The 137,291-nt window shown below is 35.2% G+C and overlaps 2 protein-coding genes and 1 pseudogene across 32 annotated transcripts; 1 reads left to right on the top strand and 2 right to left on the bottom strand.

The window, feature by feature from the left end:
• Positions 1–26,168: 26,168 nt before the first annotated feature.
• Positions 26,169–34,867, top strand: LOC146899061 (endoribonuclease Dicer homolog 2-like). 2 transcript variants are annotated; one of them, XM_085735660.1, is made up of 20 exons: positions 26,169–26,264; positions 26,401–26,514; positions 26,957–27,091; positions 27,231–27,315; positions 27,433–27,497; positions 27,988–28,128; positions 28,289–28,417; positions 28,494–28,614; positions 28,699–28,994; positions 29,080–29,240; positions 29,335–29,553; positions 29,709–29,923; positions 30,056–30,306; positions 30,396–30,790; positions 30,924–31,027; positions 31,189–31,382; positions 31,735–31,944; positions 32,566–32,973; positions 33,504–33,779; positions 34,356–34,867. In XM_085735660.1, exons 1-20 carry the CDS (start codon positions 26,175–26,177, stop codon positions 34,692–34,694), a joined length of 3,948 nt encoding a protein of 1,315 aa, XP_085591786.1. In that variant the 5' UTR covers positions 26,169–26,174; the 3' UTR covers positions 34,695–34,867. The 2 variants fall into 2 exon arrangements, with proteins under 2 accessions (XP_085591786.1, XP_085591787.1); XM_085735661.1 differs by lacking the exon at positions 26,169–26,264 and having other exon boundaries at positions 26,916–27,091.
• A 309-nt stretch (positions 34,868–35,176) lies between these two features.
• LOC146899062 (uncharacterized) lies at positions 35,177–97,094 on the bottom strand (annotated as a pseudogene). Its single transcript, XR_015022825.1, has 5 exons — positions 96,956–97,094; positions 37,443–38,287; positions 37,264–37,365; positions 36,420–36,476; positions 35,177–35,754 (listed from the first exon to the last, which is right to left on the bottom strand). The product of XR_015022825.1 is annotated as an uncharacterized LOC146899062 (transcript).
• Positions 62,816–68,742, bottom strand: LOC146899063 (mediator of RNA polymerase II transcription subunit 15a-like). Of its 29 annotated transcripts, none has more exons than XM_085735684.1 (14): positions 68,425–68,742; positions 67,905–67,935; positions 67,710–67,829; positions 67,079–67,291; positions 66,895–66,964; positions 66,415–66,534; positions 66,126–66,201; positions 65,598–65,749; positions 65,154–65,381; positions 64,593–64,820; positions 64,285–64,495; positions 63,611–63,808; positions 63,442–63,530; positions 62,816–63,255 (listed from the first exon to the last, which is right to left on the bottom strand). In XM_085735684.1, the coding sequence occupies exons 11-14, from the start codon at positions 64,357–64,359 to the stop codon at positions 63,033–63,035; spliced, it is 585 nt and encodes a 194-aa protein (XP_085591810.1). In that variant the 5' UTR covers positions 64,360–64,495; positions 64,593–64,820; positions 65,154–65,381; positions 65,598–65,749; positions 66,126–66,201; positions 66,415–66,534; positions 66,895–66,964; positions 67,079–67,291; positions 67,710–67,829; positions 67,905–67,935; positions 68,425–68,742; the 3' UTR covers positions 62,816–63,032. The 29 variants fall into 29 exon arrangements, with proteins under 29 accessions (XP_085591810.1, XP_085591811.1, XP_085591803.1 ...); XM_085735685.1 differs by having other exon boundaries at positions 64,285–64,390; positions 65,137–65,381; XM_085735677.1 differs by having other exon boundaries at positions 62,816–63,258; positions 64,285–64,390; positions 65,137–65,381.
• Positions 97,095–137,291: the final 40,197 nt, after the last annotated feature.

Raw genomic sequence — 137,291 nt, forward strand, 5'->3', positions numbered from 1 at the left:
AAATTTATCCTATAGAATCATACTCTTAATAATATTGAGAATTAGTCTCACCCTTACCTTGTAATTGCAGAATCGATAGCCTCTCCCTCTGGTTCTCCTCTTCTGACTCTTTCTCTCTTTTCTCCAAAAGCGTTTCACGTAAAAACGTTTCCCACTTATGTCTGTATTATTTATTTACTCTTATTACTCATCTCACCTATAAACTTACTCTTTCCACCTCACAGCCCAACTTCTAATATTTTTATTTTATTTCTAATATCTTATTTTATTTAATAATAAAATAAGTCACACCAACATAACAACTTCACAACATCAAATACTCCACATAATTCATTCATAAATCATATAACTTACTCAAATCATAAATCACATAAATTACACAAATTATAAATCATATAAGCATATATTTATAAATATATTCTAAACTTCATTGAATTAATTAAATAGTTAAGACGGGCGTTACAACTCTCCCCAACTTATAGAATTTTCGTCCTCGAAAATTTACCTCAAGAAAACAACTCTGGATAAGACTCCATCATCTTACTCTCTAGCTCCCATGTCAGGCTTTCACCAGTCGTTCCACTCCAAACAACTCTCACTAGAGGAATCTCCTTGCCTCTCAACGTCTTCATCTTGCGATCATCAATCCTCAAGGGTAAGGTCTCTACCGTAAGGTTGTCTCTAACTTGCACATCATCACTCTGAATCACATGGGACGGGTCTGGAACATACTTCCTCAATTGCGACACATGGAATACATCATGCAAATTTGATAAATGCGGTGGTAAGCCAACTCTGTAAGCCACCGTGCCAATTCTCTCTGATATCTGATAAGGACCAATAAACTTTGGAGTCAACTTCTTTGACTTCAATGCACGGCCAACCCCGGTCGTTGGAGTAACCCTCAAGAACACATGGTCTCCCTCTTGAAACTCAAGGTCTTTCTTACGCTTATCATGGTAACTCTTCTGTCGACTCTGCGACGCTTTCATCTTCTCTTGAATCATTTTCACCTTCTCGGTAGTCTGTTGAACAATTTCTGGTCCTAGAACCACACTTTCACCTGTCTCAAACCAACACAACGGAGTCCTACACCTCCGACCATACAAAGCCTCGAAAGGTGCCATCCCAATACTGGAATGATAGCTATTGTTATAAGTGAACTCTATCAACGGAAGATGACTATCCCAAGTTCCACCTTGCTCAAGCACACATACTCTCAACAAATCCTCAAGTGACTGAATCGTTCTTTCCGACTGACCATCTGTCTGAGGATGATAAGCCGAACTCAATCTCAACTTAGAACCTAAAGCCTCTTGCAAACTCTTCCAAAATCTAGAAGTAAATCGTGGATCTCTATCTGACACGATGCTTGAAGGAACACCATGCAATTTCACTATGTCTCGAATATAAATCTCTGCCAACTGAGCCACAGGAAAACTAATATTAATCGGAAGGAAATGTGCCGACTTCGTCAATCTGTCAACAATCACCCAAATAGCGTCATTTCCCTTAGGAGTATTCGGCAAACTTGTCACAAAATCCATGGATATACTATCCTATTTCCATTCTGGTACATCTAACGGTGTCATCAACCCAGCAGGTTTCTGATGCTCTACCTTCGACTTCTGACAAATCAAACAAGAGTACACAAATTGTGCCACATCACGTTTCAATCCTGACCACCAAAACAGCTTCTTTAAATCATGATACATCTTTGTAGCTCCCGGATGAATGCTCAAGCTACTCCTATGACTCTCTTCCAGAATCATCCTTTTTATCTCATCATTGTCTGGAATACAAATCCTACCTCGGAACCTCAACACACCTTGATCATCGATTTTAAAGTCACCATCTTCAGTTTGATTACTAGCAACCAACAAGTCCACAAACTTAACATCAACCTTCTGTGCATCTCTAATACTTTTTAAGAAATCGTTATCAATTTTCAGCATTCCTAACTTAACGCTCCGAGACGACATTTCACAAACTAAGCTCATATCTCTAAATTGTTCAAGTAATTCAAATTCCTTCACCATCATAGCAGACATATGTAAACTCTTCCTACTTAAGGCATCCGCAACAACGTTAGCTTTACCCGGATGGTAATTCAAGCTAAAGTCATAATCTTTCAACAATTCGAGCCACCGCCGCTGTCGCATATTCAATTCTTTCTGATCAAACAAATACTTCAAGCTCTTGTGATCACTAAACACCTCAAATCTCGAACCATACAAGTAATGTCTCCAAATCTTAAGGACAAATACGACTGCAGCTAACTCAAGGTCATGAGTAGGATAGTTTCGTTCATGAGTTCTCAACTGTCTTGATGCATAAGCAACAACTTTACCATCTTGCATAAGTACACCGCCTAAGCCCAATTTGGACGCATCACAATACACTGCAAAAGGTTCATCAGGTTTTGGCAAAATCAAAACTGGAGCCGTCGTCAAACGCTTCTTCAATTCATTAAAACTGTTCTCACAATGAACATCCCACACAAAGGCTTTACCTTTACACGTCAACTGTGTTAACGGAAGTGCCAACTTAGAAAATCCTTCTATAAATCTCCGATAGTATCCTGCCAAACCCAAAAAGCTTCTAATCTCTGTAACTGACCTAGGAGTCTCCCATCGTGACACTGCTTCAACTTTAGATGGATCAACCGCAATACCACTACTAGAAATAACATGGCCCAGAAAACTTACCTCGTTCAACCAGAATTCACACTTAGACAATTTAGCATACAACTTCTTCTCCTTCAGCACTTGCAAAACGATTTTCAAATGTTCTGCATGTTCTTCTTCTGTCTTAGAGTAAATCAAAATATCATCGATGAACACAACCACAAAGCGATCCAAAAATGCATGGAAAATGCGATTCATATACTCCATAAACACGCCAGGCGCATTACTCACACCAAAAGGCATCACCTTATATTCATAATGACCATATCGCGTCCTAAAGGCCGTCTTCTGCATATCTTCATCCTTTACTTTAATCTGATGATAACCCGACCTTAAATCAATCTTGCTGAACACACGTGCACCCACCAGCTGGTCCATCAAATCATCAATTCTAGGAAGTGGATATCTATTCTTTATAGTTACTTTATTCAGTTGTCGATAATCAATGCACAACCTCATACTTCCATCTTTCTTCTTAACCAACAATACCGGCGCTCCCCAAGGTGAAATACTCGGTCTAATGAACTTCTTATCTAGCAAATCCTCCAACTGTTTCTTCAACTCAGCCAACTCAGAAGCTGACATACGGTAAGGTGTCATAGACACAGGCTTCATTCCCGGAACAAGGTCAATAGAAAATTCAACTTCTCTTTCCGGTGGTACATCAGGGATTTCATCAGGGAAAACTTCAGGAAAATCACACACCACTTGCAACTTATCAATCACTGCTTGATTCTCCAATGATAAGGATGCCACCAAGGAAAACATCAAGATCCCATCACGTTCTAATTGCTTCAGCTGCTTAGTAGACAAAAATTCTGCTCCACTTTCCTCTTCGGCAGAAGAGAAACGCACCGTTTTACTAAAACAGTTAATGAGAACATGGTTGTACTCTAACCAGTTCATACCAAGAATTACATCCATTCCACTCAGAGGCAGACAAACTAAATCAATCTCAAAATCACGATCAAACATAGACAAAGGACATCGTAAGCAAACAAGAGAAGTAGTCACCGAACCCTTAGCTGGAGTTTCGACGACCATTTCCCCACTCATATCAGACACAGCAAGACCCAACTTAGAAGCACAATCAAAAGCAACAAAACAATGTGTAGCACCAGTATCAATAATAGCAACTAAAGGAGTATTGTTAATATAACAAGTACCTCTGATCAAACGATCCTCATTTTCAGTCTGAGTACCAGTCAAAGCAAACACTTTCCCTCTAGTCTGAGTCTTCTTCGGATTCGTACACTGAGACCCAATATGACCCTCTTCTTTGCAGTTAAAACACACAATGTCCGCATGCTTACACTCTGCAAGTGTATGTCCTTTACGGCCACAACGAAAGCACCGTTTAATATCCTTAGTACAAGCAGTACTCTTATGGCCTTTCTCGCCACAAGTGTAACAAACAACCTCAGCACCAGCATCCTTCTTATTAGACCTCCTCTCATCATTAGCTCTTCCTTTTCCTTTGTCAGCAGGAGCACTGTAAGGCTTTGGGCGACTTTGTTGGCCCTTACCCCTCTTCTCACTCATAATCTTATAATGAGCTTTGCTGTCATCTTCATAGATTCTGCATCTGCTCACCAAAGCAGAAAAGTCACGGATCTGTTGGTAACCAATGGCTCGCTTAATATCAGCACGCAAACCATTCTCAAACTTGATACACTTGGAGAACTCAGCATTGTCCCCCGTGTAGTGTGGATAGAACTGAGCCAGCTCCACAAACTTTGCTGCATACTCTGTCACCGACATGTTTCCTTGCTTTAGCTCAAGGAACTCGATCTCTTTTCTCCCGCGAACATCCTCAGGAAAATATCTGTTTAGGAATTCTCTCTTGAACACAACCCAAGTAATAACTGCATCATCCTGCTCTAGGGTAGGTTGGAGGCTCACCCACCAGTCATCAGCTTCCTCAGCCAGCATATGCGTTCCAAAACGCACCTTCTGATCATCAGTACATTGCATAACTCTGAAAATTCTCTCAACCTCCTTGAGCCACGTCTGTGCTCCATCAGGGTCGTACCTTCCTTTGAAGGTAGGAGGATGATTTCTCAGAAAGGTCTCCAACATTCTCACATCAGCATTCGCACCAGCACCAGCATTTGGATGTTGTCCCACAGCTTGGGCTACAGCTTCCAAAGCAGCAGCAATCGCAGCATCATTTCTTCCAGCCATTCTAGTCCTCTTATAGCAAATAAGATTCGCAGCCTCCAGGTCTCTTTTCTGCGCAACACACAACGCTTAGAATATCATAATAGTGGTATTCCAACTGCTAAGGACACAACTCGACTCACTACTTGGCCGGACGGACCGACCTGCTCTGATACCAATTGTAACACCCCGTTTTCCCAACATAAAAATTTCATTTAAAATCAGAGTATTTTGATCACAACGGAATGTCACATACTTCATTTAAATCATAAAACGGATAATAATAATTATCCTTCAAATTCAACATCATGAAAATCTTAAAATTGTTGCAGCGGAAAATAGTTCAACATCTAAAAGTCTTGGCACGCAGGCCTTATTGGAAAATCTCATAAATTAGTTCATAAAAGAGACACGTAAGGAATAGAAGTAAAAGCAAGCCCCCATCCCGTTACGTATCAGAGCACCTAGACACCAACAAAGAGTCCACTCATGAACGCCTCTAATCTTTATTACCTGCACATTACCCACGGTCGAGGCAACATATACGCAGAAGGGGTGAGATTTCATAATCAATACATTAAGCATATAATCCAATAAAATGCATTTAACAACTTAAACATTAATAACATATCAACAATTAACAATTAGCACATTTTTCATTACATAACAAATACAATCATCAAATACCATTACTAGTTTTCATCACAAATCATCCTTGACCATGCAACTCTATCCACTCAACAACAACTTAACAACACGACTCATCTTTGACCATGCAACTCTATCAACTCGACAACAACCTGACAACTTAAACATCATGAACTTCTTGATATGCAAATGCATGTGGTACCAATCAGCAACAAAATGAGCATAATAGGCTCTTCAACGTGTGAGCACAAAGGCTGCCGGGCCTAAAGCCCCCAACTTTAATGAGCACAAAGGCTGCCGGGCCTAAAGCCCCCAACTTTAATGAGCACAAAGGCTGCCGGGCCTAAAGCCCCCAACTTTAATGAGCACAAAGGCTGCCGGGCCTAAAGCCCCCAACTTTAATGAGCACAAAGGCTGCCGGGCCTAAAGCCCCCAACTTTAATGAGCACAAAGGCTGCCGGGCCTAAAGCCCCCAACTTTAATGAGCACAAAGGCTGCCGGGCCTAAAGCCCCCAACTTTAATGAGCACAAAACATCATTATAGCATTCATGTAGTAACACTTCTAATTTCAGTCACCATAACAGACTTCTGGAGCTTATGAAAGCATCCTAAACAGCTCTCTAACTTACTTCTAGGGTCATCTCAAGACTACACGTGCGAAAGGATCGCATCGGGACAATTTTGGGCAACTAACAGCCTAACTCGCAGTGGCGAGTAACTTCACTCGCAATGGCGAGCAAAGTGTGCATTCTGGGTTCCTACGTATTTACTCGCAGTGGCGAGTTATTCTGCTCGCAGTTGCGAGCTCACAGGTCACTCGCAGTTGCGAGTTGTGCTGCTCGCAGTTGCGAGTTCTGGGTTCTAGCTCGCAGATGCGAGTGTTCTTGCTCGCAGGTGCGAGCGATGAATGTCAGTACGGCCAGAAACCTAAAAATTCCAACTTTTCACTTAATCTCCTAATTTTATCCTCAATTCAACATCTAATTATCATCTTATGGTGTATCTAAGTTCTGTACACTAATTTAACATCAACCTAACATCTTTTCATGAATCAATCATCAAATTCGGTCTTAAACCTAATTCCCAATTCTCACCAAAACTTAATCTAATCATGCTAAATTTATCCTATAGAATCATACTCTTAATAATATTGAGAATTAGTCTCACCCTTACCTTGTAATTGCAGAATCGATAGCCTCTCCCTCTGGTTCTCCTCTTCTGACTCTTTCTCTCTTTTCTCCAAAAGCGTTTCACGTAAAAACGTTTCCCACTTATGTCTGTATTATTTATTTACTCTTATTACTCATCTCACCTATAAACTTACTCTTTCCACCTCACAGCCCAACTTCTAATATTTTTATTTTATTTCTAATATCTTATTTTATTTAATAATAAAATAAGTCACACCAACATAACAACTTCACAACATCAAATACTCCACATAATTCATTCATAAATCATATAACTTACTCAAATCATAAATCACATAAATTACACAAATTATAAATCATATAAGCATATATTTATAAATATATTCTAAACTTCATTGAATTAATTAAATAGTTAAGACGGGCGTTACAGCTTCTAACCAGTGTTTTCAGCTTATGAGAAAACGAAGAAAAAGCTAACACAATTCAACCCCCCTTCTTGTGTTTTTCTCACCTTCATTCATTTCAAATTCATCCTGCATTAACTTAGAAAACTCCTTGCAAAGAGATGCACTAGTAGAACCAAATATTATATCATCAACATATATATGCACAACAAGAATGTCTTTCTCAAGAGTCCTTTTGAAGAGTGTTGTGTCAACTTGGCCTCTTTTAAATCATTTTTTATCAAGAAATTTCTTAGTCTATCATACCAAGCTCTTGGAGCTTGTTTCAAGCCATATAGTGATTTCTTAAGTTTGTAAACATGGTCAGGATGCTTAAGATCCTCAAAACCAGGAGGTTGCTTGACAAACACTTCTTCTTCAATGACTCCATTAAGAAATGCACTCTTGACATCCATTTGATATAATATTATGCCATGATTCACTGCATAGGATAGAAGTAACTTGATTGCTTCCAATCTTGCAACTGGAGCAAATGTTTCAGTACAACCAATGCCTTCTTGTTGACTATAACCTTGTGCAACAAGTCTTGCTTTGTTTCTGACTACTTCACCTTGTACATTCAGCATGTTTCTGAATACCCGTTTTGTTCCAATAATGTTCTTATGATGAGGTTTGGGTACCAGATCCCACACATCATTTCTTTGAAATTGATTAAGCTCTTCCTGCATAGCTAGTATCCATCCATCATCTGAAAGTGCTTCATCAACTGTAGCAGGTTTAATCACTGATAACAGTCCTATCATAGACTCCTCTTGTCTGAAGTATGATCTTGTTCTTCTAGGACTCTCTTTGTTTCCAATGATTTGATCCTCATGATGTGAATACTTTTACTTGAATGAGTTCTTGGGTTGAGTAGCTTGCTGAGAGCCATCTTGAGCATCATCAGAAACAACTTCATCTTGTGCTTCTGAAGTTGGTCCAACTTCTGAACATAACCTAAAAAGATTCCTCTTTGGGCCTTGGCATCAATTTTTTTTACGTAGAGCTTGTTATTTAGAATGTAACATGTACGTCCAAATTGATGAAAGTAAGAGATATTGGGTCTTCTTCCCTTAAAGAGTTCATATGCTGTTTTCTCCAAGATAGGTCTGATATAGATTCTATTTTGGACATAACATGTTGTATTCACTGCTTCTGCCCATAAATGTTTAGCCAAATTATTTTCATGAATCATGGTTCTAGTCATTTCTTGTAAAGTTCTATTCTTCCTCTCTACAACCCCATTTTGTTGTGGAGTTCTAGGAGAAGAGAATTCATTGACAATTCCAAGTTTTTCACCAAAATTTTCAAATGACTCATTTTCAAATTCTCCACCATGATCACTTCTTACTTTTAAAATTTTCATTTCTTTTTCAGACTGTATTTGAGTGCTGAAGTTACTGAATACATCATAAGCATTATCCTTGCTTTTCAGGAATTTTACCCAAGTTCATCTGCTGTAATCATCAACAATAACTAATCCATATTTAATTCCATATAAGGATGCAGTTCTAACTGGTCCAAATAAATCAATATGAAGTAATTCTAAGGGTCTGGAGGTTGAGACAATGTCTTTTGTTTTAAAAGATGATTTCACAATCTTCCCATTCTGGCATGCACCATGATAGACGTTTGGCAAGTGCACCAAATACTATCGAAGTAGTAAAAATATCGATCCCACGAGGACTGTTTTTAACTTCAATAATGCAATTGCGTTATAAAAATAGGATGTATAAAATTTATTTTGTTTTGCCACTAGGCAGTAGATTTGGTTTGATTTTAATTAAATCAAGAAACAGAAAATAAAGATTTGTTAAGAAAATAATGAGAGAGATGAGATCAGATCCGTCAAATCCTCTAAGTTCCCCTAATTGGTCTACTGCACCTATTTGTTATGAATCCTCTTCTAATTTATGATGATTAACAAAATAGCCCTAATCAATCCCTTGAGTTATGACCCTCTTCTTAAACTACAGCCCCTAATTCCTTAGGTGGTCTAATAATTCTTTAAGGTTTTACCGAACGTTAACCTATTATCACTAACAAACTATTATCTATTCCTAGACTAACCCTGTTTATTAGAACAATTCAATTAGGTCTAAGTTGAAAGCCATGGTCAGTGGTCATTCATTCTCACGAAATCAAGTTATATGTGATCAAGATATAAAAAGCATTAAGAACAATTGAATTGAATAAACTAGAATTGAATTCATAAACAAAATAGAGTTTCACAACAACATGTGTCAATTAGGGTTACAAAGATTCATCTCGGATCTAATCTCTAAGAGATTTAGCTACTCATAATCGAGTTTACAAATAGCATAATCAATGAAATAATTAAAACATACATGAATTGGTAAAAGGTTGAAGAAATCGCCCTTCTAGCCGTCTCCGATGTCTCAAAATTGCACTTTGCTCTCCAAAATCGTCACCCCGTTCTTCAGATTGAGTGCAGTATTTATAGAAGTCATGGGCCTGACCCGTCAAAATCACGCCGCGCCTTGTATATAGGCGTGCCGCGATTTCCTTTAAACAGGGAAGATGAAATTTTGCTTCCAAAATCGCAGCACTGCTTGAAATTGGCGTGGCGCGATTTCCTTCAAACAAACTTCAATATTTCAGCTTTTTGCACTCCAGAAAAGTATAAATTGCATGAGAACTCTATCAAAATGTCACAAATAGTCCTAAAAATTACGTAATGACAGCATGTCATCACAACCCCAAACTTAAACCATTCCTTGTCCTCAAGGAATTTGCTTGCATCAGTGACAAATGACAGTAAAATAACAGTTACCTGACAAAACGGTAGTACCCAAAAGTTCATTCTCCTTCTAGCTAAAGATGAGCTAGTTTGACTTGTTCGCATCCACCAATCCACAACTCCTCGCATCAATTGAAATAGGGTTCTACCAGTCGACATGCAGGTCTACATATTACCATACGCTTGAAAAGTTTCTAAACATCAATCAAAGTCAATATCATTACACACTTTTGAGGTCTTTAGGGTTATAACGGGGCTTAGGTGAAAGGTGGGATATATTTGGATAAGTAGGCTACACAAAATTTGAGTTAGGCATTCCTACGGAAGTTAAAGCACAAAATTCAATCCTTCACTCATTCACCTTGTGGAAATACAATCAATGCAAAGGTACTAGAGAATATTTTTAACATTTAGGGACAATCGAGTTTGAAGTTACTCAGATTTTCAATGTTTTGTCCCTTTTTCAGCATTCAATTTCATTTTTTTTGATACACCATTTTTGTGTATATTTTGCATGACAATTTCATATTTCTTTCATTTTTGTTCTCTTATTCTCTAGTACCCCCACCCCAAACTTAATTGGTTGCAAATTCCAATAGCAACCCCAAACTTAATCTTTAGCAACATTCTACAATGCCTTAACTCAGAAAATACATTAAGGGACAAGTCCTAAAAGTCTCTAGGCTTGTAATGTAGTTTGTCACCGAACAAAAAGTTCTAATCCTACTGGCTCACAATTGGTTAAGAAAGGATAAATTCAACAAATTAAAACAGGGTAGGCTTCAAAAAGGCTCACATGACCAAGCACTTTTGCCTCAGTGTGTAATTGACAAAGACCAATCAATAATAGAGAAACAATGCAAGTTCTAGAAATGTAGTTGCATGGAAAACTAATCTAAATATAAGTAAATTGAAAAACAAAATTTGGCAATGAACCTTATGGCTGAGATTTCTGGGAGTATGTGCCTACCTAGCAACGCCGTACACTTCGCCTTTGAATCAAGTCACCCCTCCTTTAGAATACCGTTTCATCAAACAACTATTACTAAACTGGAATAGGTCACATGAAACAAAACAAATTCATTAATAATAAACAAGTGCAGGAGCAATTACAATAGGGAAATGAGTTCAATGGACTTCGACATAAAAAGAAAATAAAGAAAATACATCAAAAGAAAAATAACTGAAAATAAAATACAAAGCAGAAAATGCTAATCCATCAGTAGATCAGCCCATTTTCACATCATCATCCGAGTGTCCAGCCCCTGGTGTCCTCAATCCTTCAAAGATGCCATCCTCTTGATCTTGCTCGGTGGCATTGAAACCATCAGTGATTTCCCTCCTCAATTTCTCAACCCAACACTCCTCCGGTGGTTGAACATTCAGCCATGCATTAAGAGCTTCAGGGCTGAAATCAATGTTCTTGCCTCGTACAAAAGATTGAAAGGGTGTATCGGAAACCCGTGCATTTGCAAAGAATTCGACGATCACAGTTTTGTTGTTCGCTTCAACGATCATCTCATTCAACCTCGTCCACCCTCTCCTTCGTAATTCAGCCTCAAAGAATGGATACTTAACAAGCCTTGTGAAGTCAAACTTTCTCTCCCCCACAACTTTGAAACTTTTCATGGATTGGTGGAACTCTTGGGCTTGGTCCTTGATGAAATGAATGGCGTTTTCGGGTGGTTCGAATGCGGTACAAGGGCGTTTGGATTTGCTTGTGCATGGATTGGGGTTGGTGGCTTTATTTGAGCGGGTGTTTCTTTGGTTGGAGGCCATTTGTGGTTTAGGAAGATGGTGAAAGGGAAGTTTTGTGAAGTTTGGGAAAGTTGGGAATGATTGTGGTTTGATGGTGGTTTGGATTGATGAATTTGTGATAGGAATGTGGTTTGATGATGGTTAGGAAGTGAATAAGGAGATGAAGATGAGGAGAATTTGTGAATGGAAGTTTAGGGAAGTTTTGGTAGTGAAAGGTATGAAGAATGGAATGAAAATGATGATGAACAGTGAAGGATTTATAGTGCTGTTTGGGCAAAACCGCGGCACTCCATATATAAGGCGCAACACGATTTTAATCAAACAAGGAGCTTCCTCAGGCCAAAAATTTGGTTTTCTTGAAAAGTGCCTGAGGTCAATGAATTTTTGAAAAACTTTTGAGGAGAGAATCATGCAAGACATCAGTACCTTGCATGATTTTATTGGCATGAGGTACACTTGAACAAATTTTTAAACTTTCTTGCCTCGTATAGAAAAGAAAAGAAAAATATTTTTGTGTTTTTATTTTTGAAAGAAATAAAATCATACCTGAAAAATAAATAGTGGGTTGCCTCCCACCAAGCGCTTTCTTTAACGTCATTGAGCTTGACGCTTCAACCACTGTTAGGGTGGCAAATATGTCAGAAAGAACACATCATCCTTCTTCTTCCTCTTGTTTGGTAGGAATTCCATGAATTTGTAACAAAGAAGTAGATGTTCCCATGCACTCACAGTTAAACCTTTGGAATTTAAGCTCTCCCACCTTAGAGAAGGATAAGCAACCATCTGCACATGAGTGATTTCCTTAACCCCTGTTTGTTCAGACTTCGGGAAAATGTCATCACTCCTCACTTTTGGATTTTCTTCCACCACAACCTTGTGACACTCAATCTCCATCTGAACCAGCTTCCTCTGAGACTCATGTGCTTTCTCAACAAGATCACCACACTAAACATCAAACTTCTCAAATAAAACTTGATTTGACACCAAGAAATCATCTAAAATATTCTGAAGTTGAGTATTGTAATCGATGTTGATCACCTCTTTCTTCCCTTCACCATCACTACCTGGTTGATTCGCCTCATAATGACCACAACTCAAGATTTTGTTGTCCAAAATTTTGATCTTAAAAGATAGCATATATTTTTCATACTGCAACTTAGCAATCTCTTCTGTGTCACAGAGGAGTACCCTGTCTATCATAGCTGCAAAACTTGGATAAACTTTTCAGTAGCACAGTACAATGAGAAGAAAACAAAGAGCATAATATATATTTTTTTTAATATATATACAAAAATATAAAAGACAGAAATCCTAAATTATAACGTAATTGCCTTGTTGAAATGACTCAACAGTCCCCGGCAACGGCGCCAAAAACTTGATAGACGTTTGGCAAGTGCACCAAATACTATCGAAGTAGTAAAAATATCGAACCCACGAGGACTGTTTTTAACTTCAATAATTCAATTGCGTTATAAAAATAGGATGTATAAAATTTATTTTGTTTTGCCACTAGGCAGTAGATTTGGTTTGATTTTAATTAAATCAAGAAACAGAAAATAAAGATTTGTTAAGAAAATAATGAGAGAGATGAGATCAGATCCGTCGAATCCTCTAAGTTCCCCTAATTGGTCTACTGCACCTATTTGTTATGAATCCTCTTCTAATTTACGATGATTAACAAAATAGCCCTAATCAATCCCTTGAGTTAGGACCCTCTTCTTAAACTACAGCCCCTAATTCCTTAGGTGGTCTAATAATTCTTTAAGGTTTTACCGAACGTTAACCTATTATCACTAACAAACGATTATCTATTCCTAGACTAACCCTGTTTATTAGAACAATTCAATTAGGTCTAAGTTGAAAGCCATGGTCAGTGGCCATTCATTCTCATGAAATCAAGTTATATGTGATCAAGATATAAAAAGCATTAAGAACAATTGAATTGAATAAACTAGAATTGAATTCATAAACAAAATAGAGTTTCACAGCAACATGTGTCAATTAGGGTTACAAAGATTCATCTCGGATCTAATCTCTAAGAGATTTAGCTACTCATAATCGAGTTTACAAATAGCATAATCAATGAAACAATTAAAACATACATGAATTGGTAAAAGGTTGAAGAAATCGCCCTTCTAGCCGTCTCCGATGTCTCAAAATCGCACTTTGCTTTCCAAAATCGTCACCCCGTTCTTCAGATTGAGTGCAGTTTTTATAGAAGTCATGGGCCTGACCCGTCAAAATCGCGCCGCGCCTTGTATATAGGCGTGCCGCGATTTCCTTTAAACAGGGAAGATGAAATTTTGCTTCCAAAATCGCAGCACGGCTTGAAATTGGCGTGGCGCGATTTCCTTCAAACAGACTTCAATATTTCAGCTTTTTGCACTCTAGAACAATATAAATTGCATGAGAACTCTATCAAAATGTCACAAATAGTCCTAAAAATTACGTAATGACAGCATGTCATCACACCACAAAGTGCATATGAATGATAATCAATGTCTGGTAGGCCTTTGACAAGTTGTAACTTACTAAGCTTAAAGATTAATCTCCAGTTAGCATGTCCCAACCTTCTATGCCACATCCATTTCTTATCATTCACTGACATAAGACAAATTACCTTCTGGTCAACCAGTTCAGAGAAGTTAATTTTATAGACATTCTCCTTCATCTTTCCCTTGAATACTATGGACTTGTTATCTTTGTTGATTACTGTGCAGTTGGTCTTTTCAAACATCACATCATAACCATTGTCACAAAATTGACTGATACTCAATAGGTTATGTTCAAGACCATCTACCAACCACACATTATTAATTGAGATAGAGGAGTTACCAATAGTTCATGTACCAATGATCTTGCCAGACTGGTTGCCTCCAAACTTCACACTTCCTCCTTCTTTCATTGTGAGGGTGAGTAACATAGACTTCTCTCCTATCATATGCCTTGAGCAACCGCTGTCTAGGTACCATGATTTTTACTTTTCATGTGCTCTTAGACATATCTGCAGGATTGACATTTTCAGATTTAGGTACCCATTGTTTTATGGGTCCTTTCAGGTTAGTACTAGAAGTTTTACTCTTCACTTCTTGTACCTTGTGCTGTAAGTTTGGAAGCTTCTGGTTAATCACTACCTTAGGTTTAACAACCTTTGGTTTTGATCCCCTAGTAGCAACAGCTATTTTGTTCTTCTGAAACTTAAACTTCAGGACCTCATATTCAGGTTTGAACAGACTTTGAGGAACGGGGTTCTGATCTTTTCAGAATCCTTATCTTTGAAGTTTTAGAATTAGAGTTAATCATCGCATTTGGCTTAGAGTTCTTTGGCTTAAAGTAATCTTAGCCTTAGAGCTGGAAGCTTCAGGTTCTAATTGAACCACAATATCAAATTTAGCACCTTCAAGTACAAAGAAGGTTTTCAATCCTTCCTTGATGCATTCACAACAAGCTTTGAGATAGATTTCATTAGGTTTCCCTCCTGAAAATCCAATCCCTTTACCATTGTTTCTGTAAATGCTGTAAATCATTGAAGCAACTTTGCTTCTGTCAATACCAGATATAATAAAATCCTCAAGAGCAATTTCATGTTTGCTTAAAGACTTTCCATTACACTTTTCCTGTAGCTTCTATAAAAGATACTTGAGCTTCTCTTCATAAGTTTTACAAATGAAGTCAAAGCCTCTAAGTCCTTCTTCAGAAGCTTCTAGATCCAATAGAGTTGATTCTTGTTGTTTCATTAAATCAACATATTTTTCTTTTAAATCTTTCAACTCTTTGGTTCTCAATTCAAAATGTGTAAGGAGTTCTTTAAGAGACTCAATAAGTTCTTCTCTGGGAATTTTAGAATATACCTCATTTTCATCTTCAGAGTCTGAGTCAGGATCTGCTTCTGAAGTCTTAGTAGCCATTAACCTTATAGCTACATTAGCATCTTCTTCAGCTTCTTCCTTTTCAGACCCAAATTCACTATCCAAATCTTCCTAGGTTGCCATTAAACTCTTCTTAATCTGCTTCTTGAATTTCCTTGTGTTGAAACTTGATTTCTTTGACTTATCCTTTGATTTCTTCTTCTGAAGATCAGGGAAATCAGCAATGAAGTGTCCAGGCTTCTTACAGTTGAAGCATCCCTTTTGATCTTCTTTCTTGGAGCTCTTGTAGCCACCTCTCTTACTCAAAAACTTCTTGTTCTTCCTTGCCAGAAACTCAAGCTTGTTGGAAAGCATAACCATTTTCTCAGTAGGATCTTCATCAGAGTCTCCATCAGGTGACTCATCTTCAGATTCAATAACTTTAAGAGCTTTTGATGACTTCCCTTTAGATGGTAGAGCAATAGATTTACTCTTCCTAGCAGGTTCATGTTCATTAAGACTTATCTCATGAACCTTGAGAGAACTGACAAGATCTTCAACATTTAGTGTTTAAATCTTTAGCTTCCTCAATAGCAGTAACCTTAGGTCTCCATCTAAGCTTCTAGTATCTTGCTAACATGATCTGAAGCAACATAACTCTCTTTTAGTATTTGTAGTCCAGAGACTAGGGTTTAAAACCTTGAATACATTTCCTCAATAGTTTCATCATCCTTCATCTTGAACAACTCATACTGATGAACAAGCATAAGAGCTTTTGCTTCTTTGACCTTCTTGCTGCCTTCATAGTTAGAACAAAGAAAAGCAAACATTGCTTTAGCAGTGGATTTGTCCCTTATCTTCATATACTCTTCTTTAGGTATAACAGTGACAAGTGCTCCTCTGATAATATGATGCTTCTTGTAAAGTTTCTTCAGATCATGAGTATGTTTCTTTCTGTCAACAACAGCTCCTTCTTCATCAAGGACCAAGTTACCAACACCATCTTCAAGTATGTCCCATAGTTCTTTATCTAAACCCATGACATAGTTGTAGAAATTGGTTTTCCACCAAGAAAATTCTTCAGGATCTCCATTGAACTGAGGAATTTTTCCAAAGTTAGATTTCTTGCTGTCACCATAGTCATATGGAAAAACATTGTTGTTCCTAGTTTCAGAAGTGGAGGTATCACCAGACATGTTTTTCTCAGATCTTTTTCTGTTACACTGTTAAGTGTTAAGACAACAGACCAAAGCTCTAGGTACCAATTGAAGGTGAGAAAAACACAAGAAGGGGGGTTGAATTGTGTTAGCTTTTTCTTCGTTTTCTCCTAAACTGAAACTTACTGGCCAGAAGCAAATAGAGACTGCTTCTGAAGTGATGTTCAGAATTAATATGCAGCGGATAAAACAGAGAGAGAAAGAAGAAAGACACAAATCAATTATACAGGTTCTTTCCACAAATCGGAAGTAGTCATGTCCCCCCTTGCACTTCCAAGGAGAGTTCACTATAATGTAATATCTGATTACAACTGCTCACTGCTAAAACTAGCAAGAGACTTCAAACTGCTCAAGCACAACTGCAAGAGACTTCCTATGCTTCTGAACACAATCAAGTGACTTCTATTGCTCAAGCACAACTGCAAAAGACTTCTAATCAAACAGAATTACAAAGAAAATTGTTTGAGGTTGAACACTTGATATACAATCAGTGGTGTTCACAATACAAATCAGATGCAGACTCTTAAGACTCTAGAATATCTAAGATATGAACTTATGAAACAGAAATTCTAAGTGAACTTTGAATGCAGAACAATTTCAGCAGAGTTTTGGCACTTGTAAATTGTTGTTGAGTCTTTGTCAATATCTAAGTCTTCACTCCTTTATATAGAGGTGTGAAAGAGACGTGAATTGCCAGCACATCAAAAAAGAGTCGTTTGAATCTTTGATCAATCACGAATGATCTTTTACCTGATATGGTTGTTGTCCTATGAAGGATCAATTTCAAATCCATTCCCATTGTGAAGGAACATCGTTGCATGAAGAGCTGTTTTTCTTGTCCTGTAGCAGAGACAAAACAGAGTAGTGGAGGTAGTGGTTGTACACTTCGTACAATTGTACTATGTCAACGCTCTTTGAAGATAAAGCATCTAATGCCTTCAAATCCACTCAAATGACTGTTGCTTCACACTTCTAGTCTTGTGCAATGCTTAGACGAGTTTAAATCCATTGAGCAACCCTCGAAGCTTTAAGTCTTGCATCTCCTGATGAACTTCAACTTCTGGTGATCTTCATCTTCTGATGAGATGCTTCTGTTGAACTTGCTTCTGATGACTTCATCACTTCAGGAGCACTTTGACTTCAGGAGCACTTCTGTTCAGATGTTTTAAGCTTCCTTTTTGTTGATTCCTTAGCTCTCTTTTGTTCATCCAAAACCTATTTAAGATGTCAAATTTTGTCTATGGTCTTGTACACTTGAACAAATATTAGCTTATCCAATTGACAATTTTTAATACCTTGTTATCATCAAAACTCTCAAAGGTTCATTGTTAAACACATTTTGTTCCAACAATAGGCCTCTCTTGAATTTTCGTCCATGTACCTACTAACCCTTTTAAAATTGAGTCTTGGTCCCAATCCATTTATTTGACTAGGAAAGGACATGGATGACTCCTTTTATTTGACTTCCATTTATGCATAAATTTTCAATTTATTTTGAATTAGCTTTCAAAGTTTGAAAATAATAACTCCGAATACCTTTTTACAAGAAAAAAACAAATTAGGCTAAAATCGACTTCGTTATCTTACTCTCAACCCTCTTATTTATTTGTCATTTTATATCATTCATTTACTCAATTCATTAGTTGCATAACACATAAACCCTACCTCTGCGCCGCTCGTCCATCATGACTCCATCGTGTGCTTCTAAACCATCATCGTCCTCATGTATCAACTTTGTTTGTCGCTTAATTTTTTTTTACAAGCTTCCCCTTTCCATGCGCCTCTTTTCCATTTGTTTTAATTTTATTTTTAGGGTTGTTGTTATTATTGTTTAAATTTTGAGATCTAGAAACTTTATATTGCTTCTCGGATGGAATATATATTTCTTAACTCACTTTGAATGATAGATTGTTACAAAATTTGGTACCAACAAAGGATTTGCACGGTTTAATGTAGCCACACGATTGGTGGTGTGACTGTCGCGTCTTCACCACTCACAACCCCTTTTGAGCTTAAAATGAAACCGCTGACATCACCGTTGCGAGTTGATTCGGCTTCGGCGCAGGTTAGCTATATCTGAGCCGTTCCCGGATCCATACTCTGAGTTGAGTTCATTTGGTTTTGTAAGCAAGTGATCATAGCTCAGATCTAAATGTCCTTCTCCTTCGTCGTCGCGTTACTTCGTCATTTGACCCCCTTTGGATTTGTTTCGTCTGATTTGAGTTTGGATCTGGGTCTCTCTCTCTCTCTCTCTCTCTCTCTCTCTCTCTCTCTCTCTCTCTCTCGCGTTTGAATGATTTTCAAACAATTGTTATTGACTATTCTGTCATTGGTGGCTCCACTACGCAGATTAATTATGCACCACTATTTTATCTGAGTCACTCTTTACGATTAACGCTAAAGACTGTTGGCTAGAAATGGTTGTAAAGGGTTGTTGTTTCGATGATGTGAGTTCTATGTGCTTGGATATGTATCTGTGTTGGCGGTTAGATCCATTCTCCCCTTTACCGATCTGGATTCAGGGTTTGAAACGTTCACACATCAATACACTTAGGCTAGCCTTGTGGTGTTGGCTTGAGACATTGGAGTATGCTCCTCTCAAGGTCTCGTGTTTGATTCTCTCTAGTGTCAATATTAGTGGACTAGTTTGGCTTCTTAAAAAAAATGTTCACCCATCTCTTTTTTGCAATTTGGTTTCAAGCTCGTGTGTATCCATTTACTCCATATTAGGATTTGTGGCTACCATGTTGTTATATATTACCTCGTCCAAAATGAAATATAAGCAACTAAAGTAGTTGAAAAGTTGATGTATATGGACTAAATTTTTAACCACATACATTGACTTTTCAATTATCACTTTTGCTTATATGGACTACATTTTTACCTTTTTTGGGCCATTTGTTTTTTATTTCCACTAAGTCAAACTTTATGTTTCCTCAATTTCCTTTTACTATTTTCTTTTATATTAATCTACTAAAGGTGTCACAGATCCATTTGCATCTCATTTGCCTAAAAAAAAATCTTCGCTAAAAAATTAGTAAAGAATATTCCTTGAATACTAGTGATACTCTCCTCCCTTCTCAACTTTAGTTGTCACATAAAGTGAAGGAAAAAACTAAAAAGAAATTGGTGAAAAAAAATCCACATCAATATTCACTAAGCATATGACACCACAAAACCACAAACAAATAAAAGTTTCACAAAACCAAATATAGATATACGCCATTTGAATGTTTTTTTTACAATATCCATTTAAATTTGTTGTTAGTTTAAAATCTGTCCATCTTAAATTTGTATTAACAACATGAAAAGTATTAACAACAACTCTTTTATCACACAATTTGGTTCTCTTAAGCAAATAATCATGAGTATCTATATTTTAATATTAGACATATCTTAAATATAATTAAAGAAACATTTCTAAATCATCATACAAAATTTTCATTATTGTTTAATGGCCATTGCTAATCTCCATCAGAAAATCTCTTAAATACATATGTAAATTCTCCTAGTCCAACATAATTTTTCCAAAACCCATATATTCATCCAATCTCTATAATTTTATTTTAAGGATTTCAAATCCTTAACCATTTGATTTGAACGTTGGTGAAAATTTATTATCAATCCATCAATGTATGTAATTTGAACACAGCTATACTCTGACAAAATTATTAAAACCTTTTTCCAATTCAACATATGTGAAAAATAAAGTAGTTGTTAAAGATTTAGATATTTTGAAGAAACTAGTTTTCTAAACTAAGCAAATTAAGAGAGAAAGAAGTGGGATGATATGTTTTGATTTCTCAAAATGGTGTGTTTTTACATGAACCAAAATGTGGTATTTATACTACTAAATTTACCACTATTACATATGTCAAATTATTTATTTTACTATTCTAATTTGACATTTACTTAGGTAGTGGATAATTATTGATAGATATTTCAACCTAAATAGTAAAAGCAATAATAATTGTGTTTATATATAATTTATTATAACACTCCCACTTTGAAATATTTTTCACGGTGCTCCATTGAAGTCTTGTTGAGGATAATTTGATTGGAACATATGTTGCCTCGTTAAAAACCTTATTAGGAAAAACCCATTGGGATAAAAACCTTAATATGGGAAAAAGAGTACAACATTATGCTCCCCCTCAACCAAACACATATTATTCTTCTTTAAAGATCTCGAAGCTGACGCATTCCAATACTTCGTATATGCTTCTTGAAAACTATTGTAGGGAGTGCCTTTGTGAAGAGGTCTGCCACATTATCACTCGAATGAATATATTGGATATCCACTTCTTTGTTTCTTTCAATTTCTTGTGTGACTGAGAAGAGCTTAGGAGGGATATGTTTGGTTCTATCACTTTTAATGTAACCTTCTTTCATTTGAGTAACACATGCAGCATTGTCTTCATACAAGATTGTTGGATTCTTATCAATTGTTAAACCAGACGCTCCTTGGATATGTCGCAAAACGGATCGTAACCATCTACACTGTTTGCTTGCTTCATGAAGTGCTATTACTTCAGCATGATTTGAAGAAGTTGCTACAAGCGTTTGGTTTTGAGATCTCCATGATATTGCAGTGCCACCATATGTAAATACATATCCAGTTTGTGATTTAGCATTATGTGGATCTGACAAATATCCTGCATCTGCATAGCCAAGCAAAACTGCTTTTGTATTGTTAGAATAAAACAAACTAAGATCAGATGTACCTCGTATATATCGAAATATATGTTTTATCCCTTTGCAATGTCTATTTGTAGGACATAAACTGAATCTCGCCAGTAAATTTACTGCAAAAGCTATATCAGGTCTTGTACAGTTAGAAAGGTACATGAGTGCCCCAATGGCACTTAGATATGACACTTGAGAGCCAAGATCCTTTTCATTATCTTCCTAAATGGATCCTTTTCAATGTTAAGTGTTCTTCCCATCATTGGAGTACTCAAAGGATTTGCCTTGTCCATGTTAAACCTTTGTAACACTCTCTCTGTATAATTTGATTAATGTACTAATATACCATTTTTAGTATGCTCAATTTGTAAACCAAGGCAGAACCTAGTCTTCCCTAGATCTTTCATTTCAAATTCTTTCTTTAAGTACTCTCTTGCTTCTTTAATTTCTTTAGTAGTTCCAATGATATTTAAATCATCAACATAAACAGAAATTATTACAAAATCGGGTATTGTTTTTCTTATAAAAACACAAGGGCAAATTGGATTATTCTTGTAGCCTTCTTTACGCAAATATTGACTTAGCCTATTGTACCACATGCGCCCGGATTGTTTTAATCCATATAATGATCTTTGCAACTTAATTGCATACATTTCTCTTGGTTTTGATGAATCATGCATCTTAATTCCCTCCGGTATTTTCATGTATATATCATTATCAAGTGATCCATATAAATAAGCAGTAACAACATCCATAAGATACATATCAAGATTATTAAATACTGATAAACCAATTAAATAACGAAAAGTAATGGTATCCATAACAGGAGAGTATGTTACCTCATAATCAATTCCTGGTCGTTGAGAAAAACCTTGTGCAACAAGACGGGCCTTGTATCTTACGATTTCATTTTTCTCATTTCGTTTTCTTACAAAAACCCACTTATACCCAACAGGTTTCATACCTTCAGGTATAGCCACAATAGACCCAAATACTTTTCGATTTTTAAGAGAATTTAATTCAGTATCTATTGCATCTTTCCAGTTTTTCCAATCATGTCTATTTTGACATTCATTAACAGTTCTGGGTTCGGGATCATCATTTTCATTTGTAATTTCAAATGCAATGGAGAATGAAAATATATCATCAATATTTATGTTTTTTCGGCTCCACAAATTTCCTGTATTAACATAATTAATTGAAATTTTGAGATCATTCTTGTTTTCAGTTTCATTGTCAATGATCTCATTATCATCATCTTGTGCTTTTTCGAGAGCACACTTTTCATTTTCAGATTTATCATTATCTAGTGTCTTTTCAAGATCACTTTCGATTATATTCACCTTTTCTGTTCCTTTTCTTTTTCGGGGATTTTTGTCTTTGGAACCTATAGGTCGGCCACGCTTTAAGCGTGCCTTAGATGTACTTGCTACATCATTTAGTTTTGAAATCTCAATCCGAGTTGGGACATTTACAACTGGTACATGTGACTTTGTCACCCTTTTTAAATCAGTAAATGAATCTGGCAGTTGATTTGCTAAATCTTGTAAGTGTACTAATTTCTTAACATTTTCTTCCCATGATTTATTATATGAGTCCAAATGTAATAAATGTGTTACATGCCATGTTATTTCATTTTCCAATGGTTTATTTTCTCCTCCTAGTGTTGGAAATTTTGTTTCGTCAAAATGACAATCATCAAATCTTGCCTGAAAAACATCACCTGTTAAAGGTTCAAGATATCTAATAATCGATGGTGATTCATACCCCACATATATTCCTAACCTTTTTTGAGGACCCATTTTTGTCCTTTGTGGTGGAGCTATTGGTACATATACTGCACAACCAAAAATCCTTAAATGAGAGATATTTGGTTCTTTACCAATAGCAAGTTGATAAGAGGTATGTTTATGATCAGCACTTGGCCTTAGACGTATGAGTGCTGCAACATGTAAAATTGCATGACCCCAAACTGTAACTGGTAGCTTAGTTCTCGTTATTAAAGGTCTAGCAATATATTGAAGACGTTTGATTAATGACTTAGCTAAACCATTTTGTGTATGTACATGAGGAACATGATGCTCAACAGTAATTCCAATTGGCATGCAATAATTATTAAATGATTCAGATGAAAATTCACCAGCATTGTCAAGTCTAATTTTCTTTATAGTATAATCAGGAAATTGTGCCCTTAATTTAATTATTTGTGCAAGAAATTTTGCAAATGCCATATCACGACTTGACAGTAAACAGACATGTGACCATCTACTAGATGCATCAATTAATACCATAAAGTATCTGAATGGTCCTGACGGTGGATGGATGGGTCCACATATATCTCCTTGGATTCTTTCAAGAAATGCAGGTGATTCTGTTTGAATCTTTCCTGGCGAATATTTTGTTATTAATTTTCCAAGAGAACAAGCTTCACATGGTCTATCTTCTCTTGTAAGCTTTAAACCTTTCAATGAATGACCATGAGTACTTTCAACTATTTTACGCATTATTGTTGAACTAGGGTGACCTAAGCAGTCATGCCATAAAGTCATAGTTTTGGGATCTTCTTTTACCATTAAATTACATTCAATTTTATGTTATATGTATAATGTAATCCAGAAGACAATTTTGGTAGTTTTTCTAAAATTTTCTTCTTTCCCAAAATATTAGTAGTAATATTAATGTATTTCATATTACCTTCAGTTGTAGTTTCAGTATCATATCCTTGACTATATATGTCATTAAAACTCAACAAATTTCTCTTTGATTTCGGAGAGTATAGAACATTATTAATGACAAACTTTGTCCCATTTGGTAACATGAACATAGCATTACCTGTTCCTTCAATTAAATCTGCAGGACCTGAGATTGTGTTTATTACACCTTTAGTAGGAAATATTTTGGTGAAATATTTCTTACTTTTGAGGATCGTATTGGTAGTTCCACTGTCTGGAATGCAAATGTCTTTGCCATGATCCATTTCTAACCTAGCAGTAGTGTAAACTTCCGGTAGAAACGATCATGCTGATAACGTGTTAAAGATTTAGATATTTTGAAGAAACTAATTTTCTAAACTAAGCAAATTAAGAGAGAAAGAAGTAGGATGATATGTTTTGATTTCTCAAAATGGTGTGTTTTTACATGAACCAAAGTGTGGTATTTATACTACAAAATTTACCACTATTACATGTATGTCAAATTATTTATTTTACTATTCTAATTTAGCATTTACTTAGGTAGTGGATAATTATTGATAGATATTTCAACTTAAATAATAAAGGGTTAATTATGTTTCTAGTCCCTATAAAATAGCGACCTTATAAGTTTAGTCCTTACTTAATTTTAATAGCATTTTTAGTCACTAATTTTGTTTTTCTGCACTGAGTATTAGTCCCTACTCAATTCAAATTTGTTTAATTTATGCTTAAACTCTTAAATTTTTGAACAATTTTTTGCAGACATGTTTAGAACATTACTAAAAGTTCCTCTGCAAAAAATTATCGCAAAATTTGATTTCTACATCCAGATTTATTACTTTTTATCTTTAACTTTTGTCGTTTTAAAAAATTCATAATTAATTCATTTCATGTCAGAAAATTCTAAATTTTAGTAAACGAACCTTTCATAGTGTTCTAATCTTGTCTCAAAAAAATCGTTCAAAAATTTAAGAGTTTAAGGATAATTAATCAAACTTTGTTTTAGCAGGGACTAAAATTATAAGTAATTTTTTTTATAGGGACTAAAAATGCTATTAAAATTAAGTAAGGACTAAACTTACAAGGTCGCTATTTTATAGGGACTAGAAACATAATTAACCCAATAATAAAAACTATAATAATTGTGTTTATATATAATATATTATAATAGTAGTGACTTACGCATTGTGATGAAGTAATACAAAATTAGTAGTGTGTGACTGTGTATGATCACATCACTCAAAACGTGTGGGGTCCCAATAACACTCAATAAATAGTAACATAGTGTGCGTGTAAAGTGTATGCATTTGTTTCTTTGTTCTTTCTTAAATGGTGTCTTTTGAAAACAACACATACGGTTCTTTCTTTTGCCTTTCCTCTTCCTCTAAGGAACCCTCTTTCTTTTAGTTTTCTCTATTCTTTTTTCAGAATATTTTTGTCTATAAAGATACACTCTTAGGGTTTTTCTTATTCATCCGTATCTGGGTGGTGGTGGTGGTGGTTACCACCCATTTCATTGCTTTCAAAAGGTAAAGGTATCATTTTTTTCACTTTTTCTCATGACACTTTTCTTTAATTTGTCTTTGAAATTCTTGGTTTCTCTTATTTCTTCCTTTAGAACAAGAGAGAGAGTGATTTGTAATTTTTTGCTTATATATAAGATCAGAGTGATTACTGCACCAACATTTCAAATTGAAGTTGTGTCTGGTGTCTGACTTGTGTCGGTGTTTGTGTCTGACTTGTGTTAGTGTCTGAGTTACATTTGATAACTTATATTTTCTTGAATTATTACCTGTGTTTACAAGTTAGTGTTGTGTTTGATGTAACATGTTGCTATCTTTGATTCATCTTTAGAGTAGTGTATTTTGATTTTTGATTATTTTTTACTTGATTTATGTAGTAGGTTCATCTAAGACTATGAGGGAAGCTCTGATGGAAATGGATGACTATGATGAGCAGCAGATCATGCCTAATACACTTCCATTTGCTAGAAGGTTAGTTTTTTAAAACAAAACCCTTTTCATTGTAATGTTGATTGCGTGAAGCATTACAGTTGAAATGGATGACTATGGTGTTTTGGGTTGTTGAATTTTTGCTTTTTGTTTTTTGTTTGTAGCCATCATGCTTCTTCGAAGCTACGCTTATCACCTCCGAAAGCCTTCTCCTTACATTGCTGTGTTTTTGGTCCCCAGAGTTGTTTTGGTTTCTCAAGTATGCTGCTGCTACTTTGATCTCTTTTATAATAACTTCGCATATTTGAGATACATTGTCTGATGAATGAATGATTTCTGTGTGATGAATGAAGGATTCACCGTGCGTGTTTGTTTCGTTCACTTTTGTATTGTAGCAAGCTAAAGCTTTGAGAAATGACACTGATTTGAAAATTGGAATGTATTGGGGAGATATGGATGTTGACGACTGGGATAAAGATGTATGGAAAGGAGAAATGGAGAAACATGAGGTGAGGGGTCTCTGCATTTCTATTGCGACCAATGGATGTCCTTCTTATTTTATATAATATTAATCTGGTTTGTAGAACCATAATCTATTTGTTTGTCGGAACCCATGTTCATCTCATATATGAAATATTCTTCTAAACTCTATTTGTTTGTACTATGAAAACTCCAATAGAGCAAAAAATAGACAATTTTGTTTATTAACTTTGTTTATGTCCACATCTTCTTGTATTAAACAAACGTATACCTAATGAACTAACTAATATTGCTCCTTTTGGAATTCATTCCTTTCATGCCGTCTTGTATTCTGTTTTTCTAAGATTTGATTGACCTGAATATACATGTCATCATTGTTATTATAGTTTTAGTATGATGCTTCAGAATTTTATCTTTCTATGCTCTGTAGATAACTGTAATTACTGTTGGTAATGCTTTTGAATGTTACAGGTGCTTGTGATGACTCATGATATACTGCTTCGTTGCTTGAGGCGCGGCTTTATCAAACTGTCAATGATAAAGGTTTTAATTATAGATGAATGCCACCATGCTGCGGGTAGACACCCATATGCTTGTATAATGACTGTAAGTCTTGCACTCTTTAGACATCTATAATAACATAGCGGAATTCGAACAAATTGATATTGTTTGACGAAATACTATTTAGTACAAAGTCTTGCCAAATTGTTTGAAGTGGTAGTTACTTTTGTCTGATTATGTGCAGGAGTTTTATCATCATCAATTGAGATCTGGTATCACTGAGCTTCCTCGGATTTTTGGGATGACTGCATCCCCAATCAAGTCGAAAGGTATACAAGCCTCGAGAAAATTTCTATTAATTTCTTGTTTTTCTCTGCTTATCTATCATTGTCAGTTATTCTCTCATGCTCAATTTCCTTTTTCTTCACTTTTATTTTTTAACACAGCTGCGAATTCTGAATCGACCTTGTCCAAATCTATTCGGAAACTAATGACTCTAATGCATTCAAAGGTTGTTTTTATTTTCTTCCTCTCTATGTACAATTTTTTCTTACTCTTTATATGCATTTATTGTGTTCAGTGGCAATACTTTATCCCCTTATCTTCTTTGTGAATATCACCATAAGAAAATACATTACAGAGCCTATGATAGGGCCTACTGTTATGCATGGATGCTCAAGTGAAAGGTTTTCTTATGTAAATATGTAACCAAAAGATAATTAATGATATAGTATTGTCTTGGTTGTTATTTTATTTGCCTTTTTTTAGTTATTTCTAGCAGTTATTTCTTTAGTTTGTTCCTGTAAAAATATTGGAAGTTGTATATTCTAGGAGTAATAACAATCCAGGAAGTTGTACAATTAAAGGAATTTCTTAAGATTCTTAATTTTAACAATTCCTTTGTTAGTATTACTCTTTTGGTTTGAAGTACAACTCAATATTACTGTTTGGTCTTGCTATGTTTTATTTCTCATATTTTTATTTTTGTTTTTGAATTGCAGGTTTATACCTGTGTATGTGATGCTGTCATCTCACAGTTCATACCGACATCTACCCCAAAATTCCTGTTTTACAGGGACAATGGGATTTCATATACGCTATTCGAAGAATTAGCCAAAAGGCTTAACGAGTTAAAACAACAGGTGTGTACATTTAAGCAAATTGTTAATGTTCAGATATATAGTTCAAATTAAACAAAAATTTCTCTCCATTTTATGTCACTGACTCCAAATTCTAGTTGTGCATATTTTTGACCAATCTTAATTGATTGTTTCCTTGAAATGGGTGTATTCGGTTTTTCAGCACGAGCGTTACATCACAAGTTCAGATTTGACTAAATCAGCTGTCCAATCTGCTTACAAAAAAATAGCAAGGATTTTTGATGCCTCAATTTTTTGCTTAGAAGAGCTTGGTATTTGGTTGGCTTTGAAGGTTCTTGCCCTTCTGCTACTGTGACTCTATTTATGTTCATGCTTGCTTAATTGACATCAACTGTTTTTTGTGATAGGCTGCGGAGTCCTTATCTTCCATTGAAATTGAAACATTCTTATGGGGTATCTCTGGGGATCAGATTGTTAAAAAATTTAGTTCAGCTACTATGATGACACTGCAAAGTTGCTTACCATCTAGTAATAATTCTACCAAGCATTGAAATTTTACTTAAATCTTATGTTTGCATTCTTTTATTAATTTTTACAAACGTTCTTACTCAGATCCTCGGTGGACTATTGGTGACGATATGAATTCCAATTTGGAAATGGGGCTATTGACCTCCAAAGTATGGTGTCTTATTGAATGTCTACTTGAGTACAGGGGTTTAACTGAAATGAGATGCATAGTTTTTGTGGAAAGGGTCATTGCAGCTATTGTCCTTGAGGTTCTATTGAACGCTTTGCTTCCGAAATACAATAGCTGGAGGGCTAAATTCATTGCAGGAACCGGTAGTAAACTGCAAAACCAAACTAGAAAAATTCAAAATGAGATTGTGGAAGAATTTCGTAAGGGATTGGTATGCTGCTTTCTTAGATAATCCTTCTGTATTGTAATAAAGCAAAGACAATTATTACTTATTAAGGAAATATTTTAATCTGTAGGTCAACATAATTGTTGCAACATCAATTCTTGAAGAGGGTTTAGATGTCCAAAATTGCAATCTGGTTATTAGATTTGACCCATCTCCCACAGTGTGCAGTTTTGTACAGTCCCGAGGCCGTGCCAGAATGCGAAATTCAGATTACATACTGATGGTAGAAAGGTAATTATTGTGTTATTCTCCTTAGTATTGTGATTTCTAAATGTTTTGAAGTAAATTCTCCACAAAACATCTTTATTTTGTTCCAAAATTACAGTGGTGATGCAGTTACACGTTCTCGATTAGAGAAATACCTTGATGGTGGGCAAATGATGAGGAAGGAGTCCTTGCGTCATTCTTCCCTTCCATGTGAGAGTCTTGAAAGTGATCGATTTAACGAGCAAGCTTACCGAGTTGCAAGCACTGAAGCTGTTGTTAATCTTAGTTCCAGCATTACTTTGATATACTTATATTGCTCCCGTCTCCCTTCAGATGGGTTAGTTCGTCTATTGCTGCCCTCATTCCATATTAATTTTTCTCTGATTAATAATAATAATGAACCTTAAGATATGCTTCTTTTGCATTAATCTGGTCCTCTTCAATTTTTTATCCCGATCTTCATCATTCACCTCAATGGGTTTAAACTATCAGGTACTTTAAACCGACTCCAATTTGGGACAAACAAAAAGGAATATTATATCTTCCTAAGAGTTGTCCTATACAGGCTATTCATGTACAAGGTGACACAAAGTTCTTAAAGAATATTGCATGCCTTGAAGCATGCAAACAGCTTCATAAGATTGGAGCGTTGACAGATAATCTCGTTCCTTCTATTGTCGTTGAAGAAGCAGAGGTGGAGGAATTTGGTAACTTTTCGTGCCTTCTATTCATTTTGCTTTTATTATTGCCTTTCATTTTTCACACTACTTGAATGTAGAATTCTATTTAACCATATAATAATTCTCTGAATGACATTGACATCAAACAAAATCTTACAGGGAAAGAACCATATTCCGAAGAACAACCAAGTTATGTTCCATTTGAATTGGTGAATCGCATGTCAAACAGTAGTAACACAATCTACTATTGTTATTTAATAGAGCTAAAACAAAATTTTAGCTATGAAATCACTATGCAAGACATTTTTCTCGCAACTAGAGTCGAGCTTGATCCAGAAATGTGTTTTGACAGAGGTAGTCTGGCCGTAAACTTGAGATACATCGGAAACATTAATCTCTCACCGGATCAGGTATCTCTCAAGTATTTCTTTAATTGTATCAGACATATTTGCAAGTGTTGGGAAAAGTCAAGACAATTATGATTTGTTTTCTTTTCCAGGTTCTTTTGTGTAAAAGATTCCAAGTTAGTATCCTTGGAATTCTTCTGAATCGTAAAACGGATAAAGAAAGTCTTTCAGAAAAATTCTCTCTGGAAGATGATCTTGAGATAGATTATCTCCTGCTGCCGTCTATTGCTATAGAGGAAACACCATCTGTTGATTGGTTAACAATCAGTTCCATACATCCGTCTACAATTCAGTGTCAGTATCATGGGGCCAAGATATTGACTGAGAAGGGTTTTGTTTGTGGTTGCATATTGCGAAATGCTTTGATTTGTACTCCTCATAATGGTCGTACTTACATCACCACTGATATGATGGAATTGGACGGAAACTCACCTCTGCAAGTAGGGGATGGTGAAGTTACTACTTACAAGAAGTACTTTGGACAGAAGTAAGTTAATTTTTGTGGTAGATGTTTACTCTCAACTCTCAAGTTAATTTATCAACTCTGGTGCCTTATATATTATCCGGTCAATTTATCTATTTTGGTGCATTATTTTAATTTATCCTTTTCTGAGTTTCAGGCATGGCATTCAATTGCGTTTTGAACATCAACGCCTACTTAAGGCAAGACACGTTTTTCCAGTAAAAAATTATTATCATGGATATAAACAAGCGAAGGACAGAGGTTTGAGCTTCAAATTTTTTAAATGTTTTTTCCGGTACTTTAATCTTTCCTTAGTGGTGTCCATAAAAGCACAGAAGATTTAGTTTCTTCTGCTGTTGCTGTCCAAATACTAATACTATTGATGTGTAATCTGATCTTAATCCCGTGTTTTTCTTTTTCAGATGCGAGCAAGGCCTTTGTTGAATTACCTCCTGAACTCTGCTCTATAATCATGTCACCAGTACCACTTAGCACGCTTTATACATTTTCATTTATTCCATCGATCATGCATAGACTTGAGTCGTTGCTTGGTGCTTATAACTTTAAAAAGATGCATTTGGATTATTGCCCACAAAACAAGATTCAAACATTCAAGGTGGGCTAGTTTTTTATTTTTAGTTTTTTTTTTTCCAAGTAAAGAATTCTGTATCTATCTATTGATTGTCCTTAATAGCTAAAAATTTGTAGAGAAAACAAATTTATTTTCCTGCATTTTTCTCTTACAATAATTTGTTAATAATGGGAAGTGGTTCTGAAACAAAAGTTGTAGTAGAAAACACTAAACTCTGGACGTTGAAAGTAAAGAGTTCATTCTGCTCTACTTTTGTACTCCACTGTCTTGGCTAATACACACTGCATATACTGAGAAGACACTTGGTTTTCTTGTAAGTTGTCAAACATTTTAAAGATATTTGCACTGATGATGGTATCTGCATTTTGCATTTTAGGTCTTGGAAGCAATGACCAGAAAGTCATGCAAGGAGACCTTTCATTATGAGTCACTAGAGACACTTGGAGATTCTTTTTTAAAATATGCTGTTAGCCGACAGCTCTTTAATATGTATCAAAATCAGCACGAGGGTCTTCTTAGTGGGAAGAGGGAGAAGATTATTTGTAATGCTGCGCTCTCTAAGTTAGGCTGCGATTTTAGACTTCCGGTATTCTTTCTTTCCCTCTCTTTCTTATGTTATTCTTCAATCTTTTATGCTTTACATCTCTTATGAAGCTATCTTTTCAGCATTTTTCATATTTTATTTGATGTTATTTCATAGAACGTCCATCTGTATATAAATACTTCACTTGTAAGACTGATTTCCCATTTAGTTTTATTGAGATATGATGTAATAAATAGAATATTTGATTGGAATATTATCTCCCTTATTTTCTTCTATGTAAATATATTCTTATTTTCCATGTATATATCTCTGATGTGATTTGTTAGGTATAAGGCCACATTTAATCTCTATAATCATGGGATTCTATCTGTACAATTTTTTGTAAATGCCAAATGTTGAGAGCTATTCTTTCCAGCTATTTAACACCAAAAACATAATTCTCAACTAGTTGGTGACAGTTTGTAAAAGATTATAATTATAATTAGAATTTGGAACATGTACAATACTTTCCATACCAAGTAACGTGTACTCGAACTGTAATGCTTATAAAATGAGGATGATGTTGAATCATTTGGCTATTCATTCTGCCTTATTATCTTGAAACTGAACTTGTGGATAATAATATTAGTTATGTTATTGATTATCTATTCTTCTGAGTTGCAGGGCTTCATACGGAATGACCCTTTTGATCCGAAGACCTGGATCATTCCTGGAGCTAAATCAGGAAGTTTTAAATTAGAAGAGACAATTTTCAATGGGAGAAAAATATATACTCGCGGAGTTAGAAAATTGAAACGGAAAGTTGTTGCTGATGTTGTCGAAGCACTAATTGGTGCATTCCTTAACGCCGGTGGTGAGATGGCTGCATTATTGTTTATGGATTGGATTGGGATCAAAGTGAATTTTAATATCAATCCCTATGAGAGGCAATTCATTGCTTGTCCCGACAATCTAGTTAATGTCAGAATTCTAGAATCCCTATTGAAGTATTCGTTCAGGGATCGTTCTCTATTAGTAGAAGCTATGACACATGGCTCTTACATGCTTCCCGACGTGCCTAGATGCTACCAGGTACGTACTATTGTTATTATTCTTAGTATGGGAACAAGACATTAGCAGATATGTATCAGTGTAAGACAAAGATTTCTTCAACTTAATACTGATTAGCTTACATTTTTTCAAGTCTTGATGGTCCTTTTTAATTATTAATCAATCATTCACAATTTTCTTCATGATTAATTATGTTTTCCTCTTAGGGTCAGTTTGGATTGATTTATATGAGTATATCTACTGGCAAAAACACTTTTAAGATTGTTTATGAGAGCTTATGGAAACAACTTATGACATGGTCACAAGTTGTTTTCAGCTTATTTGCATAATCTCTCCAGGATAGCTTATGAAAGCAGCTTATAGCATATACATAAATAGTTTCACTTTATTATGTCTTTTGTTATAGAAATAGTTTTTACATAAGTACTTGTATGATAAAGTTTATGATGTAAGCGCTTAATTAAGTTGTTTATCTAAATGTGGCCTTTTTCGTGTTACTTATGTTTTTTTTTTTGTCTCGATTTTTGTATGATATATTCCTTTTCCTGCAGCGACTTGAATACTTGGGAGACTCGGTGCTGGACTATCTCATTACCATGCATTTGTATCAAGTATATCCTGGCATGTCACCTGGGCAGTTAACAGACATGAGGTCTGCATCGGTGAATAATGACTGTTATGCAATGTCTGCCATTAAGGTTGAATTGCATAAGCATGTCCTTCATGCCTCTCAAGAGCTAGATAAACATATTGTAACTACGCTTGATAAATTTGACGGTCAGTCTTCATCAAGTTTTGGATGGGAATCCGAGGCCACATTCCCCAAGGTTAGTTTGTCAAAATCTTTGAATAATGTAATTACTGTCAAATTAGTGTTGTAACACTACTTCAAAGTGAGGTTTTCTATAAAATGTACAAAAACATGTTTATCCTTAAATTTTGTGCATCCTTAGAGAAGCTGCCACCGCTAAGACATGAACAAACGGAACACAAACTGCATTTATGCTTTTGTTTTTAGTTTGATCTGTGCTATTTGGTATGGAAGTTTTTCTATTGAAGCTGTTATGAGTACCTAAACTTTACTGGTCCGGTGCTGTGATTGTGATCAAAATATGATATGTTTACATGTGTAATCTATGTAGCACCGACATGTGATTATATTCAATTACTTCATTTTCTCAATTTATTATCGATGTGTTTGTGTACTGTCTGGTGTTCATATCTGTGTTGGTGTTTCATGGCTTGTAATAGCTTTGCCTACTTTTAGGGTCATTAGTTCTTTTTGATACATAATGTAGAGATGTAAATGTTATTGGTGCGTTTTTCTACTTTGTGAATGTGATGACCAACTAGAATGTAGAAACTGTTACAACACCAATGAAGAACGTTCCTATTGTTTGCAGGTACTTGGAGACATCATAGAGTCTCTAGCTGGTGCTATATTTGTTGATTCAGGATACGATAAGGAGGTTGTGTGGAAAAGCATAAGGCCGCTTTTGGAGCCCCTTGTGACACCTGATACATTAACGATCAATCCGAGTAGAGAATTAAATGAACTGTGCCAAAAAATGAATTATACTAAGGAGAAGACCTTGTCCAGGAACGACGGCGTTACTAGCTATAAAATCGAGGTAATTGCGGATGGGGTAATTCATCAGTTCGAGTACAAAGGTTCTACCGACAAGAAAACTGCCAAAAGACTAGCTTGCAAGGGAGTTTTGCATTCCTTGCAATTGAAGTAAACACAAGAAAAGTGATATACATAACTTGTGTATATCTAAGGAATTGTATAAGCACAAGGATGTAATTTTTTAATTGTGGTATTAGGATGTCATGAAAAATGATATCAAAGATTGCAATTTATTTATCACATGTTTTTGGACTCATATTAATGATATCAAAAATGCGTTCACAATTGGTAGCTTAGCCGAAAATTTAAATTAAGTTTAATACTATCAAAGTAATCCATTGTATCTAGACCAAAAAAAAAAAAAAAGTAATCCATTGTATAAATCACTGTACAAAGAATGATGAGCTGTGAAGTCCGGATACGATACTGCACCGATACCTCGATACGGGAAAATTTCAAAAATCAAGATACGATACGGCTGTGATACGTTAATAAGAAAATTATATAATTAAATGTACAATATAATTATAACCATTTTTTTAATATGCAAATATATTAACAAACAAAAGAAACTAGTCATAGGCTCGTAGCATATCAACCTAAATATAAATAATATTGACGATTAAGAGAGTGATGATTAGTCAATTACATACACAATATATCCCAAAAAAAGCACCATAAGTGTTATACTATATCCAAAAGGAACATTGTTAGTGCTATATTATATCAATCCAAAAAAGAAGCATTATACTCAAGAGTTAAATTATTTTAGTTAACATTAATTGGGAAGTATTGACACATGTATCGGTGCAGGATAATTATCGGATACTTTCCTGATACGTATCGGGAAGTATCGGATAATTATTTTTTTAAAAAATAAAATTTAATCTTCAGATACTCTTCTGATACGTATCGGGAAGTATCGGGCAGGTATCGGTGCAGGATACGTAGGGGATACGATGCGTCATCCATTTTAAAGTATCGGGGCTTCACAGATGATGATGAGAATGTTAAACATGGTAATGTGGTAGCTTTTCTGCCACCAAGAAATAGAAAAGTCCCATTACTCCAGAGTGTCTTATGTTGCTACTGTAGTTAGTCTGTAATGTTAAAGTTTCGCCGTCAAATATCTTGATAGAACCTGGGATTGAAGTACATATAACTCTCCCATCCTGACATTAATGTCACAACCAAAATTTCAAAACTTTAATCCAATATTTAATTAAAAATGATAAGAGTACAAAGAGTATAAGTAATCAAACGAAGTAACAGTAGCATATATAGTCTAATTATAAGGGTTGATCAAATTAATACAAAAGATCACTATGCCCAATATATAATTGGCTGGGGCAAAACTGCAAACTTAAGAGATTTTAAGAGATTAGCAAAGTTCAAATAGATTATTAGATATATTCGATAGATGATTAAGAGATATATTATATGTTAAAACTCATCAAGAGTCGACACAACTTCATCATTCACGACTTTGGATGTGGTTTAGCCATAATTTACATGTGTTTAACTACATGTAAATTTGAGAATCTAAAATATCATGGTTAATCACGTTTAAATTTGTGGCTAATGAAGATGCATTGATGATTAATGAGTTTTTACTTCAAATATATGATATATCCATTAATCATCTTCTTAACGTAGTTAACTACCTATTTATACTTCGTTAACCATTTAAAAAGTTGTTGTAAAAAAGTTGAACAATTTTAATTTTTCCAATAACACAACTTTTTTTATTTTCAAGGTATGTATGCACTATGCACCATGCCACTAGAGAGTAGTAGTATTCAAATATTAACAATGACTGCAATTATTTAATGTTCACCTTTCAATATAGAGTTGATCCAATTGCACCTGAATGCTGATGGCCAACTCCATAGATGACGGGTGTGTTTGGTAAAAATAAGCTATAAGTTAGCTGATAGCTGATAAGCTAGCTGATAGCTGAAAAGCTAGCTTATAGCTGATGGCTGATAGCTGATAGCTTATAGCTGAAAAACTAGCTTATTAAAATTAAAAGTGTTTGGTAAAATTAGCTGTTTAAGTGACTGATAAATATAAAATGACATAAAAGGACATGTTTGTTTAATTTTTTTAATATCATATTTACAATTCTTATTACTTAATGTATTTCTTTTTAAATATTTAAATTTAATTCAAATTATTTTAATCATTAAAATGATAAATATATTTATGCATTTGACATTTTTTATTTAACAAAACTTTTTTTATAAATTTTATTAAACTAAACTTGCTTCAATATTTATGGTAAATTTTATATAAAATTATTTATCATATGAATTAAGGGCAAGGTCAAAAAGAAAACTTGAACAAGAAAAGTTAAAAAAGCAGTACAGTACTAAAACGGAATGCTTGAACAAGGTCATCTTGTTTTTTGTTTTGAAGAGGAACGTGGGTGGTTATATTAGAAAGCGGTTAGTTTTTTTTAATTAAAAACAATAAAATAAAATAAATAAAAGGTTAAAATTGGAAGAAAATATAAAAAGCTATCAGCTATAAGCTAAAAAGCTACTTGAATTAGCTTCTTAAAAAACGCTATAAGCTAGTGAGAAAAGCTTTTTACCAAACACATGACATTTTATTAAAACAAGCTTATAAACTAGTCCAACAAGCTATAAGCTAGCTTATTTGTGTTACCAAACACAGCCGACATAACCACCATTTTGCATTGGGAAGCTTGCTCTCTTGACATCAACACAACCACTACGATTCAAATAACTTGTGCTGCAAGGTTCTACTTCATATTCAAACTTTACACATAGCAAAAAAATCTTAGTTACTCACATGAAATAGAATTTTATATAAATTATATTTTGATTTAGCTTACCTTGCAATCATGGTTTAGTCTCTTTCCTTTGGACTTATCTGAAATCTTCAAGTATTAGTCACATCAAATATATAAATCTTGAGAGGTACCATAAACTTTTCCCAATTAACCCATTTAACAGTGTATTTCAAATAAAGACTTTGTTTTGGCCCTAAAAACCCTTTACTCATCTTACACTTGCTATTATCAGGGCAACATTGCAAACCCCCTTTATAATTTGGACTCAAAGCTTCTCCATTTTCATCCTTTGTAACATTATACAAATCACACTTACATTCAATACACCCCATTCTATCTTCCACACCCCTAGTATCAATAGCATGAACATTAATAAACCATTTTTCTACATACCCTTCTGGAATTTCTTCAGCATTACCAACTTCTACGCCATAAGGGTCAGGAATATATGTATTTGTGCCTCTTGTTTCAGATCCAAGACCATAGTATTGTCCAAAAACATTCTCTTGACAAAATCCATTGTTTCTTTTAAAAATAATACCTTCTTCACTATTGTTTGCCACATTTTTTGGTTGGTGGTATCTTACAACAATCCAATGATGTAGATAAGTTTGATGGAGAGGTATTGAATTCCCTGATTCATCAACTACTTCAGCAAAGAAACTTTTAAGTGAAATATGAGCTCTTGGAAAATCAACATCCATAAATACTTTATTTGAAATTGATCCTGGACTCAGTTTAATCTTGGGAGAGAAGAAAACTTTTGTTTGGATATTTTTTTTGGTCTTCCTAAATGCAGCTGATGAAAATGGTGTGCTTGACAACAACACTAGTGCTAGGATTGTCCATGAAAGGTTCCTAGTTTGTGATACAAACCTCATGTTGATCTGTTACAAAACAATGAATTAAAAGCAATTGCATATATAAAAGGCATTAAACCATGGCAAGTATGTATATATATATAAGTCAACCATGCCAAATATGACATTCACTTACCAAGTAAAATGAAAACATATATAGATATGGTTCGTGTATAGTAAATATTTGAAGTGATCAATTCACTTTATAAATGAGGATTTTTTATCTGGAAATAAAAAAAGTAAAAGAAGTAAAATGTGTAAAAAAAAAAAAAATTATTATAAAAAATTGGTTTGTTATTTTTTACGCAAAATCAAACTTCATTTTGAAGGATGATGGACTTGGATTATATAGTGCAACAAACTATACACCCTTAGATTTGGAGAGAAAAATTATATCCTAATCTATCAGTGTTGAGTTGGCTACACTATAAATAGGACATGAATTCAGTGCGGTAGTGAACTCACACAATTTGATTCCCTGTAAATAACTTGTACTACTATAAAGTGGGTTATATAGATTCAATTTCATCAACTTTTATGTTCAAATTTTTAAGGTACACTAAAAAAATTTAATATGTACATTGCCAATACATCTGGCCTTTAAATTAATAGCTAAATGAGTTTATTTTTTTTGAAAAAATAATATATTTTTCTATCATTTACAATTATAAAACTAAATCTTATAGGATATGAACCCGTCTCCTTAATTAGAATTATATGCATTTTCGTACTATGTTCCTATCTTTGTAGTATTATTTTGCCTGGTGATCAAATTGTAATCGATTTGTTGAAACCAGTGAGATACATGTACATTCATATGGGCATTGGCGGAGCTACGAAAAAAAAGTTCGGGTGGGCCCCTAAAATTAAACGTTGAAAAATTGTTTAAAGTCTCTCAAAATAGACCTATAATTGAATTATTTAAATTTTTCGGGTGGGCCACTACACCACTTGGCGGAAAATTGGATCAGCCGAAACCTAAAACCGACACAAAATTGTATAAAGTCTCGCAAAATAGACCTATAATCGTTAATTTTTTCGGGTGGGCCGTGGCCCACCCTAGCCCATGAAGGGCTCCGCCACTGCATATGGGACACGTTGATTTTTACGATGTATAAACACTTGCGATGAGACTTCGAAGGAGTCTTAAAACATATGAGTGAATCATCATTCATCACATTGAACTTAGCAATTACAAGTGAGTTTTGATACCACATTTTTACTTAAAACTTTAAGATATACGAGTCTTTTCATTTATATGTTGGTCAAAATATACTCTTCCGCACAATATAAAAATTTTAATTTACACTTGACATATACATTCTCTCCTTCAACCACGAAACTCTCCACATCATTGATCCAACAAATATCACTTCTTCTCCCCCACCAAGTTGAACCAAACTCCAATACAACCGGTGGAATTTTCGTGGAACCTTAAAACATTAGGGAGGATCATTACATCAAGCTAAGAAAATCAAAAAGTGAGTTTGAACATCATACGTTCCTCTAAAATGAGGCATTATGTATACAAATCTTTTCAGTTATATATTATTCAACATCTACGCTTACATTTAATGTTAAACTTCTAACTAGCTAACACTTAACACATCTAACAATTTGCACATCCTATGAATAACAATTTGCACATCCTATGAATCATATAATGGAATAAATTAAACTTGAGTAATTCATATTTTTGGCCCTTCTAATATATGCTTACTTTCTGCTTTAGTCCCTTGATTGTATTTTCCTTAGTTTTTGTCCATGCAGTTGAAGATTTTATTGTTTTAGACACTGATGTAATTTTCTCGTTCAAGATAGATAATGTGGCATATTAATATACACACACACTTTAAACCAACGAAGATTGAGATTAGTACAGTAGGTTAGACATTTATAACGTGGTGAATCAATGTTTGAATCTTTGTTGAAAGAGATGTCTATATCAAGTGTTCGATAGTGTTACAAATAATACCTTCAATAAAAATCCATGAGAAAAAAATTCAAAACATATTGAAAATTCTTACCAATGCCCCACAATCATCAACAACCACCTCCTTATTTCAATGTAAAATTACCCAATTCTTCTAGTCATTTATAAGCGAATTTGTTTTATCTGCTCATTATAAGGCAAAGAGAGTAATTTGTGTGATGATTTCCTCCATCTAATTACATTTATAAGCAAATATTGTTTTGTCAGCTTCATTGAATCATTTATGTATTTGAACTGTACTATAGTCTAAATACATCAGTTATAAATCTTATCAGATGAAGTATTTTACATTTATAGGTTTCATGGATTCTTTTAGAATTTTTATAGAACCTAGTAATCTTAATACTAGTGCAAAGAAATATTTTGTAGAAAGACCATTAAATACATCAGTTATAAATCTTATCAGATGAAGTATTTTACATTTATGGATTTCATGGATTCTTTTAGAATTTTTTATAGAACCTAGTAATCTTAATACTAGTGCAAAGAAATATTTTGTAAAAAAACCATGTTACATGACCAAATCATCTAATACAATCAATCAATTTTATCGGGGACTCATTTATTCGATCAAGGACTTTGTGATACAACATCCCAAGCACATATCACACACAAATCAACCCTGGTTGGGGGCTTAGATGGTATGACTTACTACGTGTGGTGAACAATATACACTTCAAACTTGTATATTAATAATAATGATTAAAATCGTGGTTAATTATGTTCAATAAATGATTATGGAACTGTGGTAGATTTTTATATTCACTAATCATCTACTTGTAATTAACTACATATTTAATTTGAATTAACCATATCTAACCATATAAGTTGATATCAAAATTTAATGTCAAATTTGTGTGATAAAACAATACAACTCTCAAAGTATGATCAAACAAAACATGTTAATCCCTTAACATGAATGCCAAATGATATTGGAACTAACTACTTACAGGTTGGGTTTGCTAATGGAAATGTAATTTTTGAGATCATCTTTGTATATTTGGATATATCACGCTCAAATCACTTGAAGCAATTTTTATATGAATCCGCCTCTTTGTATTTCCTCACAATATTGACATGTTGCTTCTATATAAATAGTAGCATTTTCATTATTCCAAGTTAACATATTTTCCTATGATTGATTATTTTGACGTTGTGTAAAAATATTAGTAAAAAAATAAAAATACGCAAGAGATAGATTTAAGATAAAATTACACTTCCCTCTCCTTAAAGATGGTTGAATTACACTTCTCTCTCTTCTTATGGTAAAATATACACTCATCTCCCTTGAAAAGTAAAATTTATACTCTCCTCCCCTATAAGATGCTTGAACTACAACCCCCTCCCTTAATAATTAAATATGCACTACACTTTAATCTATTTTAACATAAATAAATATTTTTATGATATATACTAATTTTGAACCACCATTTATGAAAAATAAATTCATTTCTTTATAATTTAAATGTCAATGATAATTAAATTTAAATATTTTGCTATTAATTTTATAATTTAGAATATAAAATTAACTTTTAAATAATCATACTTTATTGTCTTTAGTAATTTTTCACATATTTTAATTTTATTTTGTGTTGTTTCGTATTTTATAATAGGGTTTAAAACTATATGTTAGTGAAATTGTGAATAAAAAATAGCGAAAAATATGTATTCAAATTTTGATTATATGAAAATAGACCCGCAATACTATTTTTTTTCAAAGTGTGTTAGATATTATAAATAAAAAAAATATATCGAGGGAGCAAAGTGTAGATTTTAACATAAGAGGGGAAGAGAATGTAATTCAAGCTTCTCTTAGGGGAGGGTAGTGAAATGTTTTCTAATATGTTTTGAATAAGAGGGGAGTGGAGTGTATATTTTTACATAAGAGGGGAGGAGAGTGTAATTTAACCATCTTTAAGGGGAGGGGAGTGTAATTTACTCTAGATTTAAATGGGCAGTGTTTATTATTATTTATTTAAAATATTAGGGGAGGGTAGTGAAATGTTTTCTAATATGTTTTGAATAAGAGGGGAGTGGAGTGTATATTTTTACATAAGAGGGGAGGAGAGTGTAATTTAACCATCGTTAAGGGGAGGGGAGTGTAATTTACTCTAGATTTAAATGGGCAGTGTTTATTATTATTTATTTAAAATATAAGGGAATACAATCTGAATTTACATTTCACTAATCCAACAATATCAATTCAATTCATGTGTTTACAACTATTTGATCTTATTACAAACAATCAACAATGTCTATTCTTCTAGAATAAACCAAATTTTATTTGATGATATGCATCTTATGCAAAAAAAAAAAAAACCCAATCGAAAGCTAATCCTTGCAGAGAGTAGTTGATGTTGTTTGTAAAAGAAACGCAAGAAATCATTTTAGATCATAAATCGGAAACCCTAGATTTTTTTCACAAGCAACCCAATTTCAATTGATTAAAACCCAATTCTTGCTCATTATAATTGTTGATATCATTGTTTGGACAACAAAAACTTTTGAAAACACCCACAATTCTTTTGAAAACACCAACAATTTTTTCATACAATAAAACTACCAAAATGGTGAGGCACCATACCATCAAAACAATGATGCAAGAGGTAGAAGAGTGAAAGTAAGCGAAGAGTCCATTTACACTACCGACAATGAGGAGGGTTTAGTATTTGAACAACACATCTGTGATACGCATAGTGAGGCTTGTCGTCGACTGAAGCTTGACGGCAGTGGTAAGGAATAAGCGGCGAGGTGAGCGAAGCCGAAACATGGAAGGAGTGTCTTTTCACTTTCAACTTTTTGATTGAGTTGTTTATTTTTTCGCTTTCCCAAAGTGTATTTATTATTCAATTATGGAAAATGCTAAATTTAAAACAAAACTTTTATTGAAAGCTTCGCATTATTATGTTCGAGACTCGGAATGTAACTGATAGTTGATAACCATAATTTCGCAGTTACTAGACTGTTTAGTGCAATTTAGAGCATAAGTGAAATAACAAAATCCATTAAATAAAAACTTTGATTTTGATTATAAAATAGCTTGAAAAAACGACGATGCTATGAATTTGTTTGAAATCAACTCCTTAATTTTTTTGAGTTCAGGTATACTTTATTTACATCTTACTCCATTTAGTCCATTTAGGATCTTGGATTAAAGACATGTGGCAAAAAAATATTCAAGGGTTGAGATTTAAAAATTAATAAAACATGTATTTTTTGAATTAAACTGAAGAAATTATAAACGTTCCTCTTCCTCTCTTTATCCTCTCATGCACATCTATGGCGGCCCACGTTCTAATTCATCTCTTGTATCCTCTCACGACGTTGATCGCCGCCAACACTGCCATGCCTCCCGTCGCAACCCTCTCGATCAATCACATTTCCCCTCTTCCTTACACCACCTCTTAACCACCGTTTCACTGCCGCCACCGTCACATACCAACCCACAACTACTGCTCTTCTCTTACACATCTGTCGATTCATTCATACACATCTACACTTGCCAATTCCTAAATATTCATGACAAGAGAGAGATAATGAATAACTAGAGATGATGAATTTTAGTTTTTGTAGTATTTTATTCTTTTCCTACACTATCACTTGATAGGTGAATGATGAACTTCACAAATTTTTCCATGTTTTGAAATGATCATGATAAAATCCATCTCTTGAAACGTTTGATTTAAGTTTCTTTTCTTTTGTTGGAAAAAAACAATCAAACAAAAAGGGAAAGCTACGATGATGGGGGAATAAGAGGAAGAGTCTTCTGGGGAGGTGAAATGAGGGAACGTTTATGACTTTAAATATTTGAGAAATGCTATATACAGTTGCAATATTCGATGAAGGTTTAAAGTCATCAAATCTTCCTCGTCCTTTGTTTTTTGAGATGCCTCTTCAGCTCATCCTCATCCTTGTAATCATTCATGGTCACACATGGAGATGGAACCTTTTTTGAAATAAAAATGGTCATTGTTGCTGAGCAAAGTAATATGAACGTGTAATTTTATTAGTTGCGAGAGAATGATAAGGATGAGTTAGATTGCAGATTGTATAGATACCGTAGAGTTTTGATTATTTTCTAGTATTCTTAAATATGATTGTTGTATTCAATTAAAGCAATAAGCTATCAAAAGAAAAATAATAGAAAAAGGAGTATGTATCTACCATTCACGAATCTGGGCACAATTACAGAAATGATTGTGAATCTATGGCATGAACAATGTTTTTCCGGTCAGTGAAGATAGTGTGAAAATAGTGGTAATGGCAACCAATTAAATAAAATATTAATTAAAAAAGGCAACCAATTAAATAAAATATTAATTAAAAAATAAAAGTAAAAAGTGTTAGAAATAAAAAGAACCGGTAGCCAAGAATTGAGTGATGACGTGGCTCCATTGTTCAATCGAGTGTTCAAGAGCAAGTGGTGAATAGCACCGCTCTAAATATTTTTTAATTAAAAAATACAAGTTTTATTAATTTTTAAAGGGAAATTAGTCACTTTAGTCCCTGAATGGGGAACGATTCGTCAATTTAGTCCCTGAATGCAGATAATATGCAAAACAGTCCCTGCATGGTCAATTTCAGGGACTAAAGTGACTAACGAAGTCTACATTCAGGGACTAAATTGACTAACGGAGTCTGCATTCAGGGACTAAATTGACTAACAAAGTCTACATTCAGGGACTATTTTGTAATTTATCTGCATTCAGGGACTATTTTTAAATCTCAACCATTGAATATTTTTTTGTCATATGTCTTTCATCCAAAATCCTAAATAGACTAAATACTAAATAAAGCAAGATGTAAATAAATAGAGAATACGCACTCTATTATTTTTTTTTCATTATCCATTACCACTTGCACCTTGTACTTTATAGCATCCAATTCAATATATATATATATATATATATATATATATATATATATATATATATATATATATATTATTTTTTTTAAATTTTTTTTTTATTTGAACTTTGAAAAAAATCAATCAATAATGAAGTCTAGAGAGAGAGAGAGAGCGTGGTCTGGTGAGAGAGAGTGGTGGTTATTCCCGGCATCATCGGGAACAACCGCGTCGGTATTCACCTTCACCGGAAGTAAGGTACTATAGGGGGGGACGGGGGCCAAGCAGGGTGCCACCATATGGGGGGATGGGGGTTACTGGTCTGATGAGAGAACGAGAAAGGGGAAAGTGCAGGATCAGGTGGCCAGGCAACGGGACAGGCTTCGGGAAGATCGGCGTCACCGAAGGTCAATGGTTCGTCGTCAGCGACAGTCTAGGGGTAGGGCTCAATTTCACTCGTCAACATGGGGTGACACAGAGGAGGATTTCGACCTAGGCAATCAGGAGATTATGAATGATGGCAGGATTGTTGTACGGTATGATAGACCATCTACGGTTCAGAATCGAGACTGTCTTTCATATGCAAACGATCATGTTCTGGAACCGCGTCAGCCATTGTTACATCAACAGGACCAGAATGCGTATAGGAAGCAGCGTATTGCACTTCCACGTACTGATACAGGCCGAGGACAGCAGAAGCAGCCAGTGCACAGATCACGTTCACATTCACGAGTAAAGGAATCCGATCGCCATGTTCAGCCTAAAACGGTTAATTCCAACTTTCTCTAATATTGTTAATTGGAATAAAGATTTGATTGTCCGAGATAGAGGTGCTTGGGTGCGGATATATGGAGTTCCATTGCATGTCTGGAATTTAGAATTTTTCAAATTGTGTGTTTTTGATATTGGTCGACTGTTGAAGATGGACGATCTTACTTTGAACAAAGAGCGGTTTGATTACGCACGTGTGTTAATTTCTACGTCATCATTGGAAATTATTAACACGGGCGCCAAGGTTTTGGTGGATGGGGACTTACTGGATCTTTCTATTGTTGAGGAGTGGGGGTTTGCACTAGGGGAGGATGCTTGCTTAAATGAAGTGGAAGAGGTGCAGACTGATGATGTATCCCATCAAGAAGATTTTCATGAAGAGGAGCCAGCCAATGGGGATGTTAATGCCCTTTTACACCACTTATCTGAGGAATGGCAGAAGGAAGAACTGGTTCATGCAGCACGACTTTCATCAAGTGGTCATGTGGGGAGTTCGGTTCAAGTGCAACCAGATCATAATGCTGCGCCTTCCATAGAGGTGCAGTCTACTAACTCCATTTCCGGTGCAATTTTTGGCGAAGGTTCAGCTAGGAAGATTGATATGGCTGCTGGACAGAATCAAAAACCTGTTGAAATTGATACTTTGAATCAAGTGCAATCTGAAATCAATGAAGTGCCTGCGCCTTCCTTGGTGGGGCAGTCTACTAAGGCTATTATTGGTGCAACTGTTAGTGACGGTACAGGCAGGAGGAAGGACACAGGAGCTGGTCAGAAAAACGGCCATCTGAACATGATGCTTCACCGGATTTTTTTGCTGCTGGAGGGAGGCATTCTCGTCATAATTTCCAGGGTGATGGGAGATCAGCTTCACGTGCCTCATCTTGTCCTCCAGGTAAAGTTCATTCGGCTTCTGTTGGGCCTTGGAGTATGGATTGGTTACATAGGCACAAACATGTTTCTGTTAGTGGTGTTTATCCAACTGAATCAAAGTGTCATCAAACATCCCAAGCTGTTGTGCAAAGAGTCTCAAGGAAGAAGGGTGGTGGAAACATTCGTCATTGTGCTCGTAATTTGAAACGTATTGCAAGATTATCTGAAGGTGAGCGTAAACAGGTTCTTCGTGCACTACGGAAGTCTCATTTGAGACGTCTAAAGAATTCAAAAATTTCGAAAAAAAAAAGACAACTGACAAAGAATGTTCTTCTCAAAGCGAATCACGAGCATCAGTTAGCAATGATTGGACAAACTGGTTGGTTCTTCGCGGTAATGATAAGGCGTTGTCAGATGATGTACAGGGGATTGGGAAGTTGGTGGGGTTGCGTTTCGACGGTGATAAAAATAATAGATTTAATGTGTTGTCAGGGAAGGGAAGGAAAAAAACAGAGGGAGATGGGAAAGAGGGTTAGGCTACGAGGCTGGTGTGAGGAGGGGAGGAGGGGTGGGGTGTGGTGGTTGTGATGAAGATTATTTCTTGGAATGTCAGGGGTTTAGGCGGGTTTGAAAAAAGAAGGGAGGTGGGTCCTTTGGTGAAGGAGAAAAAACCATTCATTTTGTGTATACAAGAAACAAAGTTGTCTGTCTTTGATAGGGTGGTGGTTAAGTCATTATGGAATGAGCCAAATATTGATTACTCGTTCTTACCATCGACGGGTGCATCGGGAGGTTTGGTTACTCTTTGGGATTGTTCAGAGGTGGAGGTTTGGGCGTCTATATAGTTCGAGCATGTTTTAGGGATCAAAGGTCGCTTTGTGAAGACCGGTGAGGAGTTTACTGTGTTGAATGTTTATGCTCCGTGTGATACTCTTCGTCAACAGAATCTTTGGCATAATATTGCCTTACGGTTGTCGAATATTTTTGATCTTAATGTTTGTGTGTGTGGGGACTTCAATGCGGTCCGGAGTGTCGAAGAACGCAAAAGTGCTGGAAATTCTAGTTCTCAAGCTGGGTGCGGCTTTTTCAACCAATTTATTGAAGATCTTGTCTTCGTGGATTTACCTCTTCGGGGACATAATTTTACTTGGTTTCGGGGAGATGGAAAAACTATGAGTCGTATTGATCGTTTTCTGTTATCGGAGAGATGGTGCTTGACGTGGCCAAATTGTTTTCAGTTGGCTTTGTCACGTGGGTTATCAGATCATTGTCCTATTCAGTTGTCTATTGATGAAGAGAACTGGGGTCCAAGACCGGTGCGCATGCTAAAATGTTGGGAGAATTTTTCTGGTTATCAAAACTTTGTCCGCGAGAAGTGGAATAGTTATCAGGTGGAGGGCTGGGGTGGTTTTGTTTTGAAAGAAAAATTGAAGTTAATTAAATTAGATTTAAAAGATTGGCATCAGCGGCATTCCAAAAATTTACCAAATAGGATCTCAATATTGAAGGACCGTATTTCCACTTTAGAGTTGAAAAGTGAAACAGAGATGTTGGTTGATGAAGAGCTCGAGGAGCTTCATGGTCATTCAGAAGATTTGTTCTCCTTATCTCGGATTAATACTAGTATATGTTGGCAACAGTCGCGGATGCAATGGTTACGGGAAGGAGATGCGAACACAAAGTTCTTTCACAATATTATGTCGAGTAGGAAACGTAAAAATGCTATTCAGTTTATTATGGTGGATGGCGGCCTTGTGGAGGGGGTCGACAATGTCCGTTCGGCTGTTTTCTCTCATTTTTCTACCCATTTCCAGTCTTGCCGTGTGAACCGTCCGAGTATGGATGATCTTCAGTTTCAGTCGTTATCCTATCGCCAAGGGGTGGATTTGATTAAACCTTTTTCGGTGGAGGAGGTGAAGGCTGCTGTTTGGGATTGTGACAATTTGAAGAGCCCGGGTCCTGACGGTATTTCTTTTGGATTTATTAAAGATTTTTGGGATTTGCTGAAGGAAGAGGTGATGCGTTTTTTGGTGGAGTTTCATAGAAATGGGAAATTGACTAAAGGCATAAATAGTACATTTATAGCTCTTATTCCTAAGGTCGACAACCCGCAGCGTCTGAACGACTTTCGTCCGATTTCTTTGGTGGGTAGCATGTACAAAATTTTAGCAAAGATACTTGCGAATAGGCTCAGAATAGTGATTGGCTCGTTAATATCGGAATCTCAGTCGGCGTTTGTTAAAGGTAGACAAATTCTTGATGGTATTTTGGTGGCTAATGAGATTGTCGATGAGACTAGAAAAAGTAAGAAAGAGTTGATCATGTTTAAGGTTGATTTTGAGAAAGCTTACGACTCCATTGATTGGAATTATTTGGATGATGTGATGGTGAAAATAGGGTTTCCGACTCTTTGGCGGAAGTGGATTCAGGAGTGTATTGGGACAGCCACAGCATCAGTATTGGTAAATGGGTCTCCAACTAATGAGTTCTCTTTGGGAAGAGGTTTGAGGCAGGGAGATCCACTGTCGCCTTTTTTGTTCCTTCTGGCTGCAGAGGGGTTTCATGTTTTAATGGAATCTTTGTCTCGGAACAATTTGTTCCATGGATACAAGGTAGGGCGGAATGAGACAGTTGTGGTTTCTCACCTTCAGTTTGCGGATGATACTCTATTGTTGGGTGAAAAATCATGGGCAAACATTCGGGCATTACGAGCAGTGCTTCTTCTTTTTCAAGATTTGTCTGGTCTTAAGGTGAATTTCTCGAAAAGTCTGTTAGTTGGGGTGAATGTTTCTGGTTCTTGGTTAGCTGAAGCAGCTATGGTTTTGAATTGTAAGATGGGTACTATTCCGTTCATGTATCTTGGATTGCCTATTGGTGGAAATGCTCGTCGGTTAGCCTTTTGGAATCCTCTTATAAAGCGTATAACTGCTAGACTGTCTGGTTGGAGCTCGAATTTTTTGTCCTTCGGTGGTCGTTTGGTTTTATTGAAGTCTGTCCTATCGTCGCTGCCTGTCTACGCTCTTTCCTTTTTCAAGGCTCCGTCAGGTATTGTTTCCTCTATCGAATCTATTTTTAATAAAATTTTGGGGGGGGGGGGGGGGGGGAGTGTAGACCATAGGAAAATATCTTGGATAGATTGGCATACTATTTGTCGGAGTCAGGAGGTTGGTGGTTTGGGGGTTAGGAGAATTAGGGACTTTAATAGAGCTCTTTTAGGGAAGTGGTGCTGGAGGCTGTTAGTGGAGAGGGATAGTTTGTGGTTTAGGGTGTTGGCAGCGAGGTACGGAGTGGAGGGGGGTCGGTTGACTGATGGTGGCCGTGAGGCTTCTAGTTGGTGGAGGGATATCTCCACTTTGAGGGCAGACGACTGGTTTAATAGTAATGTTCATCAGTTTGTGGGAGATGGTAAAAATACTTTCTTTTGGACAGATGTGTGGGTTGGCGGAATGGCTTTTAGGGACAGATTTAATAGATTATTTGAGTTATCTTTAATGAAGGAAGAGTCTGTTTTCGGTATGCATTCTTTAGGGTGGGGGATAGAGGGTGGTGCGTGGAGGTGGAGGCGAAGATTGTTTGCGTGGGAGGAGGAGCTTCTAGGGGAGCTTAGGCTTTTACTTGTTAACGTATCCTTGCAGGTTGATAGGATTGATAGATGGTTGTGGCGGTTGGAAACATCCTCGGTGTACTCGGTTCGTAGTGCTTATAATTTGATGCCGGCTTCCACACATGTCGATCAAGTTGTGCCTGCATCTTCTCTGTGGCTCAAGAACGTTCCTTTAAAGGTGATTATTTTTGCTTGGCGGCTGTTTCGAGATAGGCTTCCTACCAAAGACAATCTATTCCGTCTGCATGTTATTCCTTTTGATGCTCAGATTTGTGCTGGAGAGTGTGGGGAAATGGAAACATCTTCCCATTTGTTTTTTCATTGTGATTTTGTTAGATCTGTTTGGAACTTAATTCTCAGGTGGATAGGTGTTTTTTCTGTTATGCCTAACGATGCTTCAAGTCATTATAATCAGTTCAGTTATCTTGGTGGAGTTGCCAAATCAAAACAAAACATATTACAAGCTATATGGTTTGCAACTGTCTGGGAAATTTGGAAAGAGAGAAACAACAGGATATTCAATGTGAAAAATTGCAACCCTCAACAGGTGGTTGATAAGATTAAGTCAACAACGTTCATGTGGTTGAAAGGAAAATACATCAATCTTTCCCTCAATTATCATGGTTGGTGGCTTAGTCCGTTCACTACTCTCGGAATAGGTTAATTGTTTATCTCTCTGTGGTGTTTTCCGCTTTGGCGGTGTGACTGTGTCATGTAATTTTATCTGTGATACTGTTTGAATTCTGGTGTTTCTTCCTAAGCACTTCTTGTGCTTGGAAGGCCATTTTGAGGTAGTAATATATTTCATTTTAGTCTCTTCAAAAAAAAAATATATATATATTGTTATACCCTAATTTTGGACCTAAAAATACTAACTCATTTCTTCTTTTCTTGCATTATAAGTCATTTGAACTGTGTCTGATCAGTTGCATCTTTCTCTGCATTTTATTTCAATTTTACTTGCAAAATTCACATACAAGGGTATTTTAGTCTTTTCCTATGTTAAAATTTCTTTCAATCTTTGAAGAATTGTTTGAGTCTTTTTCAACTGGTCTGAATAAGTCCTTATTTCAATTCTATGTCAAAACCCATTTCAAAAATTGCATTTGGAGTCATTTTGAGTCAGTTTTGCCCCTAGGGGCATTTTAGTCTTTTCATGTGTTAAAGCTCTGTTTAATCCCTTAAAATTGTCTCTGAGTCTTTTAATTTTGCTTGTATAAGTTCTTGCTTTAATTTCCTGTTAAAAATCCATTTTTAATTTGCATCTGAGTCATTTTCTAGTCGTTTTAGCCCTAGGGGCATTTTGGTCATTTCACACGAAATTTCGGCAGAGAGAGGTTACTTTAAAGTACCTCATTTAAGCCATTGGTTCATTTTAGTCCGTTTTGTCAATTTTAATCGTTTCACTTTACGTTATTTTCCGTTTACCAATTTTAATTCATTTTATTTTAATTTTCATTTTAAGTCCTAAATTTTCTAAAATTGTGTTTTAGTCCAGTATTGTTAATTGCAGTCCAGTCCTTGTATTTTGTCCTCTTTGCAGAAAGGGCCCACAGGTCAAAGCAGTTAGAGCTGGTCAAAGTTTGTTACATTTACAAGTCCACGTGTCAACAGTCCATTGGTCCAGGTCCATACATGTGTCAGCCTATAAAAGGCCACTTCATCAGTCAAAGTCAGAATTCACCAATCACTTTCTGCACAATCATCACAAACACTTTCTCTTTCTCTCTCTACCAGAAACAGATCAAACCATCAAGATTCATATGAACTTGATGAACTTCATCAAGAACACATGAATCTCAAACCCTAACAAACTCAATTTTCTCCCAAAAACAACACAAATTTCCAGAATTCACCAAGATTCAACACCACTGATTCGAACTGAACAATTTCAGCACCAAACTACCATGAATTCGAACCGAACAATTTCAGTACCAAATCATCACAGATTCGAATCAAGCAATTTCGGTGCCAAATCATCACAAATCCGAATCTAGCAGTCTCAATACCAAAATCCACGAGCAACAAACGATTCAAAGCTACCACGACAACACGAATTTGGAGCAAAATTCACAAATTCGCAACAACACGAATCTGTCACAACCGAACCACAAACTCACGAATTCGAAGCCAGGAACCGAATCACAACAACAAATTGATGAAACGATTCCAAGCTGCAAAGTAACAACATCCACAGAAAGAGTGAGGAGGAAAACAGATCGTGCCAGAGACAAAGGAGAAGACGAAGATCTCTCCGTTTCATTCGAAGATTCGTGAAAGCATCCTTCTCAGTTCGTCGTTTCACCATTAAACACAGAGGTAACCTCGTTTTCCTCCATATTTATTTGTTTGTTGTTATTTTCGAAATCAAAGAAACGTAGATCTAGGCTCATATATAGTTTGTTTCGAAAATCCAGCACTGGATTTGAATAGAGGAGAAGAAGGCGAAGCTGTTGATGTAAAAATTGTAAGAAAAAAACAAAAAAAATAAGCTCCGGCGGCGGCGCCGCCGCCTCAGGGCGGCCGGCCACCGCGCCGGAGCACCTGCCTTCATCTTCTCCGTTCAACCAGTCCTAGAGAGAGAGGGAGAGAGTCTGTCATTTTAGAGAGAGGAAGAGTGAATCAAAATGAGAGGAAATTGGGTCATAGGCTTATATAGGCCTAGGGCGGGTCGGTTCAGCCCATGGCCTGACCCGTAACCCATGGATCAAGCCTGATCCATCTTCTCCCTAGGCCCAACAACGTTCCATGCTGATTGCTAGGCACCCCCCCTGTTTCCTGCATCTCTTGCAAAAAAACTACTATATACACCCCTGCATGCTTATTTTTGTACTATAAAATTCCTCAAAAATTTCTATATGTTCTTGATCATTTTCCTGGCATTTTCGTGATGTTGTTATATGTTAAATCTTGATTAAAAATGTGTGTAATATTTTCTTGCTTATGTGATATGTTTGTGTTAAATTTGTGAAGTTTTATATGTTCTTGTGTCTAAAAGTTCTCTAAAAATTCTAAAAATTTTCATACACATTTCTTGATAGTTTTGTGGTATTTTTGTGATGATTTTTGCATATTAAAACTTGGAAAAAATAATGTGTTGATTTTCTTGCTATTTTGTGATGTTTTGTATTAAAAAATTGATGAAATTTTGCTTGATTCTAATTCCAATTCCTTGATGAATGTTTGTGACCTATACCGTATGATTTTGTGAGGTTTTAACTACTATTTGTGTTTGTTTTTTGCTGCATATGAATATGTGTAGTTAGTTTCTTGCTTTTTAAGTCATGTAAATATTTGTGTGTGAAAGAAAAGTGTAAAATAGGCCTAGAATGTTCCATAATTGCTTGGCTTGATATTTTTCTCTAATCCTCATTGTCAAAACTGAAATGAAACCTTAAAGATTGATTGAGATATGAGGATTATGAGTCATGTATTGGCTTTGCTTTTGTGGTCAAGTTTTAGGCATGTTTTGCCTTTGTTTTTGGTGTATCTTGAAATATTGTGAGGTTTACTTGCTTGAATTTTCTTACCATATTACATATTATGCTACTAACCATTTCATTTCATGTTTCATACTCCATAAAGCATTTCATACTTCATTTCCTCCTTCATCTTATTTTTCTTGCAATTTAATTTGTACCAAGGCTTAGAATGTAAAGACTTAGGAGCTTTTGTAATATTTTACTTCATGCAATTTTAAATTTCTTGCAAGACCATAGAATGTAATTAGGGCATGATGTAATAAGGACAATGGACTCAAGTGATGTACACCGACACAAGCACCGACACATGCACACACACCACTTTAGGTATATAGCTAGAATATGCATGTTTAGATGTATGTTTAGGATTGTATGCTTAGATGAATGTTTAGGCTTTATACTTAGAAAAATCATTTTCCAAAAAACTTGAACAAACTTCACTCAAACCATTTTCAAAATAAACCTTGGGATCAAAATCCCATTGTATTTTCCTTTTTCATCTTCTTAATCAAATTTCAATGAATTGTAATCATACTTGACTTGTTTTCCAAAATAACTAATTACACCTCACCTTTTCTAAATCTCATGCCCTTGAGGCCTCTTTCTATTCTTCAAAATCCCATTTTCAAACTTAAAATCAACCAACAAAAACAAAAACATTTTTGGAAGAGAACTACGGTGGATTTGATCCCTTAAACGGGTACGTAGGCAAGGAACAAAATTCCTTCAATTCAACTAAAATAAAAAATTCAAACACTTCCTTCTCCCTCCAATTCTTCACTTAGAACATCCTTAGGTTTAATAAACACTTTCAAAATAGCATTTAAAAATAAAGCGCACGCGTAGAAGTTAAAGACGGTTCCTATAGGATACTATAGTCGTTATGGGTGCCTAACACCTTCCCGTAGCGAAAACAACTCCCGGACCTCGATTCTCAAGGGTTTTGCTTACTTTTTCCCTTCCCAAGAAAAAATAAGATATCACCGGTTTAAAAGGTTCAAACGTAATCAATGTTTGACACCCGAAAACCAAGATAAAACATATATATACTCCCTTTGTCCCATAATATAAGCAAAAAAAACTTATTTTCTTTGTCCCAAAATATAAGTAAAAAAGATAAACTTTTATCTTATTTAATCTTTTTTTTTTTAAAACTCTTTTCCAAGAAAAACTTTTGTTTATTATCATAAAATTAAATGCAAATTACATTCAATTTTATCTCTCTTTCATTTTTTCCATAACCAATAGCCAATAAAAATTGTTTTTACATCTTCCTATAAAACTTTTTCCAAACAAAACACAAAAAACTATACTCCAAATTCTTATGTTTTAGTTTTCTTAATAAATATGATTTTTTTTTTCTTATAATTTGGGACGTAGGAAGTATATATATATTTACATCTTGGACTATATGTATATGGAGGACGAAGTTGAAGCTAATGCCTCTGTGGTGAAAAGTGGAAGAAATTTGACTATACTTGAATTTAAACCGAAGAAAACTGGAAATTTGGTTTATCTTACTCATGCTACCTTCTATAACATGCCAGTTTCCAGCTTATGATCAGTTAGCTTTCTGGTGATTCTGCAATTCCATTTAATGTATGTAAAAGCTAATCAATGAATTGTTGGAGGGGATGGACGAGGCAAATGCTTGGCGGTGGAGTCCGGATGAGGGTTAGATCATCCTACAAGGTGTTAAAGGAGGTATTGATTCTTGATTGTGAATTGAGTAGTTGGAGGAGGGAGTTTTTGGATATTTTGATGGTGAGTTGAGTAGTTGGATGGTTCTTTATTTTATTTTTGACAATATATGCAATGATTTTTATTAAAAAATTATTATTTTCTCAAATTTGTTTCTTATTACTCATGCTGCATCATATAGAGGACCATTTAGGTTTTTTATTTTGACTGGGGGGTAGACCATTTAAGTTATGTTTTAGTCTTTTTACTCAATATTATACTTTTTTTATGAATTTAATTTGTACATATACTATCAATGTAATGTTTTACACCACCAAAAAATCAATGTAATGTTTTAAAAAGAATAATATACTATCAATGTAAACATTTTTTACATCGTCAATCAATTATAATCATTAAAAATGATATGACGACTTTAAACTAATGGTTTATAAAAATTAATTTTCTAATCCTTTTATTATACTAATATATTTTTTAAATATGAAAAACTAATAACAAACTAAAAAAACAATGCAAAGTCAAATACATTTTCCTCGTAATGATTCTAAACTCTTAACATAACACATCACCTTTCCAAAATTCATCTTAAAATATAGTACAAATGTACAATACCATATTCTTGCCAATATCGAGATCCCATGCATAAAAGTTCTTTGAAAACCTAACAAGGTTGATGTATGTGGTTCAAACTTTGAACCAAATATATATCATTTTTTTGCCTTTTTTCATTTTCTTTTCTTCTTCTTTTTATTCTTAAGATCAAAGGGAGTAAAATTTATGGTTCATGCCACTAAATCTTTGTGTTATCGTCCTCTCTTAAGAGTCAAGTCAAACCCTCTCCCTCCTTTGTCGCCTGATCTTCTTGACAACTTCATTTATCTCTCTTCTTTTAGATCGGCAACCTTTTATTTTGATTCGTCCACTTTGTTGCTAAATATATCAGGGTGTATGCTAATGGAAATTCTTGTGTATTTCTTTAAAAGAGGTGTTTGGCATACAATCTCATTAGCATGATATAACATCCTGATCGACTAAATTAGGATGATATAATTGGTATAAAAAAAAGTACTATATATAGATCATGTTGATATAAGAATACATAATATCTTTTCTCTCCATCTTCCCATCATTTGAAGAATTCATAAGAGATAAGGAGTGTTCATGTTACTCGTCTCTCTTGTTTCAAGCAAAGGACGGACCCAAACTTTAAATATTTAGATGGAAATTTATATTTTATTCCAACCATTTGAAGAAAACAAATTGCTTGGTAGCTGTAATGAGTTAAGTTCCTCTTATAACTTATAGGAACCTTTGCTCTAGTCCCTATCAAGCAAGCAGTTGCATTTGTTACTTTGAAATACTTGTAGGCTACGAAGCCTGGATACAAGATACGATACGACACTGATACGTCGATACGGAAAAATTTCAAAAATCAAGATACAAAACGACCGGGATACGTTAATAAAAAAATTATATAATTAAATGTACAATATAATTATAACAATTTTTTTTTATTATGCAAATATATTAACAAACACAAGAAACCAGTCATAGGCTCGTAGCATATCAACATAAATATAAGTAATATTGACGATTAAGAGAGTGATGATTAGTCAATTACATATACAATATATCACAAAAAGAGCATCATCAATGCTATGCTATATCCAAAAGAAACATTGTTAGTGCTATAGTAATATAATGTTTTTTTTCTTACTTTTTAAAGAAAGAAAAACAGAAATCAAAATAATATAAAAAAATAAAATTTATATTATCCGATACTCTTCAGATATGTATCGGGAAGTATCGGAAAAATATTGAATAATTATTTTAAAATAAAATAAAATGTAATGATCTGATACTCTTCCGATACATATCGGGCAGGTATCGGTGCAGGATACGCAGGGGATACGGTATGTCACCCATTTTGAAGTATCAGGGCTTCATAGCTTTTAGGATAGTAGAAAAGGTGGAAATGTGGATTCGCGTGGAAGTTTATATACATACTTTTTTAAAGAAATTATAACTACCAATTTTTTTCTAGAAATATAAAATTGTATGCCAAACACTTCTTTTCAAGAAATACACAAGAATTCCATCTTTTAATTTATAAGTAAATTATTCCAGAGAATAGTTTTTTAGTATGTTAATATGATTAACAAGAATAGTTGGAACAAAAAAGATAGTTGTATAATTTGGAGTATAATATGTGTTGGTAAGGTGTTGCGCGTTGTATGGAATCAAACCACATGCGCCACAACTTGTGCAAGCCCTTGTCGATTCCTTTGAGTTTTGGTCTAACGACGGAAGGTAAACACACATCGTGTACAGTGTGAACTACCTAAGATTTACCTATTTTCAGTTAAATTTTGAATTATTAGGGTTTCATTTTTCCATGAACTAGTTACAAACCCGTGCTTCGCACGGGGTGGATTGCTTTTTTCGGATAATTTTGTTGGCAAACGCATATTTGTTAATACGCTTAAAAGTAAACTAATTCGAAATTTAGATATTACGTGCATATAAATATAAAAAACCATGATCCATAACATATCAAATCTTAGATAGGTCTACCAAAAACGAAACCATTGCAAAAAAAAAATTGTTCCAAAGAAAAAATGAGCAAATGAACGAATATTGCACAAATATTATAAACCTTTATCAAAATATTAATGAAAGTTTGGTTTTCATTGGAACTATTTCACTACAATTTACTCCAGTTACAATAGCCATTATGAGGGTGTAACATATTCGGGAAGTAGGTCAGATTGTGGCAAACATTGAATAACTTAATTATTAGTACAATATGTGTCTCCCACAATCGAGTTTCTGCCACTATTGTGAGTAGGAGATGATTCAACTTCAATTTCACATCGAGGATTAGAAATTGATTCCACAATCTCTTGGTTTTGGTTGTCAAAGATTCAGCAAGCTCTTTGCGACTTTACCATCATTACTGAATAAGGTAATGTTATGACAGAAGTAAGTTCATAGGAAAACATGGTAGATGTGGTGCTGGAAGGAGAGTCAATCCTTCTTCCCTCTTCATTTTATGTTCTTAGCTTCTTGTGCATGAGTAACAGTATTGATTAAAACATAAACAATGCCTTAAACAGACCAGAATGTAAATCACTGGAATAAATTTAGTCCTATTTGTTGATTTTATCAGCACAGTCTCCTTTCTTGGTCCTAATTGTTGCAACAACCAATTCTATTTATTTTTCAATGCATCATTTTACCAAATTTTTAATATCTCTGCCCTATATGTTTGTCACTTTACCAACCAAAGACACACTTCATATTTTAAGTTGTGGTATTGCTACACATGTTCTTGACAAATTGATTTTGCATGATTTGTTTTCAGTTTCTTCATTTAAGTTCAAATTGATTTCTTTAAATTCATTGCTATCAACTTATAACTGTTCCATTATTTTTTTTTTCAGATTAGCCAAACTTGTTATAGAACTTAGACAATCTCCCTAGGGATAAATATTAGAAATTCAGCGAATGAAATGATCCATTCACAGAAAAAATTGAACACTTACAGTTTAAAACTAATTGACCTTAGAAGATTTATTGTTTCAGCATCCTGGGATGTGAATGTGTTGTGTGTTGATATATGCTGGTAAAATGTGAATGTGTTCTATGCTAAACATTTTGGGATGACAGAAGCTATTGAATGTTACTTTAAAAAACTACTTCTCGACAATTTATTTCACAAGCATCTCTTTTCAACTCACGCTGGGAACCTTTTTTTTATTTTTTAATATTATATTTCAATATGTTTTTTCTTCCATTTAACTTTATTTTTTTTAACTCTTCCATTTAATTTTTTAAGGAGGTTCCATTTAATTTTATCTTTTTTTCAAAGAAATTTTATTATCTTTTTATCACTTATATATTTAATTTCAATATCGTTTAATCATCACAACCTCACAAGTATTTTTATTCACGCTGTCATTTAATGATCGCACATATTTTTATTTCCTTTCTTAAACCTCGCGAAAATATACACACACATTAACGTTTAGAGTAATATTTTATGTCCGTCTATCTGTTTTTTTGTTACGCTAATGCATATAATTTTTTTAGTGTTGCTTGGTTGAGTGCTACCTCACCAATTTATTTTAACTATTTTCCAATTTTATATATTTTTAAATTTTTTTAACTATTTTTCAATTTTTTCTCCCAAATTCAGTTGCTTCTACACTGCCGTTGTGGGCGAGTAAGATACTGTTTGACCCGGGTTTTTTTCTTTCAATTTCTCTACATTTTTAAGGAGAAGTTAGGCCAAATACAATATCAATTAAGTACTTACTAAAAAAAGTACTTTTTTTAATGCATAAAATTGAATGGAATGAGCTTTGGCCAAAAGTTGTTGAATGTTACTTCAGAAAACTACTTCTCGATAATTTATTTCACAAGTATCTCTCTTCAATTCACGTTGGAAACCTTTTCTTTTATTTGTTAATATTATATTTCAATATTTTTTTTCTTTCATTTACTTTTTTTTTGAACCGTTCCATTTAATTTTATTTAAGGAGGTCCCATTTAATTTTATTACCTTCTTTTCAAAGGAATTTTATTATCTTTTTATCACTTATATATTTAATTTCAATATCGTTTAATCATCACAACCTCACAAATATTTTTATTCACGCTGTCATTTAATGATACCAAATATTTTTATTTTCTTTCTTCAACCTCACACACACACACACACACACACACACACACACACACACACACATATTAGCGTTTAGAGTAATACTTTATGTGTGTCTGTTTTTATGTTACGCTACTGCGTATAATTTTTTTTGGCATTGCATAATGCGTATGATTATTTTTATAAAATTTTGATTTTAATTAAAAGTAAAAATGTAGATGTCTTTTCTTCAAAAAAGATCTAGATGCCTAAAAAAATTATACTTATATATATATATATATATATATATATATATATATATATATAGATCATATCAAATGAGAGGAGTGTTATGAGAGATGAGAGGACTTAATAATAACCATTGGATCTTAATTAACGGTTGTGATTTAATTTTTCTTTAAATATTTATGGTGCGCCCTGAATCAGCACAACCCTCCTTGTGTGGCTTTCTCCATTTCCCTTATCCCGTTCTCTTTCTATTGCATAAGCCATAAGTGACTGCTCTTTTTACTTCTTCTATGTATTGTTCTTCCTTGATTTTTCTCTCTATAGAAAGGATCTCTTCAATGTTCTTCTGTTCCTTTCTTTCCTCTCCCTTAATTTAGGTTCAATAGAAAGAAAACGTAATAAGATTTTGTCAAAGAAAAGAAATATTATGATAGCTTTGGGAGAGAAATTCCAATTAGTTAGAGTAATTTTGTAGAAGACTAACAAATAATCACAAGCTGATAAGAAACGGGTCACGAAAATGGCAAGGGCAACCCGGTGCACTGAAGCTCCCGCATACGCAGGGTCCGGGAAGGGGTCCCACCATTTGGTGTATTGTATGCAGCCTTACCCTATTTTTACACAAGATGTTGTTTCGAGGACTTGAACCTGTGATCTTACAGTCACATGACACAACTTTACCAGTTGCGCCAAGGTTACCCCTCAAACGGGTCACGAAAATGGAAAATAGAAAAAAAAACATTCAATTAGGGTATGTATGATTTAGGTGGCCATAGAAATCTTCTAACAAAAGCAGTAAGCATTGCCATCGCCATCGCCAGCTAAAGGGTTCTGTACAAGTTGCATTGAGAAGCGTGTGCAGAGGAAAGATGAAGAGCTGTGTTTTTTGTTTTAATTGACTGCATAGCTATTGATGAAGTAACATGATTAGTTTAGATTCAATGGTTATTATTAAGTCCTCTCATCTCTCATAATAACCACTCCTCTCACTTGAAATGCCCTATATATATATATATATATATATATATATATATATATATATATATATATATATATTGTTTTTTTTTAAAACCAATTGCCTACGAATTTCCATTTTTGCCCCTAACCAAATTTTTTAATTATTTTCTATTTTTTATATTTTTAATAACTTTTAATTATTTTCCAATTTTTATATTTTTAACTATTTTTCAATTTTTTCTCCCAAATTTAGTTGCTTCTACATTGCCGTTGTGGGAGATTAAGGTATCGTTTGACCCGACTTTTTCAAACTTCTCTACATTTTTAAGGAGAAGTTAGGCCAAACACAATATTAATTAAGTACTTACTAAAAAAAAGTACTTTTTTTGAAGGCATAAAATTGAATGGAATGAACTTTGACCAGAAGCTGTTGAATAACGTATCTTGTAAAAAATTGTTCCAAAAGAAAAATGAGCAAATTAATGGATATTGCACAAGATTTCGAAAGACTTTGTTATATACGAATAATGATGCAACTCTATTTGTTCAAGTACTATAAAAAACGGCATTAAATAAAGAGTCAAGTACACTGTACACATGCGAAAGGGAAAACTAATAACATTAACACGCACAAGATCGATAGATATTCTAATGCAACATTGTCTACTTTACTTTTAGATTTGATGATGAGTCCCATTTCACTTCATGTATGCTTCTACTTCCTCTAATAGCTTCATGTGTTCCATTTTCATAATCTATCCAATGAAATTGACAATCTCTATTTTATATTTAACGTTTTTTTGCTAATTTATTTTGTGGGATCAATGATATAGCACCAAACCAAACTCTACTAATTTGAAGAAAAAAAAACTCTTAACACAATTCACTGCATTGTACTAATTTGGTTCTCTATATTTCATTGTGATCAATTTTTCTGCTATGAAATCAACCTGATGTATCAATTCTCTAGACATGAACAATAAACTTTCAGAATAGATCAATTATATAGCGTACTAATTTGAAAGAAGCTGTAACACAATTGAAATACTCAAAAATATTGGCTCAACTGACATGGTAAATTCTATTGGTAACAGATAAAATATAGACTTGAATTTTAGTATAAGCCATCTTTCTTCAAAAGATTATGTTCAAACATGCATATGTGCAACATGATCAGACTCATTATGAGTTCAGTAAATTCATGAATGAATGCAATGTAACTGTAGATAGAAACTACGCATAATTGCCTAATTTCAGAAATATGCAGATCAATCCCCTTAAACTATTAACTCAGCAAATTCTTAGTGTCATCTTTGTCATTTGTCATCTGTAATGAGATCATTAGATAGGCGCAAAACATATATGAAACTATGCAATTGTACTATAGGCGCAAAACATAGATGAAACTATGCAATTGTACTATGTCCCAAACCTTAATTTTCATCCAAAAATAATGTAAAGAGATGCATATTACTCATGTGACTTTATAAATGGAGTTCTCTATTTCGTTTAAGAAATGGAGAGGATTCTAATTTGCTATTATTGAATAAACAACAGGTTTGTTGCTAGTTGAAATATAATAATGTTTGAAACCTCCTAGGCCAAAATTAAAAAGGTCTTCATATAATGTTTGCCACTATTTAAGAATAATTAATTATGCAGCTAACAAATCTTCCCAAGATGTGAACTCCTGCCATTCTCCATACTTAGAGCTGAATGTTCCTCCACCAAATTGTTGTGCATACTCGGAAATAACACCGCGAGCAGTAGGATCACAAGTCTTTGCTATATCCTTAAGGGACATAGGTTGTGAGAAATTACATAAGGACATGCTAAGCTTCACTTTTGCTTTCTCTGAAAGATCTTCATTCCCCTTACTGCTATAAGGTATATAATAACACTATGCATTAGAAACAATTAGCAGCAAAATTTAAAGATAAGGGTGAAAAGTGATACATGCATTGTGTAGACTGCCACTATTTGGAAGAGAAAATACAAAACATTTCAGATCCGAAATTAGCAAAATTAAAGCATGTGGGGGCTAAAATGTTCCATTATCTCACCGGGATTCAACTGGAAATTTGTCTATGAATATGGGAGAAGAATTAGGATAGTTTGGAGGAACCAGCAAGCGCAGAGGCTGAATAGGTGACTGTAAGGTGATAAAACACAATTAAGGCTAATAAAAGCTATAAAAAAAAAAAATCAGTTGCAAAATCTGGGAGTCCATACCTGTAGTGAAGCATATTGAGATTTTAAAGATGGGCTGAGAGACACAGGAATGAAAGAACATTTGACAATGGTCCCATGAACCCACTCAGCAGCAGCAGCAGCTGTAGTAGAATCAACATCTTCATTACTTATGTCTACTACTGTGTCAATAATTCGGCGATTAATTTGCTGTATTTCTTCCAAAAGGGCATGATTAACCTGCCACAGTACACAAACTCTATATCAGAACCAAAGACCAAAACATCAGATCGGTTATTGAACACAAATTTAAGAGAAAATGTAGAGCTACATAGTAGTGTCATAGCAATGACAGAAGTGTATTAAAAAAATTTACAGTGGCTTAATGGGAGAGAAAAAAATAACTGTAAACTAATCAAACATGGGCATAGCATGTGTTGTTAAATTTATTTGACCAAATCAAACATATTCCAAATGCCACCAAGTTAATGACAGTAGCATATCCCTCTAATAGCTTTTATGAGTTTACTTACTCAAAACAATACACTTCAATTTGTCCCTTTTTAGAAAAGCAAATCAACATTGAAGCAAGTACTTCAAAGACTGTTTAGAGAAATATGGAATATCGGCCTACATCTATGCTAGAATAATTTATAAACATTAAGAGATACCAGATAAGAGTTTAACATGTTTTCCATCAACATAAAACAACTGACCTCTATTGGCCACATTGCTTCAGTGAGTTCACCAACAGTGGCACAAGGGTTGAAAACAATTTCGGCGCCATTCATGCCAAAAGTTTAACAGTTTAAAGGATGGTGCCTACCATAACATATATTAATGTCAATCTTTCCAAATTCTGTTTCAAATACAGGGTGACCTGTATTTCCTTCCATATAATATGCACTCTCAGTGAAGTCTCCGACTCTTGTTCCATGGTTGTGCAAAATTTTGTATGTTTATTAGATAGCTGAAAGACGGTCTATTCCATTAGAAGTGGAAGTAGAAAGTTTAGAGAATTTACCTTCCTGTGTATCCCAATTATATTGCTGTGATTCCTAATCACAACGGCAGTGTTCCAAATAACCTCTCCGTGGTTCATATCCCTCTCAAGAAATGGGCTTATAATCACCATGTTATACTTCAGTGCAAAGATTCGCAAAAATTCAGTTGATTCCCCATCAACAGGTTCTGCAAATTCACACCACTTCTTCTCTCGTGTAGAGAAACCAAATGGCATCATCCAAAATTCCTACAATCAAATTTTGAATTTTATATAAACAAACATCGAAGGTTTTACTTTCTCAAAGATAGCCTTTTCTTGGTCGATAAAGTGTTATTTGCAAAATTGTAAAACAATACTACAAAATTTTTATAAATAGTTAGTAGATAATTCCTTTTTCCCTTTCTTTGTCATGATGGAAAATTTATGCTTATTGAACAAAAACAGTTTTTAACAAATTGTGTATTCAATTGTTTGCAGGTTTTAGTGAGTATAAAGCATTAAAGGGGAACCCCCAGAATTGCCAAAAATAAGTGTGAATGGGTTATAGGATAGTAATGATTACTTGTTTATGACAGACACCTTTTCTTCTTGTTGTTCCAGCAAAGAAAGACCCTCTTCAAGCTTTCATAGGTGAAAGTAGGCTTTAGGCAGCATTGAACACCTCCATAGTCTGAAGTAGACAACTTTTGAGAGTTCTGAAATATCCATATATGTCACTTGGCAACCAGCATCAATTGGACAATCATTCTTCTCAGCAGAACTAAGAGTCTTGTCACACTGATGAATCACCTCCTCATATCTACTCAGCTGATATTTGAAACAAAAGTTAACCAACTCGAATCAATTGGCATAAATTACTACACTAAAAGGCTTATGCTGACGCTTAAGTTTTTTTTTTATATTAATAGATTCAGAGAATTTGAGAGAAAATACAGAAACTGTAACTTGAAAATGAAACATGCTCTATCATACATAATATAAACTTTAACGAAATTGCAGCATAATATAAGAAGAGGCACCAACCATTAAAGAGCTTCTGCTTTCATTTCAAGCAATTTTTCAGAGTGCATATTGATCATCAACGCCTCATTAATATGTTCCAATGCCCTCTCTGCATCAGAGGATGTTCTTCTTTGCAAAAGCTCAGCAGAATTATAAATAGAATCTGATACTTTCTGTCATCCAGTGAAAATACTAATCAGTTAGGACGAGGGGGTGGACATCAACACCATAGCCAATTTATAAATTGTAAATTCAAAAACCTCTAGATTTTGTGAAGGGGAATGAAGAAGAAAATGCAAAATTAACACACATCCATCAAGCAGTAGACTGTTTTTCGCACAAGATAGCGACATACAATCTCTCTCTCTCTCTCTCTCTCTCTCTCTCTCTCTCTCTCTCTCTCATCTTTACCTATCTATATTTGTATGGCCCCACATTGACAAAATACTTCAATTCAACACTTTCATTATTAAAATATATCCAATTTCAAATAAATTTATAAACCTAAGGCAGAGCCATGTTTGCAGATATAATATCAGAAAACCTTACAATTCAAACAACCGTGTAGAATATCAACTGAGGTTCTGTTGCGTGTGATGTTCTTCTTGAACCTCTTTGTGTTTTCCTATGAATAAAGATAGAAATCTGAATACATTGAATTCAAAGAATATGCTAGCTATTGTTCTAAGTTTCTTTTTTGAAAAAGTTATAGTTGTTGCTCATAAATTTGAAGACTTCGATTTCAATAAGTTTTCAACATATAAAACTTCAATATTTAAAATGATAATTTCTACATAAAAAAATAAAAGACATTAGGGTAGAGTAACTGAGTAAATACCTGAAGACGATGACAATGCGGATAATCTGAAACTCATGCAGACATGTAAAGGCTCTGTGAAAGTCGAAATGATTTCCGAAATTCAATGGAAAAGTTGAATCTAACTCATATGAGTTAATTCTGGAAGAAATAAGATTGGAAAAATTGAAGCATTAACTCATATTATAACCAAAAATTAACATACGACCACCATAAGTAACACCAGACTCAAATCATATTAGAACAACAAATTAACATACAACCACCATAAGTAACACCAGACTCAAATCATTAGCCATTATTAGAACCAAAACCAAAACAACCACCATAAGTAACAAAGACAAGGTAAAATACAATGCTAAACATCATGAGCAAACACAATAAAAGGCATCATCTCATATTAGTCTTTCTATAAAACAGAAACTCACAACCGCCATTTAGTTCTTCAACTATTTTATCTAAAGCTCAAACTTTTCAAAACAAAAGTTAACGAATCAGCACCTTGTAACAATAACTTCAGGTTCTGCAGGCTTCTGAGCATGTTTTCCACCCTTGTTGCAGGAACAAAGTTCTACAACAACAAAAAGAGTTCCATCAAAACAAATTTAGTGATACAATGTCTTAAGGAAACACAACCTTTAAAAATGGAACAAAGTAAACATGATAACAGCAACAACAAATGTACCTTGTTTTTCTCGGCTACTATAACGTTATGACACCTACTATGGTGATATCCACCTGCGAAAATAAATTAATGTAGCCAGGTCGTGAGCAGAACATTTGGCAGATCTGAAGCAGTCAAATACTCTTTGATTGTTGTTGTGTATTCATATATTTTGTTGGTAATTCCCTCTGGTGCAGGTCCACTATTTTCCATGTTATATTTAATCCCAAAATCCTGCATAATGGAAACCAGTTGACAGTAACAATCATTTAGAGTTGGTTTTCAATGCATCAAGATCTCACTATAATATTATACAAAAATTTCTATAGCATGAATTCCTGAGACATTACCATTTATCATTGGGAGAATTTTTGAGGGACAGAAATTAATCACTTTTCATAATTGTTAAATGAGATGATTTGAATTGCTTCAGAGAAATTACTCTCAGTCTCAGCCAAGTTATATAAAACCAAGTGATTGCAATCAAATCTAAAGTTAAATCCCTTGGTTACAGGGAGAAAAGTCAACAAACATAATCAAGAGATATTTGCTCAACATAATTTAAATCTAATACATATTTTAAGAACAAAATCAGAGTGCCCATGGATAAAGATAAACGATTGAAAATTTTCAGGCAATGAGTAGATCATACCCATTATCAACTTGAAGCCTTGGAGTTGTGTTTGCTGTCATCAAATAGCACCCATCTGGAGACCATTCACTTGACACAGACCATTTAAGTTGTTTCCTTTCTACATAATCCCAAAAATACCTAGAACAGCATAATGAAAAATGCATGAATTCTTCATTAGCGTATCATAAACAAATCATAAATAACAAATGGTACCTTCTCTTGGATACAAAATGTCCACTCCAACCTATCAATCATAAACATAACCAAATCACATAACATTACCAATATCAGCAAAAACACATTATTATGAAAGGACCTTAACCAAGACAACAAAATTCCATTTTTTTCAAGAATCTGAGAAAGACCCAAAATTCAAGCATATACCCTAATTCAGAAAACAACAACAAACTCAGTCAATCACCATTCTCAAATCTCAGCAACAAACCCACAAAAAATTAAAATTTCCAGAACTCATAAAAACCAATCCAAACTGCCATCAAACATTAGCAAATTACCTCTTTTTTATTCAAATTAAATTCATATCAAACATAACCCTAATAATTAAAACCGAAATTAACCCAGAAAAGAAGAAAAAAAATGCGATACACAAACCCTTAACATCAGATTGAAAGAAAAAACATAAATTCACACCTAAATTAACAAAAACTGATTCAATAAAGCGTTTTTAGAGACATGCATGATCTCAGATGAACAAAAGAGGAAGAAACAGTACCTCCCATGAAGATCCGTGTGTTCAACGGCGGAGACAGCGAGGCCTTTTCCGATCATCTTCAATCCAATCCCACCGCCGGAGAATTCTTCTCCGGTACTCCCTCCCACCGCCAGCGACTTCTTCTCAGGTACTCCCTCCCACCGCCGGCAACTTCTTCTCCGGAACTCCCTCCCTCTCTCTCTCTCTCCCTCGACCCCGTCTCTCTCTCGTTCCCGTTTCTCTCTCTCTCTTTTCTCTCTCGTCCTCGACGGCGGCGACCCTTCTCCCGCTTTCCTTCTCTCGTCCCCCTTCTTTCTCCCGTTCCCATTTCTCTCTCCCCTTTTTTTTCTTTTTCTTTTCACATATATATAGGCAAGGGGAAGCCCATTTTGTAATTTACCAAAATACCCCTCATAAGGGCAAAATGGTAATTTCTACGGCCATTTATTTTCTTATTTAGTTTAGTAGATTGGAAGGTTAAAAAATTTGAATTGAAAATGTTCGTGAGGAAAAGTTGGGACTTTCTCTTCCAATAATTTATAGGCAGCCTAATTTATAAAGTGGTGTGAATGAGGCATTCAATATAACTGACTACTCCTTTCTTGACACTTACACGGTTACATTTATAGTGATAAAGAAATGAAGATGCTCATGACAAGAATATTAATGTTATTACATGGTTGGATGATCAGTTGGCCCTATCATAAAAAAATTACTGTACTATGAATAATTCCCGTAATGGCCCCCTGAAATAAATATATGCGTACGTAAGTGAAAAAATTCCAATCAAAATAGGGTTGTTCGAGTGTCGAATCTACACACAATTTTTGTGTGCATGAATATAAAAACTATTGTATACTCAAATATATGTAAAAATATACTCAAATATATGTAAAAATAAATTTTATTTAGGGGGTCTGAGATTTTATTTATTTAATATTAATATTCTAAAAAAAAAATATTTTTTTTGTGGTGGCCGGGATTCAAACCTCGGATAATATTCTAAAAAATTCTTTTTTTTTTGTGGTGGCCGGGATTCGAACCTCGGACCTTGCATGATTCGAACCTCGGACCTTGCATATTTTATGTATTGTTTATGTATTGTCCCTACCAACTGAGCTAAGCTCACGAGGACAAAAAATTCTTTAATAAAACAAGTTTTCATACCAAATTAAATAAAAAGATAAAAGAATTCAAAAGTGAAATGTGTCCTTACTCTCTATTCTTTTTTTTTCTCTCTATTGTTTTTTACCAATCAAAATAAAAAAAAAAAACTAATGTCTTTCCTAAAGTTGTCATAATTAATATATTATACAAATATCAGTATTCAATGCAAAAATTATAGGAGTATTGTTTTTTGAAGGAGTATTTTTCTTTTTTGGAAATGATAATACAGCTAAAAAGTTGTTTCACGAACGTCTAGCAAATTGTTTTCATTGGCCGCTTAATACACCGGCCGCACGATACATTGGTCCACCATGATTTTCACTTAAGTAGGATTTTAGAGTATTCTCTCTTTTTTAAAACAATTAGCATAGTGATTTTCGTAAGTTTAGCTTAGTTGGTGGGGATATTGCATATTATATGCAGTGGCCGGTGTTCGAATCCCGGATACCCCACTTCTCTACATTTAAAATGTGTGAGTTCGATCCACTGGGCTACTTGACCCAAAAAAACAATTAGCATAGTGAATTTTTTTAGAATGTATTTCGCTACGTACTTTCTTTGGTCACATTTATAAACAACTACTCATTTTTCACATTCATTATATAATTGATGCATCTAAACTACTATATTATAGTCCAAATACATAAATTATTTGATGAATTTAAAAACAAAATATTTACTTATAAATATGATCGGAGGAAGTATAACACTATCGTTTTTTTAGGGAAAGGAGTAATTTTTATTTAAAAAAACAAAACTCTTAATAACTTAGTTTTGCTTTCTAGAAGAATATGATCGTTAGCAACACTCATTTTAATATACATTTTTTAAAATTTATTATTTTATTTGAGGAAATACATGTAGATCACACACATTCACATTTATTTAATTTAATAAAAGAGTAAATATTGAAAAAAGTGTGTTAAAATAAGTTTTTTTTTAGGGATGTTAAAATAAGTCACTAGAGGAATCACTATCTGTGTCGTTGGAATAGTTGGTGTGTTGACTTAAATGATTTTTTCTTTTTGATAAGTGCTTTAAATATTTACAACGTACAACCTTCATCATTGCTCCTTGAGCCTTGGAGCACTTTCATTATTATTGTCGTGTGATTATTGCTACCCCATTTTTCCTTTTTCGTTTTGATGGATTTTGATCCTTTCTTTCGTAAAAGAGAAATGTTATTTAAACAAATAACTTATGAGACAACCATAATTTACAAAGGTAAAGTATGTATTTGTACGAAACCAAAACAATAGAGAGATAAAGTAAAAAATAATGTGAGTATAAGAGAGAAAACAATCACAAAAGTTGTCATAACATAAATATTCAAATATCATTTCTCTTCTTAAAATACTTATCTCCGAATCTCTTATTCACCTAATCACTATTGTAGTAATTAGGAATTGGATTACCAATAGTAGCTTCTTGACACAGTTAAGCTCTCTCAACTGTCTGATTTAGATCGACAGTTAGGATCATTTTATTAAATAAAATTGTTTGCTTTATGTAGTTTGTCCAATCTTAGAACAATTGTGTGAAACAAAGTGACTTTCTATTGTAGACAATCTAAATCCAATTAATTAATTAGTGCTACTCCCTTCCTTCTTAATTATAACTCTTCCGATTTTTTATGTCTCTTAATATACAATATTAGTGATTTGTTTAAAAAATGTCTTTATTTAATTTATGATTGGGAAACATAAATTATTGTTTTTCTTTTGTATGATATCAATAATTATATGAGTGATTATAAAAGTAACATATTTTTGACAAATTTACTCTTACGAATACTTTTTTAGTTACGTTACTCAAAACTTTGTTGGAGTCTTATAAATAAGAGATGAAGGAAGTATCTTTCTCCCTTTTGTTTTCCCTCTTTTCATCATTTTATTATTTTTATTTATTTTTTCTCTCGAGTTGAAGGTGAAAAACATGATGATGCAGTTGGTGGCGACTATTGGCTAGTAGAATACATTGAAGACTAGGGTTAATGACATTCACGTACACACTTTGTATTCTTTTAATCGAATAAAATTCATGCGTGTCTCACCACCATTTTATGTGAGTCTTTTAAAAAAAATGTTAAAGTGGGATTACTCTCACTAAAAAGAATAAACATTGATGCATAATGCATGCATGTGCTCTGAAATACATACACAAAAAAGCAACAAATAATTAACCAAATTAAGTGTAGTGGTCCTTCCTATCAATAACATTGAGCACAACAAATTAGACATAGCTCTCTCTCACATTAATAGTCAAATCTATAAGGTACGTATTTACATGAAGGATTCAACAAGCTGTCTATTTCCATTGCATTCAACTTTTGGGCTAGCTTGATTGCGAAAGGTCATGTGGGAATTATGTGTCTTTGAAAGGTATGAACTCAACGACTTACCCTTTATTTCTGTGCCACCATAACTATAGGACCTATATTTCCGGGTTTGAATTTCAGACCAGGATCATGTTTTGTCAACACATTCTTATAATACTTCATTCTTATAGGATATGAACACGTCTCCTTAATTAGAATTATATGCATTTTCGTACTATATGTTCCTATCTTTGCAGTATTATTTTGCCTGGTAATCAAATTGTAATCGATTTGTTGAAGAAACCAGTGAGATACATGTACATTCATACGGGACACGTTGATTTTTACGATGTACAAACACTTGCGATGAGACTTCAAAGGAGTCTTAAAACATATGAATGAATCACCATTCATCACATTGAACTTAGGAATATTGAAATTAGTACAGGAGGTTAGACATTTATAATATGGCGAATCAATGTTTGAATCTTTGTTGAAAGAGGTGTCTATATCAAGTGTTCGATAGTGTTACGAATAATACCTTCAATAAAAATCAATGAGAAAAAATTCAAAACATATTGAAAATTAATTCTTACCAATGCCTCACAATCATCAACAGCCACCTCCTGATTACCATGTAAAATTACCCAATTCTTCCGGTCATTTATAAGTGAATATTGTTTTATCTGCTCATTATAAGGTGAAGAGGGTAATTTATGTGGTGATTTCCTCTATCCGGTTGCATTTATAAGAAAATATTGTTTTGTCAGCTTCATTGAATCATTTATGTATTTGAACTATAATATAGTCTAAATACATCAGTTATAAATGTTATCAGATGAAGTATTTTACATTTATAGGTTTCATGGATTCTTTTAGAATTTTTATAGAACCTAGTAATCTTTAATACTAGTAGAAAGAAATATTTTGTAAAAAGACCATTTTACATGACCAAATCATCTAATACAATCAATCAATTTGATCGGGGATTCATTGATTCGATCAAGGACTTTGTGATACGACGTCCCAAGCACATATATCACACACAAATCAACCCTGGCTGGAGGATTGGGTGGTACGACTTACTACCTGTGGTGAACAATATACACTTCAAAATTGTATATTAATAATGATTAAAATCGTGGTTAATTATGTTCAATGAATAATTATGGAACTGTGGTACATTTTCATATTCACTAATCATCTACTTAATGTAATTAACTACATATTTAAATTGAATTAACCATATAAGTTGATATAAAAATTTAATGTCAAATTTGTGTGATAAAACAATACAACTCTAAAAGTATGCTCAAACAAAACATGTTAATCCCTTAACATGAATGCCAAATGATATTGGAATTAACTACTTACAGGTTGGGTTTGTAGATGAAAATGTAATTTTTGAGATCATCTTGGTATATTTGGATATATCATGCTCAAATCACTTGAAGCAATTTTTCCGCCTCTTTGTATTTCCTCACAATATTGACATGTTGCTTCAATATAAATAGTACTTCATCGTTCCTTTTTAAGTGTCTTTTTAGAAAATTAACACCAAATTACCGATGCGTATTTTTGCACATTTTCTTCCAATTATATCCTCATTTTAATCCACCAATAAATTCTTATTTTGCATACACTTTATCTTTCTAATAAATTTGATATGTTATCATTCTCTCGCAGCCAACAATTGTCAGTTTTCTAAATATTGTGCACAATTGTCAGTTTTTTAAATATTGTGCACATCTTTTTCTCCAACAAATTCTAATATTTTTTGCGCACTCTCTCTCATATCAAACAATTGTCAATTTTCTAAATATTGTGCACATCTTTTTAATTATTTTAAGTCAATATAAAAATTATTTCAACTTCTTCTTCTTCATTGTCATCTTGTTCTTGTTCTTGTATCTTGTCAAATGGATCTTCAACTATTTCCCCCACTTCACCTCTCATCAATAGTTCTAATGAGATTTCCACTCTTCCTTTTGAATATTCATTGAGTCTTTTATTTTTCTTCTCTCAAATCCGTTCTTTTACTTTGCACTTGAAATTTTTAACAATTAGCTACTCATCTTGTAACAAAATTTTGTTTAAATTGGAAGATAACAAGAAACAAACTTTGTTAAAAAAAAACTTTGTTTAAATAAACAAACTTTAGTTTTTCAAATAGATAACATTGATTAATTAGTTTTATCGAAAAAGATAAGATTAATTGACAAAGGGTATAATTGACAAATCGTACCCTTAAAAATACCAAAAGACAGTTAAATAGGAACAAAAAATTCACCCTTAAAAAACACTTAAAAAGAAACGGAGCGAGTAGCATTTTCATTATTCCAATTTCCAAATTAACATATTTTCCTATGATTGATTATTTTGACGTTGTGTTAAAATATTAGTAAAAAAAAAACACAATATAGATTTAAATGGGCAGAGTTTATTATTATTAATGTAAACTATAAGGGAATACGTCCTCGTGAGCTTAGCTCAGTTGATAAGGACAATGCATACAATATGCAAGGTCCAAGATTCAAACATCGGCTACCACCAAAAAAACTATAAGGGAATACAATCTGAATTTACATTTCATTAATCCAAACAATATCAATCCAATTCATGTGTTTATAACTATTCGATCTTATTACAAACAATCAACAATGTCTAGTCTTCTAATAAAAACAAAATTTTATTTGATGTTATGCAAAGCACCCAATCGAAAGCTCATCCTTGCACAGAGTAGCTGATGTTGTTTGTAAAAGAACACAAGAAACCATTTTAGAACACAAATCGGAAACCCTAGATTTTTTCACAAGCAACCCAATTCCAATTGATTAAGATCCAATTCTTGCTCATTGTAATTGTTGATATCGTTGTTTGGTCAGGAAAAACTTTTAAAACACCCACAATTCTTTCATACAACAAAACTACCAAAACGGTGAGGCACCATACCATCAACACAGTGATGCAAGAGGTAGAAGAGTGAAAGTAAGCGAAGAGTCCATTCACACTACCGTCAATGAGGACTGGGACAATACCCGGAGGATCTTGAACCAAACAATCACGTCGGAAGAGAACCACCGAAACACAGAGGTTGTAAGCAAGGTAAACGATAGGAAGCAGCATCTGGACGACACATTTGTGATAGGCTTTGAAGTCAGAGTTTGTTGTTGAGGTTGAAGAATGAAAACATTAGTCCAAATTAAAGAAATGAAGAACCACAACCAAGAAATAAAACTTTTTGACTGATTTGTTTATTCTTTTCGCTTTCCAAAATGTATTTATTATTCAATAATGGAAAATGCTAAATTTAAAACAAAACTTTCATTGAAAGCTTCGCATTATTATGTCTTAGACTCATAATACAACTGATACCCCCTCCGTCCCTGAATGTTAACCCCCTTTGTATTTTTCACGTTTCTTAAGAAAAGTTGTCAATGTCATTAATGTGTATGTTTTGTGTGTTAATATTACTAAATTGTCATTTGTTTGTATGTGTATTAAATTTGACTTTTCATATTTCAAGACAAGTTAGTGGTATTAATTAGGGGTATGTTTAGAAAAAAAAAGAATAAACGCATCTCGTAATTTGAAAATGGATTTACATTTAGGGACAAATATAAAGTCAATTAGGTGCTTAGATATATGGACGGAGGGAGTAGTTGATAACCATAATTTTGCAGTCACCAAATCTGTCATATAGGTAATTTGCGTTGACTATTTCTAGATGACTCTTACACCTCTAGATTGCACATGTTGGTAAGGTGTTTAGTGCAATTTAGAGCATATGTGAAATAACAAAATCCATTAAATAAACTTAGATTTTGATTATAAAATAGCTTGTAAAAATGACGATGCTATGAATTTGTTCGAAATCAACTTCTTAATTTTTTTTTGAGTTCAGATGTGCTCCATTTACATTTTGCTTCATTTAATCCATTTAGGGTCTTGTATTAAAGACATGTGGCAAAATAATATTCAAGGATTGAGATTTAAAAATTAATAAAACATGTATTATTATTATTATTTTAATTAAAAAGAAGAAGTTATAAACATTTTTATTCCTCTTTGTATCCTCTCATCCACATCTGTGGCCGCCCATGTTCCAATTCATCTCTCGTATTCTCTCATGACGCTGATCGCCGCCAACACTGCCATGCCTCCTGTCGCTACCCTCTCGGTCAATCACAGTTCCCCTCTTCCTTTCACTGCTTCCTCACCGCCGCCACCGTCACATACCAACCCACAACTACTGCTATTCTCTTTCACATCTGTCAAATTTGTGTGATAAAACAACACAACTCTAAAAGTATGATCAAACAAAACATGTTAATCCTTTAACATGAAGGCCAAATGATATTGGAATTAACTACTTACATGTTGGGTTACATGTTGGGTTTGTTAATAGAAATGTAATTTTTGATGATTTTATGGGTAGCACTTGGGTGACGTTAATATTGTGGTTGGTGACATTAGTGACATTAAACAACCACAATACAACAAAACAAAAAAACCCAAGTCACTTGTGACGATCGGGTTGGTCAATATCATCAACCACAATGTCACCCAAGTGTTATCCTTATTTTATGGGTTGTTGTTGGCAAGGAGAGAGATATTTGTTTTTAAATTTCTTTTTTATTTATTTAATTCTGTAAATGATTATTTGGTTTTTTATTTTTTTAATTAAAAAATTACACACATGGCATCATACTCACTTAAGTGAGGTGCCACGTGTGCATTGACTTGGTCAAAATTAAATCAGGGGGCCAAAATTGCAAAAGGGGGTAAACTTAAGGGTTTGTTTTGTTATTGTTTTTTATAGAGGACCAAAATTGCAAGATTGCGATATTTATGGGGTCAAAACTGCAATTAAGTTTTGAATTTATTTTTCTTGTTCAAAAAAAAGTTTTTTTTTTACTTGAGAAAAAAATAAAAAAATAAAAGAAACAAAAACTATCTAGAAAAGAAAGTCCCCCTAGCATAAGCTAGCAGGAGCAGGTTGATTCTAGTAGGGGGTGACTCATGGCTACCAGCGTCAAGCTTAACTATATAGTCCACACACGCATTTCCCTCCCTTATAGTATGCAAAACAAAAACCTGTCAATCCTTTGATATGAGCTTCTCAATATTCAGAATAATCGGGGATAATGGTGCCAATAATTAACCGTCTGTTAGCCAATATATTTTACTAGCTGTAATAAATGTGGTCAAAGTATAGTTGACCTAGATTTAAAGAAGATTCGAACAGAGTGTTGTATTGAAAGCAAATATGGGTTCGAAGATGGTAGAAGACTTCGATAGAGCAGTTTTCGAAGGTGGTTATCAACAGTTATTCTTTAAGTCAGTTTGTATTTTAAGTTTGTTTTCAAATAAGTAAAACTGTCGACTTGTGGCAGTTGTAGTTTGAATTTCAAAGAAGTGTAGTTATTTCTAGACTTAGTATAAATAGTAGTTTTTCATAGGAAAAACAGGTCACAATTCCATCATACAAACTTACACTCAAAGTATCCGTATGGAAGCGAGAAACGAGTCACAAGTTGCAATGTATGAATCTGTGTACCAACTTTTATTTAATCAATACAATTTACCCTTTTTTCTTTAAGTGTTCTTGCACTTTACTTTGTTAAGTTCGATTGAGTTCAAGTGGATTGAATTCGATTTTTTTTATTGTATTTCTTACATTTTCGACACCAAAAACACAGAATTTCTAACAACAAGAACAAACACAATATGTCCTAAGATTTACTGGTTGATCTTGCAAGTTACCATTTGTAAACCAGCGGTTGTTTACGAAAATCCAACGTAAACAAATTGGCACGCCCAGTGGGACCGTTTGTGCTTTTTGTTTATAGTTTTTGTTAGAATTTCTTTTAATTCTGGTTTGTTTTGTTGTGTATGCAATTAAGAAATAAGAAATTGCTTCTTAATATGACACGCGCTAACAACCAAAAGAAAACAAATCCAACATCTTCAAATGAAGATGTGGATCAAGTGACAGTTGAAGATGATGTTCCATCCCCAGGGAATGTTAGAACATCACAGGCTGTTCCAACTAGTAATACAGTCACTCAAACATCGTCTCAGGCCATGCCTTCGATGGCCACAGTAATTTCTCAAGCCATGCCTTCGATGGCCACAGTAATTTCTCAAGCCATGCCTTCGATGGCTACCCAAACTTCCCATGATTATCCAAATAATACTTCTATTCAAGGAGTTTGGGATCATAGATCAATGCCATATGGTATGCCATCATCATTGATGCAAGGCTTACAAACTAGTGGTAATATGTTTTCAGAGAATTTAAATGTTTCATTACCACAACTTTTTGGTCCTGGGGTATCTACAACATATAGAAGTCCCCAACAAAATTTAACCAACGCTTCTATGGCTGCCATTAGGCAAACTATGGAAGAAACTAATCATGATATGGTTAATATGATGACCCAACAAATTGGTACTGTCATAAATCCTTTAATTCGAGACACCAACACTAGTTATCAACGGTTGTCTGATCAAATGGAAAGAATTGCCAATTTCTTTGGCGCTCCACCAATCCAAAATAACCCATTGCCTCAAAATCGAAATTTGAGGGCAATTGAAATAATTGCTGATGAACCAGTGGTTCGAAATCATGAAAATATTGTCCAACCACAAGTAGTACAACCACAAGTTCAGGCAGAACCTGAAAGGCAACCCATTTTGGTTAACAGAAACCAAGATGCCGATCAAGTGGTTTTACAAGCCCGTCGGAACAATTTCGATGGTCAGAATAATATAGCGGGTATTGTCGAGGCTTTGTTAGCCCAAAATGGTTTTAATATGGGTTTACATAGACCAAATTTTGTGTCTCCTTTGTCTGAGTATGTTTTAGACGCTGAATTGCCTAGAAATTGGAAAATTCCAAAGTTTACCAAATTTGCTGGAGAAACTAATGAATCTACTGTCGAACACATTGCTAGGTTTCTCATGGAAGCAGGAAATATTGCAGAAAATGAAAATTTGAGAATGAAATATTTCCCAAGTTCTTTGACAAAAAATGCTTTTACTTGGTTTACAACTTTACCTCCTCATTCAATTTATAGTTGGAACCAATTAGAAAAAGCTTTTCATGAACAATTTTACATGGGTCAATCTAAGATTAGTTTGAAAGAATTGGCCAGTGTTCGACGTAAAAGTCATGAGTCAATCGATGATTATCTCAATAGGTTTCGTCTCCTTAAGGCTAGATGTTTTACTTCTGTTCCAGAATATGAATTGGTCGAAATGGCTGCTGGTGGCCTCGATTATTCTGTTCGAAAGAAATTAGATACCCAGTACTTAAGAGACATGGCCCAATTGGCAGACAGAGTTCGACAAGTTGAAAGACTTAAAGCTGAAAAAGCTAGAACTCATAACAAATTTCCTAAAAAGGAAAAAATTGCCTATATAGAAACAGGAGATAGTGAACCTGAATTCGATTGGGGTTTAGATATCGTTGAAGACAATGATATAAACCTAGCAGAATTAAAAGATGGACCTCCATATGCTTGTAAAATGTTGAGGCCATCCAATGGAAAAAATCCTGAAGATCCCAAGAGTGACAAATATCCTTCTAAAACTTATACTTTTGATATTACTAAAAGTGAAGAAATTTTTGATCTTTTAGTTAATGATGGCATAATATTAGTGCCACCTAATATGAAGTTACCTCCTTTGGAACAAAGGAAGAAAAGAGGATTTTGTAAATTCCATGGTTTTTTAGGTCATAACATATCTCGATGTACTCGTTTCAGGGATTCTGTACAAAAAGCTCTTGATGAAGGGAGGCTGAAATTCGGAGAGAAACCAAAACAGCAAGTGGATGGAGATCCTATGAAAAAGGCAGAATCCATGTTTGCTGATGTTTCTGCCAATGTGGCAGAATCCATGTTTGCTGGTATTTCTATCAATATGGTGGAAATTTCAGATAATATTGATGTAGAAATGGTTACTGAGGACCATCAAATTGAAGAGCCAGTGGTTACTGAAGATCAATTGGCCAAGGAAATGGAGAAAGCATATCCAAAGGCTGAAGAAGATTTGGTTGATTTCTTAAACCGATGTAAAATATCTAACACCAATGCTATGCTTTGTCCTCGATGCAGTGCAGTGTTCGATAAAGAAGCTGCGAAATCTGTTGAAGGATATCAACCTCAAACAAAACGTAAAGGAGGGTGGTTCGAGAACCGTTCTAAATTTGGCTTTAACAAAAGAGGTGTTCCTTACAAGATGAAAACTTCAGAGAAGTATCAAGTGAAGAATCATAAGAAGACTTTCATTCCTTCATCGAAGTCTCCTATTGATACTTGGGTTTTCTCTGGGGGCAAGAAAACTGGTCATTCTGCGCCTCCAGCACCACCAACAAAATGGGTAAAAAGAGCTGTCAAAGTTCCAGACCAACCAGAGAGTTCTAATCCTAACAAGTATGCTTACAAAAATAACTATAAAGGTAAGAATCCTATGACTAGAACTCAATGGCGCCGTTTTCAACGCCAGAAAAAGGAAGGAGTTTTGAAAGATGTCACCAATGATGACAAAAGTAAGGGAAAACAACCAATAGTTTTCGAAATGGTTAAAAAACCAGCTACTGAAAGAATTTTCCCTCCATTATCTTCTGCTTTAAACATCCCCAAAGGGGATGATGATATTCTAACTTCTACTTTTTCAGATTCTGAACCAAGTCTTGACATTATATGTGTGGTTTCTGTACTACCAATTGAATATGCATATGATGTATCTTCGAAGGCCAATCATGATGATGAATGTGATTTCACTGAGGAAATGGCTCGTCATAGGCCTCTGTGTTATTATGTTATGAACAATGGCTGCATCGAAGATCAACATGCAGTGTTCGAGAAACCTGATGATAACATGAAGCTTCATTTAAAGCCTTTGTTTATTCAAGCTAAATTAAATGGTGTTGGAATTAACAAAGTATTAGTAGATGGTGGTGCTACTGTTAATCTCCTACCACAATCTTTTCTAAGAAAACTTGGTATTTCTGAATGTGATTTGAAACCACATAATGTAGTGCTCACTAATTATGAGGGATCTACTGGACAATCTCTTGGTGCTATCGAACTAGAATTGGTAGTAGGAAGCATAACTAGAGCAACTGTGTTTTTGGTAGTTCCTTCTAAAGCCAATTTCAATGCATTATTAGGAAGGGAATGGATCCATGCTGTAGGTGCAGTTCCTTCTACAATGCATCAAAGGATTGTGATTTGGAGGAAAGATGGTTTGGTAGAGAATATTGAGGCTGATCAGAGTTATTATTTCAAAGCTGAAGTTGATAATCAAGATATCAACAAAAAGAACTTTGACAAACAACTTCAATTTATTGCACCATTCATGGAAAATGATGCATCAAGTTCTATGACTAAAGAAGAGAAATTCTTTGTAAAACTTGCACCAGAATGGGGTTTTCGTTGGAAAACTGCATTTGACGATGACTTCGTAGTGGTGAACAATGAAGATTGCCATGAGAAGATGCCTGTAAAGGAAACAGATTTGCTGAAGACAAGAAGTACTTCGTACAAGAGGGTTACTGATGACCAAGGATATTCAGCAAATAGAATCTCACCAACTGGGTGGGATATCAATAATTGATCAATGGTTGAGCCCAGCATATGGGAAAAGATTACGGCTTATGTAGCCGAGAAAAACTTCGATTTGGCTGAAACAGCCAAAGAAGAAGAGGTCTTCGATACTTCAGTAGAAAATAATTCTGATGACCTCATTGATGATAAAAAATTAGACTGTATTTACGATGATGAACCTTTGGGTTTTGAAGAAGATCCAATGGGATCTACAATAAAAATGAAGGCCCAAGATCCTCTTGAAGAAGTGGATATAGGAGATGGTTCTGTAAAAAGACCAACATACATAAGTTCAAAGATTCCTAAGAGCTTCAAAGATCGAATTGTGGCGCTTTTGAAAAATTACAAGGATTGCTTTGCTTGGGATTATCATGAAATGCCTGGTTTGAGTAGAAAGGTAGTAGAGTTGCAATTGCCAATCAGGACAGACAAGAAACCAGTGAAGCAAATTCCAAGAAGGTTTGCACCAGAGATTCTACCAAAAATAAAAGAAGAGATAGAAAGACTCCTCAAATGTGGCTTCATCAGACCTGCAAGGTATGTTGATTGGTTAGCTAATGTAGTTCCTGTTAAAAAGAAAAATGGAAGTATAAGAGTTTGTATTGATTTTAGAGATTTAAATCTCGCCACTCCTAAAGATGAATATCCTATGCCAGTAGCAGAAATGTTGGTAGATTCTGCAGCAGGTTTCGAATATTTGAGTATGCTTGATGGTTATTCAGGTTATAATCAAATATTTATTGCTGAAGAAGATGTTTCTAAAACAGCATTTCGATGCCCAGGGGCATTAGGATGTTATGAGTGGATAGTAATGCCATTTGGTCTTAAAAATGCTGGTGCTATATATCAAAGAGCAATGAATTCAATGTTTCATGATTTTATTGAAGATTTTATGCAAATTTACATTGATGATATTGTTGTGAAATCATCTTCTGAAAACAAACACTTAGAACATTTACGTTTATCATTCGAAAGGATGAGACAATATGGATTAAAAATGAATCCATTAAAATGTGCGTTTGGTGTTTGTGCAGGTGATTTTTTAGGGTTTGTTGTCCATAAAAAGGGCATCGAAATCAATCAAAATAAGACTAAAGCTATAATGGAGGCTAAAGCACCCTCTACCAAAAAAGAGTTGCAGTCTTTATTAGGCAAAATAAATTTCCTCAGAAGATTTATCTCTAATCTAAGTGGCAGAGCACAAGCATTCTCGTCATTACTTCGATTAAAGAAAGAGGAAATTTTTAGATGGGAGCCTGAACACCAAAAGGCATTTGAAGACATAAAGTCATATTTATCTAATCCTCCCATTCTTTCACCTTTGTTGAAAGACAAAAAGATGAAGTTATATATAGCATCATCTGAAAGAACTATAGGGAGTATGTTAGCACAAGAGGATGAAAATGGTGTAGAAAGAGCCATTTATTATCTTAGTAGAGTTTTAAGTGATGTTGAAACAAGATATCATCCTAGTGAAAAATTATGTCTTTGTTTATATTTCTCATGTATGAAACTTAAGCATTATATAAAGCCTTTTGATGTTTATGTTTATTCCCATTTCGACATTATTAAGCACATGTTATCTAAACTTATTCTACATAGTAGAGTTGGTAAATGGGCTTTGGCACTCACAGAATATTCTTTAACTTATCAATCTTTGAAAACTGTGAAAGGCCAAATAGTGGCTGATTTTATTGCTGATCATTCCATTGAAGAACCTGTGACTGGGGGCATCGAAACATTTCCATGGACATTATATTTCGACGGGTCTAGTCATAAAAATGGTTCTGGAATAGGTATAGTTATTGTTTCACCAACAAATGAGGTAACCAAATATAAATTTCGAATTAGCCAATATTGTTCGAATAATGAGGCAGAATATGAAGCCTTAATAAATGGTTTAGAGATTTTGCTCGAACTGGGGGCAAAATGTTTAATTATTAGAGGTGATTCTGAATAAGTAATAAAGCAAATAACAAAAGAATATAAATGCCTCAAAGAAACTTTGATAATGTATTACACTATAGTTAATGCATTACTTAAACATTTTGTTCAAATTGAAGTTCAACATGTTCCTAGAGCAGAAAATCAAGAAGCTAATGATTTAGCTCAATTAGCTTCTGGGTACAAACTTTCGAAGGAACAAGAGCAAGAGGTTATTGAAATTAAAACAAAGCGTAATTCGATAGACATTGTGTCTAACAAATTGTTAAGACCAAAACTTGGGGGCATGGAAGCATCTCAAGGATACCTTCAGAGTGCAAAATTTTCTGAAATTTTGGTCATTAACAATTTGGATGATGATGATTGGCGAAAACCCATAGTCAATTTTTTGGAAGATCCAGATGGCACAACTTGTAGAAAAGTCAAATATAGAGCCTTGAGTTATGTGATAATAGGCAATGAATTATTTAAAAAGACTCCAGAAGGAGTTTTACTTAAATGCCTTAGTGAAGCAGAAGCATATTTGGCTGTATCGAATACTCATAGTGGTGCTTGTGGTACACATCAAGCAGGCCATAAAATAAAATGGCTTTTGTTTCGACAAGGTGTTTATTGGCCAACCATGTTAAAAGATTGCATAAATTTTGCTAAAGGTTGTAAAGAATGTCAAGAACATGCTGGAATTCAAAAAGTACCAGCTAGTGAATTACATTCAATAGTGAAGCCTTGGCCATTCAGAGGATGGGCCTTAGATGTAATTGGGGAAATCAAACCTAAGTCATCCAAAGGCTACAAATATATTCTGGTTGGAATAGATTATTTCACTAAATGGATAGAAGCTGTTCCACTAAAAGATGTTACTCAAGATGAAGTTATAAACTTCATTCAAAAATTTATTATTTATAGATTTGGCATACCAGAAACTATTACTACAGATCAAGGATCTGTATTTACTGGTCGAAAGATGGTAAAATTTGCTGAAGAAATAGGTTATAAATTGTTGACTTCAACACCATATTATGCTCAGGCAAATGGTCAGGTAGAAGCAGCAAATAAGAATTTGATTACTATAATCAAAAGAAAAGCTAGCCAAAAGAAAAAACCCAAAGAATGGCATGAGTTTCTTTATGAAGCTTTATGGGCAGTTCGAACTTCTCCTAAAGAATCTATAAATACTACTCCTTTTCGATTAACATTTGGCCATGATGCTGTATTGCCAACAGAAATCTTACTTCAATCTACTCGAATTCAAAGACAAATCGAAATTCCAACAAATCAATATTTGGATATGATGTTGGATGAATTAGTAGATATTGATGAAGAAAGATTAATGGCTTTAGAAGTGCTTACAAAGCAAAAAGAAAGAATAGCAAAAGCCTATAACAAAAGAGTTAAATCGAAATTATTCCTGCAAGGGGACTTAGTTTGGAATGTTATCTTGCCGATGGATAAAAAGGATCGATGTTTAGGAAAATGGTCTCCTAGTTGGGAAGGACCATGGAAAATTCTAAGAGTTTTTTCGAATAATGCTTATGAGATCGAAGAACTACAAGAAGATCAGAGAATTATACGCATAAACGGTAAATATTTGAAAAAATATAAACCGATGTTACAAGAAATTAAAATTACACAAGAGTAATTTGATTCGAAATAAAAACTTGGCATTAATTTAAAAATGCCAACTGATGGGCAGGTTACATCGAAATGCTTAAAATGGAAAAACCATTACAAAAGAAAACACAAAGTACTTAAAGATTAAAAAGCATTTAAAGATGGTTTTCACCATTCAGTTACAATCCCAAAACGATCGAGAAACCAGCGAATTTCTGTATCGAGACGACACCTGAAGCAAGCATTGACCAAGTAGTATTCATGATCTGGCCCAGGTAGAAGTGCATACCAGCCTCCAATTCTCCCATCTCCTGCACAGTTGTGGTAGTTGTTGCAAAAACGACGCCTAGTAAGCCAAATAGGCATGGGCCTATTCCACCAAGGACAGCGAAATCGATAAGTTGAAGTTCCTCCCAAAATGTCGCTTCGAAATTCTGCCAATCGATGTGTCCATGCAAGATCTTCGAAGTCTTCGAGGATGTTTTCTAGCATAGGCATGGAGAGCGCATTGATGAGAAGACGGTAGTACCTTGCACTCAGAGAGCCAGTGGCGTTGATAGCAGTAGTAAGGAGACGTTTCATTTCTTCAATGTTTGGATTAGCATCCAACATGTGTTGAGTGCTTCGAAGAATACAGAACATGGCGTTGCCATGATTCCATAGTCTAAGTTTAAAAGCAAACTTAGAATGAGCCACCATAGCATTGTTGTACCATTCATTGGGGTCGTAGAGAAAGTAGAGGACATCATTTCCAAAAGCCTTAGAAACTTCAGAATCCTCACTGACACGCCAATGCCTGCTATTGGTATGGCGAAAGGCGAAAAGATCTTTCCTGCTTTGAGCAGCAATCTTTGCAGCAATCTTGACTAAAAGATCATCACTCAGATTATCAATGGTGGTCATGATGATTTAAGAAAGAAAAAGCTTTGAGTAAAAAGGATTTTTCAGACGAAGACGAAACAAAGAAAAGATTGATTTTTATAAAAGGAAAATCATATTTATAGTGGAGGGAAGTTGAAAGAAGTGGCTCAATCAGACGGTTCTTCTTGCTTTGAAGATGATGACACGTGGGAACAGTTATTCCAATGGCCAATGGTTACTTAACTTTGTAACCTGAGGGAAGTTTTAAAGGTTTTCTTTTAAAAAGGATTTATCTGTGTTAAAAGGTCATTTATTGGTTTTATTTCTTTTCAACTTCCTAGACAAGTTTAACTTGTTGGGTTAAACAAAAAAGTTACTTTTTTGTTTCCTCATCATTAAAATGTCTTGGAAATTGTTCCAATCTTGTTTGGATTTAAATAAAATTTGAATTCGATATAAGAGAATAAGAAAGGAATTTCGATGATTGAAAAGAAATTGTCGTTCAAAATAGAAAATGGTCCACAGATTGTTATAAAGACATTACAGACCAAGATATTCGATAAGGCTGAAATAAAATAAAAGTCTTAGAGAATAAAATAGAAACAGAACTAAATCTCAAATGATGAGATGAGTTTGTCGATTTGGCTTTTGTATTCAGCCAGTTGAGTATCGAGAGCATGGTTGTCACTTGCAAGTTGAGCAATGGTAGACTCTAGTTCCTTGGAGAGCTTGAATTTGTTAACAGCTTCATTGGCTTCTTGATTTCTGGCTTCATCCTTAGCCAAAATTTCAGCTTTCTGAGCTTCCAACTCTTTAATCTTGGCATCGATGTCAACCACTTGCTGCTTTGCATTGTTTCTCTCTTGCTGAAGAGTTTTAAATTTCTCTTGGAAAGATGACAGTTCGATCACAATTTGATCATGATGCGCTTTCTTCTCTTCCATTTGAGCTTGATCAATTTTTCTCTTCTGGAAGTTTTGATTAGCACTCTCCAACATTGGCTCAAGATAATTAAACAGGTTTCGAAATTTCCAACCAGTTGGGAGAGCACTAAGCTTTTCGAATAAACTCCTGATTTCAGCAAGAGCTCCAGCATCCTTTTCAATCAACTCTAGCAAGTTGGCTTCGATGATCCTCTTTTGAAATTCTGCTAGCAGGTTGTTCTTTGAAGTCTCAGAGGGATTTCCCTTGGATGAATCAGAAGTTTGGCCAGTACTAGTTGAGAAAAGAGTATTACTCTTAGCTATCAAGGCAAAGGCATTGAAAGGATCATCTTTGGCCAATCGATCGATTTCTTCCAGATCGATCATAGGGGTATCTTGTTGAGCAATCATCTCTGCATCACCAGGAGCATCTTGTCGAGTAGTTATTTTTGTATCTTCAGTAGCAAAGTTTGATACATTATCTCCAAGGGTGGGTGCAGAATAAGATTGATCATTGTTGAGTGATTCATCATTTACCAAGTCATCAGTGGGTGTTTCTGTTTGTTGTTGTTGAGGAGGATCCACTTTAAGACCTTCTGGACTGCTAGCATCATCATGCTCATCTTCTTTGTCTTCAGCAATTGGTGAAGTGGTCTTCGAAGAAGGAAGAACTTGCCCATGTTATGATGGATTAGTTTGTTCTTGTTCGATACCCTAAAAAGAATAAGATAAATGCTTAAAACAAGACATTTAGAAATATTTCGTATAAAATATGGTTTAGATAAAATACCTTCGAACCATTATCACCAACATGTGAATGAGCACTAGAATGAGAAGTCTTTCGAAGACGTTTGAATGGTTTAGATGGTGAGATGGGGGGAGAACCTTCAGAAGCTTCCACTTCGACTTCCTTTTCTTGGACAAGTGATATTTGTTCCTGTTTTCTTTTCCTTCTTCCTTCAGTATTGACTTTGGGAAGTGTTACTTTGGAAGCTTCGATCTGTTCTTTAGTTATCTCCACCTCGCTATCATCATCAGAGAGATCGACAGTTGCTTGTTCTTTCTTGTTCTTCGATCTAGAAGGTCCTTTTGATGAAGTTGTTTTCACTTTGGGTTCCTTTGATTTAGGAGGTTCCTTCGATGCAGCCTCAGATTTCTTCGATTCAACTTCTTTAGTTTGGGAAGCTTTCTTTTTCTTCTTGTCAGACTTGCTTTTCGAAGTGTTCTGGGTGCTGGCATCATCGAGCTTTGCTTCTCCTGGAGTTAAAGGCAAAGCTGAAATATGTGATTATACAGATAAGTACTATTTCTTCTAAAAATAGTATTAATATATTTTAGTAAAAGAAAAAATCATACCCATGATACTGGGAGTTTCGATTCGAACTTGGGATAATTCATAGCCAAGTTCACCATTATATTGGTATAAATTGCATTTAGCATAGGTTACTAAATTATTCTGTGGGAATTTGAAATTATAAAGTAACCATTTTGGGTATGGTGGCCTAAAGGCCAAAGCAAGATTACAAGATGGAAGTCTTGCTAGTCTCATTTTCTTTTCTAAAACATAAAGATATTTATTGGGTGTTCCAGGGGGAAAAATTGTTTCTGGAATTTTTTCTCGAACTTTATCTCTCAAAGTTTGAGCAGCATAATATACTGTCCTCTTTGGATGTAAAGGGTCATATGCTGTTTGATAATATCTTTGAAATTGCTGAATTTCTTTAATGTGCGTACCTCTAGTCTTCTTGTCTTTGTTCTGCAAAGTGTGAAAAGTACTGGTCAGTTGAGGCAGCAATTCATCAGGATTCCCTCGATTGGATTGGCGTGTGTAATAATTTTGCCACCATCGAAAGAATGCTTCAGAGCATGCAAATGATGTTGAGAAATATGTAGGCTCGAACACAGTTGTTCTCCTGGCTTGAATTATGGATTTCCACACAGGTTCGATCAGAGGAATTTTCCATTCACTTATACTTTTGAACAAAGAGCTGGGTTTCGATTGAACCATACCAAACTGTCTAGCTACATGGTTAGGTTGATAACCATATACTCCATAAGGGCTACCAGGTGTAAGTCTGCTAGATAGATAGGTAGGGGTCAAATAAGCTTCCCATATAGCATTGATTTCTGTTTTGTTGGCTGTTTTCGAAGTAGTGGGAAAGTCCTCTTTGAACCAGTTAGGTCCATATTTCCTAGTGGTAAATGGTGCCATCATAGGGGTGAAAATGGGACAATCAAGCAGGGTTTCATAAGCATTCTCAAAAAGTTGTTGTGATGACTTGTTCCCATCGGGGTGAAACATAGCTAAGCCTATACCTTCAGTGGTCTTTTCTGAGTATGCTGATGTGTAAGAGGAAGGTAGGATCGAAGCAAGTTTTGATCCAAAAATGGCTAAAAGCCATAGTTGGAACAACCATATGGGTCCTGATACAACTAAATTCCCACCAGTTTGGGGATAATCTCTAAGATTATTAGTTGTATGGTTAAGGGTTTCATATAAAGAACCTAGAATCAGTTTGCTTAAACAGATATCTGTTCCTTCATGTAACTGACTAGCTAGACACATGAATTTCTTAGGGACTTGTACTGACCTTGAGCAAAAAACATGCATAGATAACCAGTAGGTCAAGAAAGCTACATGTTCATCTGCAGATACTTCAGCACATTTGGTATCATGGTTGTTAGCTATAAACAAACCATATGCAGGGCTATCGAAATTTACTGAGTATTGAGAGGTGGTAACATCTGGATTAAAGGTGTATCCAGTTGGTTTTAAGCTAGTAAGGCCAGCCACATCTAAAAGGGTAGGAGTGAGCATTCCACATTTCAAGTGAAGGCTGTTGTTCGATGGGTTCCAAAAATGTAAAGCAGCAAATATCAATTCATTATGGTATTTTGGACCATATCGAGATATTTGGATGAGATCAAAAATCCCTTTCTCCTTCCAGAATTGTCCCTTTTGTTTTTGAACTTTGTCTAACCAAGCAATGTATTCTGGATAAGTTTTTGGTTCAGTCCTAATTTTGGATTTTACAAAACTTAGGTCAAAAGGACCTTTTGTGAAAATTAAAGGAGGTTGAGTTTCAATACATGGGAAAAGAGAGTTAATCTCTGGAGTTTCAGGTTCTAGAGAAATGGGGCCTAAGAATGCATGTGGAGTATCAGTACAAGGGATGATTACCTGGGTTTTCCAGATAGCTTTTTCAGCTTCATTGATCTCTGGTTCGTTCACAAAAGCAGGAGCAGCACTGGCGATTTCTTTAGTAAAATCAATGGGTTCTTCGCGATTCACATGAGAAGTTCCTGCTGCGTTCGTCATTGTTTAAATGTTTTTGTGAGAAGTTGATGAATAGTGAAGATTTCGTGTTTAAAGATAGGAGTTGCAGAAAATTCAAAGTTTTTTCTTCGAGAGAATTTTTGGCGGAGAAGAGGAACAGTGAAAGTGAAAATGAAATGGTGAAAAGTGAGAAGAGTAAAGGTGAGTTTGTTTCTATATGGACCTTTGATCATGACACATGTCAAGATCTTATTTTGACAGTTTTACCATTAAAGTGTTGTCTTTTCCAATGTTAGAGAACGTGGCCCACTAACTAAGATTGTGGGGTCAGTATTTAAAGGAAATTTGAATTAATTTTTGAATTAAATACTGACATCATTCATTTCGATGGAGAATGTTAGTTATTTTTTCAAAAACGTCTTTTTCTTCTTTGGTGAAATCGAAAATGGCGTTTCTGGGGGGCAATTTGTTAGCCAATATATTTTACTAGCTGTAATAAATGTGGTCAAAGTATAGTTGACCTAGATTTAAAGAAGATTCGAACAGAGTGTTGTATTGAAAGCAAATATGGGTTCGAAGATGGTAGAAGACTTCGATAGAGCAGTTTTCGAAGGTGGTTATCAACAGTTATTCTTTAAGTCAGTTTGTATTTTAAGTTTGTTTTCAAATAAGTAAAACTGTCGACTTGTGGCAGTTGTAGTTTGAATTTCAAAGAAGTGTAGTTATTTCTAGACTTAGTATAAATAGTAGTTTTTCATAGGAAAAACAGGTCACAATTCCATCATACAAACTTACACTCAAAGTATCCGTATGGAAGCGAGAAACGAGTCACAAGTTGCAATGTATGAATCTGTGTACCAACTTTTATTTAATCAATACAATTTACCCTTTTTTCTTTAAGTGTTCTTGCACTTTACTTTGTTAAGTTCGATTGAGTTCAAGTGGATTGAATTCGATTGTTTTTATTGTATTTCTTACATTTTCGACACCAAAAACACAGAATTTCTAACAACAAGAACAAACACAATATGTCCTAAGATTTACTGGTTGATCTTGCAAGTTACCATTTGTAAACCAGCGGTTGTTTACGAAAATCCAACGTAAACACCGTCGCAAAGATTTTATTGGTAGATGTTTTGAATCTGAATAGTACACCAAGTTTGGAATTCCTAACTCCCAAGCAAGTCGCAAGCCATGGTACACTGCCGGCAATTTGGCGTGAAGTATACTAGAAAACCAATATTCATAGCAAAACCACAAATCCAAGCCCTAGCAAAGTGAGAGACGTGTTATTTGAGCAACAATGTATATGACAACTTATGGGATAATCATAGACTTATAAAGAAAAGTAGATATTGATACAAAAACCAAAACATTAAGGAAATAAAGTAAAAACATAACGTGAGTATAAAAAAAATCAAAAAATATGTGCACATTCGTTAAGATATTTCTTTTTATCAAACACCCGCTAAGATATTAGTTATTCACATTATATCATGTTAATCTTATTTAATGCTTCAACTTCATTACCTAAAATTATCCCTCGTATCTTTTTATTGCAAAAAAAACATTAACTAACTTCTTAAAAAAACATTAACTATCGACATCATTTTTGATATCTCTACCCCTATCTCTATTATAAATATTTGTCTTAAACTTGTCATCGTGAGCTTAACTCAGTTGGTATGGACAATGCATAATATATCCAAGGTTCGGGATGCAAACCCCGACCACCACAAAAAATATTTGTCTTAGACAAATGTTTTTTTTTGAACAAGTGTCTTAAACAAATGTTAAAAGTACACTTGACACGCTTTTAAGGTAAAACATCATTAATACATTGATACAAATGAACATCATTAATATACATTTACACTTCATCATCTAAATATTACATGATGATTATTGGTTATTGTTTTATCACTTATCCACATCAACTAATAGTAAATTTATTAGTAATAAATTTATTTGCAGGACGAGTGGGTTTGGAAGCTTTATTTCTTCCAACAGTATGAAGGTGAAAAAACACAAAAATGGAGAGTTGAATTGCGTTAGTTTTTTCTTCTTTTTAAACTAAGTCCAAAGTCCAGATCTTGATAGAGTTCAGATTCTGGAACAATGTTCAGAGTCTAATGCAACGGATAAAGTAGAGAGAGAGAGAGAGAGAGAGAGAGAGAGAGAGAGAGAGAGAGAGAGAGAGAGAGAGAGAGAGAAGAGAAAGACACAAAACAATTATCATGGTTTCTTCCATAATCCGGAAGTAGTCCAGTCCCCCTTGCACTTCCAAGGAGATTTCACTATAATCCAATTCTGATTACAAATGCTCAAGCACACAAGCAAGAGATTTTTTATGCTCAAGCACAAAAGCAAGAGACTTCTAAACAAACAAATTACAAAGAAATATGTTTGGTTTGAACACTTGATATACAATCAGTGGTGCTCACAATACAAATCAAATTGGACTCTTAAGACTCTAGAATTTCTAAGATATGAAAGTTTATAAGAAATTCTAAGTGTTTGATGCACAACAATTTTAGCAGAGTTTTGGCACAGTTTAAATGTCGTTGAGTCTTTACAAATCTCCACGTCTTCATTCCTTTATATAGATGTATGAAAGAGAGGTTGTAGAAGTGTCAACACATCAAAAGAGTTGTTGTAGAAGCTTGATCAATCATCAATGATCCGTTGCTTGATTTGGTTAATGTCCTAGGAAGGAATAATTTGAACTTCATTCCTTGTTTGGAGAATTAACCAGCAGAGGCACAACTATAGCAGTACTATGCGCAGATAAGAGTGGAGTAATGGAGTAGTGGTAGTACAATTGTACTTTTGTCCTTTTTCTTAGCTCCTTTAGTGGATAAACATCTAATGCCTTCTAATTCATCTGAAATGGTCGTTTCTCCAGGCATCTATTCCATCTGCAATCATGTGTCTTCAAATAACCAAATTAACTGACTTCAGGTTTAGACTCTGAAGGCTTCAGACTCAGGTGGCTTCAGACTCTGACTGTCAGCTTCTGATGGTCTTCAAACTCTGACTTGCGACATAAGCTTCCTTTGTAAATTCCCTTGCTCTCATTTGTTCTTCCAGAACCAATACTTTGTTTAAAGACTTATAAATTTTAGTCTATGGTCATGCACACTTGAACAAATATTAGCATATCAAATTGAACTTTTAATACTTTGTTATCATCAAAACTTAAGGTGACAATGTTATACACATTTTGTTCCAACACAATACATGGTCAAAAGTGCATATAATTATTTAACAACTGTTAAAGATGTTGTTAATGATGGGTGTAATTGTGTTTATGGCTTAAAAAAGTTTAGTGGGTGCGCAAGATTGTCTGTGGAAGGGTTGTTTAGAGTTGCTTTTGATTTACTACTTGTGTATTTATTTGATGTATCAGCCGTTACTACTTGTGTATTTATTTGATGTATCAGCCGTTACGGTTTGAGTTTGTGGTTTTCTGGGTCAGGTTCATGCCCCCAGGTCTTGTACTTCCTTTTTATTTTATTTGAATTTTATTTTGCTTAAAAAAAACAGGTTCCGCTAAAAGTCAACATTTTTGTGTGGAAGGTGTTTACGAATAGACTTGCAACTAAAGACAACTTGCTCAAGCGTCATATTTTGATAGATATAGATGTTTCTTATTCGACCGGGTGTGATTCAGTGGAAGATCAGGATCACTTATTTTTTCAATGCAATATTTACGGACAATTTTGGTATATGATCTCTAGTTGGCTAGGTATCACATTTATTTTGCAGGGTGAATTACGAGATCATTCGCATCATGTTTGGTCGGCTAGGGGATTTTCCAAAAATTCTTGTACAACTTTTAATAGTTTTTGGATTTCTGTGCTCTTAACTATTTGGAAGGATCACAATGACATGATTTTTAATAACAAGACATGTCATCTTTTAGCCTTATTAGAAAAAGGTCAAAATTCAAGTCTTCTGGTGGTTAAAATCACACTACATTTTGTTCGATTTTGATTACCCTACTTGAAGGTTGAATCTTTTGTCATGTTTGATGGTGGTTTCTTAATTTTGCTTTGGCTACTTGTTGTAGCATGACTTATATTATGTAAATTCTTGAACTTTTAAGCTTCCTCTAGTATGCCTTGTGCTAGAGAGGGATTTTATTGGTTTTTTTAATACATCTGCTTAGTCTTTAAAAATAAATGAGGCATAATGCAAATTTGGGTCAACTCATTAATCTATTTATTCCTTTATGATTTATGTTTTAAAATTTATTTTGTGAATTTGAATATGTCTAAGAAAAAATCTACATACATTGTCTTAAATGTCCAATTTTTTTCCTTCCACTTAATGTGGTCAGTGGTCACCTATGCTTTTAGCTATAAATATTGCCTTTGAATCTCCAAATTTTCACACCACTTCGAAATACATTATAATTTTTCATAAGCCTTCTCTAAATTCCTATTTTATTTTAATCTTGCATTTTTTTTATTTATCTTATTTTTATTCTCATATTGTTGGTGTTGTGTGAGTGTGACAAGTCTCAAAGCATATGTACGTGTTATTACTAACGCTTTGTTATTGTTTTTTTTTTTTTTTTTTTTTTTATATTTGACTCATATGACGCAAAATATGAGATCATGTTACAATAACAAAGCGTTACTAACGCTTTATTATTCACTGATACTAACAAAGCGTCAGTATCATCTCGTATAGATGATTTTCCACAATCAAAATACGACATCACTTGTGAACCCAGCATCAATCTTTTCTCCGCCACTGTCGACGCCTCCCTCCGCCATCGTCAGGGGCGTAGCCCTTCATATGGGAGGGGTAGCCTTGGCTATCCCATAAAAATAATATTATTCTTGACTTAGTCGGTATGTATTTATATTCGGCTACCCCAAATAATAAACATTGAGCTACCCCAAACAAGTTTAGTTGCAAAAATTAGCATAAATAATAAAGTAAAAAAACTACTACAAAATTGATAGATTTATTTGTATTGGCTTGATACTTTCAGTCTCAATAACAACAATGAGAAACCTTTTTCAACAATAAAAATTATCAAGACAATAGTCGTATACAAATTAAATAGACAATGAGTATCTTGCAAATAACCTATTTATTTACATTTGAAAAGACATTATTAATTTATTATTAAACATGCAGTTATTGATGAAATTGAGTTCTTCAAATGCATTTTGCCCAACATTTTAAAATAGCGATTTTTATGTTAAGTTTCTAAGATTTGTTAATTTTAGTCCTTAATTTTTTGTTATAGATTAAATTCAAGACTAAAAACACTTTTTTTTTTGTAAAATTTCAAAAAACTGAGACAAAAATTGAATAATTTTTTATGGACTAAACCTAAAAAATTATAATTTATGGGACTAAAAATATATTTTATCCTTAAATTTAATACGTCTGTTTTTAAAAAAATTCTTCTTTATAGTTGGCCCCTGCATAAATTTTTTGCTCTCCGCTATTGACCACCGTTCCTCTTCTCTTTCTTCCATGCGACAATCTTTTTTTCCAAATTTGATGAACTTGATGAACCCATTGATGAATTTGATTAAGAAAGAAAACATTAAAAAGGAATGAATGATAAGAACAAAAGTTTTCAAGGATCAATCAATCCCCTTTGCCTATTTCAGAACAACAACAACATGAGTCAAGCTTTAAAAAAGAAACAAAGTTTATGTAGACATGGTAGGTCGATGGCGGCCGACGGTGGACCGAAAACAGATGGTGGTGGTGGGTGAATTTTGTTTTGAAGCGGTGGAAAGAAGAAGCAAAAAAGGGTTCGTTTGATCCGTTTTCTCTATCAAAAACGTCGATGAAATATTTTTTTTTATTAATTATTGTAAATATTGATTTTTTTTTACGATAAATGTAAACAAAAATAATTAGTATAACTATTAAAAACAATGAAATGATGTTTTTTCTTATGAAAAGATATTTCCTAAAACATAAAAGTCGACAAATAATTATTTATTTCATAATTCCTAAAACATAAAAGTTGACAAATAATTATTTATTTCATAAAACTAAAAATGGTCATTGGTTTATTAATTTAGAAAACAAGCATATTATACATCAATTTGCTAGTATACTAGAAGCTCTTACTTTTCTATGCATATCAAGAAAATGATGGTAAAAGAAACTACACTCAAAACTAAGACAAAAGAAAATGGTTGAAAACCACATCAAATTGCATTTCTTTTGTTTGAAAAGAGCTAGCTAGAATACTACTAGCTAATACCTGTTTGGTTTGGCTTCTGAGAAGCAATTCTAGCCCAAAATCAATTCTCTACAGTGCCAAAAGCAATTCTAGCCAAAAACAACGTGTTTGGTTCAGCTTTTCAGAATTGCTTTTATCCTCCCAAAGCAATTCTCCATGAAGCTACAAATCCTAGCTTCTAGCTTTTCTAGAATCAATTCTCCTTGAACAACGTGTATAGGTTTGTATATTTTATTATTACAACATGTTATTTTACTTTATTGCCCTTTATCAATTCTCCTTTAGCTATGTCTATTTTAGTAATTATACATTCAAAAGCAATTCTACATAATTGCATCCAAACATAAATCATTTTGTTTAATCAATTCTACATAATTGTATCCAAACATAAATCAATTCTCTCAGAATCAATTCTGTCAGAATCAATTCTATCAGAATCAATTCTCTCAGAATCAATTATATTCAAAGCTGAACCAAACGGGCACAAAATTGATGAACAAACATAAGCAAATCATGTTAGCTTTGATAAGCAGAACTCGGAAAAGATGGATAGGATATTGATGTTTATGCCAACAAATGATGATGATGATCAAGTGTGAAGGAACGTACCTCAAAAAATTGGGAAGAAATTATTCTTGAAAATAATACTTAGAGTAGCATTTTTTTTTTTGAAGGAACTTAGAGTAGCATTTAGCAACTAATAAAAGATGGTTCAAAATTGTTAAGCTTGGAACAAATATTTATTCACCAAAAGATGGAACAATGTGCCTTTTCAGATGTTCCACAGCCAAGTTATGCGTTTACCACACATGGACAGTAAGATTCAATGCTTCTAAATGAATCACTTGGAGACTAACTATAAAATACAGTATTCTTTTTTGACTAACAATGTTAATGTTCCTCTTATAGGACCCACAACATGTGGTTGTCCAGCAAAGTTACTGTTCCTCAAAAAATTGGGAAGAAATTATTCTTGAAAATAATTCTAGCAATTTCTTGTAAAGTTCTATTCTTTCTCTCTACAACCCCATTTTGTTGTGGAGTTCTAGGAGAAGAGAATTCATGGACAATTCCAAGTTTTTCACAAAATTTTTCAAATGGCTCATTTTCAAACTCTCCACCATGATCACTTCTTACTTTTAAAATTTTGATTTCTTTTTCAGACTGTATTTGAGTGCAGAAGTTACTGAATACATCATAAGCATTATCCTTACTTTTCAGGAATTTTACCCAAGTCCATCTGTTGTAATCATCAACAATAACTAATCCATATTTACTTCCATATAAAGATGCAGTGCTGACTGGTCTAAATAAATCAATATGAAGTAATTCTAAGGGTCTGGAGGTTGAGACAATGTCTTTTGTTTTAAAAGATGATTTAACAATTTTTCCCTTATGGCATGCACCACAAAGTGCATCTGAATGATAGTCAATGTATGGTTGACCTTTGACAAGTTGTAACTTACTAAGCTTAGAGATTAATCTCCATTTAGCATGTCATAACCTTATATGCCACATCCATTTCTTATCATTCACTGACATAAGACAAATTACCTTATGGTCAACCAGTTCAGAGAAATTAATTTTTTAAACATTCTCCATCCTCTTTCCCTTGAATACTATGGACTTGTTATCTTTGTTGATTACTGTGCAGTTGGTCTTTTCAAACATCACATCATAACCATTGTCACAAAACTGACTGATACTCAAAAGGTTAGATTCAAGACCATCTACCAACCACACATTATTAATTGAGATAAAGGAGTTACCAATAGTTCATGTATCAATGATCTTGCCAAACTGGTTGCCTCCAAACGTCACACTTCCTCCTTCTTTCATTGTGAGGGTGAGGAACATGGACTTCTCTCCTGTCATATGCCTTGAGCAACCACTGTCCAGGTACCATGATTTTTGCTTTTCCTTTGCTCTTAGACATATCTGTTTCATTGACAATTTCAGATTTAGGTACCCATTGTTTTATGGGTCCTTTCAGGTTAGTTGTAATATCCCGCCTATCAGTATCGGTATATTACCCGTCGATTGTGTCAGAGGATTTAAGTTCATGGAAAATAAGTGTGAAGGAAATATTTCATGACATGCCAGCTTACATGGATAAAGTAACAGCGTCGTATTAAAAACGGATAAGGCTAGGGCATTTTGGTAGTTTCACGTGGAAAGGATATTTATATGATATTGGCACCAAAATATCTCATTCTCATTCACTCTTTCTCTCTCAAGTTGTTGGCAAAGAGCTTCTCTCCCTTCTCTCTTTTCTTTCACACCCTCAATATTCTCTTCTCCTCTTCACAAATCTTCCTAAACTTCAACCCCTCATGGTAAATTTCAAACTATGTTCCTTCATGGTCTCTAAAGCATGTGGAAGCTTGGTCTTGGTTGATTCCTCTACTCCTCCTCATCAAGAAAAGTTCAAAGAGTTAGGGTTTTGGTGGAAGAAGTTTTGGAATGGATTAGAGATGAGCTAGTAAAGATCATGATGCTATGGATTGCAAGAAAAACAACCAGATTGAGAAGGTTTGAACAAAGAAAGTAAGTGGATCAAAAACTAGGGTTTTGGGCATGCTTGGGCTTGGAGCTTGGAGCCGTTACAAGAAAATGTTTAGGTGAGTTCCATAGATAGATATCCTACCCTTGGGATTATGTTTATGTCATGAAAGATTAACATGAAAATTCTAGGTTCCAAGTATTATGTTTAGAACCCCTTTTGTACCATTTATGATCAAATATTGTTAATTGATGCCATGCACATGATATAAGCTGTTTTTATGATGTTTTGGATGATTAGAATGAATTAGAACACTTGAATTGAGGTTTCTATGCAAAATCACGTTTTCTACAGAATTCTGGACTGCTACAGTTCGCCAGGCGGAATTTAGCTCGCCATGGCGAGCTGGGGATCAGGGCTCTCTGGAGTAGCTCGCCACGGAGAAAAATTTCGCCATGGCGGAGAGAATTTGGCCAGGCGAAATTGACTGCACAGCATGTGTTGTCAATTCGTTTTGTGGCCAGCAAGGGCTATCCGAGGCTCGATCTTGCAATATCTTTTTAAACTATGAACCCCTCAATTCTAAGTGCCTAAAATACAATTCCAAGAAAGGTTTTAATCAAGGGAAAGGCATGGCAAATTGTTATCAATACTTGTTGATAAATGATACGCAAGAGTGATATGTTATGCAATATGTCCGGGTAGTGATGAATTAAGAAAGGGCATGAATGTAGAGCCTCGACATAGTTGTTGAGAACTAGCAAGATAGCATGAATCCCTAAGTATGTCAAGTATAGGAACATGAATACATATGTAAGTAAGATGCGAAGGATAATCTCTTCGCACATGAGCTAGAATGACTTAGCAAGTATGTAAGTTGTGGATTGATAGGTTATTTCTCTCCGCCATGTTAAGTATGAACAAGTATAAGTTACCGCTAATCGGATCGATCAAGGTTCCGAGGTAAATAAGCAAGTATGTATATGTTTAACTTATGTGTACGACAAGACTATGACTTAATAAGTGTAGGTGACATGTCTCTTGATATCCACGTCAGGGGGATACAAGGGGTTCTCGTAATGGGAACGATTCAAGCCTTAAGGGACCCGCATGTCACTGAGTAAACAAGACGTAGGTGCTCGTGTCTCTTGTTATCCACGCTAGGGGGATACGGGAGGTTCTCGACCTAAGGGGAACGGTTCAAGCCGCAAGGGACCCGTACGACACCGAGGGAGTCCGATGTACGTACATCGGTCATGTATGGGATTGTTCTCGGGGTTACTCCACCCGAGGCTCTCCGTAAAATGAATCAAGATAATGTTTGTTTGTTCAACGCTAACATAATGAATGAACTTAAGAACGATTATGTATGCTATGATTATGATTCCATGCACGACTATTTATGTTATGTTTATGATTATGTTCATGATTATGTAAGATAGATTACATATATGATTAAGTTAAGAGCAAGAGAATTAGATGCTATAAGACAAGAGCAAGATATGAAATAGAACAAGTAAAGTATGTTATGCCGATGACGATCTTAGGTTTCCCCTAATCGTCCGGTTTAGAATCGTGCCATGATATGTTATGTTTAGGCCTCAGTACGTAGAGCGTATCTATGGCAATGCGGTTTTAGGTTCCCCTCGACCGCCATGACACGTATAGGAAGTGAAGCCTATAACAAGTTAAGATAAGATTATGACAGCTCTAGTATGAACTACCGTCTAAGTATGCAAGTCCCCACACACGTATAATCAACCGTCAGGTTGTATTGTAGACACGTGGTGACCGTAGGTTTCCCCTTGAGGTTGCCTATAGCCTAGGATTTAGTGGAACTCACTGAGACATTATGTCTCATCCCAATCCTTATTTGTTTCAGATAAGCAGGATGATTATGCATGCTCGTAGCCGGATGGATATTACTTCAAGGGTTCGTTCGTACCGCTGCAGGACATTATGGACATCAAGGATGTATTTTTATGTAGGATGAGATGTATTGTATCATTATTTATACGAACGTGACTTGATGTAAATATTATTCATTCGGAAAATTTTATGTTGTATATTTTAATGTATCCAGTACTAAGAATAACGTTCATGCTAAACTTTCTAGATACGTTTAGTATGGGTGTTACAATTGGTATCAGAGCAGGTCGATTCAGATCGTGCCATGGGTCATTAAATTACAACTAAGGTAGCTGGAACATTGGGTTCCAGGTAAATGTTCTGACTGTCGTTGTTAATTGAGCCTGATCAACTCAATTTAGCATTCGATGATTAGAATGGATGCCTGAGAGCTGAATAAGACCCAGGAGGAACGAAGTATGTGATGAAGTAGTTTGATCGTGCCAAAAGGTGGCCGGTGAACTAATCAAGTAGAAGTGTGAATCCTCCGAAAATGTAAGGCATGTTAAGAAGGAACGTTCGGACAATGTCGGGTAAGATGATAGTGATGCTTAATGTACCCGTAAGCAAAGAAGTTGAATATATATATCTAATCATGACCGAAAGATTCGGTAAGAGTTGTTGTTGGAACGGGTTTATGATATTCTGGAATGTCAGAACAAGGCTACAAGATAGTGAGAAGTCGACATATGTTGACGGAGTCAGCAGGCTCTCAGGAATAGCAATATGTGAATGAAATTAAGGACATGTATGCTCGGAAAGTTGCGTAAGTGGCAATGTAACGAAGTAAGTTATTCGTAGTGGAGGAAGTTAAGGATTCAAGAGAAAGTTTTATGTTATCAGGAGTAAGGCATTGGTTTTCGGCGTGCCAAGAATTGTATCGAAAAAGGTTGATGTTGCCATGCATATGTTATAGAATATTTTACGATGATAGGAATGAATGATGTGCATTGTATACTTGAGAATAAGAATTTTATGCAATAAATGTTTTCTGAAAAATAGAGTTGGAGAAGCTCACCAATAGCAAGCCTGGGACGAAACTTCCCGTTTTGTGAAATTTACTAGTTTGTTTCTATGGTTTGCAATGACTATTGGGGAGATGTCTTCACAATAATATCTTATGTGACGAAAATCTTTTATGACATCAAGTAACGAATGCATATCATATCCTAAGATTTACAAGGAAAAAGACATGGGCAACCATCAACAAAATCGATACGGTTTAAGGTAGCTTTGGAAGTTAATGTGTTAAGAATCAAGAACGAGCCAAGATTAAGAGTATAGAAGTTCTGGTATCTAAAAGGAAAGTCACCGATGTTTATGCAAGAGGTATGAAGTAAGAAGTTAAAGCGGTGCAAAGTTATGAGGAATCACAAGGTTCACGGATTATGTGGAATTATGACGTATCTCTCGAACCTATGTTTTGCTTAATTGACTTGCTAAGGCTCATTATGAAGTTGAACTATAAAGTTTAAAGGATTTTAAAAAGATTTACACTTATAGGTGATTGAGGTTGATATTTTGAAAATTTACGAGATTTTCTAAGAACCGGTTTGCTTCAACCCTCGTAGAGCGGGCTAGACTTATAAGAGTCTAAGTTTGATGGCACGTATGTGTTATCAACTCGTTCTATGATTTTAGAGCAACGGCCGGGGCCTAAACTCAATTTATATAGTAGAAAATTTTCAACGTCAATGACCCATGCGTTAGTTTACGAAGTTTTTCTTTAAAGGAAAAAAATTAACGAGCAAGCATTGATATGATTAAGCAAAATATAGTGTGCGAGAATGCAAAGGTTAAATGTTTAAGACAGATTAGTTCAAGTACAAGACGAGTTGTCAAAGGAATTTGTGTTTATTCGGAAACAAGTTCAAGTATGATATGTATACCTCAGCAGGGAAATGCAACCAGCAAGGATGTCAGGTTTACCCCCAAGTCAAGTATTATGAGTATAAGATAAGTTATCACGAGTTTTGAATTTACAAAACAAGTGTAAGGTTGTGATGTTGGTTGCAACATGGAAGATCTCAAGAAGTAAGTATTCAAGTGATAAGCATGAATTGAAGTCTCAATTTCTCTAACGGATTAGGGTAATGATTTAAGCCAATCGGTGGGAATCAGAGTAGCGCCATGGAAGCTAATTGTTAATCACGAAACATGGAATTTTAGTGTGAAAGAATTTTTGGTTGGTAATGCAAGTTTAACAAGAAAGCATCATAAGACAAGCGAGGAGTTCTCGATGCGATATGTAAGGAGGGATGCATATTCAGTCAGTGTTGGCTAAGGTAAAAGTTTTAAGTATGTGTTGTCACCTAAGTAAGATGAAAAGGGCAAGAATTGCTATATATGAATTGGTCAGGATGCATGAATGATGATAATAGAAAACATGTAAGGTTCAGAAGGTTACCTTTCGTGACTCAGGTAAAGAATCAAAGCATCAAGAATGATGACCGGTATTCGGAGAAGGTATTAATGTTCAAGTAATAATTGAAAGGATTATTTGAAGATTCAAGTTTAGTGTTCCGAAGAAGAGGAACAAGTTAACGTCAAGAGGTTCAAGGATTTTCTATGGTTATGATAAGTGGTAATACAAATAAGTATACCAGATAAGAAAGGAAGAATCCACTTGCGAAGTAAGCATGTTATCATGAAAGGAGATGCAACTCTTGAGTATTATGCAACGAGCTTCATACCCTTGTATGCAATACTTGTTGAGTGAAAATGATACTTGTTAAAATATGTCAAGCCATGGTTTTATAACTTTTAAAGCTAAGATTGGTATTATGGAACTTGGGAACGATGCTTATTTTTTCTTACTCATGGAATTATATATTTTGGAAACTGCTAAGATACGTCGTAAGTAAACTCACTTAAGACGTACAAACTTCAGGACCAACTTGTCGTGGACAAGTTTTGGGAGAGTTGTAAAATCTTTTTCAAAATATAGAAACTCGTCCGGTGGTTCTGTGGGATCATTACACAATCAGTTTTGGAAATGAGAAAATCTTTTTAGTTATGTATCTGTACGTTCCAAGAACCCGAATACCAACGTTTAAGAAAATTTCTTTAAGCAAGATGCTAGAACACGTATCGTTATCATTTAACAAGTAGTGGCAATTCAAAGTATGCACACGTTATGGAAACAACAACATTTATATGAAACCAATATCATACAGGATACACGGTAATGTGTTAAGAATGTTTGATATATGTGCAAGTGGTTTTGCTAGAAAGTTTCAAGAGCATGTGAACCACGACGTTGGTGATTAATGGTCAGATGAACGGTGTTGTTGATTTCACATCTTCATGTCAGGTTATATGAGTTACCCATTAGTTCGGGTGCAGTAAGATGCAATAAGTTCTCAATGAGATCGGAAGATTTCTTAAGACTCGGAAAGAGATTCGTAGAATCGTTTATATGAGTAATGCAAGAAAGAGACATGTGTCTCAAGGTATAGTAAGTAAAATAATGTATGAATTATATGTTTACCCAATAAGATTATGTATGCATGAAAAGATGTTTTAAAGTTTCAAGTAAGCACTGCAGGGCAAACCTGGTATTCGGTAGGATTCCAGTTAAAAGGCAAATCCTGAGTGTACATGTTTATGATAAGATAGTTTTATGAATGGTTTACATTAAACGGGTAAGGTACGAATCCGAAACAATGAGTCTATGTGTAGCAAAGGATGTTCCAAATCATGATGTACTAAGATAACTTCAAAATTTAAGAGATATTAAGATCAAGAAAGCTATAAGCTTATGTGTATGAATTAAGAACCAAGATGAAATGTATGTTTTTAAGGGAAAATTATATGATGAACTTCTTGAGAATGTATGATTAGAATATGTATGGCTTAGACCAAGGATGGTAAGTTTTTGTCATGACGATTAGTAGTTGATTTCTAAATTTCGAGGACGAAATTTCTTTAACGGGGGTAGAATATAATATCCCGCCTGTCAGTATCGGTATATTACCAGTCGATTGTGTCAGAGGATTTAAGTTCATGGAAAATAAGTGTGAAGGAAATATTTTATGACATGCCAGCTTATCATGGATAAAGTAACAGCGTCGTATTAAAAACGCATAAGGCAAGGGCATTTTGGTAGTTTCACGTGGAAAGGATATTTATATGATATTGGCACCAAAATATCTCATTCTCATTCACTCTTTCTCTCTCAAGTTGTTGGCAAAGAGCTTCTCTCCCTTCTCTCTTTTCTTTCACGCCCTCAATCTTCTCTTCTCCTCTTCACAAATCTTCCTAAACTTCAACCCCTCATGGTAAATTTCAAACTATGTTCCTTCATGGTCTCTAAAGCATGTTGAAGCTTGGTCTTGGTTGATTCCTCTACTCCTCCTCATCAAGAAAAGTTCAAAGAGTTAGGGTTTTGGTGGAAGAAGTTTTGGAATGGATTAGAGATGAGCTAGTAAAGATCATGATGCTATGGATTGCAAGAAAAACAACCAGATTGAGAAGGTTTGAACAAAGAAAGTAAGTGGATCAAAAACTAGGGTTTTGGGCATGCTTGGGCTTGGAGCTTGGAGCCATTACAAGAAAATGTTTAGGTGAGTTCCATAGATAGATATCCTACCCTTGGGATTATGTTTATGTCATGAAAGATTAACATGAAAATTCTAGGTTCCAAGTATTATGTTTAGTACCCCTTTTGTACCATTTATGATCAAATATTGTTAATTGATGCCATGCACATGATATAAGCTGTTTTTATGATGTTTTGGATGATTAGAATGAATTAGAACACTTGAATTGAGGTTTTTATGCAAAATCACGTTTTCTGCAGAATTCTGGACTGCTACAGTTCACCAGGCGGAATTTACCTCACCATGGCGAGCTGGGGATCAGGGCTCTCTGGAGTAGCTCACCATTTAGCTCGCCACGGCGAAAAAATTTTCCCTGGCGGAGAGAATTTGGCCAGGCGAAATTGACTGTACAGCATGTGTTGTCAATTCGTTTTGTGGCCAGCAAGGGCTATCCGAGGCTCGATCTTGCAATATCTTTTTAAACTATGAACCCCTCAATTCTAAGTGCCTAAAGTACAATTCCAAACAAGGTTTTAATCAAGGGAAAGGCATGGCAAATTGTTATCAATACTTGTTGATAAATGATACACAAGAGTGATATGTTATGCAATATGTCCGGGTAGTGATGAATTAAGAAAGGGCATGAATGTAGAGCCTCGACATAGTTGTTGAGAACTAGCAAGATAGCATGAATCCCTAAGTATGTCAAGTATAGGAACATGAATACATATGTAAGTAAGATGCGAAGGATAATCTCTTCGCACATGAGCTAGAATGACTTAGCAAGTATGTAAGTTGTGGATTGATAGGTTATTTCTCTCCACCATGTTAAGTATGAACAAGTATAAGTTACCGCTAATCGGATCGATCAAGGTTCCGAGGTAAATAAGAAAGTATGTATATGTTTAACTTATGTGTACGACAAGACTATGACTTAATAAGTGTAGGTGACATGTCTCTTGATATCCACGTTAGGGGGATACAAGGGGTTCTCGTAATGGGAACGATTCAAGCCGTAAGGGACCCGCATGTCACTGAGTAAACAAGACGTAGGTGCTCGTGTCTCTTGTGATCCACGCCAGGGGGATATGGCGTACGTACATCGGTCATGTATGGGATTGTTCTCGAGGTTACTCCACTCGGGGCTCTCCGTAAAATGAATCAAGATAATGTTTGTTTGTTCAACGCTAACCTAATGAATGAACTTAAGAACGATTATGTATGCTATGATTATGATTCCATGCATGACTATTTATGTTATGTTTATGATTATGTTCATGATTATGTAAGATAGATTACATATACGATTAAGTTAAGAGCAAGAGCATTAGATGCTACAAGACAAGAGCAAGATATGAAATAGAACAAGTAAAGTATGTTATGCCGATGACGATCTTAGGTTTCCCCTAATCGTCCGGTTTAGAATCGTGCCATGATATGTTATGTTTAGGCCTCAGTACGTAGAGCGTATCTTTGGCAATGCGGTTTTAGGTTCCCCTCGACCGCCATGACACGTATAGGAAGTGAAGCCTATAACAAGTTAAGATAAGATTATGACGGCTCTAGTATGCACTACCGTCTAAGTATGCAAGTCCCCACACACGTATAATCAACCGTCAGGTTGTATTGTAGACACGTGGTGATCGTAGGTTTCCCCTTGAGGTTGCCTATAGCCTAGGATTTAGTGGAACTCACTGAGACATTATGTCTCATCCCAATCCTTATTTGTTTCAGATAAGCAGGATGATTTTGCATGCTCGTAGCCGGATGGATATTACTTCAAGGGTTCGTTCGTACCGCTGCAGGACATTATGGACATCAAGGATGTATTTTTATGTATGGATGAGATGTATTGTACCATTATTTATACGAACGTGACTTGTTGTAAATATTATTCATTCGGAAAATTTTATGTTGTGTATTTTAATGTATCCAGTACTAAGAATAACGTTCATGCTAAACTTTCTAGATACGTTTAGTATGGGTGTTACATTAGTACTAGAAGTTTTACTCTTCACTTCTTGTACCTTGTGTTGTGAGTTTGATAGCTTCTGGTTAAGCATTACCTTTGGTTTAACAACCTTTGGTTTTGATCCCCTAGGAGCAGCAACTGTTTTGTTCTTCTGAAACTTAGACTTCAGGACTTCAGATTCAGCTTTCAACAGACTCTGAGGAACAAGTTCTGATCTCTTTAGAATCCTGATCTTTGAAGTCTTAGAATCAAAGTTTATCATTGCCTTTGGCTTAGAGTTCTTTGGCTTTGAAATAATCTTAGCCTTAGAGCTGGAAGCCTCAAAATCTGATTGAACTACAGTTTCAAACTTAGCACCTTCAGGTACAAAGAAGGTTTTCAATCCTTCCTTGATGCATTCACAACATGCTTTGAGACTGATTACATTAGGTTTCCCTTTTGAAAATCCAATCCCTTTGCCATTATTTCTGTAAATGTTGTAAATCATTGAAGCAACTTTGCTTTTGTCAATACCAGATATGATAAAATCCTCTAGAGCAATTTCATGTTTGCTTAAAGATTTTCCATTACACTTTTCTTGTAGCTTCTGACAAAGATACTTGAGCTTCTCATCATAAGTTTTACAAATGAAGTCAAAGCCTCTAAGTCCTTCTTCAGAAGCTTTCAGATTCAATAGAGTTGATTCTTGTTGTTTCATTAACACAACATATTTTTTTTAAATCTTTCAACTCATTGGTTCTCAGTTCAAAATGTGTAAGGAGTTCTTTAAAAGACTCAATAAGTTCTTCTCTGAGAATTTTAGAATATACCTCATTTTCTTCTTCAGATTCTGAGTCTGGATCTGCTTCTGAAGTCTCAGTAACCACTAACCCCATAGCTACTTTAGCATCTTCTTCAGCTTCTTCCTTTTTAGACCCAGATTCACTATCCAAATCTTCCGAGGTTGCCATTAAACTCTTCTTAATCTGCTTTCCGAATTTCCTTATGTTGAAACTTGATTTCTTTGACTTATCCTTTGATTTCTCCTTCTGAAGATCAGGGCAGTCAGCAATGAAATGTCAAGGCTTCTTACAGTTGAAGCATCCCTTCTGATCTTCTTTCTTGGAGCTCTTGTAGCCACCTCTCTTACTCAGAAACTTCTTGTTCTTCCTTTCCAGATACTCAAGCTTATTGGAAAGCATAGCCATCTTCTCAGTAGGATTCAATAACTTTAAGAGCTTTTGATGACTTCCCTTTAGATGGTAGAGCTATAGATTTACTCTTCTTAGGAGGCTCATGTTCATTAAGACTTATCTCATGAACTTTGAGAGAGCTAACAAGATCTTCAACACTTAGAGTGTTTAAATCTTTAGCTTCCTCAATAGCAGTAACCTTAGGTCTCCATCTAGCAGGCAAGCTTCTCAGTATCTTGCTAACATGATCAGAAGCAACATAGCTCTTCTTTAGTATTTGTAGTCCAGAGACTAGGGTTTGAAACCTTGAGTACATTTCCTCAAAAGTTTCATAATCCTTCATCTTAAACAACTCATACTGATGAACAAGCATAAGAGCTTTTGCTTCTTTGACCTTCTTGATGCCTTCATAGTTAGAACAAAGAGAAGCAAACATTACCTTAGCAGTGGATTTGTCACTCATCTTCATATACTTTGCTTTAGGTATAATAGTGACAAGTTCTCCTCTGATAATATGACGCTTCTTATAAAGTTTCTTCAGAGCAGGAATCTGTTTCTTTCTGTCAACAGCAGCTACTTCTTCATCAAGGACCAAGTCACCAACACCATCTTCAAGTATGTCCCATAGTTCTTCATCTAAACCCATGACATAGCTGTAAAAGTTGGTTTTCCACCAAGAAAATTCTTCAGGATCTCCATTGAACTTAGGAATCTTTCCAAAGTTAGATTTCTTGTTGTCACCATAGTCATATGGAACAACATTGTTGTTCTAAGATCCAGCATTGGAGGAATCACCAGACATGTTTTTCTCATATTTTTTCTGCTACACTGTTAAGTGTTAAGACAACAGACCCAAGCTCTAGATACCAATTGAAGGTGAGAAAAATACAAGAAGGGGGGTTGAATTGTGTAAGCTTTTTCTTCGTTTTCTCCTAAGCTGAAACACACTGGTCAGAAGCAAATAGAGACTGCTTCAGAAGTGATATTCAGGACTAACACAGAGAGAGAGAGAGAGAGAAAGAAGAAAGACACAAAGCAATTATACAGGTTCCTTCCACAACCCGGAAGTAGTCCTGTCCCCTTGCACTTCCAAGGAGAGTTTACTATAATGTAATATCTGATTACAACTGCTCACTGCTAAAACTAGCAAGAGACTTCAAACTGCTCAAGCACAACCGCAAGAGACTTCCTATGCTCCTGAAAACAATCAAGAGACTTATATTGCTTAAGCACAACTGCAAGAGACTTCTAATCAAATAGAATTACAAAGAAAATTGTTTGAGGTTGAACACTTGATATACAATCAGTTGTGTTCACAATACAAATCAGATACAAACTCTTAAGACTCTAGAATTTCTAAGATATGAACTTTGAAACAAAAATTCTAAGTGAACTTTTGAATGCAGAACAATTTTAGTAGAGTTTTGGCACTTGTAAATTGTTGTTGAGTCCTTTCCAATCTCTAAGTCTTCACTCCTTTATATAGAGGTGTGAAAGAGACATTGTGAATTGCCAGCACATCAAAAAGAGTCGTTTGAAGCTTTGATCAATCACCAATGATCTTTTGCCTGATATGGTTGTTGTCCTATGAAGGATCAATTTCAAATCCATTCCCATTGTGAAGGAGCATCGTTGTAGGGAGAGCTGTTTTTCTTGACCTGTAGAAGAGACAAAAACAGAGTAGTGGAGGTAGTGGTTGTACACTTCGTACAATTGTACTATGTCAATGCTCTTTGAAGATAAAGCATCCAATGCCTTCAAATCCTCTCAAAATGACCGTTGCTATATACTTCCAGTCTTCTGCAATGCTTAGACAAGATTAAATGCATTGAACATCCCTTGAAGCTTTAAGTCTTGCATCTCCTGATGAACTTCAACTTCTGGTGATCTTCAGCTTCTGATGAGATACTTCTGATGTCGTCACCACTTCATGAGCACTTTTGACTTCGGGAGCACTTCTCTTCAGATGCTTTAAGCTTCCTTTTTGTTGATTCCTTAGCTCTCTTTTGTTCATCCAGAACCTATTTAAGATGTAAATTTTTGTCTATGGTCCTGTACACTTGAACAAATATTAGCTTATCCAATTGACAATTTTTAATACCTTGTTATCATCAAAACTCTCAAAGGTTTATTGTTAAACACATTTTGTTCCAACAGATTCATGTTTGTTCATCAATTTCATCTAACTTGAATTGAATGGTGGATTATGGGAGAGAGAGGGGCGGCCAAGTAGAGAGAAGGAGGAGAGAATTCATTCTCTCAAAACCTAGAGAGAGAAACAACTCAAAATTACGAAGATTTTTGCCCAAAATCACTTATATACCCCTTCATGACCAAGTTACCATTATGCCCTTCGCCTTAAACATGTCTATACCGACACTGATACTTAAGTCGTGCTTGACTGATGACATTAATAAACATTCTCCGTTACACTTACTTTCCATGAATATTTGTCCTCTGGCACGTTTGACTGGTAATATCCCTTTACCGACGAACGAGATATGTAATTCTAGCGCATTTGTTTTAATATGTTCTGTCAGATGTTTTAACGTTTGCAATGTTCCGATTAATGTTTCAACAACACGTGATTAACAGAAATAAAAACAAGAAAATAAATGACGAAAGTAAAGAACACACTGAGTTTGTTCACCCAGTTTGGCATAACACGCCTACGTTTGGGGGCTACCAAGCTAGGAAGAATCCACTAGTGTAGTCCTTATTCAATAGCTCTCAGCAAACTCCTCGTTTACACTATATGACCTAGGACCTACCCGTCTAGACTTCAACCTAGGAACTCCTAGATCTGAGATCCCATCTCACTGTCCTAAAGGTTAGTCACTGCCCCAGTGACCTTATCAGACCTCAACCAAAACAAAAGTAGAAGTTACCTTCCAATACAATCAACTAGAACCTTGTTTCACAACTTCGGTCTAGTGAACAAGAGTATCAAACTCACACACTCAATCCTAAACAAGTATCACAGGCGACACAAGAAAGGCACACAGTAAGAGATTCTAAACTTGCATCACAAACAATACAAGAGTAGAATACATGAAGACTCAAACCCTAAAAATCTAACTTTTAGAATGACGGCTTGAATGAGAAATTAGGTCTTGAAGTCTTCCTTATATACTGAAGCAGCTTGGGCTAAATAATTCATTGGGCTTCAACAAAGTGCTGATTAGTTCAGCTAATCTGCAAAACAAGAATCAAAACAAATCTGGAAAGTCCTAAAATAATGGAACATTTATAGGAGCATTCCAAATCAATAACAAATATTTCCTAAAATATTATATCTACTTTAGAAATATTCCACAGCTGATTCTTAGATGATATGCGCGTTGCTTGATCAATAAGTTAAGGAAATATTGTTTCCTTAAACAATAAAGGGCGCGCGTACATTGAGGCAAGAACTCAGGCACACTGAACCGTGCCAAGATGTTGGAACATTGTATCCAACATCTTACAGAGTTGCCTAACCACATGTTGGAACATTGGTTCCAACTTACAGAGCAAGGATATTTGTTTTAGCAATAATGTAGGCAACACAAATACCCAACAATCTCATCCTTTGGCAAATTTTTCGCTAAAACAAATTATGGCCAATACTTATAAAACAGAGGGATGCAGAAGAGCATTTCTCCAAAAGCATGAGCACACACCAATGAAGAAACAACTAGCACACAAAATCCAAAGAGATACCATAGATACACTTCCTCAAGTCATCACGAACACATATTCAAGAAGAAGTAGCAGGTAGTATCACTCTAGAGATAGCAAGAGTGTGCATACATAGAATACCTCACGAGTCTTCAATCACAGCTTCCGCTGGCAGAGGTATTACACTAGATCAGAGACATGCAACAGCGGATCAGTTCAATAGCATAGTCTCAAGAGCAAAGGAAAAATAAATTCCTAAGCTACAACTAGGGATCATACGTTCCTGTACAGAGGATGTTCCAGCATCCTTCACCACTAGAGCAGAGGAAAAATAGATTCTGATGCTACAATCAGGGAAAACAAATTCCCACACAGAAGTAGAGAGATGCAAGTTCTCTCAAGAGCAGAGGAAAACTAAGTTCCATTGCTACAGACATAGGATGTTCCAACATCCTTCAAAGCGTCAGACAGGAGTACCTGCCACACATAGAGGCAAGGAAGAAAAATAAATTTCCCATACCTACAGAGTACTGTCACCAACCAACCATAGAAGCACAGAAAAATAAATTCCTATACTTACGTGTGACAGACTTGGATGTCTTCAGATTACTGTCACCAACAGCATATAGAAGCAATGGAAAAATAAATTCCCATACTTACAAGTGACAGACACAGATGTTTAAACTTCTGACTCAACATCCTTCACCCAGCTTGGACTTAGCACAAGCACACATAGAAGTATCACTCCCTCTGTATATATGAATTTATTAGTGACTACTTACAGGAGTATTCCATTACTCCACCTGAATACATGCATATAGAAAATCTGAACACTCAAAAGCTTCTAATGCATAGACATAAAAACTTCAGGATCTGGGCATAAATCTTTCAGGGAATATTCACTAACTAGCAAACTTATCTGTAGATATATGCTAGCAGACCTATCAAAGGTCACACAAACCACTTAGACTTTAAAAAGTCGTACAGACAAGTTCCATAATATTAAGAAGTAGCAGGGAACATGTACACTTAGAGTTCTAAGAAAAATAAATTCTCAAAATTACATCAAGATGTTGCAGCTTTAGTGCCAACATCTGCACAGAGTCTCACAAACATGTTCCAACTTTTTATAGAGCAGCTGCAGGGAACATGTACATCATCTGATAAAAGTAGATTCTCAGAAGCATCAAAGAGATGTTTTAGCACAAGTGCTAACATCTACACCAGTCAACTTAGACATGTTCCAACATTCTAGAGAACATCAGCAAGGAACATGTACATTCAAAAATGCCGAGAACAGGATTCTCAGATTATCATTAAGTCCATCAAGATGTTGCAACATGAGTGCCAACATCTACACATAACCTGACATAGTTGCAAAATAAATGCAACAACATGAATAACAGTCATAACATTCAGGCATAAATAAAGATGCAGACATATAGAGATACATGCAGAAGAGCACATATACAGAAAGGCATAAGAGGTATACAGTTAAAACTCTATAAATTAATAATGTCAGGACCGGAGAAATTTATTAATTTAGAGAGTTATTAATTTATCAATAAATTAATAATTATTAATTTAAAGAGTTTTTAAGTAATTATACTATACATACCAAACAAAAAGGTAAATTAGTCTATGCCTCTTAGAATTACGTTGCAGCGAGCCTTGAAACCCAACGTAAATTAGTAACTACTGTGTTCATATGCATTGGAAATCAATAATGACTTTTGAAGTACAGTAAATGTAAACAAGATGAACAAATGTGTTCAATGTATTCTTAATATATTTTTTTTTTCATTTCTATGAATTATTAATTTATGATTTTCTTGGGACCGAAAATTATAAAGGGATCTCCCGAAAAATTATTATCTTATTATTTTATCGAGTTTTTCAATTTTTTACATTGGCCCAAGTCGGGACCGGACTGTTGGAGTAAGCCCTAATAGCCAATCTATATTGATTGGGTTTGGCTTTGTATCATGATATTGATATAAATATATATATATATATATATATATATATATATATATATATATATTGTGAAAATATAAATTATAAGGCGTTTCTTTATTGATTTTGTTTTGTTTCAAAATAATAAAGTCCCTAGAATAGTTAGTCCGTTTAATGGAACATTAAGTATAACTTAATTGTGAGACCCTGTTAAACATAAGGAAACTATTCTAAAAGTATCTGTAGTCAAGCTTTATTGAGAAGTGGGATATCATTAAAGCATAGAGACTATTATGTGGGTAGACTGATGATCACATCTCACAGATCATGAATAAAGAGTTATCAAGTCTTCACATAGATATAAATATTAGGAGTAATATTTATATTGGATTGACCCACCGTGAGAAAACTACATAGTAAGTGTTATACCCTAATTTTGGACCTAAAAATACTTGTTCAAAATTTTCTTTCATCTTTGATATATGTCTATTATTCTTGAACATTTGCCAATTTGTTATTGTTTACACTGACATTTCACTCTGCTTTATCTCTCAACTTAGTTTTACAAATCTTTTCAACTGTGTATTTGTCCATGTTTTCTTGCATTTCAATTCACCCAAAAATATTTTTCTTGCATTTCAAGCCATTTGAATTGGTCTCTGATCAATTGCATATTTCTCTGCATTTTATTTCAATGTCATTTGCAAAATTCATGAAAAAGGGTATTTTAGTCATTTCATGCATTCAAACTCATTTTAGTCCTTAAAGATTGTTTGAGTCCTTTCAATTGATTTGAATAAGTCCTTGTTTCAATCTCGTGTCAAAATCCATTTCAGAAATTATATTTGAAGCCACTTTGAGTCAGTTTAGCCCCTAGGGGCATTTTAGTCATTTCCTATGTTAAAATTTCTTTCAATCTCTGGAAAATTGTCTCTGAGTCTTTTAATTTGTTTGAATAAACTCTTGCTTTGATCCCCTGTTAAAAACCACTTTAAAATTGCATCTGAGACATTTTTGAGTCATTTTAGTCCCTAGGGGCATTTTGGTCATTTCACATGAAATTTTGACAGAGAGAGGTTACTTTGAAGTACCTCATTTAAGTAATTGGTTCGTTTTAGTCCATTTTGTGTTTTTTATTGGTTCCACTTTACATTATTTTCCATTTACCAATTTTAAATTCAATTTTATTTTAATTTTTCATTTTAGTCCTCAAAATTTCTAAAATTGCATTTCAGTCCTTCAAACTTTTAAAAACAGTTTTACACTTTAGTCCTTTTTCATTTTATTTCTTTTTAAGTCTTTTTAATTTAGGTTTTAGTCCTTTTTAGGTCAAACTTTTGTTTTAAAGTCCTTTTTAGGTCAATTGCAGTCCAGTCCTCTAATTTCAATAATTGCAGATTAGTCCTTGTAATTTTAAATTTTGCAGAAAGGTCCTTTTATCAAAATCCAGCAAGGCCGAATTTCTCACAAGTTCAAATCCAGGTGTCACAATTTCACAGGTCAACAAATCCATATGGCAGCTTATAAATAGCCAACTCATCAATGCAGTAACAAGATTCCATTCACAACGTGCCAAATGATCACAAACACCAAATTGATTCTCTCTCATCTCCTCCAAGATCAAAATCATAACCGTTTTCAGTTTCATCAAGAACAGTGAAGAACACAACGAAACCCTAGAAATTCCAGAACTCAAATTCAACCAAAATTCATCATAATTTCGAAGAATTCAACACTGTTCTCAGTAATCCTCTATAGGATCATCATCATCGAACAGTTTGCTTCGCAATTCAGTGCGAATTCATCACCGAGGGTGACGAATTCCAGCACGATCACGAAGGCTTGAGAAGAAGAGGATCGAAGCAGAATCATATCAGTGAAGAAGAAGAAGAGGATAACTGATTTATTTTCAGTTCAAGAACTTACCAGAAGCCTTCGCAAGGATCTATTTGTTCGAATCTCCCACTCAAATCCAGGTAAACATACAAATCCTTCTCGCTTTTACTTTAAATCATCATCGAAAGTTCGTAGTTGAAAACAAACGGTGAATCGAAGTGAAAACCTTGAAAAGTTTTGAAAAAGATTGAAACCGAAACCCTAAAATGTAAAATCATGAAGATTCACCGTTTATTTGCAAGATCAGAGTTTATAATCATCATCAGCGTAGAAAATAGGTCAAGTTAGGGTTTAGTTTCAAGAAGATTAGAAAAAGATTTGAAACCCTAGAACGTAAGATTCAAGCGTAGATCTGTTCAAATCTAAGCCTTGTTTCAAAAAACGAGTTTCAAAATCATGAAGAGGAGTCAAAGACGAACACAACGACATAAGATTTCCAGAAAAGAGTTCAGGTGCGGCGGCGCCACCGACGAGCCACCGCACCTCCTCCGTTGTGTTCGTCGGAGAAGACGACCAGAGGAGAAGAGAGAAGTGAGAGTTTCTCTCACTAGGATGAGAGAAGAGAGAGAAGTGAACGTAGGAAATGAATTGGATCGGTAGGTTTGGGGTTTTATAGGCCCCTGAACCGGTTCGGTTCATTCTTGGTCCATCTGGTTTTCATTCATAGCCACAGGATCTAGGGTTTGATCCGTTTGGATCAATCCAACGCTCCCTTGTGATCCAGGATCCATGCAGGTTTGGGTTTGGGCTTGGTTTCTTCGTCTGTTTTGGTTTTTTGCTATGTACACCTGCTGTGTTGCTTCCTGCACCCCTATTCACTCAAAAATTCTTATAAAAATTCCATAAAATTTCCCACATGTTTGTGATATTTTTCTTGACCTTTTTGTGATGTTTTTATGTGTCAAAACCTGAGGAAAATATATGTAGTATTTCTTGTTATTTTGTTTACTATTCTTGTTAAAAATTGTGAAGTTTGTATACTTTTTGAGTCTAAAAATCCTTGAAAAATTCCATGAAAATTCATACATGTTTCTTTACTTTTTTTGTGGTCCTTTTATGATATTTGTTGTGTTGGAAAATTGATAAAAAATAGTATGGTGTTTTAGTGCTTTAATTGTGAAACTTTATGTAAAAAGCCTATGAAAATTGTGTGATTTCAATTCCAATTCTTGATGGATGTTTTTGATTCATGATATATGATTTGTGAAGGTCTTGTTGCTGTTTGAATGTGTTTTACTATATGTGTGTGCCTTGTGCTTAGTTACTTGCTTTGCAAGATTTGTTTGTGAATGAATAATGGAAAATATGCTTAAGTTCACCATTAAAATGCATGGTCTCTCATATCCCTTTGATCCCCACTTTAAAATCTGAGTTCATGTCTTTAAAATGTGTCAAAATGAGAGGATTATAAGTCATATGAGCTTTGTATTTTGTGGTGTAATTTAGGCTATGCTTTGCATCATTTTTGCTATGTTTTGTGGTAATTTCTTTGCTTTTGTTATAGTAACTTTTACTTGCTTTATTTTCTTGATATTATCATGTGCTACTAACTCCTTCATTTCATGTTTCATGCATTCCATAAGGCATCTCATTCTCCATCTTATATTCTTAGTCTCTATCTTTCTCACACTTTAAAATTCATGCAAAAATTAGAATGTAATACTTAGGATTTTTTGTACTTTACTTTTATGCAATTTTAATTTCTTGCAAGACCATAGAATGTAAACAAGGGCATGATGTAAAGGACAATGGACTCTAATGATGTACACCGACACGAGCACCGACACATGCACACACATCACATAGATATGCATGTTTAGATGTATGTTTAGGATTGCATGTTTAGATGAATGTTTAGGTTTTATGCTTAGAAAAAATCAATTTTCCAAAAAATATGAACAATATCACTCAAATCATTTTCTAAATAAACCTTGGGATCAAAATCCCATTGTATTTTCCTTTTTATTTTTCTTAAACAAATTTCAATGAAAATTAATCATACTTGACTTTTTTTCCAAAATAACTAATCAAACCCCACTTTTTTCTTAAATTTCATGCCTTTAAGGCCTCTCAATCTCCATTCTTCAAATTCCAATTTTCAAACTTAAAATCAACCAACAAAAAAAACAAAAACATTTTTTGGAAGAGAACTACGATGGATTTGATCCCTTAACCGGGTACGTAGGCAAGGAAACAATATTCCTTCAATTCAAGTAAAATAAAAATTCAAACACTTTCTTCTCCCTCCAATTCTTGACTTAGTAAACTTTAGGTGTAAATATCATTTTCCAAATAGCATTTAAAAATAAAGCACGCGCGTAGAAAATGAAGACGGTTCCTTATGGGTGCCTAACACCTTCCCGTAGCGAAAACAACTCCCGGACCTCGATTCTCAAGGGTTTTTTCTTATTTTTCCCTTCCCAAGAAAAAATGAGATATCAACGGTTAAAAAGGTTCAAACGTAATCAATGTTTGACACCCGAAAAACCAAGATAAAACAGCTGGCGACTTCACTGGGGAGATTCGAGAGTTACGCCTAGTCTTTAGTTCCACGCTTACGCTTTCGTTTTTACTTGCTTCTTTTACTTGCTTCTTTTTGTGAATAAATGTTTAAATTCTTGCAAACGTGTGGGGTGAGAATATCAAAAGTCCTACACCCGGGCTGAGTGAACTTAGGATTTAGGGGGGATATAATCGACAATTCATTCCGGGGGTTGCCTCGTGTTTTGGATTATGCGATCAATCCCACATAGCTGAGGCATTTTGGGGGTGATGTCGTCGGCGCGTGTTGTCGCGTTTAGGCACTTTACTTCTAATTGTTCTATGACGCTATGAACCGTAGATAACCAAACCCATCCATGGCCATTTTCTAGGATGTAGTTCGGAGGCTAAACCGAGTGTGGTCTCGAATTTTAGTCGTCACGCGATACTACACTCAAGTTAGACCTTCTTACGGATAATCATGGAGCGAGTGTTTGTCTCGTGGCACCATGATATACGCAAGAGAGGTTGCAACTTGGGAACCTTTTTAGAACCCAGTTACTATTATCCAAAGCCCTAGTTTCACCGGACACCGTGTCCACCCATGACTCCTTGACTTTGAATCTCAACCCACCATGTTTTCTCCGTACTTGAATGTGATCATGCATACATGCATACATGCATAAACTTTTTCCATGCATTTATCGAAGGGCTTAGACCAATTGAATTTGTAAACATCGTAGGAATGGGGAAGACTAAGTCCTACAAGTTCAAGGAAGTGGATTTGGCTAGTTTGAGAGATTTGGCACTCAAGATCGAGGATCCGACTGATTTCCGACACCGTTACGGGGCTTTACTTACTCTTCTCCAGACTAATGTGGATGAAAAGCTTGTGCACACTCTAGTGCAATTCTATGATTGGGAGTATCGGTGCTTTACTTTTCCCGACTTTCAGTTGGTGCCCACTCTAGAGGCTTATTCTTGCTTGATGGGTCTATCTATTGCCAAGGGGGTACCCTTCGCGGGACTTGAGAATTCTCCTACTCCACTGATTATTGCTAAAGACCTCTATCTCAAGACCACCGATGTCTCCAAGAATCTTGTCACTAAGGCTCACATCCGAGGGTTCACTTCGAAGTATCTACTTGAGAAAGCCAACCTCAAAACCACTTGTCAAGACACTCTTGAAGCTATTCTTGCACTCCTCATCTATGGGCTTGTTCTCTTTCCAAATCTTGATGACTTCGTGGATATGAATGCTATTATGATCTTCCAGTCCAAGAATCCGGTTCCTACTCTGCTAGCTGACACATACCATGCTATCCACGATCGATTCGGCAAGGGTCGTGGATACATTCTTTGTTGTATGCCTCTCCTCTATAGGTGGTTTGTTTCGCACCTTCCGAAGTCTTTCCATGATAATCCAGAGAATTGGACTATTTCACAGAGGATCATGGCTCTCACTCCTAATGAAGTGGTTTGGCTCACTTCCGCTGCTAGAGTCAAAGAAATCATCTTAGGTGGTGGGAAATTTCTTAATGTACCTCTTCTTGGTACCAGGGGTGGAATCAACTATAACCCGGAGCTCGCCTTACGACAATTTGGTTTCCCGATGAAAGAAAAGCCCATCAATCTTGCTACATCTCCTTACTTCTTTCACTACTCCAATGCACCCACAGGAATAAGAGAAGATTTCATGGAGGCTTGGTCTAAGCTTCGGAAGAAAGAGGTGAAGCATATGGGTGTGAGATCCGGTGTTGCTCATGAGGCCTATACACAGTGGGTGATAAACCAAGCTGAGAAGATTGGTATGCCTTACCCCGCCATGAGATACGTGTCTGCATCTATTCCAGCCATGCCTTTGCCTCTACTCCCACCTACTCAGGAGATGTATCAAGAGCACCTAGCTATGGAGAGCTGAGAGAAGCATCAGTGGAGGACTAGATACTATGAGGCTGAGAACTTGATTATGACTTTGGATGGAAAAGATGAACAGAAGACTCATGAGGTGTTGACACTAAAGAAAGAGTTGGCTAAAGCTAGGAAAGAAATTGAAGAAAAGGATAAGTTGCTTATGAGGGACTCCAAGAGGGTTAGGGGCGCCCGTAACTTCTATGCACGATACTGCAGCTATGAGTCTGGGTCTGAGTCCGAGGATGATGCTTCCACTTCCTATGCTTGAGGATTTCCATTTCCTGTTGTTATTTCCATTTGTTTATGATTGTTTTACATTTCAAAGTCTATCCCTTGGCTTAGTATTTCAAAGGGAATTATCTTGTAAGACTCTGTGATGTTTGATTGTTTTGTCTGGTTTGGATGTTTCACTTGTTTAGTAATGTTTACAAATTTCTAATTTGTCTAAAACCCTTCGATAACACAAAAAGAGTCTTTTTTCATATGCATTAACACATCTCATGCATCATATGCATTCATTGGTCACAAAAGACTTCTCTTGTGCTCATTGCCTCCTGGTTCTTCTGCCGCAGTCTGAAAAGTGGCTCATGCTCGCAAGGTTTACCAACCAGATAGAGTTCATCAAACAAGATTGTACAAGAGAAGAAACATGGCTAACTTTGAAGAAGAAAATGCACAGCTCCATGCCAAATTGGCTGCTATGAAAGAAGACTTGGCTAAGGCTTATGAAGCTATGTCTACCATGATGGCTGCACAAGAACAACCAGCCACATCTGTCCCAGTTTCTACTGAAGTAATTCCATCTATCCTACTATCTACTGTGATGTCCGATGCTCGGTTTGTTATGCCCAATGGACATCCTTATGGACTCCCAGCTTTCTATGTTCCTAATACTGCGGCTGGTATTTCTGGTATTGGCAATCAAGGGCAGATTCCCGTGACAACTTTTGGTACCACACCTACTTCTATGCCTCAAGTGACTACTGTTGTTACCGACCCTATTGTACACACCGTGCAACAGGTAATTGATGTTGATATTCCGCGTGGACAAGACCCTATAATGGAGGCTATGAGGAAACAGTTAAGAGAGTTAGTTGGAGAACTCCGTGAGGTCAAAGCTAGTCATGGGAACAGTGTTTCTGCTAAGGCTCGTGATCTATGCTTGGTATCCCGATTTGAGGTACCTAAGAAATTCAAAGGGCCAAATTTTGACAAATACAATGGAACCTCTTGTCCACATAGCCATGTCATTCGGTACGTCCGAAAGATGGCCAACTACGCAGATAATGATGCGCTGATGATCCACTGCTTCCTGGATAGCTTGATGGAAGATGCGGCAGACTGGTATACTAGTTTGAGCAAAGACAATATCCACACTTTTGAGGAACTCGCTGCTGCTTTTGAAAATCATTATGAGTTTAACACCCGCTTGAAGCCAAATAGGGATTCTCTTAAATCTTTGTCTCAGAAGACAGGTGAAACCTTCCGTGAATATGCTTAGAGATGGAGAGGGGCAGCTGCCCATGTTTCTCCTCGGCTTGATGAGGAAGAACTGACACAGACATTCCTGAAAACTTTGAAGAAGGAATATGTTGAAAGAATGATAGTCTCTGCTCCAAATAATTTCTCCGACATGGTTAGTATGGGAACTCGTCTAGAGGAGGCTGTCAGAGAGGGTATCATTATTCTTGAAAAGGGTGAATCTTCAGCTAGCGCACCTAAGAAGTATGGTAATGGCCACCATAAGAAGAAAGAATCCGAAGTAGGGATGGTATCTGGTAACCAGTCTACAGCTGCTGCTCAGTTACCCCTGCCCTACCAATATATGCAGTACTCTCAACATCTTTTCTTCCCACCATTCTACCAGCAATATCCTCTGCCACCGGGTCAACCGCCAGTGCCCGTTAATGCCATTACTCAGCAAGTACAATAGCAGCCTCCTGCTCAACAACAACAGCAGCAACAACAGGGTCCTCGGCCCAAGACTTATTTCCCACCAATACCAATGTGGTATGCTGATCTGCTCCCAACCCTACTTGCTAAAGGCCACTGTGTCACCAGACCAAGCAAGCCTCCGCCTACACCATTACCTCCCAGGTTCCGACAGGATCTCACATGTGAATTCCATCAGGGCGCTCAAGGCCACGATGTTGAAGGTTGCTATGCTCTGAAGTATATTGTAAAGGACCTGATAGACAGAGGACGGTTGACTTTTGAAAATAGTGTTCCTCATGTTCTTGACAACCCACTTCCAAATCATGCCGCAGTTAACATGATCGAGGCTTTCGAAAGAGTTCCTGTTCCTAGAGAGGCTCCCATGTTGGATGTCCGTAATGTTGCTACTCCCTTGGTACCGCTACATGTCAAACTTTGTCAGGCTTCTTTGTTCAATCACGATCATGCTTCTTGTTCAGAATGTCTTCAAAATCCTATGGGTTGTTGTGTGGTGTAAGATGATATACCGAGTCTGATGGATACCAAGCACTTGATTGCCAGTGATGTTTGCGTGATTGTGCCAGTGTTTCATGATTCTCCCGCTGAAAGTGCATCTAAGACAAGGAATGTTGAACCCTTGGTGATTAGATTACCTGGCCCAGTATCCTATACTTCTACTAAGGCAATCCCTTACAAGTATGATGCAACTATGCTTGAGAACGGGGTAGAAGTGCCTCTAGTATCCCAAGCTACGGTTGATAACGTTGCTAGTGAAATTACAGCTCTAAGAAGTGGAAAAGTCCGTCCACCCTTGTTCCAAAAGAAGGTGGTTACACCTGTTGCTACAATAACTCCACCAGTTGCTCCTCCTATTAACAAGAACACCAGCCCATCAGGCCAATCTATTGAAGAGTCTAATCTGGACAAAATTCTGAGGCTTATCAAAAAGAGCGATTATAAGATTGTAGACCAGCTGCTGCAAACTCCATCAAAGATATCCATCTTGTCTCTACTCTTGAGCTCAGAAGCTCACAGGAAAGTGTTAATGAAGGTATTGGAACAGGCTTATGTTGACCATGAAGTCTCTGTGGATCAGTTCGATGGAATAGTGGGTAACATTACTGCTTGCAACAACTTGGGGTTTGGTGACGATGAGCTCCCCGAGGCAGGGAAATACCACAACTTGGCTCTGCATATCTCAGTACACTGCAAGTCTAACATGATATCCAATGTGCTGGTGGACACTGGATCATCCTTAAATGTAATGCCTGAGTCCACACTGAGACAGTTGAGTCATCATGGACTCTCTCTAAGAGGAAGTAGCTATTTGGTTAAGGCTTTTGACGGATCTCGCAAGGATGTCCTTGGGGAGGTAGATCTACCAATTACCATTGGTCTTGAGACGTTCCAGATCATTTTTCAGGTCATGGACATCAATGCTTCTTACAGTTGTCTCCTCGGAAGACCATGGATTCATGATGCTGGGGCAGTAACTTCTACTCTGCACCAGAAACTCAAGTTTGTGAGGAATGGTAAGCTTGTCACTGTACATGGTGAAGAAGCATATCTGGTTAGTCAAGTGTCATCTTTCTCTTGTGTTGAAGCAGGGTCCGCTGAAGGGACGTCATTTCAAGGATTGACTGTTGAAGGTGCAGAACCCCGGAGAGCTAGTGTTAGCATAGCTTCATTGAAAGACGCCCAGAAAGCTGTTCAAGAAGGGCAAGCTGCTGGCTGGGGCAAAGTGATACAGATTTTGGAAAACAAGCGTAAAGAGGGCCTTGGATTCTCCCCGACCTCAGGCGTTTCAACAGGAGCTTTCTACAGTGCTGGGTTTATCAATGCTATTGCTGAAGATGCTGCTGAAAGTAGTTATGTGCCTACATTTGTTGTACCAGGAGGCACTGTGAGAAATTGGGAGGCCATTGATGTTCCTTTAGTCATGCATGCTTCCATGTAATGTGTCTTGTTGCTCATGTTTTTCTTTGTTTTCAAAATAACAATCCTTTCGCTCTGCCCGAGGCGAAAGTGATATCATTGTAAGGGCATGTTTGTTTCGGCATTGCCGTTATCAATAAAAAATTGTCGTCTTTTCCACGACTCTTTGTTTTTTATACTTTTTAGTGCTTTTTTCTTGGAAATAATAGTAATGCTAGAAAAAACCAAACATCTGTATCTTCTTATTAATTTCAAAAATCTGCATGAAAAACATTTTTCTAAAATCATCCCAATCATATTATGCAGATTGAACCACAAAAAACCCGTTGAACACAGTGACCCTATGGTTCCTCCAAATTTTGAATTCCCTGTATATGAAGCTGAAGATGAGGAAGATGATGAAGAGATACCGTACGAGATCACTCGACTACTTGAGCAAGAAAGAAGAGCCATTCAGCCTCACCAGGAAGAGATTGAGCTTATCAACCTGGGTACTGAAGAGAACAAGCGAGAGATCAAGATTGGTGCTGCACTTGAGCCAGAAGTGAAAAAGAAGATTACTTAGCTTCTCCATGATTATCCAGATGTCTTTGCATGGTCCTATGAAGATATGCCGGGTCTAGATCCCAAGATTGTGGAACATCGGATACCGACAAGACCTGAATATCCTCCTGTCAAACAGAAATTGAGAAGGTCTCGTCCAGACATGGCTCTTAAGATCAAGGCTAAGGTGCAAAAGCAAATTGATGCGGGTTTCCTCATGACAGCTGAATATCCTGAGTGGATTGCCAACATTGTACCAGTACCAAAGAAAGATGGGAAAGTTTGAATGTGTGTTGATTACAGAGATTTGAATAAAGCCAGTCCAAAAGACAACTTCCCATTGCCTTATATTGATGTGCTTGTTGACAGTACTGCTCAGTCTAAAGTGTTCTCTTTTATGGATGGTTTCTCTAGCTATAACCAGATACGAATGTCTCCTGAAGATAGAGAAAAGACGTCCTTCATCACTCTGTGGGGAACATTCTGTTATAAAGTGATGCCGTTTGGCTTGATAAATGCCGGTGCTACCTATCAAAGGGGTATGACAACTCTGTTTCATGATATGATTCACAAAGAAATTGAAGTGTATGTTGATGACATGATTGTGAAATCGAGTGATGAAAAGCAGCATGTTGTGTATTTGAAAAAGATGTTTGAAAGACTAAGAAAGTACAAGCTACGGTTGAATCCTAACAAATGTACATTTGGTGTAAGATCTGGAAAGTTGCTAGGCTTCATTGTCAGCCAAAGAGGCATTGAAGTTGATCCTGACAAAGTCCGAGCCATCAGAGAGATGTCGGCCCCTCAAACTGAAAAGCAAGTCAGAGGTTTCCTCGGACGCCTAAATTATATTTCAAGATTCATATCTCACATGACTACTACCTGCGGACCAATTTTCAAATTGCTCAGAAAGAATCAGCCTGTTGTATGGAATGATGAATGCCAGGCAGCTTTTGATAGCATTAAAGAGTACTTGTTGGAACCACCTATCCTTGTTCCGCCAGTGGAAGGAAGGCCTTTGATTATGTACCTGTCAGTGTTAGATGATTCAGTGGGTTGTGTTCTCGGTCAACAAGACGAGACTGGAAAGAAAGAACATGATATCTATTATCTGAGCAAGAAGTTCACCGACTGTGAGACTCGGTATACAATGCTTGAAAAGACTTGTTGTGCTTTAGCCTGGGCTGCCAAACGCCTACGTCATTATATGGTGAATCATACAACTTGGTTGATATCCCAAATGGATCCAATCAAGTACATCTTTGAGAAACCTGCTGTCACTAGAAAGATTGCACGTTGGCAAATGTTGTTGTCTGAATATGATATTGTGTACAAAGCTCAGAAAGCAATCAAAGGGAGCATCCTTGCTGAGCATCTTGCTTGTCAACCTCTTGATGATTACCAGCCGATTAAGTTTGATTTCCCTGATGAAGAGATTATGTATCTAAAAGCAAAAGACTGTGAAGAGCCACTGATCAGTGAAGGGCCAGATCCCAATTGCAAATGGGGATTGGTGTTTGATGGTGTCGTCAATGCTTATGGTAAAGGAATTGGGGCCATTATTGTAACCCCGCAGGGGCACCACATTCCTTTCACTGCACGAATAACTTTTGAATGCACGAACAACATAGCTGAATATGAAGCATGCATCTTGGGCGTTGAAGAAGCCATTGATATGAGAATTAAGCACCTTGATGTCTATGGAGATTCCGCACTTGTTATTAATCAGATAAAGGGTGAATGGGAGACTCATCATGAGAAGCTGATCCCTTACCGTGACTATGCAAGACGTCTGTTGACATACTTTACCAAGGTCGAGCTGCACCACATCCCTCGGGATGAAAACCAGATGACTGATGCTCTTGCTACTTTGTCTTCCATGTTTCGTGTGAATCACTGGAATGACGCGCCCGTAATCAAGGTGCAGCGTCTTGATAGGCCCGCTCATGTGTTTACTATTGAAAATATGCCAGATCCAGCTGATGAAGATGTGAATAATAGCAAACCTTGGTATTATAATATCAAACAGTTCTTGCAGAATCATGAATATCCACCTGGTGCTTCCAACAGGGATAAAAAGACCTTGAGACGATGGGCTAGCAAATTCCTTCTGGACGGAGAAATCCTATACAAGAGGAACTATGACATGGTCTTGTTAAGATGTGTTGATAAACAAGAAGCTGAGAAATTGATGCATGATGTACAGGACGGCACCTTTGGGACCCATGCTACAGGTCATACTATGTCAAGAAAACTGTTACGAGCCGGCTATTACTGGATAACTATGGAGCGTGACTGCCACAGACATGCCAAGAGATGCCACAAATGTCAAATTTATGCTGACAAGATTCATGTGCCTCCACATGCCCTCAATGTTATCTCTTCCCCATGGCCTTTCTCTATGTGGGGCATTGACATGATCGGAAGAATTGAACCAAAGGCTTCCAATGGACATCGTTTCATTCTAGTGGCGATTGACTACTTCACCAAGTGGGTTGAAGCTGCTTCCTATGCAAATGTGACCAAGCAAGTGGTAGTAAAGTTTATCAAGAATAACATCATCTGTCGATATGGGGTTCCCAACAAGATCATCACTGACAATGGTTCCAATTTGAACAATAGCATGATGCAAGCCTTATGCGAAGAATTCAAAATTGAACATCACAACTCTTCTCCTTATAGACCTCAGATGAATGGTGCAGTTGAGGCCGCTAACAAGAATATCAAGAAGATTGTTCAGAAGATGGTCACTACTTACAAAGACTGGCATGAGATGCTACCGTTTGCCTTGCATGGTTACCGTACTACGGTACGCAGTTCAACCGGGGCAACTCCTTTCTCTCTGGTATACGGTATGGAAGCAGTTCTCCCTCTGGAAGTGGAGATTCCATCTCTTCGAGTGATCATGGAAGCAAAATTAACTGAGGCTGAATGGTGTCAAAGTTGGTACGATCAATTGAATCTGATTGAAGAGAAACGTATGGATGTTATGGCTCACGGACAGTTGTATCAAGTGCGAATGAAGAATGCTTTTGACAAGAAAGTCCGACCTCGAGAATTCAAGGAAGGCGAACTTGTATTGAAAAGAAGGATAAGCCAGCAACCCGACCCAAGGGGCAAGTGGACACTTAACTATGAAGGTCCTTATGTTGTCAAGAAGGCTTTCTCTGGTGGTGCTTTGATCCTTACACACATGGATGGTGTCGAACTTCCGAATCCTGTTAATGCCGATATAGTCAAGAAATACTTTGTCTAAAAAGAAAAGAACAGCGTGGTAGGTCGAAAACCCGAAAGGGCGGCCTAGGCAAAAATGCGCTTCCCGGTGGATCGAAAACCCGAAAGGGCGATCCAGGCAAAAGTTAGGGACAAAAAAATGAATATGAAAAAGCTCGCTGAGATTGTACGCAACTCAGGCAAGAATGAGCGCCTCGATGAGCCGAAAACCCGAAAGGGCGGTTCATGCAAGAATGAGGTTGATAAAAGACAAGTAACTATATCTGGCAAACCATCACCCCTTTGGGGATCTGCAACTGTAAATGATTGTCTTCATCGGAGGCTTCTGTACTTGTGAATTCAAAATTTCTATGAAATGTAGCGGTCATCGTGTTCAATGTACCACCAACCAATAAAATTACCATTTTCCAAGCTTTGTATATCCGTGGGGTTATGCCTTTGGCTGACTTTCACTCTTCTACATCAATTTGAGCCTGTGCTTTTGTTTGAAACTCTACTTCTTCTTTCTACTTTCAATGCTATATACAAAATATTTTCTTTCTATTTGATAATACCAATGTCTGAAACAAACATTTTTGAAAATTGAAAAACCTTTTTCTGTCTATTTTGAAAACAAACCTGAGTAATAAGGTACATTCCAGTGAAACATGCATGAATAAAAGTATATCAATGTCCATTTCAATACATGTTACGAGCAGGTTACTCCCCAGGATGATCTGTGGTCAATGGCAAGAATGAAAAAACAGAATGAAAGTAAAAAAAAAAATGAAATGAAGATGAAAATAAAAGCTCGCTAAGTTGAAAACCCGAAAGGGCGGCTTAGGCAAAAATGAGCACCCCGCTGATTGACAACCTATGAAGGCAATTCAGGCAAAAATGGGGCAATGAAAAGAATTTATTCCCAGTGAATCGAAAACCCGAAAGGGCGGTTCAGGCAAAAATGGGATTGAAAAATGAAAAATTGAAAAATGAAAGAACGAAAAAAAAAGCATTGACCGCAGATGCAAACATCCAATGTTTACCCAGCACTGACACGCCTAACAACGGCGACACTGTATCAAGGAATCTTCCAAAGGTCCCTCCCCTACAAGTTTTATTGCCCTCAGCCATGGTCCTGATACGTCTTTCAACGACGGTCTCTCCAAAGAGGATTTCCATGTGAATATGTTGTAGCACGAGCCACTACATGCCCAATCTTCCAATGTTTCGTCTGTCTCCGTGAAACTTCTCTGTCAAACTACAAACCAATCATGCATTTTCAAGCATTCATACATGCATAATCATGCATTTTATGTGCTCATACATTTAATGATCTTGTTATACCATACATACATGTTGCATTCCCGATCTCAACTTTCAATTCAACTCAATCTTCACTTTCAAATTCAACTCAATCTCCAATTTCAATCCAATCTCAATTTCAATCCAATTTAATTTCAACTGTCAAATTCAATTCAATCTCAACTTTCAATCCAATCTCAATGTCAATTTAACTCAGTTTCAATTTCCAGTTCAACTCAATTTCAATCTCCAATTCAACTCAATTTCAATCTCCAATTCAACTCAATTTCAACTCTCCAATTCAATGTCTATGTCTCTGACTATGTCTCTTTCAATATCAACTTTCAATCCACTCTCAATTTGCTTTTGGGCCAACAATAATGGTCATGTCTATCTTCAAGTCAAGTCAATGTCAACTTACTCTCAATTTGTATCTTGTTAAATCAAACTTCCAATTCGTATCTTGCTATATGTCTTGTTATGGGTCAAGTGGCTAGTTCGATCCAAAGAATAGCTTGTACCTGCTTATATGCCTATGTTTCCGGTCAAACGGCAAGTTCGATCCAAAGAACAGTTTGTACCCTGCTTATGTTTGTTATCGGTCAAACGACAAGTTCGATCCAAAGAACAGTTTGCACCAACCTGCATGTTGTAATACTGATCAAGCCGCAAGTTCGATCCAAAGAACAACTTGTATCAGTCTTTTGTCTATATTTCTAGGTCAAACAGCAAGTTCGATCCAAAGAACAGTTTGTACCTGCCTATTTGTTTACAGTCTCAACCAAGCGACAAGTTCGATCCAAAGAACAGCTTGTATCTTCCTATATGTCCATATTTCCGGTCAAGTGACAAGTTCGATCCTAAGAACAACTTGTGCCTATCTTGTATCTCTATTCCTAGTCAAGTATCAAGTTCGATCCAAAGAACAGCTTGTACTCACCTCTTGCTTGTATCTAATGGTCAAGTGGCTAGTTCGATCCAAAGAACAGCTTGTACCTTTCTTTTGTCCCCTGGTTTGTCTACCCTGTCAATGTCTACCTAAATCCCCAGTGATATGACATGCTCTGTAGACTCCAGTTCGTTTGTCTTGCATTCATAATCAAAAGCTTGCATGGCATTCATATTTTGAAATCTGAGAGCGTATTTTTATGTCCAAAAACAGTGCAAATGTTAATATTTAAGTATCTTCGTCCCGTCAAATCAAAGACTTCGTCTCTTGACTCTCCAGACAAAGAAACTTAAATAGGGGCAGTTGTTATACCCTAATTTTGGACCTAAAAATACTTGTTCAAAATTTTCTTTCATCTTTGATATATGTCTATTATTCTTGAACATTTGCCAATTTGTTATTGTTTACACTGACATTTCACTCTGCTTTATCTCTCAACTTAGTTTTACAAATCTTTTCAACTGTGTATTTGTCCATGTTTTCTTGCATTTCAAGTCACCCAAAAATATCTTTCTTGCATTTCAAGCCATTTGAATTGGTCTCTGATCAATTGCATATTTCTCTGCATTTTATTTCAATGTCATTTGCAAAATTCATGAAAAAGGGTATTTTAGTCATTTCCTGCATTCAAACTCATTTTAGTCCTTAAAAATTGTTTGAGTCCTTTCAATTGATTTGAATAAGTCCTTGTTTCAATCTCGTGTCAAAATCCATTTCAGAAATTATATTTGAAGCCACTATGAGTCAGTTTAGCCCCTAGGGGCATTTTAGTCATTTCCTATGTTAAAATTTCTTTCAATCTCTGGAAAATTGTCTCTGAGTCTTTTAATTTGTTTGTATAAACTCTTGCTTTGATCCCCTATTAAAAACCACTTTAAAATTGCATCTGAGACATTTTTGAGTCATTTTAGTCCCTAGGGGCATTTTGGTCATTTCACATGAAATTTTGACAGAGAGAGGTTACTTTGAAGTACCTCATTTAAGTAATTGGTTCGTTTTAGTCCATTTTGTGTTTTTTATTGGTTCCACTTTACGTTATTTTCCATTTACCAATTTTCAATTCAATTTTATTTTAATTTTTCATTTTAGTCCTCAAAATTTCTAAAATTGCATTTCAGTCCTTCAAACTTTTAAAAACAGTTTTACACTTTAGTCCTTTTTCATTTTATTTCTTTTTAAGTCTTTTTAATTTAGGTTTTAGTCCTTTTTAGGTCAAACTTTTGTTTTAAAGTCCTTTTTAGGTCAATTGCAGTCCAGTCCTCTAATTTCAATAATTGCACATTAGTCCTTGTAATTTTTAATTTTGCAGAAAGGTCCTTTTATCAAAATCATGCAAGGCCGAATTTCTCACAAGTTCAAATCCAGGTTTCACAATTTCACAGGTCAACAAATCCATATGGCAGCTTATAAATAGCCAACTCATCAATGCAGTAACAAGATTCCATTCACAACGTGCCAAATGATCACAAACACCAAATTGATTCTCTCTCATCTCCTCCAAGATCAAAATCATAACCGTTTTCAGTTTCATCAAGAACAGTGAAGAACACAACGAAACCCTAGAAATTCCAGAACTCAAATTCAACCAAAATTCATCATAATTTCGAAGAATTCAACACTGTTCTCAGTAATCCTCTACAGGATCATCATCATCGAACAATTTGCTTCGCAATTCAGTGAAAATTCATCACCGAGGCTGACGAATTCCAGCATGATCACGAAGGCTTGAGAAGAAGAGGATCGAAGCAGAATCATATCAGTGAAGAAGAAGAAGAGGATAACTGATTTATTTTCAGTTCAAGAACTTACCAGAAGCCTTCGCAAGGATCTATTTGTTCGAATCTCCCACTCAAATCCAGGTAAACATACAAATCCTTCTCGCTTTTACTTTAAATCATCATCGAAGGTTCGTAGTTGAAAACAAACGGTGAATCGAAGTGAAAACCTTGAAAAGTTTTGAAAAAGATTGAAACCGAAACCCTAAAATGTAAAATCATGAAGATTCACCGTTTATTTGCAAGATCAGAGTTTATAATCATCATCAGCGTAGAAAATAGGTCAAGTTTGGGTTTAGTTTCAAGAAGATTAGAAAAAGATTTGAAACCCTAGAACGTAAGATTCAAGCGTAGATCTGTTCAAATCTAAGCCTTGTTTCAAAAAACGAGTTTCAAAATCATGAAGAGGAGTCAAAGACAAACACAACGACATAAGATTTCTAGAAAAGAGTTCAGGTGCGGCGGCGCCACCGGCGAGCCACCGCACCTCCTCCGTTGTGTTCGTCGGAGAAGACGACCAGAGGAGAAGAGAGAAGTGAGAGTTTCTCTCACTAGGATGAGAGAAGAGAGAGAAGTGAACGTAGGAAATGAATTGGACCGGTAGGTTTGAGGTTTTATAGGCCCCTGAACCGGTCCGGTTCATTCTTGGTCCATCTGGTTTTCATTCATAGCCACAGGATCTAGGGTTTGATCCGTTTGGATCAATCCAACGCTCCCTAGTCTCCCTTGTGATCCAGGATCCATGCAGGTTTGGGTTTGGGCTTGGTTTCTTCGTCTGTTTTGGTTTTTTGCTATGTACACCTGCTGTGTTGCTTCCTGCACCCCTATTCACTCAAAAATTCTTATAAAAATTCCATAAAATTTCCCATATGTTTGTGATATTTTTCTTGACCTTTTTGTGATGTTTTTATGTGTCAAAACCTGAGGAAAATATATGTAGTATTTCTTGTTATTTTGTTTACTATTCTTGTTAAAAATTGTGAAGTTTGTATACTTTTTGAGTCTAAATATCCTTGAAAAATTCCATGAAAATTCATACATGTTTCTTTACTTTTTTTTGTGGTCCTTTTATGATATTTGTTGTGTTGGAAAATTGATAAAAAATAGTATGGTGTTTTAGTGCTTTAATTGTGAAACTTTATGTAAAAAGCCTATGAAAATTGTGTGATTTCAATTCCAATTCTTGATGATGTTTTTGATTCATGATATATGATTTGTGAAGGTCTTGTTGTTGTTTGAATGTGTTTTACTATATGTGTGTGCCTTGTGCTTAGTTACTTGCTTTGCAAGATTTGTTTGTGAATGAATAATGGAAAATATGCTTAAGTTCACCATTAAAATGCATGGTCTCTCATATCCCTTTGATCCCCACTTTAAAATCTGAGTTCATGTCTTTAAAATGTGTCAAAATGAGAGGATTATAAGTCATATGAGCTTTGTATTTTGTGGTGTAATTTAGGCTATGCTTTGCATCATTTTTGCTATGTTTTGTGGTAATTTCTTTGCTTTTGTTATAGTAACTTTTACTTGCTTTATTTTCTTGATATTATCATGTGCTACTAACTCCTTCATTTCATGTTTCATGCATTCCATAAGGCATCTCATTCTCCATCTTATATTCTTAGTCTCTATCTTTCTCACACTTTAAAATTCATGCAAAAATTAGAATGTAATACTTAGGATTTTTTTGTACCTTACTTTTATGCAATTTTAATTTCTTGCAAGACCATAGAATGTAAACTAGGGCATGATGTAAAGGACAATGGACTCTAATGATGTACACCGACACGAGCACCGACACATGCACACACATCACATAGATATCTTTAGATATATGCCTAGGATATGCATGTTTAGATGTATGTTTAGGATTGCATGTTTAGATGAATGCTTAGGTTTTATGCTTAGAAAAAATCAATTTTCCAAAAAATATGAACAATATCACTCAAATCATTTCTAAATAAACCTTGGGATCAAAATCCCCTTGTATTTTCGTTTTTACTTTTCTTAAACAAATTTCAATGAAAATTAATCATACCTGACTTTTTTTCCAAAATAACTAATCAAACCCCACTTTTTTCTTAAATTTCATGCCTTTAAGGCCTCTCAATCTCCATTCTTCAAATTCCAATTTTCAAACTTAAAATCAACCAACAAAAAAAAAACAAAAACATTTTTTGGAAGAGAACTACGATGGATATGATCCCTTAACCGGGTACGTAGGCAAGGAAACAATATTCCTTCAATTCAAATAAAATAAAAATTCAAACACTTTCTTCTCCCTCCAATTCTTGACTTAGTAAACTTTAGGTGTAAATATCATTTTCCAAATAGCATTAAAAAATAAAGCGCGCGCGTAGAAAATGAAGACGGTTCCTATAGGATACTATAGTCGTTATGGGTGCCTAACACCTTCCCGTAGCGAAAACAACTCCCGGACCTCGATTCTCAAGGGTTTTTTCTTATTTTTCCCTTCCCAAGAAAAAATGAGATATCAACGGTTAAAAAGGTTCAAACGTAATCAATGTTTGACACCCGAAAAACCAAGATAAAACAGTAAGTTATGAAAATGTCATAAGATATTCTCACAATGATAATAATGTATATCGCTCTTAGACCTGAAACCACTATGATCCCTAGATGTGGACTCAAGTGCTTTGTTGCCATTCTAACGTTGTCTGTAAAAGGATAACCATAACGTTGGTTGATGGGTACTTGATGAATCATGCTGAGGGATATGAGTGTCCTAGATGGGATTTGTCCCTCCTCATAAACAGGAGATATATCTTTAGGCCTCTTCATGAAATATGACTGTAAAATTGCATGGCCATGCCGAACTAAGTCAATATAAGATATTGGACTTATTCGTTATTCAGTATATTTCGAAATCAAGGAATATAAACATTGATCTATACAAGGGTGACAATATTTATGCCTTGGGATCAATAAAGATATCGAGACAAAGGAGTAAGTGTACACATGAGTATTATCATGGAAAGGTTTCGTCAGATCACTTGACATTTTTGTCACTTGGGTAGCAATGATGTGTTGCTAGATACCGCTCATTGTTTATAATATTAAATATTAGATTTAATATTTTTGCCAACGTGACTAGAACCTATAGGGTCACACACAAAGAACAGTCAAAAGAGAAATATATAAGTATGACTTATATAAGGGGTGCGTTTAGTAAATAACGCTAATTAGTTAGCAAAATTACTACACTCGTTGTTGGGCTTACTGAAGCCCAATAGTGACTTATGACTTGCAGAGCACACTAGAAGTTCTATAAATAGAACTCTGGTGCTGAAGTTTTTGGTTACACGTTTTGAAGCAACCCCTTTCTTCTCTGCACTTCCAATTCATTGGCTAGCACCGAGTTTTGGAGGAGCACTGTTCGTGTGGACTTGCTAGAGGCTTTGCTGCTTGCTGCTTGCTTGGTTGTGATCGAGATTCCAGTTTCCAGTTCCAGCTTTCAGATTCCACAGTTCAAGGTAACAATCGAATCACTGATTCATGTTTGAATTTCGTAATGATCCATGGAATGAAAATCGAAAATTTTCCGCTGCTTCTACTCCCTTCTGTTGTATTCGATTTTCCTTCAGTGGTATCAGAGCCAATTACGAAACCTTGAATCAGATTGCTTTGTTACTGCTTTATGTTTTAATATGATTAAACATTTTGAATCGGAATTAAATAATAAAGAGAATTAAAATTGGCATCGTATCATGTTTTCTGTTCATGGCTTTTCGATTTGTTTGATGTTTCAGAAACCGTTTCTGGTGAAGTATCGACATATCGATTATACATATCGACGGGAACATGATTGGAAACAAATCAAATTAGATTATCTTTTAAAATTGTTTTAAGAGATAATAATATTTTCGCAAATATTTGATTTGCTAATATTTTGATATTCTATAAGGAATTAATTTGGAATGCAAATCCGTTAATAAAATAGAATATTAAGTGTTAATATTTTATTATTTAAATTTAAATATTAATTAAAACTGATTGATCAATATCATATATGTGATATATTGATGATATCATTCGTTCAATAGGTTTTATATAATTGATTGTGAATTTGTAGTCAACTCGTGAGATTGAGCTTCGAATACCGATTCTGGTGAAGCATCAAAGATCCGGTTGTCCATACTGAACAAACAATTGTTAAAACTATTGATGTTTGATTGTTGTATTAGGATACCTAACTATACAAGCGTTGTATTATTATGGTTGTATCATTCGATCAATTGTTTTCAAAGAGATTGTTGTGAATTTGAACAATTCGTGAGAGTGAGCTTCAATATCCGAATCTGGTGAAGCATCATAGATCCGGTTGTTCATGCTAAACAAACAATCCTTGAAAATATTTATGTTTAATTAATTTATTTAATTGGAGAAAGGTAGTAAATTTAAAAGATCATGATTTTGAAAGAGTTTCAATATCAGATATGATTTTTGAATTTGGTAATAAAATATTTGCTTAATTTTAGCCCTGTAATTTGTTTTGGAAACAAATTGATTGCCTAAATAAAGCAGATTTAATTATAATAATTATTGAGTGTCAATATTACTATAATTAAGTAAATAAAAATTCTACCTTTTGGATTGTTTTTCAAAAGTTGTTTGAAAGGTAATAAACGATCCTAAATTGATAGTTAATTTAAAAGATCATGATTTAAAATAGTTTCAATGTCATATATGATCTTTTGAAATTATTTAATCGATTTGCATGACTTTAACTTGATTTGTTTATAATTTAAAAGAATCATGATTTGAAAGAGTTTCAATATCATATATGATCTTTTGGATTTGATCATAATATTTGCCGAAACGATTTGGGTGTTCATAAACGTGTCAAGTGTTGATGCGAAATACGCAATCTAGAATATTTTGGAACACAATCTGAGATATTTTGGTATGCAATCTAATATATTTTAGTACTTGATCTGAAATATATTTTGGTACATAATATAATATATTTTGGTACTCAATAAAATATATTTTGGTACATAATATGAGATATTTTTGTACTTAATATAATATATTTTTGTACTCAATATAATATATTTTGGTACTCAATTAAACCCCCAGCTAATCTGCGTAGTGTGATCATATGTCAAATTTTAATTTAATTTATTTAATTATAAGGTATAATTAATAATAATAAAAGTGTGTTTGTTATTATTATCATGTGAATGATTATGGCCCTAGTCCTTTTATTTTATTTCTTTTGGATATTAAAATACGGCATGCGTGTCGTGCCTCTCTCTTATATCTCTAT

This window comes from Medicago sativa, chromosome 8, assembly GCF_051527215.1.
Source record: "Medicago sativa cultivar Bolivia chromosome 8, Bolivia_mono, whole genome shotgun sequence".
Classification (NCBI taxonomy): Eukaryota; Viridiplantae; Streptophyta; class Magnoliopsida; order Fabales; family Fabaceae; genus Medicago; species Medicago sativa.

Coding starts and splice junctions, on each gene's coding strand:
- LOC146899063 (XM_085735667.1), bottom strand. CDS start 64,811: ATGATGCCATTTGGTTTCTCTACACGAGAGAAGAAGTGGTGTGAATTT. Junction 63,809..64,592: donor TAATTGGGATACACAGGAAG/GTAAATTCTCTA, acceptor GTACTGTGGCAG/GTTAATCATGCCCTTTTGGA. Junction 63,531..63,610: donor CTCAATATGCTTCACTACAG/GTATGGACTCCC, acceptor ATCACCTTACAG/TCACCTATTCAGCCTCTGCG.
- LOC146899061 (XM_085735660.1), top strand. CDS start 26,175: ATGCTTCTTCGAAGCTACGCTTATCACCTCCGAAAGCCTTCTCCTTAC. Junction 26,515..26,956: donor GAGAAATGGAGAAACATGAG/GTGAGGGGTCTC, acceptor TGAATGTTACAG/GTGCTTGTGATGACTCATGA. Junction 29,241..29,334: donor TACATACTGATGGTAGAAAG/GTAATTATTGTG, acceptor CCAAAATTACAG/TGGTGATGCAGTTACACGTT.